Source organism: Cryptomeria japonica, chromosome 10 (genome assembly GCF_030272615.1).
Source record: "Cryptomeria japonica chromosome 10, Sugi_1.0, whole genome shotgun sequence".
In the NCBI taxonomy this organism is placed as follows: Eukaryota; Viridiplantae; Streptophyta; class Pinopsida; order Cupressales; family Cupressaceae; genus Cryptomeria; species Cryptomeria japonica.
In genome coordinates this window covers 247,611,857-247,756,035 of record NC_081414.1, presented here as the reverse complement: position 1 = coordinate 247,756,035, position 144,179 = coordinate 247,611,857, and the positions used below count along the sequence as shown (strand labels likewise).

At 36.2% G+C, this 144,179-nt stretch overlaps 2 protein-coding genes across 9 annotated transcripts; one reads left to right on the top strand and one right to left on the bottom strand.

Annotated features, from left to right (window-relative positions):
• The first annotated feature begins 32,722 nt into the window (after positions 1 to 32,722).
• Positions 32,723 to 121,899, top strand: LOC131052411 (uncharacterized). Of its 7 annotated transcripts, none has more exons than XM_057987073.2 (9): positions 32,723 to 32,913; positions 33,015 to 33,084; positions 33,333 to 33,522; positions 56,344 to 56,819; positions 83,093 to 83,276; positions 83,453 to 83,677; positions 83,848 to 83,964; positions 109,936 to 110,169; positions 121,083 to 121,899. In XM_057987073.2, the coding sequence occupies exons 3-9, from the start codon at positions 33,445 to 33,447 to the stop codon at positions 121,296 to 121,298; spliced, it is 1,530 nt and encodes a 509-aa protein (XP_057843056.1). In that variant the 5' UTR covers positions 32,723 to 32,913; positions 33,015 to 33,084; positions 33,333 to 33,444; the 3' UTR covers positions 121,299 to 121,899. The 7 variants fall into 7 exon arrangements, with proteins under 7 accessions (XP_057843056.1, XP_057843054.1, XP_057843055.1 ...); XM_057987071.2 differs by having other exon boundaries at positions 33,015 to 33,121; XM_057987072.2 differs by having other exon boundaries at positions 32,723 to 33,121; positions 121,083 to 121,335; positions 121,493 to 121,899.
• Positions 62,171 to 65,517, bottom strand: LOC131858683 (uncharacterized). Of its 2 annotated transcripts, XM_059211979.1 has the most exons (5): positions 65,199 to 65,517; positions 63,621 to 64,957; positions 63,177 to 63,512; positions 62,971 to 63,043; positions 62,171 to 62,868 (listed from the first exon to the last, which is right to left on the bottom strand). In XM_059211979.1, exons 2-5 carry the CDS (start codon positions 64,953 to 64,955, stop codon positions 62,339 to 62,341), a joined length of 2,274 nt encoding a protein of 757 aa, XP_059067962.1. In that variant the 5' UTR covers positions 64,956 to 64,957; positions 65,199 to 65,517; the 3' UTR covers positions 62,171 to 62,338. The 2 variants fall into 2 exon arrangements, with proteins under 2 accessions (XP_059067962.1, XP_059067961.1); XM_059211978.1 differs by having other exon boundaries at positions 63,621 to 65,517.
• Positions 121,900 to 144,179: the final 22,280 nt, after the last annotated feature.

The window sequence follows — 144,179 nt, the reverse complement described above, 5'->3', positions numbered from 1 at the left end:
TGTTTTGTGGATCTCACCTATGAGTGCAATAAGCCAAAAAAAAGCAAGATTGCAAGATGATTTTGACAGCGCGAGGATACAAGAAACGTGGTTGATTTCAAAGATTGAAGAAATGCATCCAATTTATAGGCAAATAGGAGAGATGCGCAAATTAGCATGAAAGGAGTTAAAGAGGCAATTTGATTCAAAAATTGGGAAAAAGGATTGAAAGAAGAAGGTTATGACACCTTCTATGTCAAAAATCATGACACATTTCCAATGCAAAGTGCAAGGACTAAATGGCAAGTTAAGTGCTATGACATGCTACTATGTCAAGCACTATGACACATGAGAAATTCATGCCTCCACTCTATGACAAGTGAAGCACGAAAATAGGGACAACTAGAGAGGGACAAATTAGTTGGAAATTAGAATTGTCCAAAATTAGGAAAATAGGTGAAAAAAAGGGAATTAGAAATTAGGAAATTAGTAAATGAGGGAAAATTAGGAATTTAGGAAAAAAAAAAGTGAAATTAATTAATAAATTGTCATTCACTAATTAATTCACAAAGGGGGGAATAATTAGCCAATTAAATGAATATTTAGTTGTGACAAGAGGAGACTTAGGATTAAATAAATAAATTTGTTTAACCTAAAAGGGAAATGATGAATAGGATTAGATGAATAAATCATAAAACCCTAGGAGAAAATTAGAGATGACAGGATGTTGATTAGGTCATGAGAATATTGGAATGATTGATACAATTGATATAAGGTTGATTCAATCATGGTTAAATGATGAGAACTGATAATTGATAAAGTGTCGACATTGGTTGACAAGGATCAATGAAAAATTGATCAATGATTGACCAAGGATAAAATTGATAGGCGCCAATTGACGAGGATCAATGATTAATTGGTCCAAATTGATGAAATGATGATTGATTGAGATCAATGAAAAATAGATCAAAGATTGATAAAAAGTCAACTTGATAAAGGTCGAATGACAAAATACCAATGACAAATCGGTCGCAAATTGATAAGGAATTGACAAATTGATGATTGACAAGGATGCAAAATGATCCAAAATGATTGATAATAGATCGAAGATTGGTTGAAGACAACAAAGATCAAGGACAAAACCTCAATTCAACATCAAGAAGGGTTGACAATGTCCAATTGACATGATAAAATGATTGAGAATGATAAAGATTGAGGATAAAAATCCTAATTCGACATGGCGAAGGGTTGACAATGTCCAATTGATATGATAAAGATTGATAACAACCAAAGATTGGAAGTCATGATGATGTCGACAAGACCTAATTGAAAATACAAGAAAGGCATTCGAAAGAGGAAGAAATGTAGAGGAATAACAAAATGTCGACAAATGATGAAGATCAAGTGTGTTACATAGAAGAAATGCCAATAAGATGTGAAAACCCTAAAATAAGGTCATGCGGACATGTTAGAGTATGGCTCCGCAAGCATTGACCATTTTTAAACGCCTATAGAAATATTTGGAAATGGTTCCCAATTTGCATTTCTAGGGTAAAGACTTCATTTCCATCCATTTAATTTTGGTGAACCTGACATAACTTGCATAAATTTCTAATTTGGATGCTCATATATGATTTTAATTTCATAATTTTTTTAGATTTAGAGACATTAATTTTCTAAATTCATCTTTTATTTTTCTTGAATTCATTTATTAATCATCATTTGTTAGCTCATAACTCTTAAATAGGTGGTTAATTGATCATTTCATGGTTATATCACATAGTTTAATCACTTGTTTAGCCAATTCCATCATTGTTATCATTACATATCATTTGTTTTTTATTAAGAGAAAACAGGTTTTGAAGGGCCCCTAAAACCCTTAACATCAGAATATAAGATAGATATAGAATATCATTTATTAGTAGCTTGCATTAGCATTAATTTAGAAATTTATTAAAATCATTGTGAGCATAAACTAATTCCTTTACCTTTGCCTATAGATTTCCGTCTTTGTTTCATGGGAGAAATTGTGTATTGTTGGAGCTTGTACTTGTTTATGAGTTTCATAACCCATTGTTCCAAATTCGATATTCCCATGAGAACAATTTATAGACTTATGGCTTCTTGTGGTTTAAATACTAATGGTGATGAGCTTGAGTTGAGTGTTAACTTATTCCCATCTAAAAGCTTGGGAGAGTCATTTTATCTTAATCCAACACCTGCCTTTCCTTCAGAACATTGTTGAGAAGCCTTCCCCACATGTTTCTCATTATAAGGATGACCCTTCAATTCAAGTGTCTAATGAACAATTGGTGAAGATTGATAGCAATTGAAAAATATTCAACAATTTGTGAGTCAAGAACACTTTGTCGGAGAGGTAGTCCCCTTGATTGAGATCTTAAGGAAGTTGATTCAAGGTGATGAACATGGTGTAGAATTTCTACATGGCATAACTCACATAGTGGATGAAAACACTGTGAAGTTATCTAGTTGTGTAGAAGTACTTGGATATTCTGATCCTCCAACCCAACTTGAGATACCCATGCCTATTCCTACAACAATATCCAATATTCCTATATACACATCTTATATCATGGCTACAACTACCCAAAATGGTAATGGGTTTAATCATATTAGTCAATATGCTTATGTTCTATCCTCAACTAATCTCCCCCTTTTTTCTCAAAATAGCCATCAACCATCTCCTTCACCCACTTACCACAATATTCCACCCGCCTTCCATATTATACCTTCAAATCATCCATCACAATCCAACTATTCCCAAACCAATTCACCCATTGATGTTGGTATAAACCATTTGTTGCAAAATATTTTATCCTTACAATAACAGATCACAATCTAACTATTCCCAAACCAATTCACCCATTGATGTTGGTATAAACCATTTGTTGCAAAATATTTTATCCTTACAATAACAGATCACAATCCAACTATTCCCAAACCAATTCACCCATTGATGTTGGTATAAACCATTTGTTGCAAAATATTTTATCCTTAAAATAACAAATGGCCAATATGATCCAATCCCAAACCACTATCCCCTCATACATTACAAGCATCCCATTATTTTTTGATCCTCTGAACCCAACTCTCACAAAACATTGAAGTACCTTGTTTTGAGAAATACAAAGAAAAAGGTAACCCCTATACTAACGTGAAAATATTTTCTACTTTGTGCAGTGATTGCTTCTTTGACCACAAGTTTCTTGCAAAACTCTTCCCTCAATCTTTACAAGAAATTTGTTTAGAATGATTTTTCTCCTTGCCTAACAACTCAATTGTTATTTTTTAGCAATTGTTGGATGCATTCTTACAACATTGGGCCACAAGTTACTTTGACTAATTTATTACATTGCAAACAAGGTGTTAAGGAAAAATTGACTAATTTCATTGGTAGATATCAATATTTATATTCACAAATTTCTTTTGCACTTACTGGAGCTAATATTCAAAGAATTTTTATTGATAATTTGCAACCACATATTAAAGAAAAGATTTTTCTTTTAAAATACCCATCTTTCACACACTTGTGCACAACACTTCATGAATATCAACTTTAGGTTACTCAATATGAAGGTTCTTCATCTTTGACACCAGTTTATAAGTTTGAACATGCTCATCAAACTTATCAAGGCTTTATAAAACAAAACAAAAACTTCATTAAGATCAACAACGATAATTATGCCAACAACATTGACACTCAAGTTGTAGCCATAACACCTCTTGTTATAACTCATTTTTCTTCTAAATCATTCAAGAATGACAACTTCACACTGCTTTTTGAGTCCTTGCATTCCATTATGTTTCAATTGATTAACAACAATTGATGAAGCTTCTCCCTAGATACCTCAGAATCTTTACCTCCTTCCTTTAACTCGGAATCCTTTTATCAATATCATAATCAACCCAAACATGACACAAAAAGATGTATGCATGTAAAAAATGAAATTCAAAACCTCGTAGACTCTAATGCTATTATGTTAGATGGTGTAGTGTCACCTAATAAAAACTTGCAAATCTTTACCAATCCTTTTCCTTCCCATTCCATGAAAGTTGTTGAGCTTAAAGATGATAATTAAATAATTGTTGATGACTTATTTGACCAAAACAATGTTGTGAAATTGATAGACCAAGAGAAACCTAAGCCTAAGCGTGAACCTAATATCACCTTTACATCACATGATAGTATAAATGCACTTGATAGTCCATTATACATTACTGTGAAAATCAAAGACAAACTCTCACATGGAGTTCTTATTGATATAGTATGTATGGTGAATGTGATTACCGAAGAATATCTTTATACACGTGAATTATATCAAGACATGCATGATAAATCCAATGTCTTGATTAAGGTGCATGATGATTTCACTTGTCTTATAATAAATTCCATCACCCATTCTTGTTGAAGTTGGATCTAAGTGATTAAATGTTCCTTTTACCACTATCCCTACCTTGGACCAATTTCGTGTGAAATTGGGTCATCCTTGCCTCACATCCATGAAGACAGTCTCTTTTATCATCTAAAAGTGTTTGAAATTCCCTCACAAAGGAAAAGTTATAACTATTCATCATAGTCTCTTCCAACCCTTAGCTAATCATAGAAACTTTACCCTTGATTACTTTAGCCTCAAAAACCTCAACCACTTAAACTTCATCAAGATATTCTATTCCTTTCCTATCAAAATTTTAAAGCTAATAGGATGGTTGAATTATCCTCAGGTAATACTTTGGGATCTTCTTTGACTACTACCCCTAAGGATCCTTCATCGTCTATGGACATAGAAGTAACTCTTCTTACCCATAGGTAATGAGTGAACCACATCCTAGACTGGGAATCCTCCTTACTACTAATATTCCTCCCATATATATTGTAGTTCCACTTCCATAATCTTATAAAGGATAGAGAGGTAAACCCCTAGCAACTAATATCTCTCAACATTTAGTGGTTTCTTATGTTCTTCCTTGTATTCTTAGATAAAAGGAAGAAAATGGATCAATGTTGAGTGATGCCCAATATTCCTTTATAGAAGCTTTGAGTTGTCAGTGATGAAATTGTAGTGTGAGAGAATGTCAATGAAGACATCATGCTAGGACTGGTGGGCTTGCTTCCAAAAGTGATTCTTGTCCTAAGGTGTCAAATTTTGATTTGATCCCACCTTCTCAACCTACCTTTTCATTTTTCACACCTAGAGAGCATCCTTACCTTGATCAACCTTACCATAAGTTGAAGTCGTTGATTCAAAATGGTTCTTCTTATTCTCCTCCTCCTATCAAACATTTTGTTGTGATTTATTTAGATGATGATTCTGATGTTATAGTTGAAAGTGTTGAAAATGAACTAATAATTATCAATCTTTGAAGTTTTCAAAAGCATTAACTTTAGCTCTTAGTGATATGTTGTGATCCATCATTAGAGAATGGTCCATGTTTGGCACTAGAGATATCTCCATCTATAGTACTAATTGTAGCTCCTTGGCATTTTTTTTATCATCATTAAATGGTGTTGAGAAAGTTTGGGAGACAAATTATTTGATATACTAGCTCATTTATGCAATAGATTCTTTGTTGTGTGTGTTTGCTTACATGCAATGTGATATCTCATAATGTGTTTCATGGTGTGTATTTTTGTTGGTTAATCTCTCTTGGATGAACCTTATTGCTTTATTGGCACAAGAATGCAAATGGATCGGTCCTATCGTACATTCCTCTATTTGTATCATCATTCCTCTATATGTTATATACATGTTATATAATTTGAATAAGTGGTGTTGTATTTTAAGTCCCTCATAATGTATATTATAATTTTTATTTTTATTTCTCTTATACTTCCTATCATATTAGATTTTTTTAATACTTATTAGAACCCTCTTCCTTTAGTAATTAAAATTAGTCTTGAGGACCCTAATGCATATAATGATCATATTTTATGCTTGTTAGATATTGGATTAGATGCACATTAAGATATTGGCATTGATGCTTCTCATTTTGCTTCTTTATCCACCATTTCTCATTTTGTATCTAAGTTATCCCCTCCAAAAATGAATCTATTTCATAGTATTTCTAAGCCTTCTCTCCATTTCATGCCACCTCTCTCTCTCTCTCTCTCTCTCTCTCTCTCTCTCTCTCTCTCTCTCTCTCTCTCTCTCTCTCTCTCTCTCTCTCTCTCTCTCTCTCTCTCTCTCTCTCTCTCTCTCTCTCTCTCTCTCTCTCTCCTCTCTCTCTCTCTCTCTCTCTCTCTCACACACACACACACACACACACACACACACACACACACCTCCCTCAAAAAGATATATCACTACATACTTACAAGCTATCTCCTCCCCACACATATTATTTTTACAACTTCTATCCCTCGTGCTCCCCTATATTTTATCCCTCTTCTACCATACGATCCCTTAATCACTCTTATGGGATATATCAACCCTCTCCCACTATTATTACTCTATCCCAAATATTCCTATAATATCCATACCTTTCCCTCCATAAGAGATTTTCTTTCTTTCTTCTCATGAGCTACCTCCTCCCACTTTTAATTTTCATGTTGCAACTCATTAACCATATGATACTTGTTTTTTCCTCCTCTTGATTTGACTTATGTATATATTATTAATCTTTGAACGTTATATGTATTGTTTGCTGGAAATCAAGGTGATACTATTACAATATTAACTTTCACGAAGTGACGCTAATTTAACATGATTTCTATCAAAGATTATTCAATATGATGTTGAAGTGATTGCAACATTCAACAATAGAATAAAATAAACCAATGCCACGAGTGATAAAAAAAATTGCATGGAGAAACCCCTTTTGAAAAAACTTCATACCCAAAGAGATCCACAACTCATATTAAACTTCAAATGAGTTTATAACAATATATAAATTCTCTCTCATAATTTTAGCAGCACTTCATTACTTCAACAACTTGCAAAACACCTTAACTTCCATTAGCACAAGTTTCTAATTTATATAAGAGTTAGGATGAGAATATGGCTATGATATCTCAAAACAACGGTCAAATCCACCTACAAAAACCATACTTCCCACCTCCTATGGATATTGTAGTCTTAGTAAAAAATAATTAGTGATCACATGGCCTTCACATGGGTGCCTAACCCATAACCCATCAAAGTTATTCAATACCAAGTACTACATTACTCATTGATGGCTCTAATGGTTAACATGTGTAACATACAAACCTTGGTAAGACATTCAAGATAACATGATCAATGCATATGATAACATGCATTTGCGTGCAAGTCTAAGTGGTCACCCCACCTCTAAAGTTGACACCTAAAAGGAATATTTTTCCAAAATATTTTGTAACTGTCATTGATGATTGGATTCACCTCTATAAATGCAATTGTAATTTATCATAAGTAATAAATATTGAATATTTTAATCCATCTTGTCCCTAGGAATCCAGGTATACTTTCCAAGAATCATGGTGACACATGAAAATGAATTAGGATTGTCAAGTTAATGTAATCTTATCTTAATACTCTCCCACTTGATATTGTACATTGAATTAATATCCATAGAGAAACATAACATTCTAATCAAGTAAAGTGATCAAGGCCCAAGGCCTTCCTACACTAAGAGAACTTATCAGTGGTTATTGGCTTAATGAGAAAATTTGCAGCATTATAAAAAGTGTCAACTTTATTTTACAAATCCATACCATTCTCAACTATTTATCACATACAACGATATTAAATGTCAAATTTATTAGTATGAGCATGATACACAATATTTAGCCAAACATATGGTACTCTGACTATCACATCTGATCCTCATAATCTTATAATCAAAACCAATAGTTGTATAAAATCTTTGTAAACATGTTGGATCCTTAGAGGCATATTTAGCAACCATATACTCTACTTTTGTGGTGGACAAAGTAACTATAGGCTATATTTTACTCATCCAACTCAATGCACCTCCATTACCAAGAACAAAGGTACCTTCCCACTAGTTACATTTTATTGACCTAATACACATAGATCCCTTTGTCTTATTATGTTTTCTATCCCTCTACAATTATTTTCATTTTCCTCATTATAGACTATGTCTGCTAAACCATTGTCTCCTAACTCAATATTTCCTTAACTCATAAATTCTTTGATTGTTACATCTCTAAGCCATTTTTTCCTTTACCAATTGGGAAACCCTATGATTACCTATTAGGGGCATGAATTCTCTTACAACATTGATCATCAACTTTCCTTATTTATAAGTTCTTGTCTAACCCATAAGTATACTTCCTATTGGCTCCTACAATGAGAGGCATATTTGTGATCACATTGTTGAGGCAAACTCTCCCTACACTTCAAAATATACTCTTACTCATATTGTATCTCACTTGTTCTAGCTTGGCATTTAGGTACATCCTATTCTATCATCGTCATATTACCTTCTATAGAACCATTACATGGAATATATCCCTTCACATAATCTTAATTTAAGGGGGCATACACTACATTTCCCTACCTGCTTGATTGTATTTATAACATTTTATTATGGTGCCTTGGCATCATTGTACCTAGCTATATAATTATTTTGGTTTGGATTAGCCTCCTTATTATGTTTATCCCACACTTTCTAATGATTATGACATAGCCATGACACTTTGATTGAGGTGGTTCCTACATTGAGAACCTTATACCAAGGTGGCCTTGCATGGCCACACCATGTTCCAATTTTTTAGGTTTAACATAGATAATATATCATAATATATTAGTATATTCTTTTATATATACTTTTATAATTAATAATAACTACTTCATATTTTGTGGGTGCAAGTTGGAATAAAGGAAGGAAATGAAAGAAGACAAAGAGCATATTAATATATTACATATTATTTTCACAATATTGTGCTTATTTAATAATTTATTCAATGTATTCACTTTAGTTTACTTATTCACCTAGTTCCATTAGCCTTCTAGAGTTGAGAAAATTTAAAAGTGAAAATATGCATAGCTTACAATATTCACCAAATATTTCTACACTAATTTTAGTGTCCATTCCTTAGACATGTTTGGGTCACATTCAAACTAATTAGCCTAAAAATAATCTCTAGTGAGTTATGTATAGATGAATAGCTACCATTTACTATCACTAAACTACTCTTAACAATTAGAATAATCATTTCTCAAGGACACATATGCCCTTGGATACTACCATCCCCAAAAACTAATGTCTAAATTCAAATTTAAATCATCAAACCTCCAAAATCCTAATTATTTCCCTAGTAATTTCTCTAATGTGTTACTTGACATAAAATACCCTATACTTATAACTCCCATTTTTCCATTAATTTCATCGTTCTTGGTCACGATCTCTTGCACTCTCCTGAAAAGCTCTTCTTAAGGCATTGGGACTAAGTTTTTAGATTTTGTTCATCTCCTTATATGATTACATGGATAAAATATATAACTTCACCTTTATTAAAATCCCATATTTGATCTCCAACTCTCTTCGATATTAAAATCCATAGATAACTCCAAGTCCCCTACTACACTCACCAAGGTATTTTATTTCAAGACCTCCCACACAAATATTCCATTGCTAGATAGATTTTATTTCACTAGAATTCACCATTATTGTATATATCCAAAACCTCACTCAAATCAACCTCTTGGTTTACTAAATATTTTCATCTCCCTATATTCTCCATGGCACAAACACACACCACTTAGCAATAGACATTGTTTTAGATTCATTTGGTAGTTGCAAAACCTTATGCACATTTCAAACATCACACTTAGGGATCACATACATCCCAATTTAAATGTGCTACTATAGAGAATAAAACATGCCAAATAGGATAATGATTAAGGTAGTTTCTCCATATAACTAACTAAAATTTCCCCTTCCCTTAGAGTTTTGTTATCGCATTCTCAGTATTGGATATTGAAGTCAAATATTTGCACATGTAGAAGAGCTTAAAAATACAAGCAAGCAACTCCAAAAGTTGTATAACACTTAGATATAATGACACTAGTGGTCAAGGTCGATTCCACGAGGTAGGACATGAGCATGGTAGGAGCACACAATCAAGACATGAGCATGGACATGAATACCCACCTCCAAAACTCATGTATAGAAACATCAAAATCAATTGAAACTTTTTGGGTGCCATTGTCTACCCTTCCTAATTATATTTTTGACATCAAGATTCTATCTAGACACGTTTCTCTAACTTTATTCTCTATTTTCAATAGCTTAGTCAAATTCTATTCATTCCCAAATTATGTGATTTACTACATTTTAACATATGTGATTAATATATATTTTATTAAATTGTTCTAAAATCTAATGTGCTTTATATAGTAATCACACATAAAGTAATTTACTATTATTTAAAAAATTTGAAGGTAACTTTTAGTTTTTTATAATGATAACATAATCAACTTTTACTAAAATTATATTGGTAGTTGAGGTCATTAGTAAAAATAATTACGACATTACCAATTTATATGGTAATATGATTTTTCTTTGTAACTTTGTATATATATTGACTAACTTTCAATATTGGTTTTTAAATTATAATTTATTTAATATTATGTTTTATAATAGATTTCTTTTTCATATGTTTTTTTTGCTTTTAGGTTTACAGTGAGATTACAATATCAAGTATGCAATTTGATGTTATGTTATTTTGATATATCTTTTACTTTAGGTAAAAATATATCTTATAAACCTATAATATATTTTTCTTTAGGTTATAATTAGCTAGGGTTAAAAGCTAGGATGTTCGATGTTATGAGATATAGAGTTATATTAGAGTTGAGTGAAGTGAAAAGTTAGGACAAGATCTAGACATATATTTTAGGATTCTTTATATGTATGTATATCTACATGAACCTAGTCCATTTCTACTCATTTTATTAAATGATTTATGTTAATTTGAATATTTCGAGTGTTAGTAATGATATTTTTTGGCAAGGTTAAAATAATACTCTATAAAAAGGGGGACAAGTACCATCAATGGATATGTACCATGGTTTTATGATTCTCTATTGAAACTTTATAATGCTTTTTTATTTGAAGACAATTTTTATTTACTTTTTCTTTGCATGTTATTTACAATGTTAACTTTTGAGTTTCCTAGGTTTATTTACGAGACATTATACATATAGTTTTTTTAATATCTTTAGTGAGTTCCAAAATTTCCTCCTCCTTACCTTCCACCCCCCTTATTCTCAAGTGATCCTTTTTCATGTTGTACTTTTATAAACATCATCAAGGCTTATTTAAGAATCACATCACTATGGAATTATTTTCTATTTTTGTTCAAGTGTTATTTCCTCCCTTTTTTATATATTGAATCAAAGCAAGATTACAGGTTATTTCCTCTCCACTTGGTTTTCTAAATATTTCCATCTCCCCATCTTCTCCATTACACAAGCACACACCACTTTTATACTAGACAACTTCTTGGGGATATTTGGTAGTTGTAAGACTTTGCACATACCACAAACACTACATTTAGAGATCACACACATCCCAATTTCTATGTGATGTTGCAGAAGTCAAAATATATCAAATAGGATACTACTTGTGGTACTTTCCCCAAAGAACCTACTAAAAATTTCTCCTCCTTAGACTTCAGTTATCATTTTCTTAGTACTTGAGCCTAACAGTAGATATTTACATAGACAAAAAAGATTAAAAAATTAAGTGAGAAACTCTAAATAGTTGTAAACCAATCAAAACACAAACAACACCAATTCTTGTGAATGTCAATAGTGCAATAGGTAGGACATGAACACACAATCTAGACATGAGTGTGGACATCAATGATTATGTCTACGAGCATAACAAATAGTCATCACTTTTCAGGTACCTTTGTACAACCTTCCTAATTCTATTTCTAGCATTGTGTTTCTATCCAAACATAATTCTCTATTTTCACTAGCTTAGTCAATTTTTGTTTCCATTTCCAAGTCACGTGATCGATTATATTTAACCCATGTCTCATTATTATATATTTTATTAAATATATTCTAAAATCTAATAATACTTTAGTCTTTTTTGGAGTGATTCTTGGGGTGGGTACATAGCTCTAGAAAATACTCCCATCTCCCAGAGAACTAAAGAGATGCTAAAGGATCTCTTGGGGAATTTTTCTAAAGGATTCTATAGAGTGCCCTAGTGGGGTTCCTACACTTGGATGGAGGTGGAAGGCACTAGACAATACATCTCTAACACAGGAAGAGAAAATAGAACTAAGAGACATCCTGGCTTCTAGGCATATCACTGTTAAAAAAGGTGAGGATAGATTGATTTGGCTTGGTTCCAATAACGGAGAATATAAAGATAAAGACAGCTATGTCGAATTGATTAAATCACAACAATGGGAGAGGACATCAATTCCCTTACAACTGTGCTAGGACAAAACATGTCTTCCAAAAGCAGGAATGTTTTTGTGGGCAGCACTGCAAAATGTAATTCTAACAACAGACTGATTCAGGAAACTAGGCTTTCAAGGCCCCTCAAGGTGCATATTATGTGAAGCAAATGAAGAAACACCAAATCATCTATTAATGATTTGTCTTTACACCTTTGAATGCTGGGTATGGTTGTGAAAGAGATTAGATTAGAAAACTGCACTACATAATAATCTAATGGATACTTTGAAGAGTTGGCCAAACATATGCAAGAAAATAATTTCTAGTGCAATATGGAAAATAGCTCCCTCTATATTGGTATGGGAAGTATGAAAATAAAGGAATAGGAGAATCTTTCAAGATAAAAAATTGGAAATAAAGAACCTGTGCAACAAAATTGAAGCAGTTGTAGTAGAAACAACCAATAACAGACTAAGAAAGAGTAATCTAAAAGATTGCGTATTATATTTATGGGACAATAAAATAAGGAAACTTTGGTATGGATTATGTATACCGCCTCAATATGGGCAAGGGGGACAAGAGAGTAAACTGCTAAGGGAACAATGCAAGTGGACAAGACCAGACTTTGGTTGGTATAAACTTAACTTTAATGGTACATCTAGAGGCAATCCTGAGATTGTAGGAATAAGATGCATCATTCGAAATTGGGATGGATCTATATGTGCCAAACTTGCTAGACTAATTGGAAGGGCATCAAACAATTTAGCAAAATTAGAAGCATTAATAGAAGGATTTTTGCTAAGTAAATATTTAAATATAAAAAATCTGGCCATAAAAGGCGACTCACAAATCATCATCAATGCAATTAGGACAAAGAGCACTCCTAACTGAAAGTTAAACTCTAAATTGGGAAGAACCATAGAATTATTGGAATATTTTGATAATTTATTGATTAATCATATATATAGAGAAGAGAATATAGGGGCATATAAGCTGGCTAATCTGGGAGCCGATGGAATTTTGATTGAGAAAATAGGTTGTTTAGATGAGGAGCAATGTTGATCTATGGATGTTGCCTTGGCATACTAAAAATCAAGAAGTATGCAAGATAATATGGGGTTTGGTATCTGATTTAGGAGTTTGGTTAGATTAGTTATTAGTTTAAGCCAGTAAAAACGAGATTGGATTACATCATATTATTTTAATCGAGTATTAGTATTAAATTATCTAAATATTTAATCGACGTAATGATTGATTGGACATTCTTACAAGGTGAGTTAACACAAGATAGGCTGTATGGACATTAACTATTCTTGGAGTTGATGGATTCACAATTAAGGATGTAGATCAGAAGCTAAGGGGGTGATCAATTTTAGATCTGGAGCCTTAGGAGAGATTAACGATTTCGTGATTTGTAAATATATCACCAATAGACAACTCTGCAAGTTAACACGAGTCCATCGTGGTCCCACCTTAATCTTAAGGGTTATCAACAAGAGATCTCACTTTCGCCAGTGTCTTAGAACTCTCTTATCAATCTCCAATATCTCATCAAAAATAAATTTATCTGTGAAGGATATAGCTTCGATTAATGGCTTAACGTGTCTCATTGAACATCAAAGTTATATCAAAACCCCTTTGTTGCCAAGACCATCCTCATATTGTATCGACATGGTCTTATTGGAAGTACATAATGACTTCAACAACCTCCTTGACAAGTCTCCGTGTACACCAAAGTTACCCCAAAAACATCTCTTCACCAAGACCACTCGAAAGTCATACCGATTTTGAATCTCATTAGAGATAGATGTGACTTTCGCTGATTGCTTGGAGAGTCTTACCGAAGCCTGAGGTCACATCAAAATCCCTTCTTGCCGCCCAGACTCCAGCAAAGTCTTACCGATATGGTTTTCATCGATAAGTATATGACTTTGTCTAGTAGCTAGATCTACGTCTTACTGAAACCTTAAGTAAGACCGAAACTTATGTCTTCACCAAGACCCATCAACTATCTTAGCGATATCGGTAAGATGTATGAATTTTGCGAACTGGTTGAAGAGTGTTATCGAACCTAGATGTTATACCAATATCAACTCGTCGCCAAGACCATTCCATAGTCTCACCGAAATGGTAACTCATCGGGAGTCGATGGAATTTTGATTGAGAAAATAGGCTGGTTAGATGAGGAGCAATGTTGATATATGGATGTTGCCTTGGCATACTAAAAATCTAGAAGTAGGCAAGATACTATGGGGTTTGGTATCTAATTTTAGGAGTTTGGTTAGATTTGTTATTAGTTTAAGCCCACAAAAACGTGTCCGAATTATATCATATTATTAATCGAGTGTTAGTTTTAAATTATCTAAATATTTAACGGGCGCAATGTTTGTTTGGACATTCTTTTAAGGTTAGTCTACACAAGACTAGTTGTGTGGACACTAACTATTCTGGGAGCCGATGGAGTATCTATGCTCATTGCAATTACCCCAAAAACATCTCTTCGCCTAGACCACTTGAAAGTCATACTGATATTGTATCTCATCGAAGATAGGTGAGACTTCGGCTAACTACTTGGAGAGTCTTACTGAAGCCTGAAGTCACATCGAAATCCCTTCTTGTCGCCCAAACTCCAACAAAGTCTTACCGATATGTTCTTCATCGGTAAAGAAAATGAATTCGGCTTGCGGCTAGATATCTCTTACCGAAACCTTTAGTCCCATTGAAACTTTTGACTTCGCCTAGACCCATCAATTGTCTTAGCGATATCAATAAGATGTATGACATCTACAAATTGCTTGAAGAGTCTTATCGAACCCATATGTTATACCGAAATCAACTCATCACAAGGACCATTCCTTAGTCTCACCGAATTGGTTACTCATCGGAGACAAACATGACGAAAACAACTTTATCAACAAAGGATATGACTACGTGGTTATTTTGATACATGACTTGTTTTTCAGAATAATCTTTAAGCTTTTTGATGAATTTCATGAATACAAGATATTGGGTTTGCATATTTTAGCTTTGATTGTTCTAATCTGTTAGATTATTTGATTGAAGTTGGAATCTTGAATGGCTTTGAACTATAGTCTTAGAGTTATTTACTATTATATGAGTTATTTGTAATGATGTTGTTTCTATGGTAGTTAAATTTTGTAGAGCAGTTTACAGGTAGAAACTCTGTTAATATTAGCAATAAGTGCAGATGTGAGTTCGCAATATTTTAACAGGACTTTGAAGCATCAAGTAGGTAATTCGGGGGTATCAAGTAAGGTTGATTCATATATCTCTTTTCAAAATGGGCGTCGGTCCATTATCAATCAAAAGAAAAAATCTAATAATACTTTATATAATAATCACATAAATTAATTTACTCTTAAAAGCATTTGGAGGTAAAATTTATTCTTTTAGTTATATTATATAATGGTAATAAAATCAACTTCATTGAAAAATTATATAGATAATTGAATTCGATAAAATTCTTTACGAGATTACCAATTTATATTGTATTCTATTATCATTTTCTTTATAATTTTGTATATGAAAATTTAATGTTAATATTGACATCTAGATTATAATATCATAAGGTTATATAATACAATAGATTTCTTCTTCATATATTTATGTGTTTTTAAGTTTACAATGAGATCACAACATCAATCTGTAAATTACAATTTTATTGATTTATTATGCCTGCATTTTATATAAAAATATTTAATAAATTTGTAATAGATTATTTGTTCGAGGTATAATTAATTAGTTTGGGGAGTAAGTATGCTTGATATGTTGACATTTATGAAATTATATTAGAAATAGATAGTGTCAAACTAAAAAGATTTAAATATAGATTTTAGAATTCTTCCTATACATATATATATATCTATAAGAACATAATCAATTTTTACTTATTTTATTTAACAAAACATATTAATTACAACATTTAAATGTTACTAATGATGTTAATGAATAAAGTTAAAAATGATATTTTAAAAAGAGGCAAAGTCTCATCAATGGATATGCACCATAATTATTACATAATATGTAATTGAACATTATGCCTTTCCAATTTTTAAAAGTAATTTCAACTAAAATCATGCACACTTTTGTATGATGGAGATCAGATTCTTCTTTTTGGCATTACACGTGGGGGAAGCATCCTTGCTTTTGTTTTGAATGTTATATTTTTACTTTTCTTTGCATATCATTTATAAAGTTTTTAAAAAGATTGTCAATATTTGTTTGCAATATTTTATATTTATAGTTGTGTTTTTTTATTTTTAACGTGCTTTAAATTTTGTTCTTCTTTTCGAATTTGGTTGTTTTAAATTCATGTGTTCTCATATTATATTTTTTAAAGACATTATAAAATTTATTTGAGAATTATATCAATTATTATGTCTTTTGTTATTTTTAGGTGTTTTGTTTTATTTGAATTTTATTAAAAATATTTTCAATATTAAGTTTTAGATAAAAAGTGCAAAGTATCTATAATTTTAATAATAAAAGTAGAGTTTAATATAAGCATGTGAAGTTATAGTTGTAACACTAAAAATCACAAGTCTTGATAGATTTACAATGTAGAAACAGAGGCACCAACAACCATAAAGCTATCAAAATAAGAGATATAAATTGATACATAAGAGTTGTTAGATATAATCAGTATACCACCCTATGTTAGCATGGAGGGAATTGGGTTTAGAGGAGGAGAGAGGTGAGGGGGTCATAGAGGTGCATGATGCCACATGAAGTGAAATACACCAACATTATCTTTTACCTCAAAAATCATCCCACTATCTGACTCAGGTTGGTGTGAATCCAGTGCACTCTTCATTGGAAACCCACAATCATTTAATATCCCAATCTACAGAGCTATGAAGACATCCAAAAATTTAAGGTCATCTCGAAGTTGTATGTGCATGACCTTAAAGGTTAATAATTATTTTAGAACATGCAAATAAAATATAATTCTTTGGAGTTGCACAATATTATCCCTATGAAAGGAGGTAATCTTACACTATCCAAACCTAATCACTTTCACAAAATTTGTGTTCTACATAACATCTGTCACTTTGGAGATGAATACAAATATATCTTTAGAGAGCAACAACCTTCTTGGCGCATCCCTGAGTACAATTCTTCTCCCACCAACAAGTGTATAACATCTTCAACATGGATGGAGGAAGATTCTATTGTTCAACTTGACCTATTTCATCAAAGACACTAGTTGATGGAAGAAACTAAACAAAAGCACATATAAAGAGCTAAAACACCGTCTTTTATGCTTTTCATCCATATGATAAACTGTGAGGAGAGTAAGATCCTAATTATTTCCATCACAAATACACATCCATTGAAGGATACATATATGAGGGAGTGACAATATTGATATGATTTGTGGAGATTAGAGAATCGTTCCTTCCAATTCACAATAAAGTATAATGAAATCAACCTTTGATAATCACATGAGGAGATTGAAGGGAGACAAGAGTGACATTAGTGATACAACTATAAGGACATATATATATTTTAAAGATCACCTCTGCATAATTCCACATAGTGAGCCTACCAAGATTTGATTTTATAATGGGTTCTAGGTTGTTCAACAAAAAAAATCTCAAGACTGATGATGAATTGTGGCTATTTCCTCTCATTAAACATTCAATAAATTATAGAATTTATAGGGTGAAGAAGGAGTGAATGTCAATATTTCTCTACCTTGGTTGATTGTTAGATTGGCCAAAAGGTTGACTAACTTTATTTACTTCTCTATAACAACAGGTGCATTTAAAGTTATCCAATAGGCTCCAAAATATGTCAGCCCTTGATTGCATTAATGTTGATCATTGGATCACCTTCAATTGATATGTTCCTATAGTTATCTTTCTTTGCTAGATCAAGGTCCATTAAAAGGGTGTATGCTTCAAAAATGTTATTTGTCCCTATTGATATATTTTCAATTTTGTCATTTGGAAATTGCCAAAGCTATCTTTGATCGCACACCTAGTCCAAATTAACTTGATTTGCCCCTAGAAGTTTCATCAAAATTTAATTTAACAATTGAATTAGAGAGAGGAGACCATCCAATGGTGTTTTTCTCAATATTAGGTCCATCTTTGACAATTGAACCCAAATAGGTGAAGGTTTGATGTAGGGCCAAAGTTTCAATATCTTTTTGTCCTAATTTGGGAACTTATTTATCAAGATTAGGTTTGCCCTAGCTAGAAAAGTTGGAATTCAAATGTGTTGTTATTTGTCTCCTTCAATAACATTACTAAAGGCTTAATCTCTTCTTCTTTAATACATTGAAGTTTACTATTATATGTGTACTTCTCTAAAGTAGACCATTCCAACTTAGTATACTTTATGTATAGTTCTTTTAACTCTTTGTTAGCCACCACAAATTAAATGTTTCATTCTTTTAAATCTTTTTCATTTTCATAGCCTTTTTCATTTTTTTGATCTCCTACAAGACATGTTACCAAATTTTAACCATTTAACCTTGATCATGTGCTTCTTTAGCTTGTATAATGCATCCACCTCTTATATTTCTACTTCATCCATTTCAACATGTATCTTATTTGATTGACCATTGGGCTTTTATTATTAGGTAAGCATACTCCTAAAACATTCTATGTAAAAAGTATAATTGTAATCAATGAATCAGATTTATTATAGATCTATTACTCTTGAGGTATTTTTTTAGCAAAGGTCTATCAAGCTCCAATCTCAATACATTATTGCATAGACTAAGTTTTATTAGTGTAAACTTTAGGGGATCTCCACAAAATTTTTAAGTCATAAACATAAATATTAAGGGAAAGTGTACAAATGCATCCATACAAGGGAGAAGGCATTTCTTAAATAGATTTAGATCATGAATTTCTCAAAGTTCCTCCAATGTCTTTCGACCCAACAATATGCTTTTTTCTGTAGAAGATACATGCCAAAAACATTATAGATGAATTGGCTTGTGACTAATATATGAATGATGTCTTCCAATTCCTCTATTACTAGTTTTAGGATGGGCACATGCACTTCTAGAGCTATTTCTCATTGTGATGAATGATGGAATGTGATTCAAAACATTGATAAAAGCTCGGATAAAATTTAAACAGCAAAACAATCTTTATCACAAATATTTTTGTTTAACTTGAACAAATCATTATATATAATTATGCGAAGAGACATTTACAATTATATGTAGGTGTGAAAGACCCTTAGACATAAAAATTGAAATATAGTAAATAATTTTTTATTTATAAATATTGGAGCCGAGGAAAAATGAACTGTACAGTTCCCAAAGATCACTTGCATGCAAACCTGTCATGGAAGGAGAGAATCAAAAAAGCTATGGAGGCTAGAATTCAAAGATCCAGAAAAGAGGAGTCATATTGATTGTGCAACAAGAATGCAATTCAATAATTACAGTTGTCATGAAAATACAAAGAGAGAATCTTTATAAGAGGATACTCGAAACCCTAAAGGAGAAAACCCTGAAGAATTATAAGATTCCTAAGTTTAGCTTAAGCATAGAGTATAATAGACTAATAATTAAATATATAATTATTAGCTAATAAAAGATAACTTTAACACTCCCCCTTAAGATGAACTTAGGGAGAAGCTAAAAAATAACTAAGGACTAAAAAAACATGTAAAAAATACAGGAAAGCAACAATGGGTCCCGACAACTAGGCCTGATGAGGTACCCAAGTACAATAAAATCTCTGTAAAGTGGAGAAAAAGGAGAAAACCCCATGGGAACAAAACTCCTCTCCAAGAAGAGATGAAAGCTCAAGTGAAGGACTAAGACGCCTCCAAACAAGAGTGTTCCAGAATATAGGAACAAAAAAAAGCATGAAGAACACCACTGAAGCATGAAATAGCTGCAGACACTATCGAAGAGTAATTGCTGATCTAAAGAACCTCCACTAAAATAGAACATGACCAAGTAGAGAAGATTGTAATCTGCATGAGTGCCATCAAATGACACTACTCGAATCAGATGACAAACAAAGACAAACAACTAAACTCGAAGATACAAATGGCATGAAAAACCAAAGCTTGAAGAGCTGATCAATCGAACCAAGGAAGCATTAGAACCAACAGGACAAACCTCCCCATAATGTTGAAAAGGGAAAGGGATAGGTACACTGAAAAGAACGGCCAACAAGAACTGCATGACAAAGAACCAGGAACATCGAAGGTGTAGAGAAAGTACATAGTGTCATAGAAGAAACACTCACTTGACACACATCATGAGGCTAATGTCATGGAAGGAACACTCACTTGACAAAGGTAGATGGAAAACAAATGGCAAACAAAAGGCAAACATCAACCCCCCATGGCACTTTATAAGTAGTGCATGTATAATAAGGCACAAGATGTGCAAGATCCCAAGTATACAATGCATGGTGGCACTTTATCTCAGTGTGTTTGCATAAATAAAATGCTACAATGATAAGAAGAGGCAGAAGACTGGAAATAGAAAGCCAAAGACGAGACATCCTACTCAAAGAAAGAGATCCCAGGACCTGAAACATCCAAGATATTCACTAGAGTGCTGAAAATTAAAAAAAACTGAATAAAATATACCTAGAGTAGAATTTGGAAAGAAAGCTCATATGAATGGAAAGAACACAGAACAAGCTTTCCAACAATATAAAGTTTTTGAAAAATGAAGTTTGGATGCTCAAGTTATGTCTCCCGGAGTGCAAAAAGAAGCCTTTGGCTTTGACAACAAAAAAGGCCATCAAAAAAAAAAAATCAAAAGTTCAAACCTCCAGATTTGGATAGAGTTCAGAAAGAGTTTTTCGACGATATAAGGTTTTTGAAAAAGCGCCTCTGTATGACCAAGTTACAGCCAAAAGAGAAAAACCCCTCTTGTAGGGCATAAAAAGGGTAAATTTTTATTTTTATTTTTTTGACGAAAAATTTCTATGCATTTGTAGGTACAGCCGTACAGAATTTTCATGCCTCAAAAAACATGCCAATAAAAAATCATGTCCCAGATGCCCCTGTCATCAAAAATAGGCAAATTCTATATTAAAATTCATGGAATCGACCTCCTAAATCCAAATGTTAGGTCCTTTTGGCACCAAAATGTACCAGAAAAGCGGCTACCCCCAGAAATGGAAAAAAGCAACCGCACAAACCTCCAAATACTCAGATCTGAAGAACAAGGCCCAAAAACTCTCATGAAGAGAACAAGGGCATGCAAATCTGGAGCTTTGATACCATATTGGAGTTGAGGAAAAATCAACTCTATAGCTCCCAAAGATCACCTGCATGCAAACCTGTCACAAAAGGAGAGAAGCAAAAAAACTATGGAGGTCAGAATTTAGAGATCCAGAAAAGAGGAGTCATATTGATTGTGCAACAAGAATGCAATTCAATAATTACAGTTCTTATGAAAATACAAAGAGAGAATCCTTATAAGAGGATACTTGAAACCCTAAAAGATAAAACCCTAAAGAATTATAAGATTCCCAAGTTTAGCTTAAGCGTAGAATATAATAGACTAATGATTAAATAAATAATTATTAGCTAATAAAAGATAACTCTAACAATAAATGTAAAACTAAAATATTGAAAAATAAAAACTTGTTATACTTTCAATTAACTATAAAAAAAGGACATGTTTCTATTATAAATATTTGAAAAAGTTTAATTTTTTTATTTTAATTTTCTCTTTCTATTATAAATGTAAAAAACTTCAATTCGCCATTTTATTTTATTTTCTATTAATATTTGTTTCTATTTTATTACTACTTGCAATAGGCAATACTATTGCATTAATGAAATATTAACTAGTTATCAATAAATTGATTTTCCATCAATTTCAAGATTGTATTATTTAATTATTTTTAAAAATTATTTATAAAGTTAACTCGTGAAGTTCTTAACTTCATAATTTTTATGCTAAGGCATTCCCTATATGAAATGGACAACCTAATTTTTAAAATTATTGGAAAAGGATGCAAGAGGATAGAATCAATCTCAAGTGTATGCTTATATTTATATTAATTTAAAGAAAAACTTTCATAAAAAAAACCAAAAAAATATGTATTTTAATACCATTTTTTAGAAAACAAAAATGTGGATAAAATATGTATCTTTCATTATTTTCTTTTTGATAAGAATATCTTTTAATATTATCTTCTTTTATTAAGATATTCTATATTAAAAAAATAAAAATAAATAAATAACAAAATATAGTTTATTATATTTCTTCTTCTTGTTTTAAGATTGTTTTTTATTAAGTTTAATTTTATTTTAATTATTTATGTCTTTTAGTGAAATTACAAATAAAATTATTAGAATTAATTTAATTTATAATTATTAGTCTTATGTAAATTTCCTTTATGGTAGAATTAATGTATTTTGAATTTTGTATTATTATCTTTTTTTAATTATCGATCTATATATATATATATATATATATATATATATATATATATATATATATATATTGATCGGTAATTGGCCGGAGCCTGAATAGCTTTTGACTGGAGCTATGAACCAGTGGGGACACAATAGGGGGCCCCATCCCCATTACATATCTTTGAATTATTATTATTATTATTATTATTATTATGTTCGATTAGATTGACCCCAAGACCTTCCCCATCCTATGGAAGGCCAAGAGTCATAGCTTAGAATTCCACTTCAGATGTACCAATTGGGAATTGAACTTGGGTCTCCACAGTGAGAACCCAATGTTTTAACCAGTTAAGCTCAACCCCTTGGACATATTTTTATATTATATTGTTTTATTAAGATATTGTATTTTGTTTTCTTATTTTTTCTAATTCTTCTTCCTCCTCTTTTTCTTTTTTAACCATTGATTTTTATTTAGTTAAAATTGTATTTTATTTTAATTATTTATGTCTTCTTATCAAATTACAAATAATAATTAAAAGATATTATAACTAATTTAATATATGTTTTTTTGTTTTATTAGATTTTTATTATTGTAGAATAATTATATTTGATTTTTTAACTTATATAATAAAATAAATTTCAACTTAAAACCGAAATTAAAATTTTAGACTGAGAAAGCAAGAGAGAGATAAACTAACTTTTGATTACTAATTTCATGTCAATTTTTTAAGGATAGGATGTGTCCTTGGGGAGTTATACTTAGGGTAGCATGTTATTTTATTATTGTCTCTTTCTCTGTCTCATTATATCTATATCTTTATATCTCCTTTCTATCCCTCTCTCTCCGTCTCTCCTATCATTCCCTCTTTTTATATTTCTCTACTTCTCTATCCTCTCTATATTTCTCTCCCCCCTCGCTCTATTTATATATATATTTCTCCCTATATATATCACTTAAACACATTCCTTGCTTGTCCTTGTCTATCTATATCACTCTCATTCATACAAACTCTCTCTCTCTCTCTCTCTCTCTCTCTCTCTCTCTATATATATATATATATATATATATATATATATATATATCCCTCTCTACCTCTCTTTACATATCACTTCCTATATATTTGTATTTCTATCACTCTCCCCCTCTTTGTATCTCTATTTGTCACTCTCCTCCCATCACTCCCTCTTTTTATATCTCTCTACTTCTATTCCCCCTCTCTCTCTAAATCATATACACACATACACTCCTTGTTTCTCCCTCCCTATATTTGTATATATCTCTCTATCTTTTCCCCGCTATCTCGCTCCTTCTCTCTAAATTGTTCTCTCAGTTGCTTTTCTCTATGACCTTCTTTCTCTCTCACTCTTACCCCCTCTATCTCTATCTCCATATATCTCTCCCTCTCTTGATCTATATATGATATTTCTACCTAGCTCTCTCTCTTATTCACTCCATCTGTCTTGTAAGATATCTCTCTCTATCTTCCTCTTGATCTTTCTCTCTCTCTATGTCTTTATATACATATATATCTCTCTATCCCTCAACCTATCCCCCTCTATGTATATATATTTCTCTCCATCCATATCACTTGGACTCTCCCTCTCTATTTATTGATATTTATTTTCTCTCTCTACTTATATCTCTCCCTTTCTCCCAATTCTCTCTATTTATCCCCATCTATCCATCTCTCATTCCCTCCCTATCCCCTATCTTTCTCTTTATGTCTACCTCACTCTTCCTTTTTGTTCTTCTATATCTCGCTCTCTTTATTTTCCAATATATGTCTATCTCTCCCTATTTTTCTCACCCTCTCCCCATCTCTATTTTTCTATCTCCAATTCTCTCTTTTTTTCTATCCCTTTTATCTCTCTCCCTTTTCCCCTTTGTGTCTTTATATCTTTATCTATCTATCACTCTATATCACCATCTATATATTCCTCTATCTCACCTTCTCTCTCTCTCTCTCTCTCTCTCTCTCTCTCTCTCTCTCTCTCTCTCTCTCTCTCTCTCTCTCTCTCTCTCTCTCTCTCTCTCTCTCTCTCTCTCTCTCTCTCTCTCTCTCTCTCTCTCCATCTTTTTATACCTCTATATCTATATCTCTTTTCCTATCTATATCTATCTCTCTATATTTCTTTTTTCATCTATCTCTCCATCTCTAGATCTAGTTCTCTCTCTATCTTTTCATCTCTCTATGTTTCACTTCCTATCTCTATCTTTATTTTTCTATGTCTCCCTCTCTCTTCATCTATATATTTATTTTCCATCTCTATATATTCCTCTCTCCCCTCTCTTTATCTCTCTATGCCTCTATCTCTCCTTCTCTCCATCTTCATCTCCATCTCCATCTCTCATTTTCTCTATTTGTATATATAACTCTCTCTCCCTCTCGCCCTATTGCAAACATAACACAAGCCTATTGGTAACAAAACTTATTTATCTTCCTATTTTAAAGGTTTTGTTTTAGTTATGATTGGATCCTTGTAAGTGGAAGCATAGTTGATTTGAAGCTATCAATTCTTCATTGAAACCTTTTTTGTACGAACAACATTTTTTTAATGGCCTATGAATTTAACTCATGCACTACACAAATTTATGTAAAAAATAGACCATTTTTTTCTTAATTGACCTTCTACACCTCTCCGGCATACCCATTGCACACCAAGGTGCAATTGCTAGTATAAAATGATTTTTCTTCAATGTGAGTGTTATACGAGTGGATTTTAAGGAATAGTATTTTTTTTGGCTTTTTTGGGGATTTATTTATATTTAAAAAATAAATTTTTATTTAATTTTTTATTTCTCAAGATATAATTAATAAAATCAAGTAGCTATATTATAGGGAGTAAAATCAAAATTAATTCATATCTTTAAATAATCTTCCCTCAATTTGATTTAACACAATTAAAATAAAAAAAATTAAATCAAATATTAAACTATTTCATTACAAGCATTATTATTATTCTCATTTCACAAAATTTATTAGCTTTAAAACATAAATAAATAAATATAAATAAAATAAAATAAAAATAACTAAAATCTGTTAGACTTGTGTGAATATTGTCATTGATGTCAAATCTGGTTATTCGGTTTGGAATGAATGGTGTATGTTGTTGGAGTTGTAGTTTTGGTATTGCTTGAAGTTAGGTATTCATATGTATGAGATATGATGTAGTGAGGTATAGATCTACTGGAGTTATTTCTGAAATATCCTCATCTCTAGAATCCTGAGTTATGCTTATTTTTGTTTATATTCTGTCTTGGTATCAGTTGCATGTTCCAACATCGAATATGCTAGTTATATCAATTGTATCTATCACATTTTGTGTTCCTAATATCTGTGGTATGTGTGGTATTTGTATTTTGGAGTTTGAAGTTGCTATGCTTAGAGTTTTGTGCTTATGGGTCAGTATCTATGGGTCTGGTTGACCCCTATTCTATTTCGGTAATTAAGGTATATGCATCGATGAATGAATTGTGTAAAGGAAGCATGTAGAGATCTTGTAGAGGCCGACTTGGTTATCATGTTGTTTTGATTAAGGCTTTATTGGATAACGTGTTGATCCGAGCAACATATTACTTATGCTTGGCCAACATACTCTCTCGGTGTGTAAGCTTTCCGATATATATATGTGTATATGCTTTTAGCAAAAGTATTGATGATGGATGGATGTGTACATAAGATGTGAGTGAGTGAATGAGAAGTGGCAGACAAGGTGCAGTGTGTGTAGTGTGAGTTGTGGACAATGAAGTAGTTGGAGTAGAGTCAGAGTGCAGACAATAGTGCAACATTCCTTCATTGGATCTGCTACAAGTGATTTGTTCAACAGAGCAGTGTAGCAATCCTTCACCGGATCTGCTGCAAGTGTTTGTGGGTAGTGGTACAAAGATCCTTTACCATATCTGCTATAAGATTTGCGAGTTGCGAGCTGAGCTTAATTTGGAACTAATAACATGCATTTGGAGATGCAAATTTCCTCAATTCATTTATATCTATTCCAATGAGCATTCTGGCAGTGAGATACTTTTGTAATCTGGCAGTGATCCATCTAACAGTGAGCCACCCATTTTGTAAACACCATATAATTAGTTATATTATCTTGAGAGCTAACACTCTCCGTGGTTTTTCCCATTTGGGTTTTCCACGTATAAAATCTGGTGTTCTATTTGTGGCTGTGTTTTCTTGTTTATTTTGCATTTTCTATTTCATGTTGATATCCCTAATTGGTGAATTTGATACATCCGTAAAAGGTTTAGAAATCGTGAGAATATTTTACAATCTGTGGGAATACTGATTCATCCCCCCTCAATATTTCAGTCCATTCAACCAATCCAACAAAATCATTACAATTATTAATTAAATGACAATTATAATTCTAATTATTGTTATTATTTGATCGATAATATAAACTTGATTTTTTTGATATAGAAAGATAAAGTACATATTAAGTGAATAACATCTATCTACCTACTAAAAATAAATCCTAGCTCGAACTAGGAAAGTATATAGACAAGGAACCACTTCCTTAGAGAAGCAACCCATCTAAAAACAAAGACCCATTAACAAGTTAAACAATACATCATCCTATATGCTTCATCTTGGAGTGTGATCGAAGCTGCATATTGCAAGATTCCTCCTTATTAGTTATTTTGTTTCTCTTTCCCTTCACCACTCGCCATCCATCCTCCAAATTTTCTCCACCCTATAGCTCTATTGTTTGATCACCTTCCTTCTTTTATCTTTTCTCCCTCTTACCCTTCATCAGTGCTTGGCTTCCCTCTTGCTCTTTATTCTCTTGTCTCTCCTGCCTCACTTCAAAAGATTCCAAGGTAGGGGAGCTCTCCCTACTGTCTGTAGAATGCACAATAACGTGTCTATTGTCCTTCATCATAGTAGAGCAGTTACTGACTTTAATAGTGACATTATTGTTAACCATTAACCCCCCCTCATGTTCTTGAAGGGATCCACAATTTGCCTAGCCTCATTCACATTAGCAAAATCTTCTTTAGATGCATTCTTTTGAGTCAAATCCTCTCTTTTATCCATCAAAATATGATGAAAGGGTTCTTCGTTCCACGATGAGGCTAGCTTGTTCTTCTTCTTCTTACCATAGTTTGCTGCCAAATGTCCAATTTGAAAGAATATTCTACACCTAAAGGGGACACCTTCATAATCTACTAGCTACACCCAACTTCCCTTTGTTAATTTCAAATCTACATCCTCTGATAGAGCATTATACAAATCCATCTCTACTATGATTCTTGCATAGGTAATATGTGAAAAATCCAAGGACTCTTGATCCACCCCCAAAAACCTACCCAAGGTGTTTCCTATTGTAGTGAAGCAAGCTTCAAACCAATATTGCAATGAGAAATAAGGAAGTCTTACCCAAATCGAAATCTTGTCAAAAGATTCAAAGGTAGGGTTGAAAGACAGATACCTGAGTTTTAATAAGAGCATGGATTTATCCTCCCAGCTCCATAAATAATCACAAAGGATTCTCTTCCTACCCTGCATATTGTCAGACATAACCACAAAGAAGCCTCAGGCACCAAGATAAATTTGCACATTGCCCTCGAAGATAGGGCCCCAAGTTTCTGATATCCATTCATATAGTTGGTTAAAACTCGATCAAAAACCCATGAAATGAACTATCAAACCCATCTTAGATTTTTTTTTTCATTTTCACACACTTTTCTCTCAACATTTGCTCCCAAGAACACCAAAGGTCTATCTGTGGCTTTCTTAAATTAAATAAAATCCTTAGACATAGAACAAGAAACTCCAGTTAGAATGCCTTCAGCCCCACACAACCCTTTTTGCCCCGCATTCTCCTACTCCATCTGCGAGCTATCCCACTCCCCCATTCTTCGCACATGCTTAGCTCGTGGTCCATCATTGAGAGAAGAATCCAAGCCATGTTGATTGGAACCTCCACCTTGAACCAACCAATTCCTTGAAACCCTAGGTTTTGATGGCATTGTGGTATTAATGTCTAATCACTCATTCACAATATTCCTCTTGCCCCATTTGGAGCACCCTTCTCTTGATATCAATGAGAAGAGTTTTGTGTGCATCCATTCTCAACAAAACTGAGAAAAACTTATGTCATTACCTTTGAAGCCGACTATGCAAGCAACCTTCAAAAAACCCTTCTCCACTCGGACAGAATCAGGAACATTCTCCCTCTGGTTATGACCCTTTTTGGCTACCAAAAACCAACTACCTCTTAAACACCTTTGCGCATCACCCTCATCGAGCCATTATTGTGGAAAATCCCTAGCTACAAGAAGAGCCTGTATCGCCAATATTTTAATTCTAATTATTATTAATCATTATAATCTTAACAGCATTATAATTATGATTAGGAATAGATTTAGAAATAAGATAAAAATGTAGTTAGAACTAAAAATAATTGTTATTAAAAGATGATATTTGAAAATATTTTATCTAACTAAATAATATATTAACAATTTAATTAAAATATATATTTTAAAATAAAAAAAGCAAGAAAATATAAAATTAGTATTAACTATTGATTATATTTTTTAAATATAAAAGAATCATTTTTTGAAAAAATGTCTGGTATGAATCAAGCTAGGTTCTAACAACTACAATGTTTATAAACCTAGTAATAGTAATATCATGCCACATCCAGCTTCCAATAATTTGTTGATCTCAAACTATCATCTAGTCTACTTTAAATTGTTGTCATACAAATCTATCAACTACACAACACATACTTTTATTACAATCCTACAAAATATATCTCATGTTGGTGACTGCCACTTTGATTTTGTTGCTGGTTCTATTCTTGCAATTTTTAAGTGTAATTTTTTTTTATGTAATTTGCATTCATTTAATATTAAAAATAACTACACAACAAACACTCTTAAATCTCTATAACTAAACAACTGATACTTTTAACACAATCTCTACCAATTACACAACAAATATTTTTATTACAATCTTACAAAATGCGTTTGCGACTATGTCACTAGTATACATATGACTTTCAAGAATCTATTTTTATCTTAAATCATTATTTTTCTTTACTTCTAAATTATTATTTTACAAATAATTTATTAACTAATCAGTAAATTATTTCAGTACTATATAGATGCAAGTAGATGTCACTTATTTTTCTTTCTCTATATATATATTTAAAAAAATCTATATAAAATATATCTTTGAAAAATCTATTCAACTTATATTATAAAATTGATTAAAAATGGGGGATGACCCTTTGGTGAAAAGGTGGGGCTTCTTACCTGTAGTGCCTACAACCTAGGTTCAAACCCCCACGGGTTCGTCTCTACCATGTAAAAATGGAGTACTCTTACCCTGAGGAGAACCTTGGAGAAATAGTGGGGCTTCTTGCCTGTAGTGCTTACATCCTTGGTTCAAACCCTTTGTAAAAAAAAACCTGTTAATGGGTCTTTGAGGGTTAACCCCCCTTTAAAAAAAGAAGAGGTTAAATGGGAACCGCCAACCAAGGAGTGGATAAAAATAAACTTTGATGGGGCATCTAGGGGAAATCCGGGAACCTCAGGAGTGGGAGTAGTCGCAAGAAATGATAAAGGGGTCATCCTTTTCAAGGGTGCAAGATGATTGCAAGATGGAACAAATAACGAAGTAGAGGTACAGGCGGCACTAATGGCCACTGAATTGGCTATAAATATGAAAATCCCAAAGTTGCACCTGGAAGGCGACTCCCAAGTGATTATCAACGCAATAGCGAAGTGTAACACCCCTTCATGGAAATTATCCCATTGGGTGGAGATCATCCGAGAAAAACTCAACTCCTTTGAGGAGTTTCGAGTCTCCCATGTCAGGCGAGGTGCCAATGCAGTGGTAGACCTCCTCTCCAACATTGGATGTGACATCACAAGCCAAATGACCAAGTGGTGGAAGGCAGATGGCAGTGTGTGGAAGTGGAATTAATGCAGTCCTAGAAGCATGAAAAAATCAATAAGCATGCAAGACAACCCGTAAGGACAAGTACGCCTTTTCAAAGGCACTGCAATTGATGAGGCAGTTACCGAGCGTAAAGTATTTGTTCGAGACAATGGCGGAGGACAGTAAATCTGCCGTGAAATCTTTTTCCATTTATATCATTGATTATGCATTTATGAGCCGTCGCAAACGACGACAGAGGAATTACTAATTTGGTTTATGAGTAATGTATCATCAAAGAATTAGATTAATGAGAAATTTATGTCTTTTTTAGCAGGTTCAATGGAGGCAAATTTTACCCTAAGAATAGAGAAGAAACTGGTTCCTTTTCTGGGAACGACAACGGACAAAAGAATGCAAGGACTCTTCAAATACAAGGAAGAGAAACTGTGGAGTGCGTCATGTCTAATGTCGGGGGAGGAGTTGGTGCACATTCACTTCAGGGACAGGAGGAATATGGAGGTTTATTCCTTGATTATGGCCTGGGCTTGCGAATTTGAACCTGAGGTGGAAAAAATTAAGCTCACAATGACAAAGCTGATTGACGAGTACTATTTGATCAACCTCAACTCCATTTTGGAGTGGGTGATCCCTCAGACTGAAATCCGCATTCGGGAAGGAGATGTCGAGGAGGAGATATTACCCTTTGTTCGAGGGCCGACGAATCGAATAAAGGAGCAATGCAGAGAGCAAGCTCGCATAGGCTGGGAAGCCATGAAGCTCTGCGTCAAACTAATAAGAACTGATGAGGTACTGAAAGCCCTCAAGGTGGTGGTGCACATGGAGGTGGGGAGAGAACTGCGAGACCAGTTTGAGGAAGGGCGGGCGGCCCAGTTCTTAGCAAGTCTAGAGGGAGACCCAAACTTTGGGAATTTGGATTGCATCCCGAAGATGAAGATTGAAGCAGCCAAAGGGAAAGCTCTGACAGACATTGCAGATGAGGAGGAGAAGCAGACGAACTAGAGCGATACCGACTGAGTGGATACGGTGCTAAAAATCCGTTTTGCTTTCTGCTATTTGCTGGTTTTACATTTTTTTAATTTTTTTATGGATGACTGTAATATCTAGTGCAGAAACGCACAGTACTGGTTATATTTCCTTTTTAGCTTGAACACTTTTCATAGTAGGCCAGGATTGTTAGTTTTTTGGGCCGATGTTGAAATCTGTATGACCTCGGATTATTGTAGCTCTTTTTCTTGGAAATCAATATATAACCAAAAATTACCGACAAAAAAAAAAAAAATTGATTAAAAATAAACACTAGAAAATAAATCTAATATAAAATATGTATGCTAGTTGTTTAAATCCATTGTTAACCATATAATCCATTTAGATATTAAAAAAAAACCTTAAAGATTAGACAAACTAAATATGTTAGCCAGCGAAAATGTTTATTCTATTTGGTCAAATACTCGGTAGTCGCGGAGCGTTTAAAACACAGAATTTATCGGAAAACATGAAAATGAGAATAAATAATTTGTCGGCTTTCGACATGTTCCCTCCTCGAACTCTACTAATTTATCTTAATCACAGAAAAGCTTAAAATTCCGAACAGACATTTACCCAGTCCACATTGATGACGTGGCATATGAGAGCCAACTCATATCATAATTTTGATGGCCATACGGACGTATTTAAATATTTTTCTTCTGAAATACAATCAAAATTTAGTTACTTTTCACGTGAAATGTGTAGATTTGAAAAGACTTGTATATAAAATTACTTTATTATATGTTTATTTAAAAACTGTTTAAAAGTCAGAGTTGGCCGTCAAATTTAGTTTAGCACTGTGGGGCCTACTGCCGGTAAATGTAAAATGACACGACTTACAAGTCTTCAATGGTTACGTGTCAGAATTGTCTGTGGATAGTTGGTCGTAGAAATCGGCGTTCACTAGGGTGGTTCAAATTAACTGACGTGTAAGGCTCAGATTCATTTCAGGAATCTTGGAGAGAGTTCCAAAGATCTTGGAGTGCATGCTGCACAGTGTTCCATACAAAATGCCTTAAGGGAATTCCAGGAAATTTGAGCTACTTTAGGCCGTTCTAATTGAAATAGACAACTGGTTTTTTCTTGGCCGTAAAACGCAGGGCAATAAAGTCTGCTGTTCCCTCCTGCGTTTCAGGTCAACTAAGGGAAGCATATATTCTGTGTACATATAAATATTTTTACATGGAGATACGCAGAACTGTCGTTGGAAGGCTCCTCGTTGTCACGTAAATGAATGAGAATATTTTTATCCGTTTTGGTTAGTTTTCAATGTGTATACCTATTTCCAACAGAAAACCTGCTAATTGACAAATTTACCATACCCTAGGGCCTAGTCGCCGGCTCACACACAAAACGTGATTGACGGATAATGATCGCTTTCGTCAGAGTGCTATGCTGTAATTACCGGGGAAACTGCTAAAGAGCTTTAATTAGGTTTTAATTTGCATTTAAATTTTTTTAAATTTGGATTTTTGTGCAGTATTTCTCTGGGGATATGTTTTAAATAGCATTTTGCCATCGACGCAGTGCAGAGAATTTGCTGTTTAGTTTGTGAATCTTATAATGTTTGAACTGTGCGGGTAGACGTTTTTGTAGTTGGAAAGTTTAGAGAAATTTATGGTTTGGAAAATATTTTATGGCGCAGGTAGTGTTGAGGAATGCGTGTAGTTTTAGGAGGTGTGATGGTTCGTTTGATGCATGAATTGAGGGCAAGGGAAGGTGAGGGCAGCTTGCGTTGATGAATTGGGAAAGGGGATATGCAGAGTCATCCTTCGCTGGACCGGTCTGTAACCGAGGAGGATGCTGAGCTTGGCTTCAATTCCAGTACAGAGGAGGCAAGTGCCCTTTCTATGGCCTTTTTCCATACCACGCAGTTGAATCCAGAAGCTTATCTTACAATTGCTTTTGGGTTTGTTGCGCTTTTCATTTTCAAAGCAATTCACCGTGCAAATTTCTAGGTAGAAAGTTACATTTTAGATTAGGATGATTAGAACGTCTGTAGAGTGTCACCGGGTCATGAGGTGTGATACCAAACTTTGAGTTTTGAAAATTGTAGCAGAGTTTCTGTCCAGAAGCTTTATATGTTTAAGAATTGTGTATTTGATAGGTATAGTTCATGCAATTTCTGATGAATATCAGTTTAATAAGATTATGGATCACTGTTTGTAAACATTCTGGTAAAACACAGAAGAGAGATTTGACCGACTAGAAAAGTTTGTGTTCAGCATTTATATTAGAAAATTGATAATTGGTGACGAGCTTTAGGGCATATGATTCTCCCTGGAGCCTTTTGTGGGACCACACACAATGTAGATCTGATATGAACCATAATTGCTGCTTGTGTTACAAATTACAATGCCTCGAGAATTCTTGATGCACTGTGTTGGCTTGTTACATGACACTGATCAAACTTGGCATGACTGACATGCACTCAGCAATTTCATTGACAAAACTTGCAAACAACACGGTTACTTGAAAAGTGGCGTAATTACCATGTTTTTCTCTGTTTTTCAGTAAGCCAAGTTTCATGCTTGGAAAAATACACCCTCATTGAGCTTGCAGGTTTTTGCCAAATTTATTAATTTTGACTTGTTCTTAGTCGCTTATCATTCAGAATCTGGAGTTTTAATTATGACTTGGTAAGTCTCGAAGTTTGAGACTTACCAAGTTAAACTATGATACAATCCATAGTAGAATTATTACAGGAATTTCCCAGAGCCGCCTGCAAGGTCACACACAATAAAAGAAACCTAAATGCAAATATACGATTTTAAGAGACAGATTTCATGCATAAGTTCCTTCTCCGTTATTTCTATGTGACATCATTTCTGTCTAGGCAAATGTATCAACCTTTTAAGCCCACATCTGTTTTAAAAACTTTATCTAAAAAATTGCTTCTTTATAAAGTTTTACCCTTTATTATTACCTTTATTTTTATATTTATCTTTTTAACATAAGGAGATTTAAATATCAACAATAATCTAACTCAAAGATGCAGATTAGACTCTAACCTCTACTTGGAGCATGTTGCCACAAATATTTAACCGTCTAACTCACAGTAAAACTCTTCAAGTAATAGACACTCAAGTTTTGTGTTTTGTGATTTGTTTTGGAAGGCCAAATGGTAAAAAGACCACAACCCTTTACAGCTTGCAAGCTTTAAGTCTGTCCAGTTTTGTTAGTTAGGCTAGTCTATGACTGAAAATTGCTCTCTAGTTTCTAAATCACCATCACAGATAGACCAAGACTGGATCAAACTATTTGCACATTAGCTGATTATATACTTAAAAAATTTACGGGATGCTATATACTATTCCTGAATTTTGGATCTACAATATTCTGCAGCAGAATAATTTATTAAGTGCTAGGAAGACATCTTTTGTAGATTTATTTTTCAGCAAGCTAGAAAACTTGTGCTCAATTCAAACTTCAAATACATAATGTACTATAATGTGAAAAACATTTAGCCATTGCGTTACAATTATGAACCAATTCACTCCATAAGTGGATTAGATGAGATCTTTATAGTGCTTGTCAACTGCTTCTCTCAAGGGATGAACTAGGAAGCTCTTTTTGGACAGTACATAATCTACTGCCACATTTATTTATTTATTTTTCATCCTCCATTAAGATAATTGAAGCCTCTTCATCAAGGTCCGCTATAATTAGAGATGTTTTCCTGCCACACTTTTGACCTTCATAACAAGGTTTGAAAAGCTAGGTGGGTTATGTTATTATAAGTCGCAGAGCATAGAGATTTCTGGAAAATCTAAACCATGATAGTAAATAATAAACAGAGAAATAATACTATTTGAAAATATTAAGTTATCTCTTTTGTATTACAGTATGCTTTAATAAAGCCTTTTCAAGATAACTTCTTGAACTACCAAACTTTGGGAAATCAACTAATTTTTAACTTGAGTCACTAAAGTGACCTTATTAAAACGTAAACCTCAATTTCTGCAACACCCCTTATGGACTACATCACACATAACAAAACATACTGATTGAAAAAACACAAATACATGTTCTTTTGAAGCTTTTCTTTGAAAAAACAATTCTTGGATTAGGTAGAACTCCATTGAGCTGCCTCGTAACCTTGTGAAGGTGTAGCTCCCAAGTGAACCCTCAAGTTCCTGGTTTACCACCTCCCCAAACTCTTAAATCGTAAATTTCCCAAATTATTGGACAGTAATCCATGTTGGGCTACATCCACAGTGCTCCATCAAGCTGTCTCATGATCCTCATAAGGGTATAATTCCCATGATCTACAAACTTTAGAACCATAGAAGCCAATATCTTTCTTGGGAATATCTCAACAAACCAAAAGAGCATTTTTTTTTCCAATTTCTTGGGATAATATTATGAAAATATTGGAAATCTAAAATATGTAGAGAAGTTACCAAACAAAGAGAAATGTTTGAATTTTTTAAACATTCGAAGGCATCCTAGTTGCATGTATAGTGAGATAGAGAAAGTAAAAGAAAGGTACATTAGTAATTTTGAAATATGGATCTTCTCATTAAGTTTGAAACCATTGTATATAGTGAACACCATATAGTGTGTTATTACATGGTTCCACTTCAAATTTTGAACACTCAAAATCAAACATAAACTACAAAATACAAATGTCAAGCTAAAAACAAACTAACTACAAAGAAACACAAGGCAAACAAAGCTAAGAAGGCTAGCTACTATGAAGTGTACTCCATTTGGGAGCTATTGTTCTTGATGATCATCCTCCCTCAAGATTTCAAGGTCTTCCTTATCAATTGAGATCAATAGGCCATTTTGAGTCAAGATTAATATCATCATGGTCAATTGGTTGATCATCCTTGAGGCTCCTTATATAATTAGTTCAAGAGCATTATTTTGAAACCTTATACGGAATAAGAATAATAATTACTAATTTGAAGAAAACCATAATCATGATTTACAAATAAAAATGCAAATTTTTGTTACCTTGAATTTTTTTTCATTCGAAGGTGAAGATTGTAGTGGAATGTAATACATACCCTTAATTTTTTTTTTGTGTTTTGTGAATGCTGGTTTGATGTTGAAAGTTGTTCCAAAATATAGAAATAGATAATGCAATAAACAGTATTTGCAATACAGATATATAAAGAATATGCACTATATTTAAAATACCCATAACTAGAAATGTATATCAGATTTATTACAGTTTGTGGACAGCAATATGTCATCAAATAGAACAAATACCCCGATGGCCAAAATGCATTAAAATCACAATACAAGCATATCCATTTGCTGCTTTTGCAAAATGGGAATGATGGAGGTCTGAAAACAGCAAAATGGAACTCCACAATGAAACCAACTCTTTAAACCCTAGCTGCTCCTTTAGAATGACAAACAAGCATATCAAACACCAATGCACCCCAAATGCTGCTCAAAATATCCCCAAACCCTAGGCGTCCAAGCCTAGAATGCTCATGCCCCTCTTGTAGAAGTGTAGAGCCACCAAGGAAGGGAGGCAGCCAGCATATGGAGTAAAGTTTGCTTGCAAATAAACCACCGAATCCTCCTTTCTTGTCACTACAAGTCTATCCTTGATTTTCTATGCTAAAAAACTGAAGATGCAAACTGAAATCTGAACCAATGAAGCTTAGATGTGATCTTTGTATGAAACCACCAATGAAATCTACCGTGAAGGATCCTTCACTGTTGAAGTAGATATTCTCTGTGAAGATTTTTGTCCTCACAAAGCTTTGGTTGAACCGAGTCCAAACCAAAAAACCTTGATATCAAAATCTCCAAACATGAATGAGAGAAAATGAGCTCAAAGGGGTTATTTATGCTCCTCCAAATCCCACGCCTAGGTAGGGTTATGAAATATTTTATTTAATTTAGAACACCACCTTATATCTCCCATGTAGTAAGGTCACTTTATTAATATTTAAAAAATCTTATACTCCTAGGCTAAGTCACAAGGTTCGAATTCGAATTCGAATTCGACAGCCATGAAATTCAGATGAAATTCAACAAGGGAAAAATTCGAAAAAAAATTCGGATAAAATTCGCCTTCTATAATTTTGTTTATTTTTAAATATATGTATACTTCTAATAAATTATCAGAATAGCGACCCTTGTTGGAGAAAATCCGAGGGCGACCCAACAGTTGCAGACACCCATGACCCAATAAATACAAAGCATATACAAAGAATACCCACGACCAGCTGAGTTGTGTTTAGAGGCGGATAGTAGTGCTTTATAGAGGAAATTTGATTAAATTCAATTTTTTTTATAGAAGTTTGAAATTCGATTAAATTCGAACTTCATCCATGAAAATCGCCGTATCCCGTGACTTAGCTCCTAGTTGCCAAACACAAGGTTACTTTATTAAATTAAATAAGGTTGGGTTAAATATTTAATTTTTATACTTTTAACGTCATTTAAAATAATACCTTTGGATAAGATTAATTGCCAAAATAACATCATTAAATGCAATCACCTACTAAACCAATGTAGAATGATTGCTAACTAACCAAGTAGGTGTCCAGATTGTCACTTACTAAAGATTGTAAAAAAATGGACTAATTGTTTGAAACCCCTCCAAAAAGAGTCATAATGCAATTCTTAACCAATTGAGCTCAATGCAACATCGATTAATGCCAGATTATCTGGACTAAATGGGCACCAAAACCCCAAGAGTTCCCTAACCCTAATTTGTTACCCATGAGAACCCACTAAATGTGCTAACGGTCATCATGCTATTAGTACTTAGGAAGGGGACATTTCAGTCCTCCCTCCCCAAAATTGCTTGTCCCCAAAAGATTGCAACTCTGGGTGTTGCAAAATCTGTTTGCTTTCCCATGTTTCATCCTCCACCGCCAGATTCTTCCACTTGACCAAATATTCATTGATAATCCTTTTTTGTAAAGTATGCTCCTTGAAGTCAATGATAGCCATAGGAATCAAAATCAATTTCACCTCCTCATCCAATGGTGGCAATTGAAGAAGGAACCGGGTTATGCCCAAGTGCCTTTTTGAGTTGTGATGCATGGAATATATTATGTACTCTACTACTTGCTAGTAGCTCTAACTCTGAGCCACTTCTCCAATCCGCTTGGAGACTTCAAAAGGACTATATAACTGGGGCTTAAGTTTTTCTGATCCACTCTTATTGAGAGTGGAATGTATGTATGGCTGAAGCCTCAAATATACCATGTCATGATCCTCAAAACTGCACTCTATGCGATGTTGACCAACATACAATTTTTGTTGAGGTTGTACCTATTGCAATTTTTCCTTTAATGATTTCATGATGCCTTGACTTCCTTGTAGCAAATCTCTTGCTTTAGGCACCCTACTATCTCCAAAGAGAAAACCAATAAAATTCAGAGCTTCATACCTATACAATGCCATAAGTAGTTTCATCTTGATGGACATATGATATGTGGAGTTATAGCAGTACGCACCAAGGTGCAAGCATCTAACCCATGCCCTTTGCTGTCCTGAAATGTAATTACTGAGGCAACCCTCCACCCATTTATTTATTATCTCTGTTTGCTCATTTGTCTGTGGGTGGTAACTGGTGTTGGAAGTGAGCTCTGTCCCACTCAACCTGAAAAGTTCTTGCCAAAAGATGCTTAGGAACTTGCTGTCCTTGTCACTGACTATACTCTTGGGCATCCCATGAAGTTTGAAAGCCTCTCTGAAGAATAAATCAGTTACTTGCGTTGCTGTGTATTTGTGGAGATGGCAAAGAAATGTGCAATTTTTTTTTAATTTGTCCACAACAAAGTATATGCAATCCTTACCTTGTACCTTAGGTAGCTCGGTGACATCCATAGAGATGCACTCCCACTTCTGGTTTGGGATAGATAGAGGTTGTAACAAACCAACTGGAAAAGTATGTTCATTCTTGTTCTGTTGGCATGTAGGACACTCTCAAACATACTTAAGGACCTCATTTTGAAGTCCTTTCCATGTGAACCTTTCTTGGATCTACGAGTAAGTCTTGAAAAAAGCCGAGTGACTAGGCATAGGTGCATCATGAAGAGTCCTCAATATCTTCACCTTAAGTTTTGAATTGGATGCCAAGTAAATTCTCTCCTTATAGATTAATAATTTATTATCTTATTAATCACTACGTACCTATTATCCTATATAGTACCCTCATTTATACTTGTTGCCCATGGATCCTTGACATAGTCGGCTGAAATCATCTCCTTCCAATCAGCAGTAATCTCAACTAAAGAACACAAGTGGGTCTCCTAGATAGTGCATCAATAACCACATTTTTCTTAAGGACAAACCAACTGGAAAAGTATGTTCATTCTTGCTCTGTTGGCATGTAGGACACTCTCAAACATACTTAAGGACCTCATTTTGAAGTCCTTTCCATGTGAACCTTTCTTGGATCTACGAGTAAGTCTTGAAAAAAGCCGAGTGACTAGGCATAGGTGCATCATGAAGAGTCCTCAATATCTTCACCTTAAGTTTTGAATTGGATGCCAAGTAAATTCTCTCCCTATAGATTATTAATTTATTATCTTATTTATCACTACGTACCTATTATCCTATATAGTACCCTCATTTATACTTGTTGCCCATGGATCCTTGACATAGTCGGCTGAAATCATCTCCTTCCAATCAGCAGTAATCTCAACTAAAGAACACAAGTGGGTCTCCTAGATAGTGCATCAATAACCACATTTTTCTTCCCCTTGACATAAACATTATCAAATCATATTCCCTAAGTCGATTCACGCTTTTCTACCATCTATTATTCAAGTCCTTCTGATTTAGGAAGTATTTTAAATTGTTGTGGTTGGTCTTAACAATGAACTTGCTTCCCACCAATTAATGTTTGAATTTGGCCAAGGTATGCATAATGGCCAACATCCCTTTGTCATATATGCAATAACTCTTTTGTACACCCCTTAACTTGCCTTTGAAGGCAATCATATGCTTAACCTGCATTAGGACGGTGCCTATTTCTCCTCCTGAGGCATCACATTGCAACTCAATGGGTTTGGAGAAGTGTGGAATAACTAAAATTGGGCAAGTGCTGATCACCTGTTTGAAGTGATCAATACATTGTTGTGCTGCAACTGACTATACGAAGGCCCCTTTCTTGGTTAGATCTGTGAGTGTTGTTGCAGTTTGTGAGAATCCTTGAACAAATCTTCTATAGAATCCACACAGTCCAAAGAATCCCTTAAGTTGAGAGAGATTTGTATGTGTAGGCCAATCATCAATTGCCTTAATATTTTCAAGATCTGCTTCACACCCTTTGAACTGATGATGTGGCCAAGATAGAGAAGCTCTGTCATGCCAAAATCACACTTAGATTCCTTGGCCTATGATGAGTCACTCTCTAGCATACTCAATACCTCCTCAAGATGCCTCGTGTGTTCTTCCCAAATTTTACTAAAAATCAGGATATCATCAAAAAATATAAGAACAAACTTCTTGAGTTGCTTTTGAAAAACCTGATTAATACACAAAGAATAACACTCAAAAGCACAATATTCAAAATACCCACAACTAGAAATGTATATCAGATTTGTTACAGTTTGTAAACAACAATGTATCATTAAATAGAACAATACCAAGATGGCCAAAATGCATTACAATCACAATACAAGCATACCCATTTGCTGCTTTTGCAAAATGGGGCTGACGTAGATCCAAAAACAGCAATCTAGAACTCCAAAATGAAACCAAACTCTTCATACCCTAACTGCTCCTTCAAAATGAAAACCAATTATATCAAATACCAATGTGCCCAAAATGCTGCTCAAAATATCCCCAAACTCTAGGCATGCAAGCCTAGAATGCTCGTGCCCCTCTTGTAGAAGTGTATGACCAGCAAGGAAGGGAGGCAGCCAGTATATTGAGTGAAGTTTGATTGCCAATAAACCACTGAATCCTCCTTCCTTGTCTCCACAAATCCATCCTTGATTTTCTATGCTCAAAAACTGAAGATGCAAACTGAAATCTTAACCGATGAAGCTCAGATGTCATCTCTGGGTGAAACCACCAATCAAATCTACTAGGAAGGATCTTTCACCATTGAAGTAGATGTTCTCTATGAAGGTTTTCATCCTCACAAAGCTTTTGGTCAAGTCAAGTCCAAACCAGCAAACCCTGATATCAAAATCTCCAAACATGAATGAGAGAAATGAGCTCAAAGGGGTTATTTATGCTCCTCCAAATTGTTGTTTATAACTAGGAAAGAGGGTTGGGATTGCCTTAAGGCAACATCCGAACCCATATAGGACTGGGTCCTATCCTAAAAGGATAACGTGCCCCTAAAACAGGATGTGCCCATATCTACCACGCCACAATAAATTAAATTGGCGCCAAAATGCATTAAGGCCGACTTGGAGTTATATGGGTTAAAAGCTCATATGAATAAAGTTCGAATGCAAAACTCAAATCACTCATTCACTCTCTCATGCAATCAGCGAAATTGCTCTGCAACTAAATGTGCGAAATATAGAAGAGGATTGGGCAAATTTGTTCAAGAAGATAGAAGGCATTTGGTATTCCTTGATGCAGACTTGATGTAATTAGAAGGGCAGATCTGATATGATAAAAGGGAGCAGATCTGAAGAGTCAAGCTAAGTATTGTATTGATGCAATTAAGATTGAATACATAATCTGACCTGTGGGTCTTTAGTGCGGGGTTTTTCCTCCTTGGAGGTTTTCCCAGGGTATTTGTGTTGGCCTCTTGCTCTCTTGTTTTCATTCTTGCATTTACTTGATTATGGTTTACTTAATGTTAGCAAACAATTAAATTTTGGAAATCTGATTGTTGATCTAAGTCACAAAATTAACATGGTATTAGAGCTAAGGTGTTACTAACTTCAGATTTTAGTGAATCATTGCTGCATATAGTTGCTGTTTGTTTTCATATTAAAATGTCAGGTTTGAGGGCTGAAGATAGACTTGATGGAGCCCTTGATTTTCCTGCTTGGAAATTCTGTATTCTATTGATCCTTGAAGAGAATGATTTGCTAAAATTCGTAGAAGAAGAAAGGCTGTCCCCTCCTGAAGATGCTGAAGAACTGAAGCAGTTCAAGAAAGACTCCCTCAAGGCTAGGAAGATCATAATTGAATCTGTCAAGAATCATCTTGTCACTGTCATATCAAAATTTGCATCTGCCAGGGAAATGATCAAACACTTGGAAGGGATGTATGAAGTCAACAACCTCAGTAGGGCTTTTGCTCTAAGGCAACAACTTTTTCACATCAAAATGAAAGAAGAAGACTCAATCATGGCCTACTTCATGAAGATCAATGAACTAAAGGACAAGCTAAGTACTCTTGATTGCCAAATTTCGGATAAAGATCTTGTCATGATCGCATTAAATGGTCTACCTGATGAATGGGAACCATTCATTCGTAGCATTGGTGGAAGAGCCGATCGTCCCAACTTTGAGCGTCTTCAATCTGATTGCATTGAAGAGGAATCTCGAATTGAGGTAAGAGGAAAACTCAAGAACTCTCACAAAGATTATAATCATGTTCTCTTAGCTAAATCTAGGAAAGGTGGGCATTGGAAGAAAGAAAAGAGAAGCAAAGATTTTAGATCCTCCTCCTATGATCCAAGGAAGAAGTCAAGAGATTCCTCCCACATTCGTTGCTTCAGATGTGATAAGTATGGTCACTATGCTAGAGATTGTTAGAATGATCCCAAGGAAAGAGAAGTCAATTTAAATGAAGTTGCTGAACAAAATGAGGACTATCTTCTTATCTCTGCTCTATCAAGCAATGTTCCTACGGACAATGATACTTGGATAATTGACAGTGGTGCCTCCAGACACATCTCAGGTTTTCGTGAGCATCTTTCAGATCTGATAGAAAAGGATACCAACCTTCATGTGGTAATCGGTGATGATGCTCGATACTCGGTAAAAGGTTATGGTACTATACTACTACCTCTTTAAAACTAGATTCTAGTATTTCCTTACAACTCTGTGATATCCTTTTTGTACCTGGTATTAAAAGAAATCTTATTTCCATTTCTGCTTTAGAAGATAAGGGTTTGCAAATAGCATTTTCTGAAGGGAAAGTACTTGCTTGGTCTAAGAAATCTAATTTCAAAACTGCTCGTGTTATTGGAAATAGATGTGATAGTTTATATAAGCTTGCAGCTAATCCAATTCAAGCTCTCATCCATGAGGCTCGTGAATCATGCGAGCTATGGCATAGAAGACTTGGACATCAACACTTTCAAGCTCTTCCCCCTCTCAGTAAAATGGTTAAAGGTATGCCTAAACCTAGTTTATCTCATGATGATGCTTGTAAAGGTTGTGCAATGGGTAAGAATGTAAAAATCCTTTTCATAAAAGTGATAGTAGGGCTAAAGAAAAGTTATAACTTATTCATTTAGATTTATGTGGTCCCATGTCTGTAGCATCTCCTAGCGGCTTCCTTTATTATGTTATCTTCATAGATGATTTCTCTAGGAAAACATGGATTTACTTTCTTAAATCTAAAGAGTCTGAAGAAGTCCTAAACAGATTTAAAGAATTCAAATACTTGGTTGAAAACACTACTGGAAATTGAATTAAATGTTTAAGGTCTGACAATGGAGGTGAGTACACCTCAGGTAATTTTTATGATTTTTGTATTAAGGCAGGATTTAAGAGGGAGTTCTGTGTTCCCTACAATCCTCAGCAAAATGGAGTTGCTAAAAGAAAGAACAGGACCATTGTTGAAGCTGCAAGAGCCATGATTCATGATCAAGACCTGCAACCTTTTTTATGGGCGGAGACATCCAAAACAACAGTTTACATTCAGAATAGATGTCCTCATCGTGCTCTAAAGAATGTAACCCCTGAAGAAGCCTTTATAGGAATCAAACCTGACATCAACCACCTAAGGATATTTGGGAGCCCTGTGTATGTTCATGTGCCTAAAGAAAAACGAACCAAGTTGGATCCCTCTGGAAAGAAAGGCATCTTAGTGGGATACGGTGAATCTTCCAAAGCCTTCAGGATCTACATTTCAGGTCAAAGGTATGTTGAGGTAAGTAGAGATGTAACTTTTGAAGAAGATATTGCTTTCAAAAGATCTAAAGGTTCATTATCTGATAATAATGATACGGTGATTGAAAATCAAGATTCAAAAGTTGATGCTAACCCTGAGATACAGAAAGAGTCCACTGACCTCTCGGATCAAGAAGTTCAAGATGACCCAGCAGAACCCATGGACCCTACAGATATACCTAAGGATATTGTGGTCTGCAAGAAGAGGCCACTTTGGGTTAGAAACACTATTCAAGATGTTGAAGGATTTGCTGCTCCCAAAGGAACCTTTAGAGATAGCAAGAGACCCCAAAATCACGCCAACTACATTTCTGTAATGTGTAACATCATTGAGTCTGAACCTCACAATGTTGAAGAAGCTATGTCCCATCATGCTTGGAGATCAACCATGGATGAAGAGTATGGGTCTATCATCAAGAATGATGTTTGGGACATTGTACCCAGACCCAAAGGTAAGTGTGTTGCTTCTTTTGAATGTTTTAAAATTAAGCATAATGCTGATGGTAGTATTGAAAAATATAAAGCTAGATTTGTAGCCCGTGGTTTTTCTCAAAAGGAAGGAATAGATTATGAGGAAACTTTTGCTCCTGTTGCTAGATATACTTCTATTAGATCCATAATAGCTATTGCTGCAGCCAAAGGTTGGGAGCTGCATTGACATTAAGACAACCTTCCTCAATGGTGTCATTGAGGAAGAAGTCTATATTGAGCAACCAAAAGGTTATGTAATCCATAAAAGAGATTCTCATGTTTGCAGGTTGAAGAAAGCCTTATATGGGCTCAAACAGGCCCCTCGCGCCTTGTATGAAATAATTGATAAGTACTTACTAAGCTTAGGATTTCGTAAGAATGATGCTGATGCTAACATTTACTTGAAGATATATAATGATGATATGCTAATTCTAGTTTTGTATGTGGATGATTTATTTCTCACTGGTGAAAATAAATTAATCATAAGATGTAAGAAAGAATTAGCCTCAAAATTTGAAATGAAGGATTTAGGTCTAATGCATTACTTCCTAGGGTTAGAAGTATGGCAAAAACCAAATGAAATTTTTCTAAGTCAAGGAAAGTACACTTGATATTCTAAAAAGATTTAGAATGATGGATTGTAAACCCATGTCTACTCCTATGGAATCCAACTTAAAGAAGTTAAGTGTTTCTGCAGCTAGCTCTGATTTTGCAGATCCATCTGAGTACAAGCAGTTGATTGGATCCTTGATGTATCTAGTCAATACTAGACCAGATATCTGTTATGCTGTGAATGCCCTCAGTCAGTTCATGAGCTTGCCTAAACTTGTTCACCTAGTTTCTGCCAAACACATTCTAAGATACCTGCGTGGCACTATTGGTTATGGGCAGAAGTATTCACTTAATACCTCAATCTTCTTGGAAGGCTATTCAGATTCAGATTGGGCAGGAAGTGTCAAGGACTGGAAAAGTACTTCGGGTATCTGTTTCAATTTGGGCTCTGCAGTAATCTCTTGGGCATGTAGGAAGCAATCTTCGGTAGCATTGAGCACTGCAGAAGCTGAATACATTGCAACATCTGTTGCATCTAGAGAAGCAGTGTGGCTTCGCAAACTTCTGGTTGGATTATTTGGTCAATCTAGTGGTCCTACCACCATTCATTGTCATAATCAAAGCTGTATAAAGATGTTAGTAAATCCTGTGTTCCATGACCGGTCCAAACATGTGGAAACGCATTATCACTTCATTCGGGATATGGTGCAAAGAGGCACCATTCAGCTAAAGTATATTAGCACAGATGAATAGGTTGCAGATATTCTTACCAAACCCTTATCTAGAGTGAAGTTCGAATACTTCAGAGATAGACTTGGTATTGTGGAAAATGAAACCTTGGTTGAGAGGGAGCTTCAATCTTAGTTGTAAAGTTTTATTCAATTGCAATAAAAGAACAAATTATATATGTGAGAATTTTATATGATTATATTGTCTGATAATCTGATTGTTTTGTTGCAGGCTGAAGGAGAGAGATCATTAATATTTTTATATGTCTTCTCCAAATGATTCATGTCGGGCTTTATATGTTTTAGAAGACCGGTCAATAGATGTCTTGACCGGTCATGTCTTTTAGACATGACCGATCAAGGCAACCATTGATCGGTGTCTTTCCATATTGCACATCCCGATTTCGGTTATGTTTGGTAACTAACATTTAATACTTAAACACTCGGTTGAAATGGTGTTCGTTATGATGCTTTGTTAATGGCCCAATTATAAATGTTTATCGGTATGAACTAAACCCGATAACAAATAGCATTACATATGCTATCGGGTTAATACCCCGATAGCATATTAATGCGGATTCATAAATGAATGGACATTAATATGCTATCGGGTTATTAGCTTGATAGCATTTAGATCAACGCTTAACTATGTTAAGCAAGTCGTCGATCTAATCCATCTTTATCCAATGCCAATATCATAATCATGATCAATGTTACAATCTGATAAACATATTCAGTTCGGAAAGCATAAATCAAATAATCTAATAGCATAGATGAATAAACCATAATAGAATAAAGAAGATTAACGGGTTAGAGAAGTCTTATCTTGTAGAAGCTACGAATGCATTAACACTCCCTCTTAGCTTTGGAAGATAGATAAAGTAACTTGCATCACATTTCTCTTTCATAACCAGAATAATGTTAGTCTCCAAGAATATATATCATCTATACATATGATATGAAGTACCATCAGGACATACAAATATAAAACATCACTCTAAGTATGTGACATAGAGTATCACCTAACCAAGTGATATAGAAGATTCATCATTTCATTATGACAAGATATCACCTGAACACGTGATATCAGTATTGCCTAAACACGCAATACTACGGATAAACATATGAGGATGGTTAAATTCTCATCTTATCCAGGTTGTGATAAGTGCACAAACATTTTATACAAATGTTTTACCACAACACCATCATGGCATATCCATGACATACCAGAGATCCATAAGATCGTCACCTTATGATGTCTGCATACAAGTGTTCATAATCTGAGAGATCGTCACCTCTTAGATATGAACACAGGGGGTGAAACCCAAAATGTCCCAACATGACAAAAGAAGTTTACACATTAAACATCTTATTTACAAAGCAGATTACCTTTCTATCATACCTAAACCTTTTCTGAAGTGATCAATCTTCACTCTGGAAAGAGGTGTGGTCAGAATGTCTGCAGTTTGATCTCCTGTACAAACATATTCTAATTGAATTACATTCCTGTCAACCATATCTCGTACATAGTGGTATGGGATCTCAATATGTTTGGACTTGTCATGGAATATTGGATTTACTGAAAGTTTTATGCAGCTCCGATTGTCACAATGAATAATAGTAGGTTTCATAGGTTCTCCAAACAATCCCACAAGCAACTTCCTAAGCCATACTGCCTCTCGGGCAGCCATAGAAGCTGCAATATATTCGGCCTCGGTGGAACTTTGAGCTACAGAAGACTGCTTTCTGCTGATCCAAGATATCATGGCTGAACCTAAACTGAAACAACACCCTGAAGTGCTTTTTCTGTCAGTCACGTTGCTAGCCCAATCTGAATTTGTAAATCCGTGTAGATCTATATCAACTTTCTCATATTTAAGACCAAGGTTTAGGGTACCTTGTAAGTATCTCATAATATGTTTTACTGCCACCAGGTGTATCTCCTTAGGTTCACACATAAACTGACTTAGAGCATTAACAACATAACAGATATCTGGCCTTGTATTTAATAGATACATTAGGGACCCAATCATCTGCCTGTACTGAGTAGGATCAGTGGACTGTGATTCTACTGCTCCTTCTTTAAGTTTCTGTAAGTTGGTTTCCATAGGAGAGGACATGGGCCTATAGTTTAGCATTCCGAATCTCGTCAAAATGTCCAAGCTGTACTTTCCTTGGTTTAGTACAATATTATTGGAATTTTGCCATATTTCTAACCCTAGGAAGTAATGAAGTAGTCCCAAGTCCTTCATATCAAATTCTGTGGATAGATCTTTCTTGCATTGATCTATAAGGTGATCATCTCCTGTGATTAATAGGTCATCAACATATAAAATCAATATTAGCATATTACCTTTATTTCTTTTGTAGTAGAGATTAGGATTTGCATCATTTTTAGTGAAACCTAGTTTTGAGAGATAGGTGTCAATTCTTTCATACCAGGCCCTGGGAGCCTGTTTGAGCCCATAGAGAGTTTTCTTAAGTCTACATACATGAGACTCTGCATTATGAATTTCAAACCCTTTAGGTAGGTAGACTTCTTCTGAGATCTCACCATTTAAAAATGCTGTCTTAACATCCATCTGGTGTACCTTCCATCCCTTTGCTGCTGCAATGGCTAGTATAGCTCTTACCAATGTATATCTGGCAACAGGTGCAAATGTTTCTTCATAATCTATTCCTTCCCTTTGTGAGAACCCTCTAGCTACAAATCTGGCCTTGTGTTTTTCAATACTGCCATCTGCAGCATGTTTGATCTTGAAAAGCCATTTAGATGAAACAACATATTTCTTAGTTGGCCTAGGAACAATCTCCCAAACATCATTCTTCATAATGGATTGATACTCTTCAGACATGGCATCCTTCCATACTTGATGTTCAAGTGCATTTGATACATTGTTTGGTTCAACTTTAGAGAGATCATTCATAAGGGCAACATAGCTAGTGAATTTATTAGGCCTTTTACTTTCCCTGAAGGTTCTTGAAGGAGTAACAAAGTTCTGAGCTTCTGTTACAGTCTTGGTGGCCCATAGTGGTCTTTTCTTGAGTTTTTCTCTAGGTGGGTTTTGAGTTTCACCTATAGTCTCCTCAGGATTCTCCCTCTGAAGCTCAGGAGTAGGATCTTCTTCTATGTTAGGAGTAGGGATATAGATTTCAGGTTCTATTGTACTTTGGGCTCTTTTGAAGGCTAAGTCTTCTTCAAAGATTACATCCCTACTAAGTTCAATATTTCTTTGACCCTTCTTGGAGACAATCATTTCTTAACCTTTCAAACTTAGGATATTTGGACCTTGCACTAATGCCTTGGACAAATGTATTCCATCCACTGGGCAACCCATCTAGAGCAATGAGTGTTAATTCTTTACCCTGGATCTCATAATTAAGGGTTGCAAGTTCATCTCTTAGGGTTGATATTCGCATGAAGTAGGAGTTGATTGTCTCCCCTTTGTTCATCGTGATATGATTTATCTCTCGTTTCAATGCCAGAGTACAACTTGCATTTGATATCTCAAATGTCCTTTCAAGTGCTTCTTGTTTCTTTATGATGGGCATTATATTGTTTCTTACCCCATCAACTATTATTTTAATAGCCTTTTCATTTCCCTCAATCCATGCTGTTTTGTCGGGTTCATTCTTGGGTGCTGCACTTTCAGTTTGAACATATGAATCAACTTTGTTTTCTCTCAAAATCATTTTGAGAGAAAACTTCCAAGTTGAGAAATCATCTCTACCTCCGAGTCTATCTTCGAATCTAATAGCGCTGGCCATATTGGAAATGTGATGTAATATATAATTTTGTTCTTGAATTATTCAGAAATTGAATAGCCTCAGATTCGATTAGCCTCGCTCTGATACCATGTAAAGTTTTATTCAATTACAATAAAAGAACAAATTATATATGTGAGAATTTTATATGATTATATTGTCTGATAATCTGATTGTTTTGTTGCAGGCTGAAGGAGAGAGATCATTGATATTTTTATATGTCTTCTCCAAATGATTCATGTCGGGCTTTATATGTTTTAGAAGACCGGTCAATAGATGTCTTGACCGGTCATGTCTTTTAGACATGACCGATCAAGGCACCTATTGATCGGTGTCTTTCCATATTGCACATCCCGATTTCGGTTATGTTTGGTAACTAACATTTAATACTTAAACACTCGGTTGAAACAGTGTTAGTTATGATGCTTTGTTAATGGCCCAATTATAAATGTTTATCGGTATGAACTAAACCCGATAACAAATAGCATTACATATGCTATCGGGTTAATACCCCGATAGCATATTAATGCCGATTCATAATATGCTATCGGGTTATTAGCCCGATAGCATTTAGATCGACACTTAACTATGTTAAGCAAGTTGTCGATCTAATCCATCTTTATCCAATGCCAATATCATAATCATGATCAATGTTACTATCTGATAAACATATTCAGTTCGGAAAGCATAAATCAGATAATCTAATAACATAGATGAATAAACCATAAAAGAATAAAGAAGATTAACGGGTTAGAGAAGTCTTATCTTGTAGAAGCTACTAGTGCATTAACATCAGTGACTCTACTTGTAGCATTTTGATTATCCTTTGCTTGTGTGCAAGAATGAAAAGTATCCAATCTATGCTTGTGTGCTAGATGGAGAATTGTAATTATGTGAAGACCCACTTGTGTATTACACTTTCTATGCTTGTGTGCTAGAACCATCCTATGCTCGTGTGCTAGGTGGAAGATGTAATTCTATGCTTGTGTGCTAGATGGAACTATAAAGGTTTAGATTATGTATTCTCTTCTTCCCTAGTTAAGAGGGAGTGTTGTTTATAACTAGGAAAGAGGATTCGGATTGCCTTAAGGCAACATCCGAACCCATATAGGACTGGGTCCTATCCTTAAAGGGTAACGTGCCCCTAAAATAGGACCTGCCCCATATCTACCACGCCACACTAAATATCTACCATGCCACAATAAATTAAATTGGCGCCGAAATGCATTAAGGCCGACTTGGAGTTATATGGGTTAAAAGCTCATATAAATAAAGTTCAAATGCAAAACTCAAATCACTCATTCACTTTCTCATGCAATCAGCGAAATTGCTCTGGAACTAAATGTGCGAAATATAGAAGAGAATTGGGCGAATTTGTTCAAGAAGATAGAAAGCATTTGGTATTCCTTGATGCAGACTTGATGTAATTAGAAGGGCAGATTTGATATGATAAAAGGGAGCAGATCTGAAGAGTCAAGCTAAGCATTGTATTGATGCAATTAAGATTGAATACATAATCTGACCTGTGGGTCTTTAGTGGTGGGTTTTTCCTCCTTGGAGGTTTTCCCAGGGTATTTGTGTTGGCCTCTTGCTCTCTTATTTTCATTCTTGCATTTACTTGATTATGGTTTACTTAATGTTAGCAAACAATTAAATTCTAGAAATCTGATTACTGATCTAGGTCACAAAATTAACACAAATCCCTTGCCCAGGTAGGCAATATTTAATTTAATTTAGGACACCCCCTTATGTCTCCCATGTAGGTGCCCATCCCTAGAAGGTCACTTTATAATATATTTAAAACATCTTATACTCCTAGGTGCCAAACACAAAGTTACTTTATTAAATTAAATAACGTTAAGTTAAATATTTAATTTAACTTTAACACTTCTAACGTTATTTAGAATATTACCTCTAGACAATATTAATCGCCAAAATAACATCATTAAATGCAATCATTGACTAACCCATTGTAGAACTACTGCCAATCGACCAAGTTAGCGTCCAAACTCTCACTTACAAAGAATAGTAAAAACGGACAAATTGTTAGAAACCCCCCCAGAAAGAGTCATAATTCAATTCTTAACCAACCGAACTCAAGGCAACACTTGTTAATGTCGGATTAGACGGAATGAACTGTCACCAAACTCCCAAGAGTTCTCTAACCCTAATTCATTAGCCTATAGAAACCCACTAAATAGGCTAACGGTCATCACACTATTAGTGCTAAGGGGACATTACATGGAACCAAATCATTCATATGCTTTTGAGTCAAATGATTGCATATCTTGGAGTGTATGTGCTGAAACACACTCTGAGAATGCTCACAAGTAGATGAGCTACATGGCTGGCTCAGATTGTGCATTGCCATCCATCTTAATTTCTTAGCATCTTTGCCAAAAAATTCCACCATTTGGCAAGAAAAAGAAAATAATCAACATTGTATTACATTAATGATTTCAACCTTTAAAGTAAAAACAATCTCATAAACTCCCAAGTACCTAGTTTCAAAGCGTTCTTGCCTTCTACAACACAAAGAGTGGCAAAAAAATCCCTTCCCTATTGGTATGTGGGCAACTCTACCATGGCTGCTCATCAGTCTTGTGATTCAGGGAAAAAAATTTGGATTTGGCCCTCATTCACCTCTTCAAGTTCATTTAAGGAGGCACCATAAAACAATGTTGGATTGAGAAAGTATTCAATGACATTTGGGGCATAATGCATTTGTCAATCCCATCTTGCATCAATGACCTTCCATACTGATATGTACCTACTTGTCTCATGGTGCATCCTTTCCCTAATAGCCTCTTTGTTCCTATCCATCATCTCATACAAGTAGCTCATTGGGGATTTTTTTCCATCAACAAGCCCAACACTTTAACTAAAGGTTTTGAAAATATCACAATACTTACAATGAAAGCATGTTCCACCACATTTGACCATTTGTATGATTAATAAAGCTAGATTGTGACTATTCATTTGAAACAAACATTCTTTTAAAATTCTTTTTTGGCCACAAAGAGTCTCCACTACGAGTAAGTGTGGCAAATCGCATGACCCTCAGCCGAAGAAGTCCCTTCCGATCTATGAATGTCATATGTAACACCCTCATCCGATAGCAGATAAATTTTGTAATGTTTTTGGCTCTTTGCAGTATGGACTTAATCCATTCAATTTTTCCAATGTCTTTTAGGATTAAATCAAGATAGTGTGCTGCACATCAATAATTTCCTATAGTAACAAAGGCAACAACATTGTTTGTAATAAATTGGACCACATGTTGTGGACCCATCTCAATTACTGCCTCATTAAATAGAGTGAATAGTGCTTGTGCTGATTTCACTCTATTTGATACATCTGCCGATCTCAAAAATAAAGTGCCAAGCTTTGATGCAACAAGGAAGTTGATGAGCATATGGTTCCTTCCATTCATCCGCCCATCTGACATTATTGTGCAACCTGACCTAGCCCACTCCTTGGGGTGATCTGCAAGAATACTGCTCAAATCCTCAATTGCATTTGTCAACATGCTTGTCCTCAAGGTCTCATATGAGGGTGCTTTAAACCCAGGACTTGCAATTGCAATGGCATCCACCATGGACTGCTAGCATGGAGACCTTGCAATATGGAATGACATGCTAGAATGGTACTAGAAATCAGAAATGGCCTTTTTGGTATGCTCTTAATATCAACTCTGAAGCATTGAAAACTCTTGCCGAATTCAACCTTTTAATCCTTATTCCAACTAGCAGGGAACAATAGAGGAAGATTGAGTATTCTGATTGAGGGAAATATTTATTGCAGTAACACCTAAGAATTTACGAAAATTAGCATATCTTACTGGCTCTTCATTGTCATGAGAAGGATCAATGTGAAGGGGAAATGAAACGTACAGATCATCCAGATTTCTCCATCATATTATTCCTACTATTTGGGGTACATACAACATCAACATTATAAAAAATTGTAGTTATGAAATTGTTGAGGGCATTTTCCTGGATGGTACATGAGTTCAGTTCCCTGTCAAGGAATTCAGTACCTTCTGAAAAAGTGTTTGAGGGACATATCTTAAGATTCACTCAATTTCCTTTAATACTTTGTGATGTCCCCATCAATTTCAGTAAAAAAATATCTTATTACCTTTTGTGCTACACAAACAAGGACAGGGAAGACCGATACATGATGTCTAATAATGGCTACAAGAGGAACCAGATCTTTGAACTGCCGATTCTAATACTCGTTAAATCAGGTGAGAAGGGCATATGATTAAACAAATGTGCTGTCCTTAACGATATAAACTTAGAGTATGTTATCAAATTAGTTCCTATAGGCAAAGACGTGAAGTAATTATTGATCGGAACTTTAATATATATAGCTGAGGCGATTATTATTTGGTGAAAACAATATCTCTATTGTTGTGAATATTGGATAGATTATTATATAATTATTGGGTGAAATTTGTGGTGTGAACTATCAACTATTATAAGTGGAGAAATTATATATTGAAGACTGCTGCTGTGTATTGAATACCATCACAAGCATGTATAATTGTTGATCAATATCTTCCTCCATGAGTTGTGATGATCAATAGCAAGTTAAGAAACGATAACGTTAACATCACCGATCACTATTAAGAATAGTTAGCGATTAGACATGAATAATTAGAGAGTGATCAGGTGGTTAAGAAGAGATGCATCTATAATGAAGAGAGGACTTATCAAAGAGGTGTGACTTTTGATAGGGTTTATGAGAGACAACAATCATTGGATCATGGAGACTAAACAGGATACTCATCGATAAGGGATCAGATCGATCAACAATAAATAATTCATATACCTACATAAAGAAGAGATACCAGTAAGAGCGATCATCCTCTTATCTTCAGATCAATATAAAGTTCATATTTAAATAATAGCATATAGTGATAATATTTGCTACTCATTCATAGCTTTCACTACTTGAAGTTAAATTTACAGGAATTAATTACCAAGCCAATATCATAGTAATTACTTATTTACATCAGCACTTTATCTCAGCAGTACATCCATATATCTATAAGTTCGATATCTACCTATATTTGCAAACTGATATCGACTATATCGTGGTGAAGATATCTTATTCCACATAGACGTTATTGTGGATCTAAAATAATATCCATTTTATATCAGAATTATGGCTGGGTAATATACGCCCTATAAAATTGTCATCACTGATCACTAAAATAGAAAGAAGTCTCACTGCAATTTCGGAATTTAGGCAAAAATCTTAGGAACCCATACAAGGGGACATTACATACTTAGTTTTTACTCTGTTTTAATATATTCCATTGATGTGCATTGTATTGCAATCAGTACCATGACTTTATAATTACTGATTGCTTAGTTGCTTTTTCTGGCTTTATCTTCATTCTCGTCTACTTCTGGATTTAATGGTATTCTTCTATATCATCTGGGTGCCAGTTGTAATAATATGCTTGTTCCCATATACTGTTCGGTTTTACGGGTATAATTAAAGTCTCTTCATTCTTTCTTAGATCATTGTTGAAGTGTACACTCTTCCTTTTCCTATTTATTGCCTGAATTTTAACAAGGTTAATTTTTTCAGTATCATCACTTAATAATGGAGGTTAGCTTCCTTTATTGGAAATATGACTTCAAAGAGATTCATGAAGTGTTGGAGTTGCTGTGTTCCAAACAAGGAAGATTTAACAGCTCTCAAGGGTTGGTTATCACTTATTATTCTTGAGCATTAGCATTTTCTCTATAGAACTGTTTTTTGGTTGATTGAAAACCATTTTTTTGAATCATGTGGAGAGGATACTTAACTCCATTTTACAAATTAAACTGTAATTGCTGTATTATTGTTGGGTCTACTGGGTGTTGAACCTGGTTCATTGCAATGATAAGTGTTCAACTTACGACCAGAACACTGCTTGGAATACCAGTCTAATAATTTTTGAATTTCACATGGTTTGATTTCAGAATTCTTTTCTATGTTAGTTAAATTTAAACTCAAGTTATAAATTGGACTTTCAAATTTTTATATTTGTGTCAAAATATGTCTAAGTTGATGTTTTTCCATGCATTGACTTGTTAGTGGCTTTTTCTGCCTTGTTCAGGAGGGCCAGCATAGTGACAGTATTGAGGGAAGCATAACTCCTCCCCCTCTTGCAAGGGTTCCTGAACCCACAAGGTGTTGGAGAGATGTATTCTGGTTATTTGTATTTATTGTACACTTGGCTGGCTTGGGGTTTGTTCTTTTTGTGCTTGGAGCTGATAGATTTCAGAAGAATGGTAGGCTCAAGCTTGACAAAATCACTCATAAGAATTTCAGTCAGAATGAAGAAGGTCGAACAGAAAAATATTGGCCTTTGTATGCTTTGGCAGGGGGAATTGGTACTGTACTTGCATGGGCGTGGCTGTCACTTCTTTGCACTCGAGCAAATCAGATAACAAAAATTTCTGTGTATAGTCTAACCACATATCTTGCAGTTATAAGTGTGTTTTGTTTTTGGGACAGTGGAATATTCTGGGGAATTGCCTTTGCCATAGCAGCAGTTCTACATTTTCTGTATGTAATGTCAGTTATGGACAGGTAATTTTTACAAACTAGCCGTCTACATTGTTAGAACTTAGAACTATCTACCATTTGTGCTTATAATAATGTTTACACACTTGATATCAAAAGATTCCTCAACTATTAATGCCTTCATAATTAATCTAGACTTCCAATAGAAGTTAAAATGGAAAAAGTGACTTTAGTACTTTATATTGTGGAAACATCATTAGTTCACAAGAACCTCCTCTATTCTGGCTTCCAAATTGCCATCCCTAGGATATTGTCTTTTGATATGATATATGCAATGAATGACTTTTATCAATGACTTTTATCATTGTGTTTTGTAGCTCTACAATTGTTTTATCTTCATATTCATTTACTCTTTTTATGAGATGAAGCCAAAAGTGGTTTGTATTGAAGTTTTTGATTTATCCACCAAGCTATTAAGCCCTCGATATGTGATGAATGAAAATTGCTTTTTGAAAATCACATGTATCAATATAAATTTGAATGGTATGAAGGTTAAGATATTGCTATCAGGATTCAACTGTGTAGTTTTCGAATCAAACTCATTGACCCATGATTCATGAGTAGTGGTTCCCAAGAACCCATCTCTCATGAGAATGGATGGTACACTTAGCACTCATTGCATCTAGGTGATACTCAATGATAGATTCTAATTTCTATCGCTTGAAAAGAAGTGAACTCACTACTCAATGTGAGTTTACATTGTTCATTGTGTGCTGTATCAAAGTTCGAGGTCGGCTATGATGAGCATTAAATGTGGTTACTAATACAGATGCAAAAGCATATGGATTTGAAAGAATCGATGTTGTTCAATTAATCAAGGAGACAAAGCTCCTTTAAATAGAGTTACAAAGACGATGTTTCTAAAAGAAACAATCGTTAACTAGAGGCGAAATTAGAAACAACTTAAATGACCATTAATAACACAAAGAGAAAGATATTATTCTAATACCCTCCCTTAATGGTCATCGTTCTAACTACCAAGAGAAATAACAGAGAAGGTTGCCCCCTTCTTCTTAGAACACGCTGCAACAAAAGACAAGAGCCTGCCACTAACTTTGCCACTTGAGATGAGTTTGCCACCAACTCTCCCAGAAACAACAGAACTTCTGGAGATACCCAAAACAACACCAACCGTCCAACTTGATGTTGGAGAACTGTCCCTCCCTGTAACCAGAGACACACCAAGAACAACTGTCACGATTTTGAGGAAAAAATCGACAAACCCTCCAAACTATTGTAGATGAGCAAGATGCCCGAAAATAGACGGCAAATAAGAGACTAGTGCAGATGTTCGCACAACAACTCCAAGTGCGACTAAAAACAGACTGCAACAAAGTACAATTTTGGAGGAAAAAATCATAAACCCTCCCATGATTTTTTTTTTTATAGGGACAAAAAATATTTAAAAACCCACAGATAATTTTTTAGGACAAAATTATTAAAACCGACAGATTTTTTCAAGGGAAAAAAATATTAATACCCATCAGAATTTTTTTTTAGGTAAAAAAATATTAAAAACTAAAACAAACATTGATGCCCATAAGCCATCTTCACGATTTTCGAGGCACAAAAAAAGAGGCACTGAGAAGATGCTAAGTGCACAAAACCTGACTGCCTTCCAACATCAAGTTGGTCAATGACACCATCTTGCACGTTACCCAATGCATGGAAAACGAAAAACTGAGAAGAGGCGTTGGCACAGAATTCAAAAAATTTGAATCCCAATGCAAAAACAGAGGCAGATGTAGGTACAAACTTCAAAAAATGAAGTGCGGTGGGCACAAATTTCAAGAAAAATTTTTTGGTTGACCCCAAAAAATCGGAAGACAACCCAGAAATCCTTGCAAAAAACCCAAAATGAATTTGCTGTCGGAATTTGGATCCGCTGGCTCAAAAATCGAGGCACCCAACAAATTCTGACGACGACCCAGTTGAGATCTTGAAAAACCCACCAAGAATCTACAATTGGAAAAAATATTCGACTTGATTTGAAGGGAAAAAACTCTAGTCGAAAATGCAGATTTCCATCCAAAAAATGGCTGAAAAAATTTGCAGGCGAGAAAAAAACCGCGTCGCGTGGTCGCTCGAAATGCAAGAGAGACGGGTCGCGGGAGAGGGCAGAAAATAGCCAGAAAATAGCTGAAAACCCTAGTAGCCCAGCCAAAACAAATTGCCAAAAAATAGAAATTTTTTCAAAAAAAACTGTTAATTAATTGAAAAATTATTTCGAAAATAACCAAGGCTCTGATACCATAATATAGATGCAAAAGCATATGGATTTGAAAGAATCGATGTTGTTCAATTAATCAAGGAGACAAAGCTCCTTTAAATAGAGTTACAAAGACGATGTTTCTAAAAGAAACAATCGTTAACTAGAGGCGAAATTAGAAACAACTTAAATGACCATTAATAACACAAAGAGAAAGATATTATTCTAATAGTTACCTTATGATGGGCATTTCTTGTGAAAAATTGTTTAATTCATTTTAATGTTGCCAAAAAGGGAAATAGGTGATGTGAAGCAAACAACAATAGAAGGAGAATTAGTATTGTTAGATTTCTGCTGAAAATGGTTATAGTTTACACAATTTATATGACAACCAAAAGTACCATTGCATTTGCAAAGAAATTAGTCTTCAGATGAAGCACAACAAAATTTAACTTTACTTCCAATGGGAGCTTCTTTAAGACAACCAAGTTCCTATTGCCTTCCATTCAACTGAATATTGAGTGACAACTCATCAAAAAACATTCCTTAATGTTGGGATTAGGTGTGTTGTACACTTTGCAAGTCCTAGTGTTTGGATTATTTATTTATTTGTATTTCTTAATTATTTTTGGTCTCATTTGAGAGGGGTCATCCCACTTTGTATTGGGTTTTTATGTTACCTGTTAGCTATCGTGTAATGTATGTAAGAATATGTAAGAGCATCTAATTTCATTATCGCATTGTAAGATGTGGGAGTTACTTATGGCAGATTCTATGCTGCATGTAAGAGCACAATTATAGGTATTAGGGAGTAACAAAGTGGATTAGGAATGTATGTAAGAAGATGTAAGAACATCTAATTTCATTATCGCATTGTAAGATGTGGGAGTTACTTATGGCAGATTCTATGCTGCATGTAAGAGCACAATTATAGGTATTAGGGAGTAACAAAGTGGATTAGGAATCTTGACCCACTTATGATGAATCAAACAACATCTTTCTAAAGGAGGTAAATGACAAATAATGAGTCCAAAATGGGGTGTGGGTCATAACTATTCTTACCATGGTATTTTGGGGTCTTGTTTGGACCTATGGTAATGCCTTAAATGGTTTTTTGGGTCTCTTTGAGTCTATATATTAAGGGTTTGAGATGGAGGAAATGATAAATTTTTTAATAAGGTTGTGTTGTCAAAATATCTCCAAAGGAGCAAGATGTTGATATCCATGTTAAGGTTTTGAGCGTGCAATTGTATTGTAACTATTTCTATTGCTTTATAATACTTTGGTTTGGTGTGTTGAAGAATGGGTTTTTTTTTACTTGAAAGGGTTTCCCACTTAAATCAAGGTATTTTTTCTTCTTTCAATGTTTCCATTCTTCTTATTCTTGCTATCTAAGTGTTGTTTTACATGTTATGTTGCTCAATTTTTTGTAGGTCTAATATCTTGCATTTCTCATCTAATAGGGTTAATGTGGGAAATGAATATGTCCGATTTCTGCTTTATGGGCATAGTTTATTTGCATTTGTAATAAGCTTTTGTTAGTAAATTTTACTATATTGGAATTGTATGCATGCTATTTTTATAACATATGGTATTAAAGCCAAGGTGGTTTTGTGGTTTCATGTGGTTTGCATATCATTGCATATAGTGGATCATGGTGATTTGGCTTTGGATATTCTTCCATTTTGATTTCTTAGCTTGACAAGCTTGTGGAAATCTACAAGGAGGACTCAGCTGGTTATTAATCCTTGTGTGAGTTGGACTCTTGCAATTAATCTTGTTTTTTTGGATACAATATGACAAGAACATGCAAAATGGAGAAGGTGGGAGCACTTTGGAGTTGGTTATGTGGTTACATGTTGCATGATGCTGACTTGGATCTCCGGTTTCACAGCATGGAACAACCCTTGGCATGGTGGTTGAGTTTTTTCATCCTATGGTCATGTGCAACAAAGTGTTTGTGTTGGGTACTTGCTTTGTTTCCCTAGTTACATGGGAGAGCATTGGTTGTCTTGAGTGTGGTTTTATATGCTTATGTAGGGCGTGTTGCTTTAGCTCCTAGTATTGTACTAGAAAGTTAGCTCCTAAACATGTATGTTGTGGAATTGGTCGTTTTGTGATGTGGAAGCTTCTAGAACAACTTAGTTCCTTTGTGTTCATGTATAAGGTGATGGTTGTGGAATTGTTCTTTTGGTGGAATAGGTTTATTGGGCAACATATTATGTGGGATGGTTATACATGATTTAGATTCATGTTGATTGGATCTATAGGTTTTGTAATTTTCTCATCCAAGATTTGTGGCTTGCTTATTTGTGATGAGTCCATTATTTTGGTTTAGCAGTTTTGGTGTTTTTAAGAATTGTGGGTCTTTTGGATGATAAGTGGATTTAGATATGCATGGATGGTTTTGTATGTTAATTATTTTTTTATAGATTTGTAGAGAGACTATTTTTATTGTGATTCTTTTGGGGTTTTTTTTTGGATGTCAGATAGTTGTAGATTCGCATGTATGCTTCATGCATGGTTTGAGGAGGTTGGTTGTAGTTCTTGATGTGGAAGTGGTAGTACATGATCAATCATTTAACATTTTTGTGATGGTTCTTGTTGGGTTTTTGACTTATGGTTGTCTCTAGTTGTGGATTTTTTGCATTTTGGATCTAATTTAAGTGTCATGAAGAATCTACATTTTATGTCTTGTTATCTTTGATTTTATTTTACTAATGTGGAGTTGAGTTTGCTTGTTTTTGGGTCTACTTTGCTCGGTGGATCCATGTGTGTTGTTGCAAGATTTATGATAATGAAGAATCTACATTTTATGTCTTGTTATCTTTGTTTTTCTTGTTACTAACGTGGAGTTGAGTTTGCTTGTTTTTGGGTGTACTTTGCTTGGTGGATCCACGTGTATTGTTTTGAGCATAGTTGAAAATCTCGGACTCGCCTCGGACTCGGCAAACCAAAATTTTGGACTCGGACTCGGACTCGTGAAAGACTCGCGAAAGACTCGGCAAAGACTCGGCAAAAAAAAAAAACCGTAGTTTTACAAAAAAACATAAAGAAATTAATGCATTTAGAGAACATAAGTGCCATAATTGAAACATTACACATGTCATATGATCTACAAAGTACAAACATGCAATATTTGAAATTTCATCATTCATGGCAGCATATTCAAGTTTCAAGTTTCAACTCTAAAATGTATAATACTATAATGGCAGCATAAGTATATAAATGTTCACAAAATTACATATAATGATATGTCCAAGTCCAACTGCAAATGTGAAAAACAGCAATGTGAATGAACAAACCAAAGAGAAGACTACATCTTCCTCTTTGTATTTTTCCTAATATAGCTCAATTTTTCAGGCCTTGAGCTAGAAGTAGTAGCAGTGGGTGTTGTGGTATCTAAATGGTGAGATGAGTCTTCTTCAAAGTCATAGTCCTCATCATCATCCTCATCTTCGTCCTCATCTTCATCCAATCTTGCTCCTTCTGCATCTTGTGCTGCTCCTCTCTCTATTTCTGCAATTTCTTCTTCGGTAAGGAGGACATCATCACCATCATTTTGTTCATTCATGGTCCAATCACCATATGGATCAATTTCATCCAAGTCAATGGCCTCATGTGAAACACCCTCCACCTGTCTAACTCGAAGGCGAAGGTTGTACCGAACAAATACTAGATCATTGAGCCGCTTTTGTGACAATCTATTTCTCTTCTTTGTGTGAATGCTTTCAAAGACACTCCAATTTCGTTCACACCCAGAAGCACTGCATGGCTGAGACAAAACACGGATAGCTATCTTTTGAAGATTAGGCGTGCCGGCACCATAATTCTCCCACCATAAATCTACAAAAAACATTTAGAAATATTAGAATTGAGAAAAAAATGTAACAATCAAGTTTGTAGGTTTTTTCTTGCACTGTTGAACTAAGTTACTAAATGTTTTACCTGGTTGTTGTTTTCCTCTCCTATCAATTGCTAGTTGTGATGAGAAGAGTCTCCCCTCTGCACTTTTGTAGATCTTGAACAATGGAATGAACATTTCCAAATTCAGAAATAGATACTAGATAGTCAAAGTGTCAAACTCAAATTCAATAATGAACATTTCCGAATTCATAAATAAAGATAGAGCAATTGCAAATGTCAAATCTCACCTCCAACTCATCAAGAACCTTGTCTCTCAACTCAGGATCAGGTGTCATCTTATCAATGCATGTAATAACACCTGCCATGACCTCCTCATCAGCCCTAAATGAATCAGAGAAGTAGAATTTCGGGTTCAAAAAGTAGGCGAAGGCATGTATCGGTTGGTGGAGTTGGTTTGTCCACCTACGATCAATGATGCGCCAAAAGATTTCACATTTTCTTGCATTTCCACGATAGTAATGTGAAATGGCCTCTTTGGCCCTATCCATGGCCTCATAAATGAAACCCATTGGCATGCCCTCTCCATCCACCATACGAAGAACCCTCACCAAAGGTTCTGTCACCTAAAAAAATTAAAACAAATTTTAAATTAATACAAAATCAACCCCTAAAAAATAAAATCAGCAAATAGACAAGATTGTATAAACTTTACTTTTGTGTTTGTTACTTACCGCAGTCAACTCCTCTCCATTTTTATTGAACCCATCATCAAAAACAATGGTCGCAATCTTCTCTGCTTCAGGTCTTTTGGAGTATGCAGACCCCAACCAAGCATCTGACACAAACATCTGCTTAAGATGAGGAATGGCACTAAGAATGCTCTGCAAAGTGATGAAGTGGCTAGCAAATCGTGTCACTCCAGGTCGCACAAGGTCCTTGCCATTTGTGTATTTTCTCATCAAAGCAAGCACCCAAGTATGGTTGTAGATGAATTTGGTGACACTTTTTGCATCTTCAACCACCTTCTTCACCCATCCAATCTTCCCAATGTCCTCTAGCACCAAGTCCAAGCAATGTGCAGCACAAGGACTCCATGTAATCGAAGGATGCCTTTGCATAAGCATTCTACCTGCAGATACATATGCAGCTGCGTTGTCCGTGATAATTTGGACAACATTCTCAACTCCAACTTCCCGAACCACACCATCCAACAGATTACACAAAGTCTCTGCATTTTTTATTTCATTTGAGGCATCAACAGACTTTATGAATACCATTGCACCATTTGAAGCCACCAAGAAGTTGAGAAGAGTCCTATTCCGTCCATCTGTCCATCCATCAGATAAAATGCTGCATCCTTTTCTCTTCCAATACCTTTTCTGATCATCAACCACACCTTCTGTATTTTTCACAGCTTTCTCTAGCAATGGCCCACTGAAGTCATAACCTGTTGGGGCCTTAAACCCCTTACCCGCCACTGTACATGCATTAACAAAACTTTCCCAATACACATTGTTTGCTGCATTGAAAGATAGATTATTGTAAAACCAAAAGTTTGAAGCTGCTATCCGTGCTTGTTCATGCTTCTCTTTATTCCATCCTGTACCTTCAAGTGAAGGTTGTGCACCTGGAACATTGCGTGGTACAAAAAAATTAGGGTCTGATCTAACAGGAGTGCCACTAGCCTCACCCTCATTGTCACCAAAAGATGAAAGTGACTGACGACCCCGACTATGACCAATGGGACCCGAAGTGGACAATGTGGGATTCATTGCAGCTGCTATGGCTTCTCTTGTTTTTTGCCTTTCTTCCTTATGCATATCATTCTCAGCAAGAATGGCCTTCATCTCTCTAATAATTTCAGGAGTTGATTTGGGGCATGCCTCCACACCATATCCAGGTATTTGTGCAAGGTGGTATTTTAATCTATTGATTCCACCAGTCATCCATCTTGTGCATTCGGTGCAAGTGACCTCCCCCTTTTTGCTTCCTGCAATCCCATATTTCCAAGCTTTATCTCTTTGTCTTCCTGACCTTGGGGTTGCCCTTGGAGTTGAACTTGCCATTGCTGATTTAACATGAAAAAAAAAAAATCAGCAGGGTTTTATGGAAAATCAACAAAAAAAATGACAATGAATCATTTGGGAAAAATAGCATTCAAAAACAAGAAAAAAAAAAGAGGAAATAACTTAGGAAAGAAAATAGAAAAAAATTTGGCAGCATATCCCCTTGTTTTTCAAGATTTTTTTCAGTTTCAAAACAATGAAATGATTCAAATGAAAAAAAAAAAGGAGGAGAAAAATCCTTACCTAGATCTCTCTTGCTGATTTTTCCTTCTTCCCTCTACTCCTCCAAACCCTTCTAACCTGCTCCAGCCAAAAAAAACCCAAATTGAAGTCAAAAAATGAAAAAAAAATTGGTTTTAAGCCCCACGGGCGCGTTTTTTCTGGGCCCGCGAGTCCCTGTGAAAGACTCGCGAGTCCGAGTGAAAGACTCGCGCGAGTCTTTGCGAAAGACTCGCGAGTCTTTCACAGGGACTCGCCTGGACTCGCCACGCGAGTCCTAGGCGAGTCGACTCGGCTCGCCAAAGGACTCGCGAGTCCGTGGCGAGTCCGAGGCGAGTCAAAGAGTTTTAAAACTATGGTTTTGAGATTTCCTACTTTTTCATTTTTTTTGGTTTTAGCATTGGCCATGCTATTTCTCACCCTTGGATGCCATTTTTAATGCTAGTTTTGTGGGCTAGTTATACCCATATATCTTTAGTGTCTTGTTGTAGTAGGGTTTTGTTGTAGATTGCTTAGATGCCATGAAGTTGTATATTTTGGTATATTTGGTAGGTGAATGTGTTGGCAAATGAAAGATCCCTGATAGATCTTTGCTGTTAACCTGCTGTAATTTTTTTATTTTTAATTTTGTTTTCCTGTTTATTTAAGTTTTTCTTACAGAACTAGACAGAAGTGCAGAAAGGGTTGTTTGTTTTTGTGTTTTTGATTGTTTAATAGCATAGGAAGGAATAGATAACAGCAAATATGAAGCAATACTGAAATAAATGAGGTATACAGCAAAAGTCAGAATTATTGCAAATCGTACCAGGCAGATTTGTCTGAATTACAAAGCCAAACAATGAATCCAATGTATTTCCCAAGCTCTCATACAAATTCAAAGTCAAACTAGAAGATGAAGAATGTTCTCCAACCCCACATACACTGGAAGTGAATACAAGCAATACCCTATACACCACGTGGTGTATTTGCTGCAAATGGCATTCCTCCAGCTGCAATGAACCACGTCTCCACTGGAAAGATGGTAGGCCACGCTGAAACCCTACTGAGAATTGATGCCTCTGTCCTTAATCACCACACACAATGCCTTATAAGTCCGGTGCCAAAGATTGCTGAGGGCTACGTCCCAGCCAATCCTAATCCTGGGGTTTGCGTCCCAGTCTAGAAATCGCTCTCCAGAGCAAATTCATACAAGTTGTCAAATATGCAAAAGATGATGATAGAATGAAGCTCCTATCCCCTTATAACCCCTCTCAATTGCAAATCGAACCCTAATTGTCTCCAAGTGGCATGGTCTAGTGGAAATGTTATAATTTCTTATTTTAAAGTGGTCATGTTACTAGAAAATGACCTTTTTCCTCATAGACAGAAATCCGCTCACTGAATTGCCCTGAGACCAAAGAGAAAGATTTAAAGAATTTCAAGATCTTTCCAACGAGCTATCACACAATAGGGTGCGCATCCAGATGAGGCCAAAAATCCCCTTATTACTCCAAAATGGCTAACAACTTAGCCTTATTTAATTATTAAACGCTAACTTAGGAAATATTAAAAATATAACCCAAATAGCCATAAAATGCCCAACTGACATTACAAACCCTAAAATCATCCTGTCACCTGTCTGTGACTGAAGTCGGAAATCAAGGATTCACTGGTAGTCTCATCCCTAAAATCTAGGGATGCTCCTAAAATTTAGGAAACAAGCCCAATCTCTCTGAAACTGAACCCAAAGAGGCATCTCATGGAGACCCAACCTTGGGCATGATCAAACCTCCTAAAAAGTAGGAACTCCCTCCTAAAAACAAGGAATGTCTCCCAACTGATCAATAACTGCTAGAATACCAAGTCTCCAACACTGAATAACCATACCGGGTCTCTGTCCAACCCTGTCAGCCTACAAGACCCCATAATAAGCTGACTCACATGTCTCTGCTAGACTGAGCTAGAGTGGGGACATGACAGTCCTCCCCTCTCGGAGATGCTTGCCCACAAGCAACTGTAATGCTGGATGCTGTAAAATGCTCTCACCTTCCCAAGTGGCATCCTCTATGGGAAGATCTCTCCATCGAACCAAATACTCTCGAATCACCCGGCTTCTCAGCCGTCGTTCCCTCACCTCAAGAATCTCATCAGGAACCAAAATCAATTTACCCTCCTCATCCATAGGAGGTAACTCGGGTGAAACTGTAATATGCTGTCCAAGGGCCTTTTTCAGGCAAGATACATGAAATACATTATGAATCCTGCTGCCAGGTGGTAACTCAACCTCATATGCAACCTCTCCCACTCGCCTGAGTACCCTGTATGGACCATAAAAACGTGGTTTGAGCTTCTCAGCTCCCCCCCTTTTTAGGGTGCTCTGCCGATATGGTTGTAAGCGCAGAAAGACCATATCATCCACCTCAAATGCTCTCTCAATCCTGTGCCTGTCTGCGTACATCTTTTGCTGATTTTGGGCCTGCTGTAAATTCTCCCTGAGAGATCTCATGACATCCTGGTTCTCCTGTAACCAATCCTGAGCCAAAGGAACTCTACTATCACTAATTGCCAAATCAGTGAAAGATAATGCCTCATATCCATAGAGAGCTCTGAAAGGCGTCATGCCAATGGACATATGGTGAGTGGTATTATAACAATACTCGCCCAAATACAACCAACGTACCCATGCTTTTTGTTGCCCTGACACATAGTTACGCAAATATCCCTCAACCCACTTGTTGACTATCTCGGTCTGTCCATCAGTTTGAGGGTGGCAACTAGTACTAGGTGTCAACTCAGTGCCTGTAAGCCTGAAAAGTTCCTGCCAAAAGGAACTCATGAACCTGCTGTCCCTGTCACTCACAATGGTCTTGGGAAGACCATGGAGTCTAAATACTTCCCTGAAAAATAACTCAGCCACCTGTGATGCTGTGAAATCCAGTGCAATGGGAAAGAAGTGGGCATACTTTGTTAGCCTATCCACAACAACATAAATACAATCTTTCCCCTGAACCCGAGGAAGACCTGTAATGAAATCCATTGAGATCCCTGTCCACTTCTGTTCCGGTATAGGTAAGGGTTGCAACAACCCCGCTGGGTAGGTATGCTCCGACTTGTTCTGCTGACAAGTCATACACTCACGGACATGGCGTAAAACATCATCTTTGAGACCCTTCCAAGAGAATCTCTCACGAACCGCCCTGTAAGTCTTACCATATCCTGGATGTCCTGCTGTAGGAGTATCATGGAGAGCATGCAAAATTTGTTCCTTCAACTGAGAACTCGGAACAAGATAAACCCTACCCTTGTAGTAGATAATATCATCTACCACACTATATCTGTCATCCACTATCAAACCATCCATGATCTCACAAGCATGCTGATCCTTGGAATACTCAACTAAGAGTTGAGCCTTCCAATCTGCTGAAATCTCGCTCAATGAGCAAAGGGCAGCCAATGAAGGTTTCCTAGAGAGTGCATCAGCCACAGTATTATTCTTCCCCTTTATGAATTCGATATCAAAGTCATAAGCCTGAATTTTGCTAATCCATTTTTGTTGTCTATCATTAAGCTCTGTTTGATTTAGGAAGTATTTCAGACTGTTGTGATCAGTTCTTACCACAAATTTGCTGCCAACAAGATACTGTCTGAATTTGGCTAACGCATGCATGATAGCCAACATTTCCTTGTCATAGGTAGAGTACAACCTCTCATTATTTTGCAACTTTCTGCTCTCATAGGCAATGGGATGTTTGTTCTGCATCAACACGGCTCCTATACCAAATCCTGAGGCATCACACTCTAGAACAAAGGGCTGCGAGAAATCAGGTAGTGCCAAGACAGGACAAGTGCTCATCACCTCCTTGAGTCTATCAAAGACCCCCTGCGCTTGTTCTGTCCATCTGAAGGCCCCCTTTTTTGTAAGATCTGTCAAAGGTGCCGCCAACTGAGAGAACCCCTTCACAAATCTCCTATAATAAGCACACAATCCAAGGAATCCACGTAACTCCGTAATGTTCTGAGGGACGGGCCAATTCTGAATTGCCTGAATCTTCTCCTCATGCACCTTCACTCCATCAGCACTGATCACATGTCCCAAATATAACACCTCCCTCAATCCAAACTCACATTTGGAAAGCTTAGCAAATAGAGACTGATCCTCCATTATGCCAAGTACCTCCTCAAGATGTCTGAGATGATCCTCCCAAGTACAACTGTAAATCAATATATCATCAAAGAACACTAGAACCGACTTCCTCAACTGCTTGTTGAAGATATGGTTCATACAGGACTGGAAAGTAGCTGGTGCATTGGTAAGGCCAAAAGGCATTACCAGGAACTCATAATGCCCATAGTGACAACGGAAAGCAGTCTTGTGTACATCCTCAGCGCGTACACGAATCTGATGGTAGCCTGAACGAAGATCAATCTTAGAGAAATAGACAGCCCCATGTAACTCATCCAACAACTCATCTATGCGCGGAATAGGATATCTGTTTTTTATTGTCTTCTTGTTCAAGGCTCTATAATCAATACACATCCGTAGAGTCCCATCCTTCTTCTTAACCAACACTACGGAAGAAGCAAACGGGCTAGAACTCGGTCGAATGAAACCCATATCCAATAGTTCATGAATTGTCTTCTCAATTTCATCCTTATAAGCTCTAGGATGACGATATGGGGTAGTAATCACTGGCTTTGCTCCCTCCTCCAACTCTATACCATGCTCAAAACCTCTATCTGGTGGCACTCCAGGAGGTATATCACCAAATACTCTACCATGGCGATCCATCACTGACTGAATGTCCACATGAAACACACGGCCATCCTGGGGTGTGGGTGTTTTGGACTTAACCAAACAATGCGTAGCCCAGAGTACATCATTATGCCTGAGGATAGTCTCCATCCTGCGAGAAGTCACTTCCCTAGGTCCACCATCTGAAGCTGCCCTCAAAATCACTTTCTTCCCTCCAGACAGAAACTCCAACTGCATACGTTGGTGATCAATAATGTAACGCCCAATACCCTGTAACCACTGCATGCCCAAAACCACATCATAATCCTCTATAGGAAGCACATAAAAATCATCAGTCAAAGTATAATTCCCCATCTGAATACTAAGCTGTGGAATCCGTTTGGTGCAACCCAAAACTGCACCATCTGCCACCTTCACTCCAAAACCACCAAACTCCTCATACTGCAAGCCACGCCTCTCAACTAATTTCTGATCAATAAAGTTATGCGTAGCACCTGTGTCTACCAAGCTGGTGACCCGCTTACCCTTAAGTGTACCTTTCAACCGGAAGGCATGAAACTTAGGATAACTGGAGAGAGTAGCCATAGCTACTTTGGCTGACGCCAACGGCTCAGGGATGTCTAGCTCCAACTGTGTCTGAACCTGCTCAACATCCTCTGTATCCTCCTCAATATCAGTATCAAGAACCTCCTCATCTCCTAACTCAGAAGTCACCTCAATCAAATGAACCTTTCCTTTACCCATGCAACGGTGTCCTGGTTCCCAAGGTTCCTTGCAGGAAAAACATAACTTTTTCCTCCTCAATTCATTCCTCGTTTCCTGATTCATCCAAGGGGTTTTCGCTGAAGTCCCTTCTTTGTTCTGGGACGTATTGGCCTTCTGTGCAGGCCGTGAATCTCTAAATGGTTTCTTATCTGCCTGATAAGAAGTGGGAACAGTATCTAGTCTCAATGTCACCTCAATAGCCTCCTTAAGAGTTGCTGGTTGGAAAGCACGCACTAGTCCCTTTAGCCTATCCTGCAAGCCCTCAGTGAACAACATCACACTACGTCTCTGGGGCATATCCGGTACCATCACTGCAATACGTTGGAACTCATTAATATAGGCTTCTGCATGACCCGTTTGTCTAAGGTGAGCCAACTCCCTGTAATAAAGTTCTGTATCCTTACGGTCAAACCGTGCAATGAGACGCTCAGTGAACTCAGTATAGGAGTGAACTAAGGTGTGATCCTGGGTGACCAATCCATGGTGCCACCAATCATAGGCAATCCCCTCTAAATGCAATACAGCAAACTGAATAGCCTCACGCTCAGGCATGGGCCTCAATGAAAGATATATGTCCAGCTTGTGGACCCACGCTCGTGCGCTAGTGTCTCCTGTGCCATTATATGGGGCCAATGTAATCTTCCCAGTAGCTCTATTCAAATCATAATTCTGCTGCTGCTGGTGTGGTCTATTACCACGATCTCCCCTGAACTTGGTTGTATCTCTACGCTGTGCACAATACTGGGGAAGAGGGAAAACGTCCCTAACCTCAGGGGGTAGAGCTCTCCACTCAGCTGTGGCTGCTAAAACTGACTCCTGGAACCCAACCTCCGGTGGTTCCACTTGTGCTGGTTGTTCACCTGGTATGAACTGAGGAAGCAATGGCCTATTCGTAGTAGGTGTACGATGGCGGTGCCTCCTGCTGGAATGATGGGAACTCCCAACTGAAGATTGGGACTGATGGCTGCGGTGACTACCAGCCACTGAAGGTGACCTACCACGCCTACCTCTGTGTCCATCCATATCCAAACGATCCAAGGTATCTTGTAACCTATCTAATGCCTGGACGATCTTGGGCTGAGTAGTGATAAGAGTCCTCATCATCTCTCTCTCTTCCTCATCCTGATTTCTTCTGTCGCCCACCTGTTCCTCAGCCATGACTGGATTCTGTTCTATCCCAAACTCACGCTTGTACTGAGCTCTTCTGCGTGTGTAATACCTATTTATATCCGCTCTACCCGAATGCATAGAAATAAAGTCTGATTAACCCCACAGGCTGGCAGAATACATGGCTCTGATACCACTGAAAGATCCCTGATAGATCTTTGCTGTTAACCTGCTGTAATTTTTTTATTTTTAATTTTGTTTTCCTGTTTATTTAAGTTTTTCTTACAGAACTAGACAGAAGTGCAGAAAGGGTTGTTTGTTTTTGTGTTTTTGATTGTTTAATAGCATAGGAAGGAATAGATAACAGCAAATATGAAGCAATACTGAAATAAATGAGGTATACAGCAAAAGTCAGAATTATTGCAAATCGTACCAGGCAGATTTGTCTGAATTACAAAGCCAAACAATGAATCCAATGTATTTCCCAAGCTCTCATACAAATTCAAAGTCAAACTAGAAGATGAAGAATGTTCTCCAACCCCACATACACTGGAAGTGAATACAAGCAATACCCTATACACCACGTGGTGTATTTGCTGCAAATGGCATTCCTCCAGCTGCAATGAACCACGTCTCCACTGGAAAGATGGTAGGCCACGCTGAAACCCTACTGAGAATTGATGCCTCTGTCCTTAATCACCACACACAATGCCTTATAAGTCCGGTGCCAAAGATTGCTGAGGGCTACGTCCCAGCCAATCCTAATCCTGGGGTTTGCGTCCCAGTCTAGAAATCGCTCTCCAGAGCAAATTCATACAAGTTGTCAAATATGCAAAAGATGATGATAGAATGAAGCTCCTATCCCCTTATAACCCCTCTCAATTGCAAATCGAACCCTAATTGTCTCCAAGTGGCATGGTCTAGTGGAAATGTTATAATTTCTTATTTTAAAGTGGTCATGTTACTAGAAAATGACCTTTTTCCTCATAGACAGAAATCCGCTCACTGAATTGCCCTGAGACCAAAGAGAAAGATTTAAAGAATTTCAAGATCTTTCCAACGAGCTATCACACAATAGGGTGCGCATCCAGATGAGGCCAAAAATCCCCTTATTACTCCAAAATGGCTAACAACTTAGCCTTATTTAATTATTAAACGCTAACTTAGGAAATATTAAAAATATAACCCAAATAGCCATAAAATGCCCAACTGACATTACAAACCCTAAAATCATCCTGTCACCTGTCTGTGACTGAAGTCGGAAATCAAGGATTCACTGGTAGTCTCATCCCTAAAATCTAGGGATGCTCCTAAAATTTAGGAAACAAGCCCAATCTCTCTGAAACTGAACCCAAAGAGGCATCTCATGGAGACCCAACCTTGGGCATGATCAAACCTCCTAAAAAGTAGGAACTGCCTCCTAAAAACAAGGAATGTCTCCCAACTGATCAATAACTGCTAGAATACCAAGTCTCCAACACTGAATAACCATACCGGGTCTCTGTCCAACCCTGTCAGCCTACAAGACCCTATAATAAGCTGACTCACATGTCTCTGCTAGACTGAGCTAGAGTGGGGACATGACAGCAAAGAGCCTTTAGAAATTCATTTGTGTTAAAATTTTTTCAAGTGTTGAATATTCAAAGTGTTGAATTTATTTTACCTTTGGAAATAATTCAAGTGTTGGAAAAACTACAAGAATATTCTAAGTGTATGAACTTTATCTTCCAACCCCTTTTAACCTCAATTAATCTTTCGTCAATGGTGGATCAAATTTGTCTATCTTCTAACCATTTTCTTCTTTGCTTTTGGCAATCTTGACCATCTTTATGTCTATGCCAATTATGGTTTGGGTGAACTTCATAGTCTTCAAACTATTTCCTCTTATATGTTATGGCAAACTTCTTAACACCTTGAATATTTTGTCCTTAGCCTTGGGCAGACTTGGAGAGTCCTAGGTTATTCTTCCTTGTGCCATCTTACTCTCATCATGGGCGGACTTTACTTCATATTGAACCCCTTTTATGCCTAGGCGGACTTTGGGGCTATGCTTGCACTTGCTTGGGGTGGACTTCAACCTTCACTTACCATGCTAGGGCGAACTTTGGATGCTCTTGGAAAAAGCAATTTTTCTCTTCTGTTAGGCCAAGGCGGACTTTGAGCCTTATTAGCCATGTCTCTTGAGCGGACTTGAGCTTTGATTGGATGTTCTAATCATTTCTTTGAGCTTCTCTTGGACATGGCGGACGTTGGATACATTTGGACACACTAACTTTGTGCCATTTTAGCTTTCTACCTTCAATTTCGCCTAGGCAAATTTTGAATATGTCTTGTCATCCCCTTATTTCTCCGAGGCGGACTTTGATGTTTCCATGCTATAGGCAGATTGAAGTGTGCTAGGCCAAGGCAGACTTTGAGCCTCACCTTTGCCATCTTTCCTAACCACTAGCGAACTTTGCTCTTCATTGGTCATCCTTCCTCCCTTGCCTAGGCGGACTTCATCTCATGTTGGAACTTCTTGGGTAGAGTTGGAGAGTGTTTGGATGTTGCTTTTGGACAATCTTTCACCTTGAGCATGACCTTCTTTCCATGTCTTGGTGGACTTGAAGATAGTTTAGACATGTCCCCTTGGGCGGACTTTGTGAATGTCTTGTGCCAAGAGTGGGCAGACTTTAGGATTGTTTTGGCCATTCCCTTGCTGAGAAGGCGGACTTGGATCTTCCATTGGCATGGCAGACTTTACTTTGTGTTGGAACTTCTTCACCATGGGTGGAGTTGGAGAGTGCTAGACCAAGGGCGGACTTTGCCAACCTTTTGCCATTCCTCTCTTGCCTAAGTCGAACTTTGCATCATGATGGACAATGCTGAGAAGGCAGACTTGGAGGTTCATTAGACAATCTTCCAATCTTACTTCTTGGGTAGACTTTACCATTGGTTCAGACACAGCGGACTTGGAGGCCTCCTTGCTAAGGCGGACTTGGCACATGCTTGGACATCTTTTCCATGGCAGAGTTCAAGGTTGTTTTGCCATATTTGTATGTCCTAGGGCGAACTTTGCCTTCGTTTAGACATTCCAACCTTTCATCTTCCTTGGCGGACTTCATACCTTTATTGGTTTGGGCGGACTCGGATCTTTCTTGGACATTCTTTATAGAGGGCGGACTTCTCACATGTTTGGACATGCTTCACCTTGCCATTCCCATAGTTGGGTGGACTTGAAGATAGTTTAGGCAGATTGGACTTTGAGGCTGATTGGTCATACCTTTCACCATGCTGGTTGGAGTTTGCAGCTGCTTAGACATATCTTCCACCTTGCCTAGGCGAACTTTGGGCATGATTAGACATTGAATTTCTTTCCATGCTGCCATCATTTCTTCTATTGCCATGTTCAAGTTTTGATCTGCCATATTTTGATCTAGATCATCTGGAACAAAACCCTAGCCTAGGGTTTTTACCCTGTTTTTTACACTTAGAGACATATTTTTTTGATTCTGAAGACATGGGCACTGATGCCATGACCTAAGGGACCCAACCCTAGGTCTACTTTCAAAAAAGAAAAAAAAAACAAAAAGCAAGCCAAAAAAGCTGCTTCCCGGATTGGTCCCAAAGTGCCAAAAATAAAAAAAGTAGAAAAAAGCAAAAAAAGTAGAATTCCTTAGAAATAGGAAGGTGTCAGAATTGACCTTAAGCAATTATGATTTTCGTCCTCCAGGCCTTTTGAGCACTTTGATGACGTCCAAACATTGTTTCGAGCATGAATTCCCTATTTGACCTCGATGACTTCTCAAAAACTTCAACTCATTTCAAAAAGATTGGACTTAGCAGTTGCAACACCAAGGCAAAACCCTAAAAAGCAAAAACAAGGGGTCCCCATTTGCAATGGGGTGATGTGTGAAAAAGGTCACAACACACCCTAATTGATGTCTAGATGAAGATAAAATTGCCTCTTTGTTATCCTTTGGTTATATAACTTTCCAATTGTTGTCATATGCCCCGAACTAGCTTGCAACAAGCATGAATGAAGATAATCAACTCTATGTGCATCATAGTGACATTCTGGACTGCCATTAAAAACTCATCTTGATCATTTCTTTAAACATACACCCAAAGTTCAGCCTTTTCCAACACATGCAACATTGCTGGAAGCTATACAAAGTGCTGTCAAGTTCTCAACAATGATTCTCACAAAAGACTTAGGAAGCAATACAAATCGCTCTCAATGATGATTCTCACAAAAGACTTAGAAAGCGATACAAATTGCTCTTGACAATTATTCTCATAAAAGACTTTGACTGACTTATAGCATGTTGAGAGACACCCACAACATCTTTCTAAACACCTGCAGCATGCTATCATTCACCTGTAGCAGCTCACTGAACACTTGCAACATGTAACTGGTTATATGCGACACACTGCTAAACACTTGTAGTAACCTACTAGACATTTGCAACAACTCACTATAGTCACACCTGGCTTAGAATATTCCATATCCAAACAACCAAGCCAAGTTCTAATGTCATGTCTCCCTAATTAGGGAGCTTTTGGTTCCAAAAGCCTTTGAATTAGCGGAGAAGCATAGAGGAACACTTCATTCTACCAAGATGCTTCATTGCTTGATACCATAGACAACAACCAAGTTTTGGTGCTCCTTTGCTTCCAGCTGACTTGCTGCTTCTTGCATGCATGGAACTTTGTTTCAGTTCTGTTTCTATGACCACTAAATTCCTACTTGCATTGAACATCCACTTTCCCTTTAAGGTACTAGCAAGAGCAACTTTGGATTTGCTTCTGCAACTGCAAGAGCTCAATAAATATTATTTTCCCCTTAAAACCAATATGTATTGGTTCCTTTTCCAGAAATAGACCATAGCATTCAAATAGATATAGACTCCCAAGGAACACACCACAAATGTCTAAAGAAGCCACATCAAAAAGAACCTCATCAATAAAATCGAGGCAAAATCCAAAATGCAGCTTGCATTATTTCCTAACTTTTACCTTCACATTGTCCTTCAACCATCCCAAGGAATAAGGACGTGGGTGGTCTATCACTTTCAAACCAAGCTCTTTAACCAATTTGCAATAAATGTTATTATGCTTGTCAGCACAAATCAAATTGTTTACCTTTGGCCTGCACGCTGCACCTTTATGTAGAATAATTTTGTGAGCTCTTCTTTTCTTGAGTTCTTCCACTTGGCAATGCAACACCTTTGTACAAGGTACGATATGAAAGATGCTTATCAATAAAGGAGTCTCCACTTTTGTTTCCTTTCTCCATAATGATTATGTTCTTGCCTTTCTTCTTCCTCCCATAATAAGGCATTCACTCAAGAAGCACAAACCAACAACCTTCTTATTTATCACCATACCATAATGAGTACGTCGAGTTTAATTCTTATCTTTGCCTTTGGGCTTTGACATAGAAGTGCAATTCTTCTTGCCACCTTGCTATTGTTCCTTACCCTTCTTGTATGCAGAAGAAATCCTTTTATCCAACTCTAGGTAATGTGCTTGGGCACATGCCTCATCAATATTTTGAGGTTTGGTCATGAGGATCGCCTTTTATAGATGGTGAAGTAAACCTCCCATATTTAATCAATACCTCACATTCCATGATGTCCTTTCCAAGTTGACAGCTCTTTTTCTGAATTGATGACATCATCAATATTTTGCATGCTTTGCCCTTGTTTTTGTTTCAAATGATACCATTTCATCAACCACTCTTCTTCATGGCAGATTGGGTAAAATTGCTTCCACAATAGTTATTTGAAGTCCTCCCACTTCAACATTGGTGGTACTTTTCGAAATTCCAAGGAATGTGTGTAGCTCTTTTACTAAGTGAGAGCATCCCTTGCACATTGTAGCAGCGTGAAATAAAATTGCCCCTTGAACATCTGTGTTTGTTCTATATTTTGCAATTTTATGCACTTTGGATTGTTTTCTAGGAATTACATCCTTCATGAAGAGGAATGATGTCCTTTGTAAATGGGAAGTCCTTCTATTTAGGGATGGACGAGTCTTTCTCTCTTGGGATGGGGTACCTATGCTTTTTAGGGAAGGAAAGATTAGATGCACCATGAAAAGTCGTGTGCTCATGGGGTATGACAGCATAAATTCATAAAGTGCCCTGTGCTCCTTACTTCTTGAGTAAAGATGATTGCAGATTGACATTGACTAGAAAGGTTATGCTCATACAACAAGTTTACTGATGCAATTATGATGCTTTCCCTACTGATTCATATTCCAAGGAGGTGGAAGGGGGGGGGGGGAACAGGAGGTTACCTGTGCATTATGCGATGTGGTCATTGCACACATGTCTAGTGCTTTAGTGGGCTTATATTCATACTATCTGCACAAAAACTCATAGATTCATTTGCTTGCTTATCCAGATTTAAGTCAAACAGTGATTACAAATTGTATTTTTCATTTATTGTTTACGATGGAAAGAAAGGATTATAGCGATGTCCCAATTCTGTTTTAATATATCTAAAGATTGTTTTATACAAAATCTCTAAGAATGCTGCGCAGAACACGGATTATCTCAAGAAGTTGTCTAAATTGAGCTTGGTCAAGAGTCAATATGAGTTCCACCAAATGAGTCCCTTCACTCTTACTTTAGTGTCATTCCCATATTTTCTTTTTTGATCGGTGAAATTTGTTTTTATTCTATATATTATTAGTAAATAAAAAAATATCCATCATATGAATTCGAGTTTGGAATCATTGAACTACACAAAAAACTACACCAAAGCCCCAAATCTACCATTTTGTGCAAAAAACTACCCTATCATGCTCCCATCAACCTACTAAAATTATTTATACAAATTTACGAACAATTTCTAGGTATAATGCCAATTGCAAAATTTACAATTCAACTTGCAAAATGTGAAAAGATTGCATATTGTCCTTATTCAATTTTCGTCTTCTTTGTTTGCTCTTCCTAGTAATCTCCTCTATCGAATTTCAGCCTTTTCCTTGGTACACATGTTTGCATATTGTCCTTATTCAATTTTCGTCTTCTTTGTTTCCTCTTCCCAGTAATTTCTTCTATCAATAACACATGTTAGTTTGTAGTTGGGATGGGTGTTTATGTTTGGTTATGTTTGAGTAGCCGAGAGGTTCCCGTGGGGTAGTTGACAGGTAGTGACGGTTGGCAACTTGGCCAACCGTCGAGTCTATGTATGATTCAGATGGAACCTCGGCAAGGATGGTATTGTACTGACATATTCTGGAGAATTCAATAAAGATATCATTCTTTTGGTATAGCTGTTTTGTTATTGTTACTCATGCTTTGATATATGAATGTTCTGTTACACGAATAGTTGGTATGTGTGGGATATCCTTGTTTTATCCGTCAGTTAGTTCTCAAGGCTTGCGAAATGAATGTTTTCTTGATGATCATTCCATTTGATTATCATCTTTTACTTGCTTAATCAGATATGAAGTCCTAAATTTGGCGAAGGCAAATTGTTTTAGAGTCAATGCTTGGAAGGAAGGATAGGCTAGAGTCTAAGTAATCATGAAAAGGATTAAGACAAAATCATTAAGTTACCAAAAGTTGTCAAAATGTGCGAACTTCCAGTGGAGCCTCAAATGTGCGAACTTCTAGTGGAGCCTCAAATGTGCAAACTTCCAATTGAGCCTCAAATGTGCGAACTTTACCTTGCCACTTCTAGTTGCCTCCAAAAGCATGAACTTCCAATGCTCACCCAAAAGTGTGAACTCCAATACCTATGCTAAAGCGTGATCCACCACTTACCATTTCCTTTGCCCTCCCAAAACCGTGACCTTCCCTCAAGCTCTTCCTTTGCCTTGTCAGATCCATGATCAAGCTTGAGGTCACTGTCAATGCCTCCCTACATGTCTGATCAGGCAGGACATGCTTTTGTTTTGGCAAGTCGAGTGTTGGTTGGAGAAAGTGCTTAAGATTCTGGAAGTGACTGTTGTCTTAAGAGTGATGTGGTTGCTGAGAAAGGAAGGAAGAAGTCACTTCCTTTGCCCTATGAGATCCACAAACTTCCTTTGCCACTTGAAACCAATACAAATCAGGCCTGTCTCAGACCTAAAACCTTTCAAATCAGGCATATAAAAGGTGGGAAATCAAACATAAATCTGGCCCAAGACGCAAATTCAAAGTCAAATTGATGAGAATTAAGCCAAAAGAAGGGAAATCAGACTTAAAATCAGAATGTTTCCATGATCAGAAAATTCATTTCTAGATTTAAAAAAGGTAGTAGGAAGCTTGATTAAGTACTTTTAACATTGTTTTGATTCAAATCATGTTTGTTTCCAGGTTTGATGCAAGGGGGATGAACATGTGAACAAGAAAACTCCAGGCTTGGAATGAAGGATTTCCACTTCATGAAGAAGATAACATTATACAAGGAGGATCAAGCTCTCAAGGAAGAAAATTTTGCACAATCTTGAATTTCCTCTTGAAATCCAAGAATCATTGCCAATATAGCAAGAGTAATTAGAGATGAAAGCTCCAAAGCGGAGGTGATCAAGACAGGAGATAGTTTCAAAAGAGTTAATCAAAGTCAGAAGATGATGCAATTTGGGAATATCTCAAATCTTTGTCTCATTCATTGTAGGCGCTTGGAAATGTTGAGTATCAAGAGATATGCCTCCATCACCTACCTTTGTGATGAGTTACGAAGATCAAGCAAGCCAAGGTGGCGCCCAATCATCACTTGTCCAATCACATCATTCTAAGTTGAGGTGTATAGGTTCTATGCACCTGACTCATCCATCAAAGAGGAAAACTACCACATGGTGACACAAAATTCGATGTACCTATCCTCACCATCTATTGGTCGAATATTCAAAGGACATGTGTCCCACTTGCTGTAATTTATCATTTGTCAAGCATTAAATGCTTTGCAATGGGTGTAACAAACCCTAATTAGGGTTTCTATCTTCCAATCTTGGCCATTGATGTGAATTTGATGTTGGCCCTTTTGTAATGAGAGCACTATATAAGGCTCCACTCGTTCATTTGTGAGGGTTAATAGTTAAAAATTCAATAACAAGTAGATTAGATAGTAGCTAGAATAGAGTAGGAAGAGAAGGCAAATATTGTTGCCAAGTCTTTGATGCAGCAATTCATACGTTGATTCAACAATTTGCATGGTCTCTACTTCTCGTTTAATTTTCATGTTGTTTAGATGAATGTAAGAACTTTGTGCATGATCAATGATGAAATTCATACATCCATACTACTAACACTTTGCTGATTGTGAAGTGTCTTGTGTTGTCAATTGGATCCATCTTAGCTAAGTTTAACTTCAATTATCACTCCTTCATTGATATGCTTCACCTTGAGGGTATCTGTGCTTGTAGTGGTGATTTAAAATCATTAGCTATCCCTAGAAGATCATAGTAGCCTTGTGGAAATGTTCGCTGCATGACAAAGAAAAGCTTAGTTGAGTTTCACCAAAGATTGTCCATCACTCTTACATTCCTAGGATTAGATTAGCTTTCTCAACCCTCATCCTTTTTTTTTCTTTATTCAAGTCAAGTTAATTCCCACGTTTCAACAACAGTCAAGCATTCTAGATTCAATATAAGTCCACCTTGTGGTTCCAACAAAATCACATCATACACACTAAGTCTATCCAAGAGCACATCAAGACCTGACATTCGGAACCTTGGAGTCACCTCCTATGATCATGAAGTTTAGCATAAGAGGGGATTTTGTTCAAGAGAGGATAAAGTAGTTGGTATTTTATTTTGTGTTGCATTGTGCATGAAAAACACATCAACACAACCAACCTCCATGCCGAGCCTTAAAACCCTTTCTAGGAATGGAGATGGCAATAAACGCCCCCAAACCATGACACCATTCACCTTTCACTGCCAAATTCATTATCCATCTTGTATCTTCTTTTCCACCAAGCTAGAGACACCAAGCCAGAAATAGAGAGGTGATGTCCACATTGGTCCTGTATCTATATTCCACGGCAATGTACTCTTCCAACATTATTTTGATCATTCAAAAGAACATTGGATCATCGATTGTGAAAATGTTCTTCAAGCGATCATCCATGATTCTTCCCAGAAATGTGAGTTGCTTCTTCTTTGTTTTCAATGCGAAGTTGGTCTCCATAGTCGCTCTACAACCACCAACTGACCTCTTCTTGCATTCAAATGAATTGACAACCTCCTTCAACAGTACCGCCTCCATAAAGCCTCTTGCACACACTTCGTAGGCTTTGGAAATCTCAATTTATTCAATAACTTTCATTTACTTCTATCCCTCGGACCTCCACTTCAATCCATACCCACTCATCCTCAATGAACACCTCTTGGTAATCCTCCCATATTGTATCATCATTGCCTGAATTTAATGTGATTGCCCATTTTGATAGGGTGTCCGCCACCTTGTTTCCCTCTCACTGAGTATGTGTGATTTTAAACTCAGAAAATGTATATAATTTTGCTGTTATAGTTTTAATATATTTATTAATCTTCCAATCATGTGCTTCACCTTTTATAATTGCGTTTACAATTTTCTCTGTAATTTATTTGTCAGATTTACAGCAAGGCAGTCCTAGCCTTTGCGACATTATTAGTCCCATTGGCCAACTTCTGAGCACCAATTGCTAAAATGCTCCTTGTCCAGTTCTTAGCAATGCATCCTGCTCCTGATGCTCTAGGGTTGCCTTTGGAAACCCTGTCAAAATTTATTTTTGTCGATCCTTCTTCTGGTTTAATCTGGTCCACTTCTTTTGTCTTAAGCGAAGATGGATGAGCCCATGAAGGCCCATTAATGGGCCATTGTCATTCCCATATTGGAGGCAGTACATTTACTACATTTATCATTATTGGTAGGCATATTTACTGCCATCCATTCAAAAATGATGAACACAAATTAATTAGAAGGGTCCCTAACAAGATCTATGAGGAAAAAAAACTAGAAAAAAGATCAAGAGGTAAGAAGAAATTTTGATGGTTTGTAGAAAACAATCATGATTTTCTTAAATTGGCTTTTGGGAAGAAGCAGGAAGTTACAAAAATTTATGAATTTATGAAAAATTAGTGATTAGTCTGAGATTTGTGAGTCACCATTAACAGTGTCTACATGGTGGCTTTGGTTTTTCATCATTTGGTTTTCAGATCATTTTCGTTGTAGCAATTGGTTCTATCAAATAGATTCTATATGTGCGAGTGAAGTTGTAGATAAGTGTTATTATGTAGCCTTGGAAGAAATGATAATTTCTATTATGAATAGGTTTTAATGATATCCTCTGAAGCAAGTAATATTTGATATATATATTTTTCTCCAGTTGATCCTTCCTTTTTTGGTTTGTAGGTTTCCGTTTACAATGTTGGTGTTAAAAAAGGCTGTGAAAATGGTCTGGAGTCTTCCAGAAGTCATGAGGGTGTCTTATGCATTTCTAGCAATCATGCTCTTGTGGATGGTAATATGGTCTTTTGGAGTAGCTGGTGTGATTGCTTCAAGCATGGATGATGGTAGGCGCTGGTGGCTTCTTGTGGTGAGCTGGCGAGTATACTCTTTTAATGTTTTTCATTTTATAATGAGATAATCATATGATCTGGACTGCAGAGTGTGTTGAAACTTTGAAATGAGAGATCTCCACAACTACTGGCCTTTTTAAAAAACTTCAGCTACATGATTATATATTAGTTTGGTGTTTTCCTGAACTTGTAGGTGCTTTCTGTCAGTCTGTTTTGGATTGGTGCTGTTCTATGCAACACAGTTCATGTTATAGTGTCTGGTATGGTTGTTCTTGTTCTTATGCATGGAGGCCAAGGTGCTTCATCAATGCCCCCAAAACCCTTGTGGAGGTCTCTTCGTCATGCTGTGACCACTTCCTTGGGCAGCATCTGCTATGGATCCCTCTTCACAGCTGCTATTCGAACATTGCGCTGGGAGGTTTGCATTAAATATTTTTATATTGTCTTCGATACCTTTTCTTTATGTTACTTACAGTATTGCTCCATGTTTTAAAAATATAATGCTACTATAGTTTTGACATTCTGATTGTATTTTTTTGGAACACAAATTGTAACACAATGCAATTGATGTCTTTCAATAATGTACAGATCAGGGGTATTCGGTCCCAGATCGGCAATAATGAGTGCCTACTATGTTGTGTTGATTTTTTGTTCAACCTGGTCGAGACGCTTGTGAGGTTTTTCAACAAATATGCTTATGTGCAGGTAATATTATAAAATCTTAAAATATTATTTTACTTCGAACCTTGAACTTATTAGCTATATTGAAAGATATCAGACATTTGGCTCTATGGTGGATATATGGGAGTTCCTGTAGCCTAATTTGCTGCTATAATGTACATGTGGATGGTAACATCCAACTAAGCAACAGCTATTTCTTTACACTTTTTTGTATGCACTAAAAAGTGTAAACTAAATGGTTACAGTGAAGGGTCTTGCGTCATAACATTGTGCTGATTTTTTGAGAATTTGTTTGTAAATGTGCCATAGCTGTCTCAAAAGTTGGTTTTTTGATTTTCATCATTTGGAAGAATTATTCAAGAATTGATCATATTACAAAAGTTTAAGCATAACAAATGTTGGGTGGCAAATGCCACTGTTGAAGTTTCTCCAGTGCTACCAACTGCAATTTCTAGTAGGGTATTATTATGAAGGAATGCTTATTGCTAGATAATATATGCTCTATATACTAGAAATATAATCAACAAACTGTAATTCCCTTCAAAAATATTGTGAAGGGTTACCATGGTTTTGGTAAATTTCCATGGTTATTGTGACTGTAAACATTGATGAAGCTTTACTTTTGATTTGATTTAATGCAATACAATTCCAGTCAAAATTCACTCTGTTTCATGAGGCAGATTCAACATGTGGTTTATGCTACTAAACCAATTTATCTGGATTTTATTCAATCTATGAATGCTGATATTTGATCTCTGACATACTGGTTTGCTAGAAGAAGCTTCTTGAGTTTTGCAATAAATTAATTACGCTTTTGTCAAGTGCTTAGAATCAGTGCCATGGACTTGCATGCAAGAGGGTTGGTTATGTTGGAAAATATTTGAGCATTGATAGCCCATCTCTTTCTATTAGAGGACATTTTGGTACTAGATTGAAAACTTCTGTCACTGTGTAGCTTAAGAATCCGGTACTGAAAACCTGGAAGATAAACTAAATTCTGCACAGAAAATTCAGGCTCCTGCTATTCTGGCGCTGCAGTAACCATAAAAACTGGAACAGCTGAAAGGTGTTGAAAACTCAACTACAAGAAAACAATGAAATATTGAAAGATGTTATATCACAGATTTGAACCCTTACAAGTTATATATGCTGAAATGAAGAATTTCTGGAAACTGCTGCAAACTGGAAATCTGAAATTTTCCCTACATTGGAAACTAGACATAGTTAACCTCAAAAATTAGCTGTTCTTCTTTTATTCATTTCTTGTAAAGATGAAAAGAGAAAACAGACCTACATGTTTGGGAAATAAATCACTTGTTACATAGGAGATCAACTCTCCTGAGAGGGTGTTGTTGCTGACCTTAGGTAAATCTTGAGTAATATGGATGCTATCCTTGCCAAACCAGTCTCTGTTTTATCCTCTTTTTACTCATGGGAGAGTAACTTAAGTTATTTTTTGCCCCTTTAAACCTTTATATAACCTTTTATATTTTCTCCGTCAGTCCACTTAGATATTTTCTTCCTTACAACTAACCCTTGACTTAATAGAATTTCTGTTAATCATGGAAAGTACAAATACTCGACATGACTCTACTGTTGAAGTTGATTATCTTCAAGCATTAGAACATTATCTGCAAGCATTGGGCCAAAATAAGAAGGTACACAACAATGCCCCCCTTAATTTATTTGGCTCAAAGCAAGAGGAGTATTGGTTGCTGATCATTACTTGGTTTTTAAACAACTTCTTGTGAAGCTTCTTTCAAAGTTTGGCGAGAGCATGTGGCATACTCGCCGGGTAAGATACAAAATGAGTTCTTGAGCCATTTACCTGCTAGAAAGACTCTAATGAGTTTGACAAACAAATTCCCCAGACACAAAAAAATGTGCAACATGAAAAAAATGTGCAACATGAAAAAAATGCCAAAAAAAAAAAACTGCAAAAAATAGTCAAAAAAGTCACGATTTTGCTCTATAAATACATGAATGCCCTTCTCACTTCCTCACATAACACTTGGAGAGCATATATTCTTCATAAAAATGTGCCAAATGCCTAATTTTTCTATAAAGTGATCTCTTCTCATATAAGAAATTTGATTAAAATAAGGTGATTTGGAATTGGAGACCAGAATCAACAACTTAGAGAATTATCTTTATCACTATCATAATACCATTGATCAATGATGAAGGATCATACTATGTATTGAAAATTCAAATGTCATTATTATTATAAAATATTACAACCTTTAGCCTTGCACAAGAAAGGTTGACAACAAATCAAAGGTGTTCATTGATTTGGTCGAATTAGAGCCACAAACACATCCTTCAATGTTGAGTGAGGAGCTACAAGGGAGTGCAAAGATTAGAATCTCAAGTTTTCACTGGACTAGGGAAGAGGAAGATGTCAAATGTTTTATACAATTTAATAATAATGATGATGATTTTCAAAAGCAATCATCATAAATTCATAATAGTTGCCAGCTAACTATTGTATCGAGATTTCACATGATGATGCAATTTTGTACTCAATTTGTATTCAAATGAATCAAATAGAAAACACTTTTGTACTCATTTATGGATTCATTGGATATTTTATCTTTGTATTTTGCAAAAAAATGTGTTTTAACAGAAATTTAAGCAATTTTTGAAGTTGCCGAATTTTCTACCAAGTCGCAAATTTTGGGTTTGCCGAGTTTGAGTTTTCCAACTATGGGGGCGAGTACCCCTTGAATCAAATAGGCAAAGAAACCACTCACTATATTCTGTAGGACTAAATGTCTACAAGAACGTATGTGGTAGAGATTTATGAGAGCTTTCAATGTTTTTCGTACATATTTCATGGCCACATATGTAATGTCCCCAATTTTTTAGGTTCTCTAGCCAACTTTAGTAGCTCACACTCTGGGTTCCCGTCAACTTGTTTAGAAGAGTAATCTGATGTTTCCGATGAGCTTAGTTGGTTTATTGGAGTTAAACGCCACTTTCTGCAATGATTTCTAGCCTTTGGATTGGTCTCCAAGAATCTTGGAGAAGCCGTCTATTTTTAGTAAGTCGCCTGATTGGCCTCGTTTGCTATTATTCTTCATCAGGATCACTCTTGTGTGATCGGAATTTGATTCTGATGTCTTTTGACAAGGTTTCGCAAATTTGGTGCATTAATGAGTTATTTTAATTATTTTACTAAGGTTGCGTAAATTTAATTAAAATATTTAATTCCAACCTTAGTGTTATAGCTCGTTGGAACTGGGGAGAAAAGTTTTAAATCTTGGGCACATAAAACAGTGACCTTAAGTGTCAAAATATTATTATATTTTTGAAAGGGTCATTTTCAGAGGAAAAAGGGAGTTTAAATTAATAAAGTGACTAAATTAAAGTACATTTATTTATAAAGTCACTTTATTTTAAAAGGTACACTTTATTCGCTATGAGGAAAGTGATATTTTTAAAGGAAGTGATTTATCTCACATTCGCGGTGTCTTGGGAAATGGGCCCAATGGAAGTTGTAAATGGAAGCATTAAGAGGAGTTTGTATCATCTTGGAAATTGTGAAACTTAGAGTTTGTATGTCTTGGAGTTATTCCTAGAGATTTTTTCAAGCTTTTTGAGGACGACCACCCTCGAAAGCAACATTCTCTACGCCTGTGAAAGATCAGGTCTGGAAAATAATTTAATCAGGCATAAGAATGAATGAAGGGCATTGCTAATTACAGTTCAGACTGTGTTTGCTCAGCTAAGGGAGAAATCGCAGGTTATTGTGACTGGAGTTCATTAATTCTCAACGCTGAAGAACATATTACAGGTTGTTCGAATTTGGAAGGGAGTTAATGCTAATGCCAATCAGCATAGTTTCCGCTCAACTGGAAGAACACACACAGGGACATCAACGTTGCAGCTGCTCTCAGTGACTGGGACGTGTAGTGCGTGGAGCTGCAGATTCAAGACTACACCATTAACAATTTCTGAGTACGTTTTCCATTGCTGGGTGTATAGTGGGTGTGCTGGACACCGTGGAAGGTTAGTTGCAGCATTGGCACAAGGTGCAGAGATCTGATTGTGAAGGTGTGTGTGGCTGGAAGGGAGTTCGTGGAGCTTGACTGGTACTGGGGAAGCTACCAGTAAGCTACAGTTCGAACTTCGAACCATTAAGAGCATTCAAACTACTGGCAGAATCAACACAGACCAAGGGGTATGTAACATAGGTGCTAAATGTATGTAGTATTGAGAAAGAAAGAATTTTGAAAATTGGAAATTTGGAGATGTTAAGACTGAAACTGTATAATGCATTCCTCTAGTCCTTTCTCAGTTTGAAATCAGATTACTGATTGTTGGATTGAACTCATGAATGTTGTTCATTATGTTTATTTTATTTTGAAAACCTTTGAAAATACCCGTTGTTATAAAATCTGAGCCCATTCAAGTAAACCGACAGAAAGATAATTTCAAAGGATGTAAGCCAAGTGTTTGACAGAATGACAAAAAACCAAGGTGGCTAAACTAAGGAAATAAGACGGGTATATTACGGGGAATATCACAGTGACACTATTTTGGCCATTCATTACATACAGCGTCATCAAACCAGGCTCCTCATTAATCGCTTGGGTCATTGTTTTGATTTATGAATGTAAAAAGTGGACAATACAATGTCAGGGAAGTAATATTGGGGACTGTGAATATTTGGAAGTATTGGCATCACTGTTAATTAATAATTTATTGGTAACAAATTTTCAGTACAAGTTACAGCAGTAACAATATGTGAATGCTAATCATTGTTTGAATGCTTGAGATTTGTTAATCACAGTGCACATGAGTTTGAAAAAATGAATGCATGGAAACAAAAATAAACGCACTGGGTTCAGCTAAACCACAGGGGCATTTCAAGGAAACAAAAATCAGTCACCTTGTTAATTACATTCCAGTGCAGCCTATTACAACATATACATGTGTTGAACAGTTTCTTTTACTTTGACCCCACAAGTCGAGGAGACAATTTTTTCATCCAGTGCAACTATGGGTCCAAATTTCAACTGAATTGTGCCCCCATTATGCACATGCTGATGTTGTTACAATATAGGAGCATCAATTGCCTTTTTCTGTTTTTTTGGAAAAAAATCTGCAAAACTTGTGACCATTAGAGTAGAGTTTAAGATATTGAACAAGTTCTATATGTGGACAATATAGAGCTCCAACTTATTTCACCTAAATAAACAAGATAAATGGTTTTAACACCTGAGTTACTATTTGTAATGAGCCTTTTGTTGGTAAAGTTTTGTTTATGCTCCTTGGGGATGCATCCCCATGGGTTTTTTCAGCCATACTTGTTTTTAGGACATGAGGACAGCTTGGGAATGTCTTCTAGCCATCTCCAATTTTTCATTTTTTTCCCTAGCTGCCTTGGAGATGTTTCGGAGATGGGGGGATGGCGAGGGGATAGCTGGAAGCCTGGATGTCCCCAAGATGGCTGGGGATGTCTCAAACACCCCTTGATTATCTCCACAACAATTCATTGCATTAAAAAAAAAAAAGTTCAACATAAAAAATTGATTGTTTTTTTCTTATTTTTTGTGGGCCCCTGTACCACACTTAGCCCTAAATCAACTAGAAAAAGCCTCCCTATCTCATTCTAACTCATTTTTACATGCCAAAAAAGTTTGCAATCAAGTTGGAACATAATAATCATTTTGAGTAGGGTTCGAAGGTGCAACTGGAGAAATCAGCATTAGTGAGCAGTGAGGAATGAGATATCAAGAGAAGTGGAAGAGGTAAGTGATTATTTTTCTTTTTATTTCAAAGTTCAAAGAAATAAATTTATGATTTTATACTTTTTTTTCTTTCTATTTTTCAGTTTGCATTTGCATTATTGTTTCACAAAATAACATGGGCAGCAGTAGTGAGAGTACTGAACATGAGATGGAAGAAAGATATGTGAGAGTTTCATGTTCCATTGGGGGTTCATTAGGGTGTGGGAGTGCTATGGGTGAAGGTCAACAACTACAAAATCCATTTGAGTGCCCTTGCACCATTTTAAAACCTTATGCAAAGAGCCCTTTAAATTCCAAAAAATCTCTCTCCAATTTGTGACAACCCAGCCAAAGAAAAAATATTCAGGTTATAGTAGAATGTGGTTGTGTCACATTTGTAAAAAATATTTCAGAGGGAGTTACTCAGAATATATTCTCATCTCTTGGGCCTTTCGAGATATGGGGTTAAGGTGTATCTAGATATAAAGGAGGATAAGAAGGTAGAGGTCATATATTGCATATGGAGGGGAAGCGAATTCTAAGGGTGTGTCAATGCTAGTACGATTTTCACAATCAGATATATTTATGCTCTCCATGGTTGGTAGTGGTTGTGGTGATGTTTCTATAAGAGGAAAGAGAAAGACTACTGGTAGTGAGAAGACAAATACAATTGCAAGTATGTTAAATATGAAAGCATCGGATGTGGCATGTTAAATATGCAAATGCAAGATGTGGTAGATTCTTCCATTGCCAACTTTTTTATGCTTGTGCGATCTCATTCCATGTAGCACATTCTCCTTCAAACAAATTCCCAAAGATGTATTTTTTGTTTGACCCTTATTCAACCCCTTGGAGAACATAAACTATGCACTACGCTCCTTGACAAAGAATATTCTAAGGTTTGGTGATGGAGGACATGAGGCGAACTTGGATTAGGTCATGTTGCTCTATTGTCATGGATGGGTGGATTGGTATTAGAAATTGACCACTCATTAACATCATAGTCAGATGTTCAATTGACTCTTATTGTCTTAGAGCTATTGATTATTCTAGGACGTACAAGGATGCAAACTGTTGAAAATGTTAGCTAGTCCAGATACCTGATTATTGAATTTTAATGTTGTCAAATGACAATTAAAATTCATATGTATTATCTCAATTAAATTCGTTATTGGGTTGGACCCAAATGTAACGTGGGAAGCAATTAAATATATTATTGGGCTAGACCCAAATGTAACGTGTAAAGGGAATTACATATGTTATTGGGCTGGGCCCAAATGTAACGTGGAAAGGCAATTCAATGACTATTGGGCTGGACCCAAATGTCTAACGTGGGAAATGTACAATGACAATATGACATTATTTAATTAACATGCAAGCCGACTTTAGGATAATTGGCGCCAAAAGGTTGATATATAACCACTTCAAGATGAAGTCATTTGAACACAATAATTATCAAATGCTATCTGCTCTCCTAGCAGCGATCCTTCCTCATGCGAACTTGTATAAGGCGATTGTGCAAACTCTTCAAGGTTGATTGTGGCGAAGTTGTCAAAGTTCTTCATAAGGTCTCTGACTCTCTTGTGCGAATCTGTTCTGGACATCTGCTGTTAATGAAGGGCTGCATTCATCACCGATATCTTGAACAACAATCTGAGATAAGTCATTGCCTTGTAAACTGTCTACATTTGAGATAATACATATCACATTTAAAGGCTGGGTTTTTCACCTCCAAGAGGGAGGTTTTCCCAGGGTATTGGTGTCTTGTGTCTTGTGTTTTATTGCTGTTACTGTTTATGCAGTCTGATTATAATCTAATTGATTAAATTAACATCTAATTGCTTAAAATTAACACAAACTTCCAATTTCATACTTTAAAAGTGGCCATAGAGGAGATTAATGCCTCAAATGTGAAAGATCCCAAATGGATCCTTTTGTTGTTGCTGCTGTAAATTCTTAATTAAACATAATATATTTTTGTAATTTTCCGATGATCTTATAGAATAGACAGAAGTTGCAGAAAGGGATTGTTTCTTTTTGGGTTTTGATGTTACAAGTAAAGTATGTGATAAATAGCAACAATTGTGAAATAAAACAGTAAACAATATTCATATGTAAGAACACTTAAGCAATCTAAAAATACTACAAATCATACCAAGCAAATAACCTAGTTTTGTATTCAACAAGAATCCATACATTTATTTGGAGCTGTTCTCAATTTGGATTGATGCTAGATAGAGGAATATTACTGGCAACGAACAAGGAAGACCAAATAAGCTGAATACAACCCTTCAAGCCAACATACAAACAAGGCGTGGTTGCAAAGGAGGCATGGAAGCTACTGCAAATCACGTGCCAGCTGAAATAGACCAGTCGCCCTGTTGAAATCCCCAATATGCACGTTGAATCTGCAGGCCAAGAAGATGTGTCTTCTACCTCTGACAATCTCTATGCAATCTTGGATAAATCCACTGTCAACTCTTGCTGAGGGCTACGTCCCAACAAGCTCAGACCTGGGGTTTGCGTCCCAGACCAAAATCACTCTTCCAAAGCAATTCCCAAATTCGCAAGTTTCAAAATGATCAAAGATGTTATCAATTAGGTTTTCATCTCCTTATAACTCCTTTCCCTTTGCAAGTCGCCCCTAAAGAATAATAAAGCTTGCACTTTATAATTAAAGTGACACTTTCCCAATTATGGCGTCAAACTATAGAAAAATATCACTTTGTTGCGAATAAATAGCTTCAAGCATCCAAAAAGACTCCGGGAGGTGAGAATCATGTAGCAAAGTTCAAGACCTTTCCAACGAGCTATAACACATAGGCATATCAAACCAGATGAAGCCAAAAATCCCTTATTACTCTGAAATGGCTATATACATAGCCTTATTTTAATTTATTTAATCACTAACTTAGGAAATATTTAAATATATTAAAATATTTCCATAGATCCAACAATAACCCAAAATAACCAACCAAACATGAATCTGACTTCGTCACCTGTCTGTGATTGATGCCGGACAAGATGGGCCAACTGGCAGTCCCATCCCTAAAATCTAGGGATGCTCCTAGAAACTAGGAAACACACCCAATCTTCCTGAAACTGAAACCATGGTATGGTCTCGTGGAACCTCAAATATGGAAACTGCCACAACCTCCTAAAAAGTAGGGAATTGCCCTAAAAAGTAGGAACCTCTCTCCAAACACCTGTAACTGCTCAAAAGGATCCTACTCTATTCCTTGGTTCCCCAGGTGGTCATTCAGTCAACTGCCAGTTCTCCCTAAAAAATAGGAGACCTCCCTAAAAAGTAGGAACTGTCGTCTGAAGGTCTAAAACGGCTCATAGAGCCCCTACAAAGCTCCATGACCCTCAGAATGAGTCCCCTAACCATGTCATTGTCCTACGGGAACTCAAATGGTAGGTCAACCTTTGCTCATCTCATGTCACCTAGAAAAGGGGACATTACAATCTTCCCTTCCCGAAGATTGCTTGCCCTCAAGCAATCTGCACCTGCATGCTGAAAACCAATTCACTAGATCCCATATCAATCTGATAAACATTGCTTCACCCAACCGCTGCGCTACTCTGATATAAACATTTGTATACCCAAAGTGAAACAACTCATCATGGATCCATTGAAGAAATACACCACACATGTCAATACCAGGATCCGAAATCTTTGCACTGTCATATCCATCCATAATGTCAATACTCATTATACTGCTGCTGTGACCCTGAACATCATCTAACCAGCTAAGAACTTCACTCCAATTGGAGCCACAAGTACTACCAACCATCAATGCTGATATGAATCCATCAATGAGCCAATTTCCAACAGGTAAAGTGTGTTGAATACTTTTCCAAGACCTCCAGACAATTGTTGTAACTTTACGTATATTTCCACAAATTAATGTGCCTTCATTAAAGGTTGCTAAGTAAATGTTTTGTTGAGCCATGTAACAAATGAAGTCCCTTACATGCTGATCTTCATAGCCGACTGTCAAATCTAAGAAAACTGAGTCACCAATCAATAAGTACAACACTGCCCTATCATATGAAAGAGGTAACAAAATCAAAGGCGCATTGGGAACACCTTCTATGCCAATCAAGGATAACTCATTAGTGGCTGGTCCACTATGAGCCTCATTATCAATTCCTTCACCACCATGTAAAAAATAACCAATATCAGCTGAAAAATCAGAATTAGATAGCTCTTGTTCCTCCTTTCCAATATGGTGATGAGTATCATGAATGTTTTGAAGTTGAAGCTTAGCCTGATGAGCTATCAACTTGGCTCTTGCCAAGCATCCTTCATTCATCCTCTGAGATTGCTCTATATCAGGTGTCCCAAAATGCACAAAATCTGATTTAGGATGGATTGTATTATTGTATTATTCACATTATCATAACCCATGATTGCACCATGTGTACCTTCAAGTCTAGAATGCAAATCATTATTCTCTTCTTGACCAAAGGCTGCCATATCTTGAGGAAGAGAAGTTATATCACTTTTTTTATGAACCTCGTGGGGTGGCTCGAATGACATGCTAGAGGCTGCTGATTTGCCAAGTTCAACATACACCTCCCCTATCAAGATAGACTCACACACATCCGTTAAACTCTCCTCGGAACCATCACCATTAGGCACATTTTCTGTTTTGTTCCCATCTTCTAAGGTCTGATTTGAAAAATTAGACTCATTATGACATGTATCTTCAATATCAAAAGCATCAGTAACACCCAAACAATGAGTGTTTGCATGAGATGACCCCTCACAACCATCATCCTCATGCACCAAAGCATCGAAATCTTGATTATGCTCAGTAGCAAGACTGCTGTCATAAAAGTCAGGGCTGCTATGGCTTGTTTTCCCTTTGCATCCCTCTTGTTTAACACTCATATATTGCGTGCCAACTGTAGGAATCCCTCCTACAACTTCCTCCTCATGTGCCATGACCTTTGAATCATCATTGTGTTCATATGAAGGACTGCTGTTATAAAAATCAGAATGGTTGCCATACCTTTGTGACATGTTTTCAACATTCATAGGTACCAGTTCATCCCTTGTAGCATGTTCATCAAATTCCTCATAGAGATTTTTACAAACCTCATTTATGGATGAGTCAATCAGTTCTTCTCTTTTAATTTGCAGCTGATATGAATTCATAGCATCTTCAGCTTCATTTGGAATACCCATAAATTGGGTGAAGGTAAGCATCTTGTAGCTTTTTTGGAAGGGAGCAATACCCATGATAGTTGCTTATGACTGTATCATTGAATGATTTAACAAGGGGCCTCCTTGTACTTTTAGATGTAGTTGTACCTCTAGTGTGTCTTGAACTCTTTGAAGGTGTTTGATCAAATTCCCTTCCTGCTTGTTTATTTTTACATAACCCTGTCATGATGATTCTTTTTATGTCCAACTGAAAACCAAATCCAATCACACCAGCTGAATGCAATTACCACCCCACAGGCTGGTAGGATTATGCTCTGATACCACTGAAAGATCCCAAATGGATCCTTTTGCTGTTGCTGCTGTAAATTCTTAATTAAACATACTATATTTTTGTAATTTTCCGATGATCTTATAGAATAGACAGAAGTTGCAGAAGGGGATTGTTTCTTTTTGGATTTTGATGTTATAAGTAAAGTATGTGATAAATAGCAACAACTGTGAAATAAAACAGTAAACAATGTTCATATGTAAGAACACTTAAGCAATTTGAAAATACTGCAAATCATACCAGGCAAATAACCTAGTTTTGTATTCAACAAGAATCCATACATTTATTTGGAGCTGTTCTCAATCTGGATTGATGCCAGATGGAGGAATATTACTGGCAACGAACAAGGAAGACCAAATAAGTTGAATACAACCCTTCAAGCCAACATACAAACAAGGCGTGGTTGCAAAGGAGGTGTGGAAGCTGCTGCAAATCATGTGCCATCTGAAATAGACCAGCCGCCCTGTTGAAATCCCCAATATGCACTCTGAATCTTTAGGCCAAGAAGATGTGTCTTCTACCTCTGACAATCTCTGTGCAATCCTGGATAAATCCACTGTCAACTCCTGTTGAGGGCTATGTCCCAGCAAGCTCAGACCTGGGGTTTGCAACCCAGACCAAAATCACTCTTCCAGAGCAATTCCCAAATTCGCAAGTTTCAAAATGATCAAAGATGCTATCAATTAGGTTTTCATCTCCTTATAACTCCTTTCCTTGTGCAAGTCGAACCCTAAAGAATAATAAAGCTTGCGCTTCATAATTAAAGTGACACTTTCCCAATTATGGCGTCAAACTATAGAAAAATATCACTTTATTGCGAATAAATAGCTTCAAGCATCCAAAAAGACTCCGGGAGGTGAGAATCATGTAGCAAAGTTCAAGACCTTTCCAATGAGCTATAACATATTGGCATATCAAACCAGATGAAGCCAAAAACCCCTTATTACTCTGAAATGGCTATATACATAGCCTTATTTTAATTTATTTAATCGCTAACTTAGGAAATATTTAAATATATTAAAATATTTCCATAGATCCAATAATAGCCCAAAATAACCAACCAAACATGAATCTGACTTCGTCACCTGTCTGTGATTGATGCCGGACAAGATGGGCCAACTGGCAGTCCCATTCCTAAAATCTAGGGATGCTCCTAGAAACTAGGAAACACACCCAATCTTCCCAAAACTGAAACCATGGTATGGTCCCGTGGAACCTCAAATATGGAAACTGCCACAACCTCCTAAAAAGTAGGGAATCACCCTAAAAAGTAGGAACCTCTCTCCAAACACCTGTAACTGCTCAAAAGGATCCTGCTCTACCCCTTGGTTCCCCAGGTGGTCATTTAGTCAACTGCCAGTTCTCCCTAAAAAATAGGAGACCTCCCTAAAAAGTAGGAACTGTCGTCTGAAGGTCCAAAACGGCTCATAGAGCCCCTGCAAAGCTTCATGACCCTCAGAATGAGTCCCCTAACCATGTCATTGACCTACGGGATCTCAAATGGTAGGTCAACCCCTGCTCATCTCATGTCACCTAGAAAAGGGGACATTACAAAATGTTGTATAGATGGTCGTTGATTCAACATGTGTGTGCAAATTAGTTGGCATGATGGTGGAGGGTGATTACAGGGACATCTTTTGGACCCTTTGTTGAGTTCATGTGTTGAACAATGCATTGAAAGACATGGAGGATAAATTGGGTGCAACAAGTGGTGGTAGAAGCTAGAGATATTCAGATATTTATTTGCTATAATGTGAAGGCCCCGTGTCCTCCGTGCTGATTGTTTTCAGTTTTTGAATGCAGGTTATAGTTTTTTGGTTTTGTTTTGTATTCTGATTTTTTGTGCTTTTTATGAGAGTTTTGACACAACAAATGAAATGCATATAAAGTGCAAACAAATGCTCTAAATAACTGAAAAAATCAATTTTAATCCATTCAACTTGCTAGAGTTAAAAGATATAGCATTGAAACTTTGGATTTACAACTTTAATTGATTCTAAATGCCAAAAAGCAACTATATTTACAAGAGGAACTTGATATATCAATGCGATCTTCTGTAAGCTCCTTTGATTCAGTCACAAAATTGCAGCGTTTCCCTCTTATTGTTCATAGAAAATAATCAATCCATAATGCTTCGATTTTCTCTTGCAAACCTTATATCTCCTCATGAAGTTCGATTTCCTCTAAAAAGCATTTTAAATAACATTTAAAATGTTATAGCATTTGAACTTAGGAAATCATTTTAATAATTCATTAAATTGAGCATTTAATATTAATTACTCAACGGGCCCCCTTTCATGATGAATAGACCCTCAATATTAAGTTAAATTATAACTTTATTATAAGCTTTTTAAATGTCTTAATATTAATTTGGCCACCAAAGTATTAATAACTCCCAAAATACTTAACATTTTGCTATGTCGTCTGAAACCGGAGTCCACCCTGCTTTTCCCCATGTGACCATATGGTCCGCTAAAAATAGAAAGGGTTCGTCTCGATCAACTTAATACTTACTATAAATAGCAAGTAGAAGAACTGAGATCTGAAATCAAAACCAAAGCCATATCTGCATTCACTGAACTAAAGAGAAGAAGAATATCTCGTTCCTTGACTAGGTCTTTGCCATAAATGACCCCTAGCCACAATCATTAGCCTAGGAGGGTTAGAATGATAGGCTAATCTCCATAACAACTGATGTCTAACTAGGAGGGGACATCACAAATTAGCACACTTCGCTTGCTTTCTTCAAGACTCTTTCTAAGAAGGAATTCCTTAAACCTGTGGTGCCAAGGTGCTAGTTATTTCATTTTGTTAGAGAGGACGCATGAGGTGTAGGCGGCTTTATGATTGATAATGGTTAATTCAAAATGGACTAAATGGCCTACTACAAACATTGTTGAAGAAAAAAGTATCAAACAAAAGATCCTTGATAACTAGTGGTCCAATATTAGGTAAGAAATTGCCAATTTTATTAAATATTGATTGTTGATTTATTATTAAGTTTCTGATTAAAAACTCCTAACTTGTCTTCATTGATATTTTTTGCTAGCTGATATGTTTGCTCTTTCATCTCACCTATTGTAGATATCATTAGATATGCTGTTACAAAACTCTTCTAGTCTTGACAACATGTTTGGACAAATGAAAGAAGCAATTTGTATCAAGGATCTTAATTTGAGATCTATGAGTAGCATATTAAGTCCATTGTGATGTGGCGGTGGAACACTATGAACATCCCTCTTATATGTCAGCCTTTGTTTTTAATTCCAAAGGGTATGCACCAAAGGTTGGGAGTTTGCCTCCTTGTGATGATGAAGAGGTAAAAGAAGGGTTAACGAAGGCCCTTAGAAAGATGTATTCAAGTGACGAGTTGACTAAACTTCACTCACAATGGTTTGTCTTTATTAATCTTCGTAGTCCAACATTCAACAAGCCAGAGGCGAAGATAGAGCTAAATCACCTTAAATTGATTCTATTGGATGGTGGACGTGGGCCGGAAAGGATACACTAGACTTGAGGATGCTTGCTATTTGCCTCCTTTCACAGGTTCCCAACTCCTCTTCTACAATGAGGAATTGGTCCATGTACAATTTCATCCATTCTATTTAGGGGAATAGGCTTACCTCTAGATGAGTAGAGAGGTTGGTGTTCGTGCATAGTACTTTGCAACTTTAGGATTGTCAAACTTGAGTATCAATAGACAACAACTTTACAATGGGATGTTGATCTCGTAGACACCACTCAAATTGTTAAGGAGGACGTACAGGAGGGGTTGGTTGTGTTGTGACCATTTCACACATCGCCCCATTGCAAATGGGGACCCCTGCTTTTTGCTTTCTAGGGTTTGTTTTCTAGGTCTTTTAGGGTTTTGTCTGTCAGCCTTTGCATTTTGAGTGTCGCCAAGGGGATCACCTGGATAGCAGGTCCTGCTGGAGTGATGTCCTGATCCTGAAATTTGGCTAAGTTTGGAGGAAAGTCTTGATCCTGAAATTTGACTAAGTTTGGAAAACTGAAAAACCTCCAAAAACTAGATTTTGCAATATAACTTCTGGAGGTCTGTAACCACTCTCAAACATCCTGAAAGTATATATGGAATATAACTTAAAGTATAAGAAAGATCTTTCTTATACTTAAATGTTATATTCCATAAAGTTATCCTGATGGAGAGTTCAAAAAGTCAATTTTCGCTCCTGACCCTTGCAGAGGATCCGGAGCGAAAAATCTTATAGGGGTCATTGCTAGCCTTATTTGGTCAATTAGAGATGTCAAAGGCATGGTGGAGGATGAAGTGAGCATGATAAAGTATCCAGACTTGATTGAAGATGATGAATTGAAGGAGTCTTGCCCACAAAATGAAAAATCGCTCCTGACCCTTGGTGAGGGTCCAGAGCGAAATTCTTTGTATGCACATTTTTTGACTTTTCTTGGACATGAGAACTTATCCATAGCATGAAACAAGATGACATCTTCCTTAGTGAAGAAATTTTGAGATGAAAAGTGAAGCATTTTGGTCCAGATAGCAAAAATCGCTCTTGACCCTCAGAGAGGGTCCAGAGCGAGATTTTCAAATGTGCATTTTTCTCGCAGGGTCAAAGTGATTTTTATAATTGGAATGGATAAAGAAAAGCATGTTTTACCCGTTGAATATAATTTGGATGATCAACAAAAGAGGAAATCAAGCCAAAATCAAAAAATCACTCCTGACCCTCAGAGAGGGCCCAGGGCTAAAAACCTAATATATGACCTTTTCATCCAAGTTTGAGAAAAGCCAAGGCTAGGCATGGGTTTGAAATGATGTTTAAATTGCCTTGAAGTGAAAAGAGATTGTTGAGAGTCAGGATTTTGAAAGCAATTACAAAAATCGCTCCTGACCCTTAGAGAGGGCCCATAGGGATTTTCCAGGATTCTCTCCTTTGTTTGAAGAATTGAGACAAAATCTTGTGTGGATAGGAAGAAGATGTGATGTTTTGTGCCTTAGAGGCGATTTGGAATCCAAAAGATAAAGGAATTTGCCTAGAACCAAAAAGTCGCTCCTAACCCTTGCTGAGGGCCCAGGGCAAAAATCACAGATACTGCATGTTTTCTTCAAAATTGTGCTAAGGCAAGGTTAGGCTAAGGCGAAGAGACATTCAAAAACATGATGAACACAAATTTGCCTCCAAAGCTTGATGATCCTAGCCTAATTTGCACAAGTCGCTCCTGACCCTCATTGAGGGCCCATGGCGAAAATCTTTGAAGCATCTATTTTGCCTTACAAAACAAATCAAACATGCATGGAATGGATGAAGGAGATCATTGTTTACCCTTATAAGGTGGATTGACATTAGAAAGATGAAGGATTAAGAGCAAAATTGAAAAATCTCTCCTGACCCTCTCTGAGGGTCCAAGGCGAAAAAACCCTAAATACACTTTCCTCCTAAAGATCAAATGAAATCAAATTCAAAACTCCAATGAGAGATGCCATTTAAATGCCTAGATGAAGTTTTGGACAAGAAAAATGAGGTATGCAAGGCCTAAATTGAAAGTTCGCTCCTGACCCTTGCCAAGGGTCCAGGGCGAATTTAGTGGCATTCTTTATTTTTACCATATTTGAGCATTGATATTCCTCAAATTCCTCAAAATTGCTCACTTCAAAGCCTTTGGAAAGATTAAGTCAAATTCGTATTAAATTAAAGGCATTTTAATTTAATAAATTAATTTTGTACATTGAAATAATCAAAATAAGCATCTTAGAGGTATTAAAATTAATTTAAAAAAATAAAAGATTACAAGTTGAGCGCACAAGGCATTATTTTACCTTTATTTGACAAGTCGGCCTACTCTTTTGAGGTTTTATTTATTATTTCACCTTTTATTTGGCAAGTCGACCTTGGAGAGAAGAGGGGTGAGCGCTCTATATATTGGAGGGGTTTTGTTTCACATTTCAAATCATTCAATCACTTCCTTAAGTGCGAAATTGGAGAGCTAATTGGAGGAGCGAAATCTGGCTTGCTTGGAGCGAATTTCTTTCAAGTGTTGAAGGCTAGAAGGAAGTGGAGTTTATTCTTTTTCAAGCTAAAGGAGGCGCAATTTGTTCAAGAGAAGGCTTTGTTCTACACTTTGCCTAGCGAAATTCATCTATTTTTGCATCATTTCTTAGAGTTTAATACTCAAGAGGAGGTATGGCAAAATCATCTTGACACCCTTGTTTAAGGTTTGATTTTTGGACATTTGTTTTGGAAAAATCTAAGTATTGCATGGTTAATTAGGAAATGATAATTCTAGATTTATCATGAAGTTTCCTAATTAATATCTTAAATCCTCCTTTTGAGTCTTGTTTTCTACCTTTTAATGATCAAGGACTAATTTTGAAATGTTGTGTAGGTGTCAAGATGGCGACTCCAAGTACAGGAGCATCTACAAGTCGGCAAGTTCTCATCAAAGAAGATCAGGTCCAGGACAAAGATGATCTCCTCCAGCTCAGTGTCATCAAAGAAGATCAAGCAAGGATAAGGGCGACCTCCTCTAGTCTAGCATCGACAAGGACGACCTTTTTCGGTCAATCATCATCAGGAATGGCCTTCTCCAATCCAGCATTCCAAGGCGAGGTACATCATCATCCTGCACATCAAAGACAAAGAAGTTAGAGCAAGGGTTCGTTGAAGAAGCAGATAGTTTCAAAAGAGTTAATTAAAGCTAGCTTCTCAGCAACATCAAATTGACATCAACCAAGTGTCAGACGAGTTGGCATCCCAATCATCACTCCTCCAGTCGGATAGGTCCACCTCAGCATGTCCAGATTCAATGTACCTAACTCATGGAAGGTGGCACAAACTTCGATGTATCTACCCCAGCTATCCATTGGTCGAATTTTCCAGAGAAGACATGTGTCCAATTAATACAATTTTATCATTGGTCAAGCATTAAATGCTATGTAATGGTTGTAACAAACCCTAATTAGGGTTTTCATTGTAGAATCTTGGCCATTGATCTCAAATTGATCTTAGCCATCGAATTATATTAAGGGCACTATATAAGCCCCGGTTCTTCATTTGTAAAGGCTAATATAGGAATAGAAATAGAAAGGAGTTAGTGAATAGAGAGTAGTTAGAAGGTGAATAGTCAGTTGATAGAGTTGCAATTAGAGTAGAGTAGAGAGAGAAGGCAAAGATTGTTGCCAAGATGTTGTTGTAAAAGACTTGTAAAACTTCATTGAAGAAATGGTGAAATTTATGGGTCGATTCGACAATTTGCATGGTCTCTATACTTCTCATATTTGATTTCATGTTATTAGATGAGTGGAAGAAATGTGCTTGATTGATGGTGAAATTCGTATATCCATACTACTAGCAGTTTGTTAATTGCAGACTTGCCTTGTGTAGTCAACTGGAATCATTCAGCTTAAGCTTAACTTCAATTGTCGCTTCTTCATTGATATGCATCAGCCTGATGGTGTCTATGCTTGTAGTGATGATTTGAACATCATAAAGCTTTCCTTCGAAGATCGCACTAACCTTGTGGAGATGGTCCTGCGATGTCAAAGCAAGACTTAGTTAGAATTTCATCAAAGATCATTTATTGCTCCTACATTCTTAGTATTAGGATTAGATCCTCTCCTCGCCCTCGTCTTTTTTCCTTTTTTCAAGTCAAAGCTAGTGAAATCCTGTGTTCCAACAATATTCAAGGCAAATCAGACATTCAGTCATCAAGTGTAAGTCCCCTTGTGATTCCAGCAAATCACATCATACCACAGAGAGCTTATCCACACGTACAGATCCTACAACGAAGAACCTTGGAGTCACCCTGATTGATCCTTTTTGCGATATCTTCAGCATTCAGAGGCTTTACTCAAGAGAGGATAAGGTACCCTTTAAGTATTTTATTCTGTGTTTGATAGTGTACAAAATACACGTCAACAGGTTGGAGTTCCATTGGATGAGGTATTCAAGTAAGGAGTTGACTATATTTCACCAACAATGGTTTTCCTTTATTAATCTTTGTAGTCCAACATTCAACAAACCAGAGGCGAAGATAGAGCTACACCACCTTAAATTTATTCTATTGGATGGTGGACATCGGGTGGCAAGGATACACTAGAATCAACGATGCTTGCTATTGGCCTCCTTTCATAGGTTCCTAACTCCTCTTCTACATTGAGGAATTGGTCTACATACAATTTCATCCATTCTATTAAGAGAAATAGGCTCACCTCTTGATGAGCATAGAAGTTGGTGTTTGTGCATAGTGCTTTGCAACTTTCGGATTGCCAAACTTTAGAGTATCAATAGACTGCAACTTTATAATGGGATGTTGATTCCATAGACACCACTCAAATTGTTAAGGAGGAGGTACATGTGGGGTTGGTTGGAGTTCCATTGGATGAGGTAGTCCCTTGTAGTGGTAGTGGCTTAGATTTAGCCTCCAATTTTAATGTAATGTTGGTAGATGTTGATTAGGGGTAGTGTTGATGTGTTTTTCATGCACAATGCAACATAGAATAAAATACTAAGTATTCTATCCTATCTTGAACAAAATCCTCTCAAGTGCTAATTCGCGTGATCAAATGGGATGACTCCAAGGTTCCGAATCTCAAGTCTTGACGTGCTCTTGGATAGACTCAATGTATGATGTGATTTTGCTGGAATCACAAGGTGGACTTGTGTTGAATCTGGAATGCTTGAATATTGCTGGAACGTGGAAATTTTAACTTATTGAAAAAAAAGGAAAAAAAGGATGAGGGTTAAGAAAGCTAATTTAATCCTAAGAATGCAAGATCGATGGACAATCTTTGATGAAACTCAACTAGACCTTGCTTTGCATGCTTTGCCATGCAAAGCAACAACTTCACAAAGTTTAGTGCAATCTCCTAAGGTAAGTGTATGATGTTCAAATCACTACCATGAGCATAGACGCCATCAAAATGATTCATATCTACTCTAGCTACTATCTAATTATTATCTACTACTAATCTATTCACTATTAACCTTTACAAATGAAGTATTGAAGCCTTATATAGTGCTCTCATTACAATGAAGGGCCAGGATCAAATCTTCATCAATTGCCAAGATTGAAAGATAGAAACCCTAATTAGGGTTTGTTACACCCATTACAAAGCATTTAATGCTTGACCAATGATAGACTTACAATAAAATGGACACATGTCCTTTGATTGATTGACCGTTAGATGATGAGGGTAGATGTCTCGAATTTTGTGCCTCCATGTGCTAGTTATCCTCTTTGATGGATGAGTTAGGTACATTGAATTTGGACGCCATAGCTTGAAATAATATGATTGGCTAAGCAATGATTGGGTTCGACCTTAGCTTGTTCTTTGTAACTCATCACAAGTGTTGTAGGTGATTGAGGCATTTCTCTTGATACTCAACGTTTCCAAGCTCAATCATGAATGAGACGAAGGTAGGAGATATTCCCAAATTGCATCATCTTATAAATTTAATTAACTCTTCTGAAACTATCTCCTGTCTTGATCACCTTTGCATCCTCTTCTTCTTCATGCATCGGAAATTCTCTTAATGTATTGGCATTGATTCTTGGGTTTCCGGAGGAAATTCAAGATTGTGAAAATTTTCTTCCTCTAGCACGTGCATTATCATGCTGAATCTTGTGCTTCCTTGATCTCTTCTATGTGGTGAATTCTCTCTCTTGCAATGTTGATGAATGCTCGTGTGTTCATTGTATGGAACAATCTGCTTCCTTGCCTTGTATAATCTTGTGAAATCTTCCCTTTTTGAGCAACTTCCGGGTCTCTTCTTATGTCGTGAAGTTCCTTGCAATTGATCCTTGTGTCTTGACCATCTTGATTGAATATTCTTGAGCTTGATCCTTTGATTCTCTTGCACTAATGAGTCTCAATGTTAAAATGAAATCTGCTCCTTCATGAGCATCCTGAATATGTATTGGTGAGTTCTCCATGATGTCAGTTTGCTTCCATATTTATCCTTGAGACTGTGATGATGCCATTTTAAGCTCATCTCTTGTGATGTTATCAGTTTCCTGTTGTGAATCTTTGCTCTTCATTTCTGGCCTCCTTTTGTGATGCTGCTTGTAAGTCTGGAAATGATGGAGTTTAGTGATAAAAGATCACTCCAAATCAAGGCATTGATATCTTGGTTCACTAGAAAGATCAACTTCTTCCCTAATGAGCTCGCACTTCCACTTCAGACCTCTGTTTGTTTACTGATCTCAGGTCTGATTCTGACCTGAATTCACAAGTCTGATTTATATTCTTTTGTATCTGATTCTCCTTGATTTGTTTCTGATTTCGATTGCTTCCTTGCGGTTGCAATACTTGAAGCTATGATATCGCTCCCCATGGTTTCATTGCTGGGTCCCAACCTGAAATGAACACGGTCTGAATCAAGAAAAATAAACCAAAATTCAACTCGCACATTTTAAAACAACATCAATCTTTTTTTGGAATTTGACGTTCTTGAAAATTCGCCTTCCAATGAGTGAGATCACTGCTACTCTTGAAGGAAGATCGCTTCTTACGAAAGAGGATAAAAATTCGCTTGAGTTGATGATCAAACAAAGTGATCATCAACTCTCTCTTATAAGCACCAATCTTAGGAGACATGTTGTTTGATTTTTTTACTTTCTCACCTGGCCGACGTGTGTCCTTTAATTTCATTTTTTTTCTTTAATGATTTCGCAAAGTTCAGATTTTAATGTCAAAGGCCAACTTGATTTGTTTTTATTTTCTTTATTTCATTTTCAACAGTCACACTTTTAAATGAAATGCCACTTATAAGAGTTGGCCTTTCCTCTTTCCTTATTAGCGCTAACTCATCACATGCTTCTGCATTGGGGAATTTGGCCAGCACAAGAAGTTCGTGCTTTTACATAGGCAAAGGAAGAGCTAGGTGGAAGGTCGTGATTTTTGGGGGTCAAAGACAATGCTTGGTGTTTGGTTGCGGATTTGATAGGGCAAAGGAAGTGGAAGGTCGCAGTTTTTGGAAGGCATAGGAAGTGGAAGGTGAAAGGTCGTGACTTTGGGGTGGCATTGACAATGAAAGGAAAAGTTCGGTGGTTTTAGGGAGTCATAGGAAGTGAGGGATGGCGTGGCAAAGGGGGGGTGCAAAGGATATGGATGTGAGGGATACCATGGTGGAAGGGGTTAAGGGATGTGGGTTTAAAATAAGATCAAGGTTTTGGAGGGTGGTAAAGGAGTTGAAGGTAAAGGTGGAGGTGAAGGGAAGGTAAAGGATTGAGGATGGAGGATGTAGGAAAGGGAAGATGGGAGATATAAAGGATGAATGCTATGATTGGGAGGTGATGGAGGATGGAAAGATGAAAGAAGATGGAGAGATAAGGGATGGAAGATGGAGGATGGAAGATGGAGGATGGAAGAAGGTGAAGGGTGGAAGGGAAGGTAGGAAAGATGAATAGATGAAGAATTTGAAGGCACAAGGGATGTAAGGAAGAAAGTGGAAAGAGACAGAAATGGTAGGAGATGGAAGTGAGGGGAGATGGAAGGAGAAGATGGAAGTGGAAGTGGGGGAAAGGAAGCATGTGCTAAGGGAAGGAAGAGAGGATGGATGAAAGGAAGGAAAGAAGGTGAAGAAAAGATGGAAGGAAGTAAATGGAAGGATAAGGGATGGAAGATGGATGGGGGAAGCAGATTCTAGTGAAAGATGGAGGGAAGGAGAAGGAGGAAGTCTCCCACTCCAAGCTGACCATTTCAATGTTGGCCTTGATCACTTCATTGCCCAAGTGCAGGATGACTTGCTCATAAGATTGACTTGGTGTCCTCTTTCCTTTCAACGTTACTACCCTCTTCATTTTATCATCACTTCTTGAGTGTTCCTTGCCTCTATGCTCCAACTTGGAGATGTTCCACCTGCCTGCGTGCTTGACTACCCATCGGACTTAAGACTCATCCAACCTTGACATAGAGATTGGATTGCATCCCTTGTCAAGCAAAAGGTTAATAGAAAAAGACACTACGACTAGCCTAGAAAGCAGAAAAAGTGGGGGTCCCCATTTGCAATGGGGCGATATGTGAAAACATCACAATAGGTAGCATCATACTTTTTTATCTTTTTGTGACTTTGTCATTTTTTAGTTCAAATCTGTAGTATTTTTTTTTATATCATGCACACATTAACAATGAATTATGAAAGCAATTAAATTTTGAGTGTTGACATTTGAGTATATGATGAATGCATTATTGATGTTATCATATCAATATTTGAAATTTCCTTATATTTTAAAATTTTCCCTATTTTTTATATAGCCATCCCCTTTGCCATCCTTTGTCATCCCCTCAAATGGCCTCAAGAAAGTACATCCCAAAAACACATCCCCCCATCCCCATCCCAAGAACTTGGTGGAACATAGGTTTTTGTTGTCTAGACCTAAATAATTGATTGTGAGGCAAACCTTAGATGTGATTCCAAGACATGGAAATTTTGCAAATGTAGTGGAAGTTTATTTCAACTACAAAGCTATGATTTCGAGGTTGAATATGGTGGTTTCATTTTTTTATGCGAATATGGAACCAAAATAGGGAACTAGTTGACATTTATTTTAATTACTCTCATAGCCTCTTTTCTTTTCTTTGATTGAACCTTCTTTTTCAATGGCTTATCTAACAATAGAAATTGTTAGGCAATGATGGCCACAAGGGTTGAACAAGCTTTTAGGAAAATTGTCATGCTATCCTCATGTTTATAAAGAAGGCCATTAAATTTGATTCTATTATGAAAATTGATACATACAAAGAAACCAAGCAAGAACACAAGAGAGAACTTGAAGGAGAGAATCACTTCATGTATAAATTAATCAAAGAGCAATGGTGGCTTTATTGGAAAACAACAATATAAACCTTAAAACTTCAATGGCACAAATTAAACCTAACGCAAAAAAAACCTAAGTGAACAATATGTCATGTTTTTATTATTTGATAAATTAAAGTGAAGTCATAAACTAAGCCTATCACTAAGACTAGTATGATCATTATAACTTTATATTACAAACACTAACATCGTTCATTAATGGCTTTCTAGAAATCGCATCACATTTATCTCTAAATTTTTCAAATTTATCTAGGGTGAAAGACTTGCTGAGAATGTTGCAGTCTGATCCTGCATTGGACAATATTGCAGCTCAACTTCTCCATCTTCCACGAGTTGTTGAATGAAGTGACAATGTATGTCAACATGTTTTGTTTTCTCACGAAAGGCTAGACTCTTCACCAACTTGAGAACTTCCCAGTTATTGTAGAAAAGTGGGCTAAGTTTGATGAACTTGCAAACCTGCCAATGCTCTCCTAAGCCAAATCGCTTGATATGCCCCTTTTATTGCTGCTTTATACTTTTCTTTTGTAGAGGAAAGTATAATTGCATGTTATTTCTTGCTGATCCTCGAAATTTCTTCTATTTCAAGGCTGAACACAACCAAATGTAGATTTCCTATCATCTATGGATCTTGCCCAATCTGTTGTCCAATGTTCTATTTCTGTAGCTGTCATAAATTGAAAGGTATAGCTGACAACATAGCTCAAGTTGAATGCCTAGTGTCTATAAGATAGATCAAAATACCAACTAATTGCTTGTAGACTGATGGTGTGCAACTCAATGGCACGTAACACTTCTTCCCACACAATGGAATCTCACATTTAAGCACTTCACAACTTTTTCTTTCACAGGCAGTCAAGGCTCTTTAATGGACAGGCTTTGATACCGAAAAAGGTTTGTTGAACAAGCTATGAATATTACGATATGAGCTGCATAATTGTATAAGCCATGAACTGAACAACAAACTCCTATATTCAAATAACATCCTTAGAGTTAGAATGCTAATGCTAATATTGAACCTATGCTAAAAAAATTATCAACTTGTGTTAATGATAGCACACAATCCAAATACCCATACAAGAATATATGTTGACATTATTTAAGCTATTATATTCTAATAACTTTCTTTTTCAAGCTTTTCCCTTTGTGCATGTGCAATAAAATTTAAGCTTCTTCCCCCTCCCTGTTTTCTCCTTTTTACATTACATGCAGGTGAGTGACTTCACCATATACACAACTTTCATTTATAGTACAATATTACTTCTCCCTGCCTTGTAAATAACAGAAAAGTGCAGTGGACTCATAAAAATCTGTAAACTAGCAAATGCCAAAAGTGCAAGTGATATAAAATTTGAATCTACTGTTCGAGGTGATTATCTTAAAACATAATAACATCATCACCTTCAGGTGATGGGGAATGACTTGAACTCCAAAAGTTCATAAACTGGATATTTGGTTTCTTTTTTTGATAGTTTTAATATTCCCTTGCTGGTGACCTTTGGCTTGAGTGTCATGACCAAGGGATATTTTGTCAAACTCACCTAGGATTTGCACATTGCCTTGGGCATTGGTGTATGGCAAACTCAGTTAGATGTGTTAACGTACACTATTCAATAATCAACATTTCTGCATTTAATCAGGTAACATGTCTCATGGGGATTTGAAATTTCGAACATGGGTCTCCATTATGAAAGCCTCATTGATTACCAGTTGAGCTCATATCATTTGACAACAGTGGTTAAATGTTTTCTCTAATGGACTGATATGAATTTTAAAATTTTTGGCTGGTTCTTTCCTTTCATTTCTTTGGGTTTTTTAGATTTGAAAGGCTGTCTTTGAGAATCTTCATTCCCCTGTTATGGACATTGAAGTAAACATTGAATATGATTTTTCTCTTTTTTTGCCATTTATTTTGTTGTTGTGTTATATTAATTCACTTTGTGTTGCTTCAATTTCCAGGTAGCTGTGTATGGTAAATCCTTCAACCATTCTGCACGGGATGCGTGGGAGTTATTCCAATCCACTGGAATTGAGTCTCTCATTGCATATGATTGTTCTGGAGCTGTGCTACTAATGGGGACTATTCTTGGAGGACTTATTACTGGAACTTCCGTGGGCATATGGACCTGGTTTAAGGCAAGAGATCATGTCATTATGGTTGGTTCTACAGCTATGCTGATGGGAATGATTCTAGTGAGTTTATATCATTATGCTTTTTTTTTGCATTTTTTGGTTTGAGTCCAGGCTAAATGAACCTTTATAAGTTTAGTAGTAGATCTTTAGCTGGTTCTAGAAAAAATAAAAAAGGGAAATAAAATCTTGATTTTACTAGAAGAATATGTAAAAAAGACCCAAGTCAAATGTTGTATTATATTGAGTTAATCAAATTACAAATGTATGCAGGCACGTGCACATTTTATTTCAAACTCTAGGAACCTAACCTATCACATAACTTTTGTAATAGTGCTTAAAAAGTAACAAAGCATCATTCTGCTAACTTTGTTTAGAGTGACTTTTGACTCTTTCAGCTGCTTTGATTTTTATTTGTCATTTGTACTAACATCTGTGTCAGTTTCCATTGGTATAAAGTATAAACCTTTTCATAGGCAGCTATTTGACATAAGCTTAGCCGTGCATGTCTTCTTTAACTGGAGTATGTGAGACTGCAATCGATTATTGTTTTCATTTTCAATTCTATTAGAAATCTGCAGAAGAATTTTATGATATTAGTCCAATTTGGAAGCATCCAATGGTACATGCAGCACTGTCAATGCCTTGTATCATTAGTTATGAACTGCCTTTGTTATCAAGCAAATCTAGTAAGAAAAACCATTCCAACTTAATAAGAGTTCCATTGTGCATGGATCTCTTTCTATGCTTTTGCACTTTGAAAATCGATCAACACAAAGCACTGTAGGTGCCTTCCTCTAAATTCTTTCGTCTCCTTTAAGGAAATAAAGTTTCAAATTGGCACACTCATAAGCATGACAAAGCATTTTAGGTCACTTATGTACTCTATTTGCATAATTGAAGAGTATTAATCTATGTTACCCTAAGTTTCTGAGACATGGGGATAGGGGGATGCTTTTCCGAGTCCCCAATTTTTCAAGCTATTTTTGGGGATGGCTAGGGGACAGCTAAGGGGATGGCTTTATAAAAAATAGGGAAAATTTAAAATATATAGGGAAATTTTAACTTTTAAGTATTCATTTGAAAACATGGATAAAGCATGCATATATACATTATATAGCCTTAATATATAACATTTGTGACTGCATAGGTGCATGGATGATGGATGCCAGTTATAGTGAATTGAGGGAAGATGCCTGGAAATGTCATGACCATAAGAGTGCCCGGGAGTTTGATTTGCAAGAAAGTAATGTCTTAAACGGTTCAGGTTGGAAGACACAATTTCAAACTGCAAGTGGAATTAATAGGTTAGACAGTTGGAAAAGTGATGTGGATTCCAATGTCTAAAAGGATGGGTATTGGAAAAGTGCCACAGTAATTAAGAAAAGAGCAGCTGGAACCAATCAGACTTCAAATTTTCCAGCTTGGAAATCAAACAAAGATGATAGAAGCACAAAGGATTGTACTGATTTGAACAAATCTATGCTTAGAAACAATTCAGGAAGATACTGCAAAGTTACATGACAATCAACTAAATCCTTATCAATATTATAGATTTCAAGAATTGGGGACAACTCCACTTAACGGGACATTTTCCTTTTTTGGGATGCAATTAGGGATGGCCCAGGGACATCTCCGAGGCATCCCCCTGTCCCTGGGATATCCCGGCAATGGGGACACTTGGAAAAACCCCGTGGACCCGTCCCTTGGTGACCTTGGTATTAATATATGATGGAAGTTCTCATAGTGTCTATTCTTCCATGTCAAGGAAGTTTGATGAAGCAATCAACCCAACAAAAGCTTTGTCAATCCAAAGAGAGCATTAGTGTGCAAGTTTTTAAGTTGTCACATTGGCAACCACTTAATATCTAGCACTACCATCATTTGGAGGTGGTTGTTGTGCCCCTTGCCTCATGGTTATCACTTATCACTGCAATGGTTTTCTTGTTAGAAACAACTGATCTTCATATGGAGTATTATATATGGTTGGAATTCATTTCATGTTAATATCTTCTCTCCTCTTCTCTACGTGTTGCACATATATTTACCATTTAGTACTCCACAATAATGATTGAGTCAAGGAAGGTATATGAAGCATTTCACTCATTAAATGCTTTTCCAATTCCTTCCAGCACAAGCTTTGGGCTGCAAGTCCCTAGGAATTATGTTGGTGACATTCTCTTCCTTCAGGTCTAACATTATTTGGAGATATCTAAATTTTCTTTGTGCTCTTTTAACCTTGTGGTGATTATCGTTGTGATGCTTTCTTTCTTGCGATATGTTGATTTTGCACAAAGCTTTTCCCTATGGTGGGATTTTGTTCCATAGTCTGACCTCATCTCCTCTTGTATGTGGGATATTATTACATTGGAAAAAGGATGATGATTTAAGGAAGGTTAATAAAACATTACACCCATCTGAAGCATTAGTAATCTAAAGGCAATCCTTGGGTTGCAAGTCCTTTGTCGTTGAGTTAGCAACCTCCTCTTTTCCAGTACTAACATTGCTTAGAGGTGGTCATTGCCATTATTTATGTATCTCGTTTCCTTGTGTTAGTGATCCTTATGATGTTTTGTTAATAGTAAGCTGTTTGTCTAAACCTGCTATATTCTTAAGATGGTATTTCATTCCACATGGTTTCTTCTGTACCTTTTTATTGCCAGCTCTTTCAGGACAGATATTTCATTGACAGTTACAAATTGAGTATACTTTTCTAGATGGTGGTGCTTAATTTGTAAATGCATTCTTGAATCTTGGATTATTGGAGGAAGATGACATATGTTCTTGAAATCTGCTGTTGAAATATATTTTTGGCCCTTTTATGAAAATAAGGCTATAATTTCTATTTATGTGTTTCTTGGGGCTGTAAGGGGCAGGTGAGTGGGGGTGGTTTAGTGTGGCATTACTAACCTGTTCCTCAAGACCTTATTTGAATGAAATATGATGCACTCACCCTAATAAATGGTTAAATTTTTTTTGAGCATGCCAGGCTATCTTAAATGTCTCATTACAAAATGAGTGATTCATTGTAGGGCTGTGCATATAGCCACATAGCTTGGTTTTAGGGAAATAGCTAAGTTACTGGTTGAAGTTCAATGTTCAGGTTAGGTTTGGCCTATCACTAATTTGTTTTCCCTGGGTTCTTATCACTGGGTTCAAATTGAATATATATCTATATCTATATATGTTAAAAAGAACAAAAAAAACCATAATCTGGACAAAAAGTACAAAACTAAATACAAAATGCAAATGATAATTGATTATTTAGTACCAATCGTCAAATGCTAAGATAAATGAAAATGGTTTATATTAGTGCAACTGCACATGGAAAATCATTACAAGTCATCATATTGCCCTTTATCGACTGTACAACATCATCAAATGATTCATTAGAACCTCAAGCAACACTAATATTACTCCAACTAGCTGCAGTATGCAAGTCTTGCGTAGCAACCTAATGCCCCTCATCCTCATTTAAGACTAAAGAAGTAGATGAATATATTTTTGCTTTTGTTTTGCATGTTGTTAGTGTCTTAGAAGTCACTTTTTACTTTTTAGTGTTGGCTAATGTCATTTATACATAATTTTCTTTTATGTAAAAAAAAATGCATTTTTCCTTGTTGGGTGGGTTTGCTTAGGGTATTTCCCAGGCACATTTGAATATTGCTAGGACAAATCCATAGGTGTGTGAAGGACCTCGGATGAACCAAGATTTGAAGTTTTGTCTGGTCCAAACTGGTTTGTTTCAGCCAAGGTTTTGGTAGAGCCTGACAATGGAGGTGATGTAGGAGCGTTTGGGTCCACAAGTGATCTTGCATCAGAAAAGACCAAAAAAAATCCATGCAAATAAGTCTTCTGTGGTTTATGCAACAATTTCTAGTTGCTACACAGTATTTTCTAGTTATCGTGCAATAGTTCTTAGTTGTTGCATAGTCATTTGATTTTTTATCAAACACTTGGTGTGCGAAGTCTTCAAGCCATTTCAGTCAGAATGAAGTTCTGGGGTTTTGTCCAATATGATGTGGCAAGATTTGTTTGGAATTGAATGGGAGTTTCAAACTTGAGCAATCATGTTTAATAACAGTCCCAACAAGTAGACAATTTTTCTTGGAAGATGAATAGTCAGGTTTTTATGGTTGAGATCATTAACCAACCATTCAAGAGGACATCTAGAGCCAAGAAGATGAAGAAAAACAGCTGCAAGGACAAAAGGACAGTCGCAAAGACATGAACATGTCGTCCTTCAACAAAAATGTGCCCCAAATTGTGTGTAGAAAAGAAGATTTTGGTGAGAAAAATAACAACAGAGCAACGGCATATAAGAGGAAGAGGCTGACCATCTAGAGAAAGAGAGACATTGGGGAAACAGAGGAAGACTAAAGCTTTGACTAGAAGAAGAAAATAATCAGATTTTCATCCATCTCAAGCCCTAGAACAGTCCTATGCCAATTTTTTGTATTGTGTAACAGTTTAGGTTCTTTCTTAGCACGAGTCTATCCATTCAATCCATGAGTTTTGTCTCCGACAATGCTGATAGTATCGCATATCTAGTGAACTATGCCTTGGAGCATATAGATGATCATGCTTGTGGCATTCAGTAATTTACAGAGGAAATCTTAGACTAAGTACAAGTATTCAAACTTTGGTTACAAGCATCCAAACTTTTCTGACCTTAAAGAAACTACACAACATTTACTTGGACTCCATGATCTAATTATTTTTAAAGGGAAACACATGGGCCAACCCTAGTAGGTGGTCTTTGGTTGAAGTTGTTAAATGTTTGCCTCCTATGGGCTGACATTTGGCTGTATTTTCATTTAATCTTCTTACAAATTATCCTTAACCATAAAAACAACCAAGTCAGCATACTTTCTCGTCTTCCTTCCCCCCCTTCCTGCCCCACCCCGCCCCGCCCCACCCCACCACCCACATAAATATCACCCTCTTTTAAAACTTAAGTTGATCCTCTCAACCTCTTTTATGCCCACTTACTCATTTTCTACTTTATTGATCTTGACCTCACTCACTCTCACTGTACATCTTTAGTTCCTATGTTTATTTACACCTGCATTGACTTTATTTACTTGTATATCTCTACATCCATCGATGTTAAACCTCCAGTCATATTTCCTATTCTACCACACACCATTATCTATGCCTAACCCACCCTTTAATGTCTGAAGATTTATTGCTCTTGTTAGGTCCAACACTTTCAGCCTGTGTTTTAACCTCTCCACCCCTTTCCTCACTTTTAACAAGGTCTACTAAAAATCCCATGTATATGTTGAAGCATATTCTTCGATTGACACTTGGCATATCATTCCTACTTGCAGTCTACATGACAATTCCCTTATGCTGAAGTGGATTCTCAAAAGACAATTGATAACAGGCATACGAAGGCAAAATGAAATACTGGATAGTTCATTATCAAATTTAATGCCCTTACGCTCACTAGCTTTTATGAATTGCAACTAGCTTTTTTACTCTTCAAGAGGTAAGCTTATTCTTTTAATAGAGCGGATGGAGCTATAGGTTCACCAATTCCTCTTATTAGTGGAGGAGCTAGCAACAACTTGCAAAAGGAGGTGGATTGCAAGCATTTGTAGTAAAGGAATTGCACTCTTGTATAGCTGCTATTATGCAATGGAATCCTTCTAGGCAATGGTGAGTCTATCTCTCTATTCTCACATGTATTGAATTCACCTCAAAGTCTTGGAAATATGATCCATTGAGCCATAAAATCTGTGCTTCTTCATAAATATACATGTTTTGGATAGCCTTAATGAACTGCTTTTTACCTCACTATCCTCTAGAGGAGGTGTAGTCTCCTAGACCTTGGAGCATACCATTTGGAATTAAAAGCATAGGGAATTCATTTGATCTCATATCTATTGATAAATTGGCTGAATGCGGCGGTAATCCAATGCTAATGTGGGATCCTTCTCTCTAACAGTTGTCCTCTCATGTGACTAAGTATGCTTTGAAAAGACTTATACATCTCTTCAAGACTAGTAGAGTCTGTTTTGGCATGTCTGATGACATTCACTGCAGGTGATACAATGACTACCAGTTACTGCATACTAGGCATTGTTCCACCAGTTATCATTTAACACCATTTTCCTTATTCTCTTCTCATTTACTTTGGAATCTCCTTATCTGCACCATTCATTGCATGCAACTATAGACTACAGGCCCACCGACACCACAATCATCTTTTCCAACAAAATAAATAAACTGCTACATCTCATCTGCACAGGTTTGTGGATTTATTTCCTTGACAAGGATCCAAAGAATGCCAAATAGGTGAGATGGTTGCAGATAAACATGTGCACATCTCTAGCATCAGCCACCACTTACATTGCTCACTCAATTTTGCAAGTGTCTTTCAATGCATTGTCCAATGTATGAGCCCATGGAGTCCAACAAATGTTCACATAAGTGTGTTGGAACATAATCCTTGCTGATCTACACTCATGGCTCCATCAGTGACCACTTGAGCTCATTGGAGGACCCAATCTCCTCTATAGCATCTTTAAATATTTGAAATTGGAAAGTTGCATCCTTGTGCTTTCTAGAATAATCAACATTTTAAAAGAAGGCAGGTCCAAACCTAATATGTTTATAATAATTGTGGGCAATATCAGTTCACCCATCAATGATGATGTAGCAACTTGTCCTCATCCATTACACCTCCCTGTCTCTACCCGTCCCCAACAACAACTCTATATTAACATGCTAACCTTAGAAGTTTTTTTATAAAGAAGAATTCTCTTCGTCCTTCTCTCCTAGGGGCACAAAATACTGACCAACTTGAATGGTTTTCCTGACTGCCTCCTTATGAAAAGGAGAACGAGTAACATCAAATGGGATGTTATTAGCAAAGAACAATCTGGCATTGGCATTATCTGCCTCCTGGGCTCTTGCACATTCTACAGTTCTATAATTGCAGTGGCTTTTCTTTTAGCTGAAGCTACCAAAAGTAGAAGATACCTCTCCCACATTACCTTGACTTTAAAAAACAGTGAACCTAGCATTTAATTTAGCATGATAGAGAGGAGGGTAAGAAGGTGGGGAGGGAGTGACACCCAAATCTGAATTGGAAGCTGATCTGAAATGCCTTATTTTTTCCTGGATCTATACTTTGGGTGCTTAGTTATCTGCAAAGTGGATTAGTTTAAGTGGACCAATGGGGCTAAGTTACACCTACAAGTTATCTGTACAATGTTTAAAGGATACACATAGCAATGCTGCAAGTTCACCTGCAACGACATTGCAAGTGCTTAGTGGTGTTGCAGGTTCACCTGCAGCCAAAGCCACAAGCATTTCAGTTTGGTGCAAGTTAATTGTAGCAGCTTTGCCAGTCAAAGGTTTTACTCCAACAATCAATTCTTTGTTTTCAGTGCCATTTTTGTCCCAGTTATCTGACAGATTACACTCAGCAGCTCAAATTATTTCAGTTGGGGCAATATTATTGCTTGCAAGAATGGTGCAGGTTTTGGCCAAACGATTAATGCCTGTAATTGAGCAATTTGGCAGTATCTAGCAGTTGCACAAAGGATAAAATTGCCACATGGATATCTCAGTCAATTTTAGTTTTCATGGCATCCGAAAGAGTTACAGTCCCAGATAAAGAGCAACAGTTCTGATTCCATTTGAGCAAGCATTCCTACCAATTCCATATAGAAGGGTGACAGTAGTTTCTGCTCCCTTCCTGAAGCAAATCATTCATCTGAGCCATCAGAGCTTCAGTAGCAGCAATTGCTATACGTGATTAATAGACCCTAAGAGCCTGAGCAGCCACTGGAACCTGGTGCCACTGCCTGAACATCTATGGGTCTGAATCTGGCTAGAATGGGCCCTTCTCTCCCTACCCTGGTTTCTATGGACTTAAAACATAAACATAAACATATATATATATATATATATATATATATATATATATATGCTTGCTAGCAACATGCAAAGTTTGAAGTTGTAGGAAGTTGAAGGGACATTTTATTTGGGTAGTGCTTATTTGCCCTGTCTTGGGTGAGAATTGTTTTCCTTGTCTTTGGTGCACAACTGTTCCTGTTCTTTGAGTAGTGACTTGTTTTATCTATTTCTCTAGCAGCATGCTTTCCTTTGATTGGGGCGACTGTTTCTTCTTCCCAGTGCATTTGTTCTCCTTCGGTGGGAGTGTCTTTCATTTTCTTAGGTGACTGTTTTTCCATTCCTGGCGGCGCTATTTCCTTGCCCAGGTTTGTGACTGTTTTCTCTGTTGGGAAGCATTGGTTTTCCCCTTTGATTGCAACTATTAAACTTGCAAGCAGCAATGGTTATCAGCAGTGACTGTTCATGTTTGTGAGCAATGTGAAGGGACAGAAGCAGAAAGTGAACCATTTAGGGAATAGAGAAGCCTCCTTGTTTTATGGTATATGAATCCATTGCTTTGGGTGCTGATTGGCTATATTAGCTAAAACCAAGAAGTTAAGGCTAGTTAGTAGAGGTTGCTGAAAGAAGAAGAAAGCATAGTTTGCACACTTGGTGAGTTGCCAAGTACTTGCAAGTTTTTTTGCTCCGTGAGTACTCACAAGTTTTTTTGCTCTGTGAGTACTCACAAGTTTTACTCACTGAGTCTTTCCACTTGACTTGCTGTGCCAACATGTCAAAATCATAGGGAAAAAAAAGTGGGTTAAGCACTCCAAAAATTATGTTTTTTTGGCTTTATAAGCATTGTTTTTTGCTTTTTAAAAAATTATGAAAGTTGTGTGTGCCATGAAGGTCTGTGGCTTTGAAAGTCTTCATTTGGGCTCCTGGACCTTGATGGGAGTGCTGCCCCTTGACCCCCACTAGGGGTGCTGCCCCTAGACCCCTGCATGAAGTGTTACACCCAATCACCTACCAAACTCATTTGATATATTTTGTAGTTGTATTTTCTATAAAATATATGTTTTTTTAAAAAAATTAAGAGTTTTTTTAGTTGTTGAGTTCTGCTAAGTTTTTGCCAAGTACTTTCCAAGTACATTCCGAGCCTGAGTCTGCAAACTATGGGAGAAAGTATGTCGGTGCAAGGTGTAGCAAAGCAGTCCTTAATGCATCACTGTCCTTGTTTGGGTAGTGCTAACAACTCACTCTCAATAAGTTGCATGCTAAGACAGTGGGGCTAACGTAACTAGTTTTGGACTACTACAAGTGAGGAGTAGCAGATTCTTTTATGGAGTTGGTGGTAGAAGTTCGTCTCTCGTTTCTATAGAGGTTTTAGTTCTTCACTTCCCCAGATGCAAGTATTACAGATGTTTTAGGACTTGTTCTAGTTTTGGACTACTGCAAGTGACGAGTAGCAGATTCTTTTATGGAGTTGGTGGTAGAAGATCGTCTCTCATTTCTATAGAGGTTTTAGTTCTTCACTTCCCCAGATGCAAGTATTACAGACGTTTTAGGACTTGTTTTAGTTCCATTCGAGGGTTTCTCCACAGCTTACCTTGTTTTTGCATTTGTGTGTGAGATTGCAAGGTTGTTTTATTTCTGCATGTTTGAGATGTTGTGTCTTTTTTTGTTTTGCACATCATGGTGCTGGTGCATGTTTAGGTAGTTTGAGAGTTTCTCATTAAAGTTTTAAACTCATTTGTTGATGACTAAGAGTGCGACATAGCTGCCAAAGTTTATGGATCATTTAGTCTTGTCATTTCTGTCCTTTCATCAAGTGTATTTTGTCATGTAATCTCAACCCATCTCCAAGTAATCATAGAAGGAGAGAGTAAGCCCTAGTGTAGCTTCCTTTGAAGAAAAATTTGCAGAAATGACAGTTGACATTTTTAGTGCCTCCAGTTCTTTTACAGCTATGTCCCCAAGATGCTCATGCATCCAAGGGACAAATGTCCTCAAAATGGGGATGACAAAGGGATGTCTCATACCCATCCTTAAAATTCTGGAAATGCTAGACAGGGACTTGGGGAGGGTATGGGACGCATCCCAGGGTTCACTGCATATTTATCAATAGGATAGATAAAAAGAATAATCTCCTAGTAATAAGACCCATCTCAGGTACCAGGAGGAGCTGCCATTCAGCTAAGTGTAAAAAACTATACAGAGAGCTGTGCAAGGAAAGACCAAAAATCAATTGAACTGTTACACTATGGAGGATGCCCATCAATCATAATGTGGCTTGGTTAATGACGTCAAGCTGCCAAAGCTGCTAGAAGACAATGTGATGGCATGAGAAAATTAGGGTGGTGGTTGAGACAGTGACGGAGAGATGAAAGAGTACTTTGATTTGAGGTCTTAAGAATCCCATAGAGTACGACAGCTTTGAAAAATTGTTTATGGGATAGCATCGTGTCCTGCCCTTCACATGAAATATTTGGATATCAGAACTAAGAGTTTCATATCTGCTTTTAAGAGACTTATTCATGCATGCATTCATCTTTACACTCAATACTCTTGTTTTGAAAATGTATGCTCACCTATCTATAACAAGGGGTTTCACATTGTGAACCATGTTAGCTTGGAAGCTTGGATGTGTTTAACAATGGTTAATAACACATGGATGTTTAAACTTCCCAATTCAGATAAACACATGCAAAGATTGTATTTGTCTAAGGTTGAAGCATTTGCCACAAAGAATTCACGAGCAGTTGAGTTGAGCTTGCTATTTCTTTTTGTGTTTCATTTACATATTTGCATAATACAACATAGTGTGTGATGTTGAGGTTATCAAAGACTCATAAATTTTTCATAAATTTATGTTACATTTATTCTGCATTTGAAATAAAGCTAAAATTTGTATTCCATATTGCAGTGGAAGAGGACATGTAGTTATTTTGGCAAAAGTTATCTGAATATTTAAAGTAGCATGGTAGACATTTTGTATGCAATTCAATTGTGCTTCATGAACATTTCATTTTTCTTTATGTTTATTGCTGATTTTAGCTATCATCTCTTATCTAGGAAAGTGCTGTTATTCTTGTGACTGCAACTTACTCTTTTTCATCATCTAGGTTGGTTTGACTCTTGTTGTGGTCGAAAGCGCGGTGACATCCATTTATATATGCTATGCTGAAGATCCTTCATTAATCAATAGATGGGATGAGGAATTTTACATCCAGATATCTGAGGCATTACATCAAAGACTACAGCATAGAAGTTCGCGGAACATTGATGTCTTGCCCATGGTGGAAAATCATCGACAAATATCTATACCTGTTCCTGTATAGCGTGAATGGAAGTGAAGCTTGTGGCATTTGATTCATGGTATGATTGTTGTTATTAAGGCAATAATTTTGCAATTGCAGTCAGTCTTTATCTCTATTGTTTCTTTATTTTGGCACATGCTGTTGCTGCCTGTTAATTGAATTTTGGTTGCTTCAATTTGTGCCTCTCAATTCCATTTTGTAATAAGAGTATCCAGGGCAAGAATCAGGCTGATTATGATTTCAAGAAACTGTGGTGTCCATGGTTGATGCAAATGCCTAGCAAATGAAAGGCCAAATAATTTATCGAGTAATTTTATGGCATTTGATGAACATTTTTGGTGAGTTTGTTGAATATTAACAATCATTGATTATATAATTATTCATAGAATTGGGCGGACACCCAAATGGCAATTAGTTATTTTGAAATATCATTATTAAATGATATTTTATTTGAAACGTAGCATCGCAGCTATATTTCTCGTCTACAGTGGAAATGTGCTGGAACATACCAAAATCACTTGTCTCAATCTCATTTAGATTGATAAGGACTTCAATTTGTTAAGGTTTACTCTGAGTGGAAGCTATTGTTCGGCCCTTAGTAAGATCCAAACTTTGTGTGTTTAGTAGTGGCATATCTAAAAGCATCACCTAAGGGATTTTTATTGTCACAACCCTCCTCTATCACTTTTGGATTTAAAATACAATTCTATTACATTTTGGTTAAACTACTTAAAATGATTGAATAAATGTTATAAAAGAATAAAATGAACACACACACGCATACTTGGAGAATATAATTCAAAAGGCTTTATTTTTATTTATTTATTTTCCACTCCCAATTATGGCACATGTTGTAGGAATAATAAGAAGCTTCTATAGGATTCTCCACCACCTTGCATGTAACTCCCCCACTAAGTTTAATCAATTTGCATGAAGTCCAATATTGGAAAAGAATCTCCTTTTTAATTAAATTTTCTAGATAGTGGAATGGAGGGAATTTTCTTATAAAATTGTATGTAAGTTTCAAAGAAGGGAGTTGATTATGTTTTGAAGGAAATTTCCCAAGGTTTAGAAGTAGATCTTCTTTGGTAGTCTCATTTTCGTTGCAGGAATTTTAAGTTGTCGTTTGAAGAATTTCTCTCAAGTTGCAAGGAAGGATCAAAAGGATAACCAATGGATTCAACATCAAGCTCGATAAACCAGGTTCTCTCCTTGTTATTTCACATTCACTTATGAGGAATTCGTATTATAAAAAAAAAAAAAAAGTTATAGATCTTCCTTTATATAAAGAATTTTTTTTATTTGATTGTAAATCTTTTATTTACGGATAAATAATAATGATAATGCTTTCATATAGTGCATGTAAAAGATAGTTATTTATTTATTTTATTCCCTTAAGAAAATATGAAGTTTTTTGTTTTTTTCAAAGATTTTAGCAAAAAAAATAAAAAATCATGTTCCTTTAATTGTTTAAAATCTCTTTTTCTGAGATTAAAATTCTTCCGTGTGATTGAATCTTAATCTTTATCTCTTCCCTCTAATTCGTTTCTCTGGTTCTTTGAATGGAAATCTGAATCTCATTCTTTAATCTCTCTGTGATTATTAGTTAAATAATTCTTTCTATGATTATTAGTTAAACAAATCTCTCTGTGATTATTAGTTAAATAATTCTCTCTGTGATTATTAGTTAAATAAATCTCGCTGTTAGATCTCTCTATGAATATTAGTTGAATAAAATCCTCCTGTGAATGCTGGAAATGAATACTGAAAATAAACAATCCTCCTGTGAATACTAGAAATAAATAATCTTCCTGTGAATACTGGAAATAAACAATCTCCCTGTGAAAACTGGAAATGAACTATCTCCCTATGAATATTGGAAACAAACTCTCTATCCCCCTGTGAATATTGGAAATATTAAGCTCTTGTTTACTGTAAAATCAATCTAAAACAATTGTTTGATTATTTATTTTATTCATGTTCTTATTTTCATAAATAAATACTCTTTTGTTACATATATATATCATTAAATAATTGAAAATGTAAATTATATATATATATATATATATATATATATATATATATATAATGTATTTCAAATGATAAAATGTATTAAATAGCAAGCGCCATATTCCCAAAAATTGTTTTGGGTATCGGGCGGCATGCGGGTAGTGGTGGCAGTTATTGTAACCGTCGGGAGGAGGTGGTACGCTCCACTTCCCCTGCGGTCACTGTCACGACAGTGGCCGCGGGGAAGTGGACAGGGTCCCCTCACCACTGCGGGCTTGCTTCCGCAGACCCGCAATGGTGATGGCACCTATGGGTCCCACTCCCACTCCCTCCATTTCATCCTTTTTTTTTTTTTTTAATGCCATTTCAATTAAATTCGTGGCAATTTGTATAAAGTTAAAAAAAAAATTTATATAAATTTTAGTTTAATAAAAAATTTTAAACTTAGGTAAATTTTTTAGATTTATAATTAGTTTTAGAAAATTTATAAATTGTAAATTAAATTATACCTTCTTAAGTCCACTCAGCAATTTATCCACGTCAATATGATTTGAAGCTAAATTCTATTTTTGGGACTAGTGACTTTATAGGCGATATTCTTGCATGTAACTTACACTACCTTTGCCTCATGCAAATTCTTTACATTGATTACATTTATTGGCGTCTCCATCTCCATGCAAGCTACACGTTTAAATATTATTATGCAAGTTTCCTAATTGTTATTATTATGCAAAGTTATATTTCAAGTTTTGAATAATAATAAAAAAATAATGTTAGTTATGGTTGTTATTCCATGTAATTCATCAAGTAGTTATTTCAATTAATTGAGCTTTGCAATGTATAATTATACGCGTTCAATCCATAATTATTTTTCCAAGCATGATGTTTATCATAAGTTAGAAAATTAAATAAAGGAAGTTGGAAAACCAAAACCTAGTAGCGTTCGGTATATATAGTGCCTCTGGGTCACGCTTACAGGTAATGTCGTCGTGTTGAACTACTGCACTTAACACCTAATAAAGCTACATCAATGACGTCTGTGACATCGTCCCTATAAATCGTCAGGGAGTAATAAGGGACACTTGGAAGTTAAAATCCAAGGGGCGGGTAATCCCCCCTGGATCGATAATTTAATAAGATAATTCTAAAACGATCTTTCATTCGCTGAGTTAAACTATAGTAAACCCCTATAGGGATGATGAGTGAAATGTTTTTATAAAATAGATATAATCTCGAAGAATTGTTGTCAATTGACAATTGGTCAAGGCTAATGCTTATGTTAAGAATTAGGATCAAGTTGTTTTAGGCCACAAGCAATAGGCCATCTTGAGCCTTTGCTTAAGTGCTACCATCGTGGGTAGCAACCGCAGAGAAACTGTCTGGGACATTGACCTTAGAAAGGATTGCGTACCCACTAATCAATTTACATCAAACCATAGAGTAGAAAATAGAACTACATACTTTACGCTTTGATCCCGTGCCGAAGCGGGTATGTAGGCAGTCTTGGGACGGAGTTGTCCCTCATACTCAGGCGTTCGTGGGTGGGGTCTAGGCTTGGTATAGAAGGATTGAATAGAATCATAATTTGAAGATAATTAAAATGGAAAAAGTAATTCAATGCATACTCGAAAGAAATCCCGTATGGATTCGCTTTACTTCCCGAGGCTTTAAGCCAAATTCTGAGGCGGAATTCAAGCTTGTATTATGTTATTTAATTACTCCTAAGGACGACGACCTTGGTGCACTTCTGTTAGAAGAGTGTAGTACTTAGTGAGTGGCTCAGGACCCGAATGGTCCCGATGAGTCTAAGTCTCTGGCCAGAGCATCTCCTATCCCGATTGGATAGATGAAATCTTATGTCCTGTATGGACAAATGCCTAACCCGTATGGTTAGATGCTCATCCCGGATGGATGAATACCTAATCCAAATGGATGGATGCCCAGAGTATGCCATTGAAACAAACACAATGATTAAATTAAACAAATAAAAATAAAAATGAATGGTCAATTTTGTTGAGTTAATTATGGTGGGTTATTACATGTGGTATCAGAGCAAAGGTTCAAATCTAGGCCTTGTGCTCACTTCAATTTACACAACTAAGGGAATGTTTTGCAATGGTAGAAATTAAATTTTAAAATCCTAAAGCAAGAACTAACTACATAATTTAACTTTCAGGTAAAAACCTCGAATGGCTAGAGGAAGAGGAAGGGGTAATGCAAGACGTACTACCACTAGGAGTCAAATGGAAGAAAACCATGAGGAAAACATGAAGAAAACCATGAGGAAGACCATGAAGGGGATCAACATAACCCGGGAAATAATGAAGATGGGGTCAAGGCTATAATCAACCTTCTAACCGAGCAAAGAGATAAAATCAACTTCTTGGAACAATCAATGCGGGACCTTAGGGCAAGACAGAATGACTTTGAAAATCAAAGTGGTGCTGAAAATGGAAACCCTAGTAGCAATCAAGGGAATATGATGAGTAACAGAAAAGAAAATAACATATTGGAACTCTCCAAGGATCTAAAGAAAATCACCCCTCCTAAGTTTGATGGGAGGCAAATTAGTGAAGGAGCTGAGAATTGGTTAAATGAAATGGAAAAGTATTTTGAATTAAGAGATTTTAGCGAAACAACCAATTTCAATTCTAATTGACACTGGGTCATCTGAATGTTTCATCTCACCTGAATTAGTAAGCAAATATGCATTAAAAGTTAATCAAATGGAGTCATCATGGACGGTTCAATATGCGGATAAGGCAACTAGGGAAGAACTAAGTGTTTGTCGAAGGCAAGGGTACAATTTCCTGAGTTTGAAACAAGGGTGGATCTCTTTGTGGCACCCCTAGGATTATATGATGTAATTATTGGAATGAGTTGGTTAACAGACCATCAAGCTAATGTAGATTGCTATAATAAAGTTGTTGAATGTTTGGATGATGGGGGGAAAAAGGTCAAAATCCAAGGAAAGTTTAAACCCATTAATATAGAAACCATATCAGCCATGCAATTAAAGAAGGGAAGAAGAAGAGGAGGCCTAATCCATATGGTTGAAATTGATGAAGGAAAAGAGGAAAATACACCAACCTTTGAAAATACCCCCTTCTTAAAGGAATTCAATGATGTATTTCCAGAAGAGTTACCCGACTTACCTCTTAAAAGGAAGTTTGACTTTTCTATCGAAATACTACCAGGAGCTGAACCAGTATCAAGGGCACCTTACCGAATGAACACAACTGAATTACAAGAGCTCAAAATGCAATTAGAGGAACTCTTAGCTAAGGGATTAATAAGGCCAAGTGTATCACCATGGGGAGCGCCAGTCTTATTTGTTAAGAAGAAGGATGGAACCTTAAGGCTATGCACCAACTATAGGATGTTGAACAAGGTCACAATAAAGAATAGGTATCCCTTACCTCGCATAGAGAATCTTTTTGACCAAATGAAAGGAGCAGCAGTTTTCTCAAAGATAGACCTCCGATCCAGGTACCATCAACTGAAAATTAAGGAGGAGGACATTCTGAAGACAACTTTTAGGACTAGATATGGGCATTATGAATTCATAGTAGTTCCTTTTGGTGTAACCAACGCCCCAGCTGCATTTATGAACCTAATGAATAGTGTACTCCATGACTACTTGGATAAATTTGTTTTGGTATTTCTAGATGACATATTGATTTACTCTAAGAATGAGGAGGAACATTTAGTACACCTACAAATCGTTTTGCAAAGGTTGAGAGAACATAAGTTATATGGGAAGTTCTCAAAATGTGCCTTTTTCGAGGAAAAGATTCACTACCTTGCGCATATAATATCAAAGGAAGGAATAGCAGTTGATCCAGATAAGATAAGGGCAATAGTAGAATGGTCGATCCCTAAGAACGTTTAAGAGGTAAGAAGCTCTATGGGGCTAGCAGGTTACTATAGGAGGTTTGTGGAAGGATTCTCTAAGATAGCAAACCCCATCACCTCATTATAGAGGAAGGGTAAAAGGTTTGTGTGGATAGAACAAAGTGATAAGGCATTCCAAATCTTGAAGGGAAAACTAACTTCAGCTCCCATTCTAAAAGTACCAGATCCGAATGGACACTTCACTGTTGTAACTGATGCTTCTATTGAAGGTTTAGGAGGAGTACTTGTCCAAGATGAAGGGGTAGTAGCTTACGAATCCAGAAAGCTAGAGACTCATGAAATTAATTATGCACCCCACGACTTAGAGACACTTCTTGCTAGGGAAGCCCTTTGAGTTAAAGTCAGATAACCAAGGACTAAAGTACATCTTTACCCAACCCTACTTAAATGCCAGACAAAGAAGGTCGTTAGAATTTCTAAGTGAATATGATTTCGAAATTGAATATATTAAAGGGAAGGAAAATAGAGTGGTAGATGCCTTAAGTAGGAGGAGACACTTGATGACTATAGCAACATTCAAAACTTCTTTCAAAAGGCAAGTAATGGATGAGCAGGAGCATGACCCATGATATGAGCAAGTCAAATTGACATTAGAACACGATCCAACCAATCCTAAGATTGAAGGGTATACATTAGACAAAGATGAGTTGCTCTGATACAATAATAGAATCTATATTTCTAATTCAGGAGACTTAAGGGAAGTAGTCTTGGCTGAGGCCCACAAAGCCCCTTATTCAGGGCACCCAGGAGTTAACAAACTTTATGCAGCTCTAAAGAAGTTATACTTTTGGCAAGGGATGAAGAAGGGCATAGTCAAGTATGTGGCTAAATGTTTGGAGTGTCAAAGAGTAAAGGCAGAACATAGACATCCAGTTGGATTGTTACAATTACATGATGTACCTCAACACAAGTGGCAAATTATTAGTATGGATTTCGTGCAAGGGTTGCCCACGTCACCTTCTAGACATGATACAATAATGGTGGTAATTGACAAACTCACTAAGGTGGCACACTTTATGCCAGTGAACCTGACGGATGATGCGCCTACCTTGGCTAGGCGTTTTGTTAAGGAAATATTTAGGTTGCATGGAATACTAGAGAAAATCATATCAGATAGAGATGCTAGATTCACTTCAAGGTTTTGGACAACTCTTCAGACAGCTCTGAGAACTCAACTAAATTTTAGCACTGCATACCATCCTGAAACCGATGGTTAAACATAAAGGACAAATCAGATTATGGAAGACCTACTTCGCATGTACTGCATGGACCAACAGAGGAAATGGGAAGAGTACCTACCTTCAGTAGAATTTGCTTATAATAATACATATCAAACATCTTTGGGAATGGCACCTTTCGAAGCATTGTATGGTAGGCCATGTCGAACACCTTTGAGTTGGGATAGTCTTGAAGATAGAATAATTATTGGACCAGATACGTTGAAGGAGATGGAAAGGAAAACTAAGAAAATTAGGAAAAGATTGAAGGAAGCCTCAGATAGGCAAAAAAATTATGTAGATAAAAACGGGACACTAAGGGAGTTTGAGGTGGGAGAGAAAGTCTTCCTAAGAGTTAGGCCACATAAGAGTTCCATAAGGTTTGGGAAAAAGACCAAGCTTGCACCTCGTTATATTGGGCCTTTTGAAATATTGGGAAGGATTAATCCAATTGCATACCGGTTGGCCTTACCTCCCCAGTTGAGCCGAATCCATGATGTCTTCCATGTATCTCTTCTTAAAAAGTATGTACCTGATGAGAAACACATTTTGAATTGGGATGCTTTACAGGTCCAGGAAATGGGAGGAATAATGATAGAGCCATTCAAAATCTTGGAGAGGCGCCAATGCCAATTGCGCTACAGAGTGGTTGATCAATGCAAAGTACAATGGAATCAGTATGATGAAAGGAATGCCACGTGGGATGATACTAAGGAAATGCAACAATTGTTTCCTTTTTTGTTTTAAGCTAATCATGAACTATAGACTCTTTTGGATGCATTCAATAAGTGCATTGGGACGATGCACAAGTTAAGCGGGGGAGGATGTCACAACCCTCTATCAATTTTGGATTTAAAATATAATTCTATTATATTTTGGTTAAACTACTTAAAATGATTGAATAAATGTTATAAAAGAATAAAATGAACACACACACACATACTTGGAGATTATAATTCAAAAGGCATTATTTTTATTTATTTATTTTCCACTCCCAATTATGGCACATGTTGTAGGAAGAATAAGAAGCTTCTAGAGGATTCTTCACCACCTTGCATGTAACTACCCCACTAAGTTTAATCAATTTGCATGAAGTCCAATATTGGAAAAAAATCTCTTTTTTAATTAAATTTTCTAGATAGTGGAATGGAGGGATTTTTCTTATAAAATTGTATTCAAGTTTCAAAGAAGGGAGTTGATTATGTTTTGAAGGAAATTTCCCAAGTTTTAGAAGTAGATCTTCTTTGGTAGTCTCATTTTCGTTGCAGGAATTTTAAGTTGTTGTTTGAAGAATTTCTCTCAAGTTGCAAGGAAGGATCAAAAGGATAACCAATGGATTCAACATCAAGCTCGATAAACCAGGTTCTCTCCTTGTTATTTCACATTCACTTATGAGGAATTCGTATTATCAAAAAAAAGAAAAAGTTATAGATCTTCCTTTATATAAAGAAATTTTTTTATTTGATTGTAAATCTTTTATTTAGGGATAAATAATAATGATAATGCTTTCATATAGTGCATGTAAAAGATAGTTATTTATTTATTTTATTCTCTTAAGAAAATATGCACATGATCTTGCTTTTTGTTTTTTTCAAAGATTTTAGCAAAAAATAAATAAAAAAATCATATTCCTTTGATTGTTTAAAATCTCTTTTTCTGAGATTAAAATTCTTCCGTGTGATTGAATCTTAATCTTTACCTCTTCCCTCTAATTCATTTCTCTGGTTCTTCGAATGGAAATCTGAATCTCATTCTTTAATCTCTCTGTGATTATTAGTTAAATAATTCTTTTTGTGATTATTAGTTAAACAAATCTCTCTGTGATTATTAGTTAAATAATTCTTTCTGTGATTATTAGTTAAACAAATCTCTCTGTGATTATTAGTTAAATAAATCTCGTTGTTAGATCTCTCTGTGAATATTAGTTGAATAAAATCCTCCTGTGAATACTAGAAATAAACAATCCTCCTATGAATACTGGAAATAAACAATCTCCTTGTGAAAACTGAAAATGAACTATCTCCCTGTGAATACTGGAAACAAATTCTCTATCCCCTTGTGAATACTGGAAATATTAACCTCCTGTTTACTGTAAAATCAATCTAAAACAATTGTTTGATTATTTATTTTATTCATGTTCTTATTTTCATAAATAAATACTCTTTTGTTACATATATATCATTAAATAATTGGAAATGTAAACTATATATATATATAAAATGTATTTCAAATGATAAAATGTATTAAACAGCAAGCGCCATATTACTGAAAATTATTTTGGGTATCGGGCGACGTGCGGGTAGTGGCGGCAGTTATTGTAAACATCGGGGGGGAGGTGGTACCCTCCACTTCCCCTACGGTCACTGTCACGGCAGTGGCCACAGGGAAGTGGAGAAGACCACGGGGTCCCCTCACCACTGCAGGCTTGCTTCCGCAAACCCGCAGTGGTGATGGGACTCGTGGGTCCCACTCCCACTCCCTCCATTTCATCCTTTTTAAAAAAAAAAAATGCCATTTCAATTAAATTTGTGGCAATTTGTATAAAGTTAATATTTTTTTTTATATAAATTTTAGTTTAATAAAAAATTTTAAACTTCGGTAAATTTTTAGATTTATAATTAGTTTTAGAAAATTTATAAATTGTAAAGTAAATTATACCTTCTTAAATCTACTTAGCAATTTATCCACGTCAATATGATTTGAAGCTAAATTCTATTTTTGGGACTAGTGACTTTATAGGCGATATTCTTGCATGTAACTTATACTACCTTCGCCTCATGCAAATTCCTTACATTGATTACATTTATTGGCGTCTCCATCTCCATGCAAGTTACACGTTTAAATATTATTATGCAAGTTTCCTAATTGTTATTATTATGCAAAGTTATATTTCAAGTTATATACGGGACATAAGATTTCATCTATCCAATACGGGATAGACATCTACCCATACGGGGTAGGCATAAGATTTCATCTATCCAATACAGGATAGGCATCTACCCATACGAGATAGGCATCTATTCAATCGGGATAAGAGGTGCTCTGGCCAGAGACTTAGACTCATCGGGACCATTCGGGTCCTCAGCCACTCACTAAGTACTACACTCTTCTAACAGAAGTGCACCGAGGTCGCCGTCCTTAGGAGTAATTAAATAACATAATACAAGCTTGAATTCCGCCTCAGAATTTGGCTTAAAGCCTCGGGAAGTCAAGTGAATCCATACGGGATTCCTTCCGAGTATGCATTGAATTACTTTTTCAAATTTAATTATCTTATCTTTCAAATTAGGATTCTTACTCAATCTTTCTTTTACCAAGCCTAGACCCCACCCACGAACGCCTGAGTACGAAGGAGACTGCCTACATACCCGCTTCGACACGGGATCAAGGCGTAAAGTATGTAGTTCTATTTTCTACTCTATGGTTTGATGTAAACTATTTAGTGGGTACGCAACCCTTTCTAGGGTCAATGTCCCAAACAGTTTCTTTGCGGTTGCTACCCACGGTGGTAGCGCTTAAGCAAAGGCTCAAGATGGCCTATTGCTTGTGGCCTAAAACACTAGATCCTAAATTCTTATCATAAGCATCACCCATGACCAATTGTCAATTAACAATAATTTTTGAGATTAAATCAATTTCATAAAAGCATTTCACTCACCATCCCTATAGGGGTTTACTATAGTTTAACTCAGCGGATGAAAGATCGTTTTAGAGTTATCTTATTAAATTAGCGATCCAAGGGGGATTACCCGCCCCTTGGATTTTAACTTCCAAGTGTCCCTTATTACTCCCCAACGATTTATAGGGACGATGCCACAGACGTCGTTGATGTAGCTTTATTAAGCGTTAAGTGCAGTAGTTCAACACAACGACTTTACCCGTAAGCGTGACCCAGAGGCACTGTATATATTGAACGCTACTTGGTTTTGGTTTTCCAACTTCCTTTATTTAAATTTTTCTAACTTATGATAAGCATCATGTTTGGAAAATAATTATGAATTGAACGGGTATATTTAGACATTGCAAAGCTCAATTAATCGAAATAACTACTTGATGAATGACATGGGATAAAAACCATAACTAGAATTATTTATCATTCAAAACTTGAATATAACTTGCATAATAATGACAGCTAGGTAACTTGCATACTAACAATTAAACGTATAATTTGCATGAAGATGGGAACACCAATAATTGAAATCAATGTAAAGACATTTGCATGAAGCGAAGGTAGGGTAAGTTACATGCGAGAATATCGCTTCTAAAACCACTAATCCCAACATAGAATTTAGCTTCAAGTCATTTAATATGGATTAATTGTTAAGTGGATCTTAAGAGGATCTAAGTATCATTTAATATAAATTTGTTAAAACTTAATTATAAATCTAATAATTACCTAAGTTTAAAAATTTATTAACTAAAATTTATATATATACATAAAAGAAGGAATTTAAATAAACTAAAATTTTAAACATATATGAAAAAAGAATTTCTTTATAAAAAAAATTAACATTGCCCTTCGAATTATGTTTGATCGACATTAATAAGGGTTAATGGGAGTGGGACCCCACGGGTCCCCTCCACTACCCGTGGCCACTGCCGCAGCAGTGACCGCAGGCTAGTGGGGGGTACCATTACGGTACCACTCCCTGCGGAGTATTAACTCCGTCCTCCACCTGCGAGCCGGTACGCACAGACATTATATCGTGCAATATAATTATTAATTACTTCGCATAAACTATATATATATTTTTCTATAATTCATTTCAGAATAATAAATTGTATAAAAGGAGAATACATAAACAGGTATGTAAACTTAAGAAAATATTAATGTAAGAGAGAATATCATATTAATCCTAGGGACGATATATAACAAAGAAATAAAAATAACCAGAGAAGTAATTTGCTCCAACGATGCACAGATTATCGAGAAGTAGGTAGGTGTTTAAACTGAGAAATACAAGCTAACACAGAGGAATTATATTCTATTTCTCAACCAATGTCCAGAGAGGGGGATAGAGAGTTATTTACAGGAAGATTATTTATTTTCAGATTTCACAGGGAGAGAGTTTGTTCGTCTGATATTCACAGAGAAATTTTTATTCAACTCATTTAACTAATATTCACATAGAAATTTTATTCAACTCATTTAACTAATATTCACAGAGAAATTTATTTAACTAAAAATCACAGAGAGATTTAAAATAATCACAGAGAGATTTTAAAAATAATCACAGAGGGATTTAAATAATCACAGAGAGATTAAAGAATGAGATTCAGATTTCCATTTGAAGGACCAAAGAAATGAATCAGAGGGAGGAATAAAGATTCAAATCACACAGGAAGAATTTTGATTTCAGAAAAAGAGATTTTAAACAAATAAAGGAATATGATTTTCTTTTGCTAATATTTTTGGAAGAAAAACAAAAGCGAGATCATGTGCATATTTTCTTGAGGGAAATAAAATAATTTAAATAACTATATTTTACATGCACTATATGAAAGCATCATCATTATTATTTATCCTCAAATAAAAGATTTAAAATCAAATAAAAGAATTTCTTTATATAAAGGAAGATCTATAACTATTGATAATATGAATTACTCATAAGTAAATGTAAAGATAAACAACGAGGAGAGAACCTGGTTTATCGAGCTTGATGTTGAATCTAGTAGCTACCCTTATGATCCTTCCTTGCAACTTGAGAGAAATCCTTCAAACAACAACTTAAAATTCCTGCAACGAAAATGAGCTACCAAAAAGATCTACTTCTAAAACTTGGGAAATTTCCTTCAAAACATAATCAACTCCCTTCTTTGAAACTTGCATATAATTTTATAAGAAAATTCCCTCCATTCCACTATCTAGAAAATTTAATTAAAAAGGAGATTCTTTCCCAATTTTGGACTTCATGCAAATTGATTAGACTTAGTGGAGGAGTTACATGCAAGATGGTGGAGAATCCTCTAGAAGCTTCTTATTCTTTCTACAACATGTGCCATAATTGGATGTGGAAAATAAATAAATAAAAATAATGTATATTTTCTGTGTGTGTGTGTTATTATTTTCATTCTTTTTATAACATTTATTCAATCATTTAAATAGCTTATCCAAAGATAAAATAAAATTGTAATTTAAATCCAAAAGTGATAAAGTAGGGTTGTGACATCCTCCCCCCCTTAATTTGTGCATCGTCCCGATGCACTTATCGAACACATCCAAAAGAGTCTATAGCTCATGATTAAAACAAAAAATAAAACAACTGCTGCATTTCTTTAGTATCTTCCCACGTGGCATTCTTTTCATCATACTGGTCCCATTGTACCTTGCACTAATCAACCTCTTTGTTGCGCAACTGGCACTGGCTCCTCTCTAAGATTTTGAATGGCTCTATCATTATTCCTCCCATTTCTTGGACCTGTAAAGCATCCCAATTCAAAATGTGTTTCTCATTAGGTACATACTTTTTAAGAAGAGATACATGGAAGACATCATGGATTCGGCTCAACTGGGGAGGTAAGGCCAACCGGTATGCAATTGGATTAATCCTTCCCAATATTTCAAAGGGTCCAACATAACGAGGTGCAAGCTTAGTCTTTTTCCCAAATCTTATGGAACTCTTGTGCAGCCTAACCCTTAGGAAGACTTTCTCTCCCACCTCAAACTCCCTTGGTGTCCTGTTTTTGTCTGCATAACTTTTATGCCTATCTGAGGCTTCCGTCAATCTTTGCCTAATTTCCTTAGTTTTCCTCTCCATCTCTTTCAACATATCTGGTCCAATAATTACTCTATCTTCAAGACTATCCCAACTCAAAGGTGTTCGACACGGTCTACCATACAATGCTTCGAAAGGTGCCATTCCCAAATTTGTTTGATATGTATTATTGTAAGCAAACTCTACCAGAGGTAGGTACTCTTCCCATTTTTTCTATTGGTCCATGCAATACATGTGAAGTAGGTCTTCCATAATCTGATTTGTCCTTTCTGTCTGACTGTCGGTTTCAGGATGGTATGTAGTGCTAAAATTTAGTTGAGTTCCTAGAGCTGATTGAAGAGTGGTCCAAAACCTTGAAGTGAATCTAGCATCTCTATTTGATATGATTTTCTCTGGTATTCATGCAACCTAAATATTTCCTTAACAAAGCGCTTGGCCAAGGTAGGTGCATCATCCGTCAGATTCCCTGGTATAAAGTGTGCCACCTTAGTGAGTTTGTCAATTACCACTATTATTGCACCATGCCTAGAAGGTGACATGGGTAACCCTTGCACAAAATCCATGCTAATAACATGCCATTTGTGTTGAGGTACCTCATGCAATTGTAACAATCCAGTTGGATGTCTATGTTCCGCCTTTACTCTTTGACACTCCAAACATTTAGCCACATACTTGACAATGTCATTCTTCATCCCTTGCCAAAAGTATAACTTCTTTAAATCTGCATAAAGCTTGTTAACTCCTGGGTGCCCTAAATAAGGGGCATTGTGGGCCTCTGACAAGACTACTTCCCTTAAGTCTCCTGAATTAGGAATATAGATTCTATTATCGTATTTGAGCAACCCATCTTTGTCTAATGTATACCCTCCAATCTTAGGATCGGTTGGATCCTGATCTAATGTCAATTTGACTTGCTCATACCATGGGTCGTGACCTTGCTCATCCATCACTTGCCTTTTGAAAGAAGTTTTGAATGTTGCTATAGTCATCAAGTGTCTCCTCCTAATCAAAGCATCTACCGCCCTATTTTCCTTTCCCTTAATATATTCAATTTCAAAATCATATTCACTTAGAAACTCTAACCACCTTCTTTGTCTAACATTTAAGTGGGGTTGGGTAAAGATGTACTTTAGTCCTTGATTATCTGACTTTAACTCAAAGGGCTTCCCTAGTAAGAAGTGTCTCCATTTTTGTAGGGCATGCACAATCGTTGCCAACTCTAAGTCGTGGGGTGCATAATTGACTTAATGAGTCTTTAGCTTTCTGGATTCGTAAGCTACTACCCCTTTATCTTGGACAAGTACTCCTCCTAAACCTTCAATAGAAGCATCTGTTACGACTGTGAAGTGTCCATTCGGATCTGGTACCTTTAGAATGGGTGCTGAAGTTAGTTTTCCTTTCAAAATTTGGAATGCCTTATCACTTTGTTTTGTCCACACAAACCTTTTACCCTTACTTTGTAATGAGGTGATGGGGTTTGCTATCTTAGAGAATCCTTCCACAAACCTCCTATAGTAACCTGCTAGCCCCATAAAGCTTCTTACCTCTTATACGTTTTTAGGGATTGGGCATTCTACTATTGCCTTTATTTTATCTGGATCAACTGCTATTCCTTCCTTTGATATTATATGCCCAAGGTAGTGAATCTTTTCCTCGAAGAAGGCACATTTAGACAATTTCCCATATAACTTATGTTCTCTCAACCTTTGCAAAACAATTTGTAGGTGCACTAAATGTTCGTCCTCATTCTTAAGAGTAAATCAATATGTCATCCAGAAATACCAAAACAAATTTATCCAAGTAGTCATGGAGTACACTATTCATTAGGTTCATAAATGCAGTTGGGGCGTTGGTTACACCAAAAGGAACTACTGTGAATTCATAATGCCCATATCTAGTCCTGAAAGTTGTTTTCGGAATGTCTTCCTCCTTAATTATGAGTTGATCATACCCTGACCGGAGGTCTATCTTTGAGAAAACTGCTCCTCCTTTCATTTGGTCAAAAAGATCCTCTATGTGAGGTAAGGGATACCTATTCTTTATTGTGACCTTGTTCAACATCCTATAGTCGATGCATAGTCTTAAGGTTCCATCCTTATTCTTAACAAATAAGACTGGCGCTCCCCATGGTGATACACTTGGCCTTATTAATCCCTTAACTAAGAGTTCCTCTAATTGCATTTTGAGCTTGTAATTCAGTTGTGTTCATTCGGTAAGGTGCCCTTGATACTGGTTCAGCTCCTGGTAGCACTTCGATAGAAAAGTCAAACTTCCTCTTAGGGGGTAAGCCGGGTAATTCTTCTGGAAAAACATCCTTGAATTCTTTTAAGAAAGGGGTATTTTCAAAGGTTGGTGTATTTTCCTTTTTTCCTTCATCAATTTCGACAATATAGATTTTTCCTCCTCTTCTTCTTTCCTTCTTTAATTGCATGGCTGATATGGTTTCTATATTAATGGGTTTAAACTTTCCTTGGATTTTGACCTTTTCCCCCCCATCATCCAAACATTCAACAACTTTGTTATAGCAATCTACATTAGCTTGATGGTCCGTTAACCAACTCATTTCAATAATTACATCATATAATCGTAGGGGTGCCACATAGAGATCTACCCTCGTTTCAAACTCAAGAAATTGTACCCTTGCTCTCGGCAAACACTTAGTTACTTCCCTGGTTGCCTTATCCCCATATTGAACCGTCCATGATGACTCCATTTGATTAACTTTTAATGCATATTTGCTTACTAATTCAGGTGAGATGAAACATTCAGATGATCCAGTGTCAATTAGAATTGAAATTGGTTATTCAAATAGTGTACCTGTAGTTTCCACGAGAACATTCTGGTATCTTCCTCTTCGGTTCCTAACTACTGCATGAATCCTTTGTTGGGGTTGGTTGGCCCTAATCTGTCCTTGCATCTTGGGACACTCTCTAGCAAAATGGTTTCCCCCACACATGAAGCATCCACCTGAAGGACCCCTCCTACCTTGATTCCTAGGGGGATCATTCCTTGTTTCATTGGCCCTGGTTGGATAAGTTACCTTGTTCTGCTGGTCATTCCTGTTATAGTTGCCTCTGTTATTATTATTATTATTTCCATTCCTCTGATATTGATTAGGAGGTGGCCTTCTTTGGGAAGAATTATTCCTTTGACCTTTGTTGAAATTAGTGTTCCCATTGAATTCCTGCTTCCTTTTAAATGAGTGGTTCCCATTACAGTTCCGCCCTGCTAGTGTTTGAATCTTCCTCTCTTGCCTTAGGGACTTTTCAAGTACTGCGTTCATGTTTTTGGGTCCATTCATGTCAACCTCTGCCCCTATGTTGGTATTTAGCCCCAAAATGAACTTCCTTGCTTGGCCTTCTTCATCTTTTTGGTACATAGGTACATATTTAAGCAACTTGGCGAACTTATCCCAATATTGTTGAACGGATAGGGGCCCTTGACGTAGATTATGGAATTTTGTCACCTTCTCATCAAAGAACAATCGAGGGAGCCACCTCTCTCAGAAGTGGTGAATAAATTGATCCCATGTGACCATATCCCTGCTATACCCATTTTGCTCCTTGGTGTTGGTCCACCTACTAGCTACCTCCCCTGTGAGTTGATAGGAACCCCATAAAGCCTTGGTTGTTTCGCTAAAATCTCTTAGTTCAAAATACTTTTCCATTTCATTTAACCAATTCTCAGCTCCTTCACCAATTTGCCTCCCGTCGAGCTTAGGAGGGGTGATTTTCTTTAAGTCCTTGGAGAGTTCCAATATGTTATTTTCTTTTCTATTACCCATCATATTCCCTTGATTGCTACCAGGGTTTCCATTTTCGGTACCACTCCTATTTTCAAAGTCATTCTGCCTTTCCCTAATTTCATCTATCCAATACGGAATAGGCATCTACCCATACGGGTTAGGCATAAGATTTCATCTATCCAATACAAGATAGGCATCTATCTCGGGTTAGGAGGTGCTCTGGCCAGAGACTTAGACTCATCGGAACCATTTGGGTCCTGAGCCACTCACTAAGTACTACACTCTTCTGACAGAAGTGCATCAAGGTCGCCATCCTTAAGAGTAATTAAATAACATAATACAAGCTTGAATTCTGCCTCGGAATTGGCTTAAAGCCTCGGGAAGTCAAGCGAATCCATACGAGATTCCTTCCGAGTATGCATTGAATTACTTTTTCAAAGTTAATTATCTTATCTTTCAAATTAGGATTCTTACTCAATCTTTCTTTTACCAAGCTTAGACCCCACCCACGAACACCTGAGCACGAGGGAAAACTTCGTCCCAAGACTGCCTACATACCCGCTTCGGCACGGGATCAAGGCGTAAAGTACGTAGTTCTATTTTCTACTCTATGGTTTGATATAAACTGATTAGTGGGTACGCAACCCTTTCTAGGGTCAATGTCCCAAACAGTTTCTCTGCGGTTGCTACCCACGGTGGTAGCGCTTAAGAAAAGGCTCAAGATGGCCTATTGCTTGTGGCCTAAAACACTAGATCCTAAATTCTTATCATAAGCGTCACCCATGACCAATTGTCAATTGACAATATTTTTCGAGATTAAATCAATTTCATAAAAGCATTTCACTCACCATCCCTATAGGGGTTTACTATAGTTTAACTCAGCGGATGAAAGATCGTTTTAGAGTTATCTTATTAAATTATCAATCCAAGGGGGATTACCTGCCCCTTGGATTTTAACTTCCAAGTGTCCCTTATTACTCCCCAACGATTTATAGGGACGATGCCACAGACGTCGTTGATGTAGCTTTATTAGGCGTTAAGTGCAGTAGTTCAACACGACGACATTACCCGTAAGCGTGACCCAGAGGCACTGTATATACCGAACGCTACTTGGTTTTGGTTTTCCAATTTCCTTTATTTAAATTTTTCTAACTTATGATAAGCATCATGTTTGGAAAATAATTATGAATTGAATGCGTATATTTAGACATTGCAAAGCTCAATTAATCGAAATAACTACTTGATGAATGACATGGGATAAAAACCATAACTAGAATTATTTATCATTCAAAACTTGAATATAACCTGCATAATAATGACAGCTAGGTAACTTGCATACTAAGAATTAAATGTATAATTTGCATGAAGATGGGAACACCAATAATTGAAATCAATGTAAAATCATTTGCATGAAGCGAAGGTAGGGTAAGTTACATGCGAGAATATCGCTTCTAAAACCACTAATCCCAACATAGAATTTAGCTTCAAGTCATTTAATATGGATTAATTGTTAAGTGGATCTTAAGAGGATCTAAGTATCATTTAATATAAATTTGTTAAAACTTAGTTATAAATCTAATAATTACCTAAGTTAAAAAATTTATTAACTAAAATTTATATATATACATAAAAGAAGGAATTTAAATAAACTAAAATTTTAAACATATATGAAAAAAAAATTTCTTTTTTTTTTTAAATTAACATTGCCCTTCGAATTATGTTTGATCGACATTAATAAGGGTTAATGGGAGTGGGACCCCACGGGTCCCCTCCACTACCCGCGGCCACTGCCGTAGCAGTGACCGCAGGCTAGTGGGGGGTACCGTTACGACACCACTCCCTGCGGAGTATTAACTCCATCCTCCACCTGCGAGTCGGTACGCACAGGCATTATATTGTGCAATATAATTTTTAATTACTTCGCATAAACTATTAATACCTTTTATATATATATATATTCTATAGTCCATTCCAGAATAATAAATTATATAAAAGGAGAATACATAAACAGGTATGTAAACTTAAGAAAATATTAATGTAAGAGAGAATATCATATTAATCCCAGGGACGAAATATAACAGAGAAATAAAAATATCCAGAGAAGTAATTTGCTCCACCGATGCACAGATTATTGAGAAGTAGGTAGGTGTTTAAACTGAGAAATACAAGCTAACATAGAGGAATTATATTCTATTTCTCAACCAATGTCCAGAGAGGGGGATAGAGAGTTATTTACAGGAAGATTATTTATTTTCAGATTTCACATGGAGAGAGTTTGTTTGACTGATATTCATAGAGATTCAGCTAATATTCACACAGAAATTTTTATTCAACTCATTTAACTAATATTCACATATAAATTTTATTCAACTCATTTAACTAATATTCACAAAGAAATTTATTTAACTAAAAATCACAGAGAGATTTAAAATAATCACACAGAGATTTTAAAAATAATCACAGAGGGATTTAAATAATCACAGAGAGATTAAAGAATGAGATTCAGATTTCCATTTGAAAGACCAGAGAAATGAATCAGAGGGAGGAATAAAGATTCAAATCACATAGGAAGAATTTTGATTTCAGAAAAAGAGATTTTAAACAAATAAAGGAATATGATTTTCTTTTGCTAATAGTTTTGGAAGAAAAACAAAAGCAAGATCATCTGCATATTTTCTTGAGGGAAATAAAATAATTTAAATAACTATATTTTACATGCACTATATGAAAGCATCATCATTATTATTTATCCTCAAATAAAAGATTTAAAATCAAATAAAAGAATTTATTTATATAAAGGAAGATCTATAACTATTGATAATATGAATTCCTCATAAATAAATGTAAAGATAAACAACGAGGAGAGAACTTGGTTTATCGAGCTTGATGTTGAATCCACTAGCTACCCTTATGATCCTTCCTTGCAACTTGAGAGAAATTCTTCAAACAACAACTTAAAATTCCTGCAACGAAAATGAGACTACCAAAAAGATCTATTTCTAAAACTTGGGAAATTTCCTTCAAAACATAATCAACTCCCTTCTTTGAAACTTGCATATAATTTTATAAGACAATTCCCTTCATTTCACTATCTAGAAAATTTAATTAAAAAGGAGATTCTTTCCCAATTTTGGACTTCATGCAAATTGATTAGACTTAGTGGAGGAGTTACATGCAAGATGGTGGAGAATCCTCTAGAAGCTTCTTATTCTTCCTACAACATGTGCCATAATTGGATGTGGAAAATAAATAAATAAAAATAATGTATATTTTCCATGTGTGTGTGTGTGTGTTATTATTTTTCATTCTTTTTATAACATTTATTCAATCATTTAAATAGCTTATCCAAAGATAAAATAAAATTGTTATTTAAATCCAAAAGTAATAAAGGAGGGTTGTGACATTTTAGGCCACAAGCAATAGGCCATCTTGAGGCTTTGCTTAAGCGCTACCATCGTGGGTAGCAACCGCAGAGAAACTGTCTGGGACATTGACCCTAGAAAGGGTTGCGTACCTACTAATCAGTTTACATCAAACCATAGAGTAGAAAATAGAACTACATACTTTACTCTTGATCCCGTGCCGAAGCGGGTATGTAGGCAGTCTTGGGACGAAGTTGTCCCTCATACTCAAGCGTTTGTGGGTGGGGTCTAGGCTTGGTATAGAAGGATTGAATAGAATCATAATTTGAAGATAATTAAAATGGAAACAGTAATTCAATGCATACTCGGAAGGAACCCTGTATGGATTCGCTTGACTTCCCGAGGCTTTAAGCCAAATTCCGAGGCAAAATTCAAGCTTGTATTATGTTATTTAATTACTCCTAAGGATAGCGACCTCAGTGCACTTTTGTTAGAAGAGTGTAGTACTTAGTGAGTGGCTGAGGACCCGAATGGTCCCGATGAGTCTAAGTCTCTTTCCAGAGCACCTCCTATCCCAATTGGATAGATGCCTACCCCATATGGGTAGATGTCTATCCTGTATTGGATAGATGAAATCTTATGTCGCGTATGGACAAATGCCTAACCCGTAAGGTTAGATGCTCATCCCGGATGGATGAATGCCTAATCCAAATGGATGGATGCCCAGAGTATGCAATTGAATCAAACACAATGATTAAATTAAACAAAAATAAAATAAAATGAATGGTCAATTTTGTTGAGTTAATTATGGTGGGTTATTACATTTATTGACAGAGGTTTTAGATCTCTTAGATCACTATAGAACTCCTCTTGGCATAATTATTTACTGTTATGAGGCAGTAGTGCTTTTTTTAATTTTCTCTATGGGCAAATATTGTTTACTCAAGGTTAGCATTGGGAAACATAAATTTTACCATAAAATGTGAGAAATATAAAATTTCTCTTCATAATTCTTATAATGTGATTAAAATAATTACCACCATACCTATATAAATAGGTAAAGTAGATATAATATTTGTTCGTTATTTCACTTGAAAATTTATTATATTATTATATTGTAATTAATATTAAATTATTATTAATATACAATTATATTACTATATTTTAATATATTATTATTTTTATATGACTAAATTATTCTTATTATATTTTTATTTTATATTCCTTCTTATCTTTATTCTTTATAAAAAAGGTGGACTTTATTTAGATTGAGAGGTGGCAGTTGAGAGGTGGAAATGAAGATATAATTAGCATTAAATAAATAAAATTAAATTTAAAAAAAAAATCTTCTTGTTTTTCATGCATTTAAGTGTCACAAACATGTCAAATTAAATGCTTCTAGTTGTTTATTGACGAATGTTTTTACATCCATGTGTGAATATAATCGTAATATATGCTGAGAGTTATCAAATTATGAAAATATTTAATATCCATAAATAATGATAAAGAGTTTGTTAGTAATGCAATGATAGATAATGTCTTTGCATGGATGTTTGTTTGTGTTTTTGGTTTAATTATTGCAAATCTAACAATATATACATTTCATTTCTTGTTGAATAATTGAAATTAAAAGTAGCAAACAACTGTTCTTCAAGTGACCTTGTGTGATATCAAATCTGTGATTGTCCCTTAAGAAATCTCATGAACTTCATATCGAGTTGATTAGATAAATTTATAGAAATTTGCTTGATATAAGTGACACATTTATTAATGATGATTTATGTCATATTATTTATGATTAATTATTTATTTATGCACATTATTAATATTTCATCTATTTGATGGAGTTGGCATTGAAAAAAAGAAAACATTTTGCTATGTAATGTTTAACATTTTTGTTTAATTTAAAACGATGGCTAGCAGCTCTCTCGCCTGGA

Coding starts and splice junctions, on each gene's coding strand:
- LOC131858683 (XM_059211978.1), bottom strand. CDS start 64,955: ATGGCAAGTTCAACTCCAAGGGCAACCCCAAGGTCAGGAAGACAAAGA. Junction 63,513..63,620: donor ATGGAGAGGAGTTGACTGCG/GTAAGTAACAAA, acceptor TAATTTTTTTAG/GTGACAGAACCTTTGGTGAG. Junction 62,869..62,970: donor GAGAGGAAAACAACAACCAG/GTAAAACATTTA, acceptor TGTTTTTTGTAG/ATTTATGGTGGGAGAATTAT.
- LOC131052411 (XM_057987077.2), top strand. CDS start 33,445: ATGCAGAGTCATCCTTCGCTGGACCGGTCTGTAACCGAGGAGGATGCT. Junction 33,523..56,343: donor TCAATTCCAGTACAGAGGAG/GCAAGTGCCCTT, acceptor TGCCTTGTTCAG/GAGGGCCAGCATAGTGACAG. Junction 56,820..83,092: donor GTAATGTCAGTTATGGACAG/GTAATTTTTACA, acceptor TTTGGTTTGTAG/GTTTCCGTTTACAATGTTGG.